We start from the raw sequence: 144,179 nt of genomic DNA, 5'->3' as shown, positions 1-144,179 counted from the left end.
TCACCATCCCAAGTTTTTGCACACAATATTTTCTTAATAGTAAGAATGCTGTGACAGAATCTCCTTAATTAAAACATTCAACAAACTGAGAGCCTGTGATAAATGACTTTATGGATTTACATGCTACTGTCCCTTAAAAGTCACTGGGTCAAATTCTAGTGATTTTTGCTTTCTTTAACCCCAGGTTATTTTATACTGTCTTTGTTTTCTTTTGATGTACTTAAGCACATTCAGACTTAATTAATTACTTTTGATTCACAGTCTTTGACTAATGTGTGAGTTACATTCTTGCCCTATTACATGAATCCTCCCCCTTTAATCCATTTTGCTATAAAAACTCTGATAATGGTATGATGTGATTTACGAAATGTGGTGGTGTTACATTAACATGCTCCCAGTGAATAATTCAAATATTAACAAATTGTTACTCTGTTCTATGAATCAATTACAATTTCTTTTTTTTAGAGTGTTGCAAGTACTGGGGGGCTTTGCAGTACTTTTTATTATTTGTTTAATTTAAAGTGAAGACTTTCAGATACTACTTAAAGATAGTTACTTTCCCGTTGAAAATAACTGCAGTTCAACTGTAGAGATTTTCATTTAATACACAAAGCAAAAAAAAAAAAACAAAAAAACAACAACAAACAACAAACAAACAATAACAGATGTAGTAAATAAATGAAAACTCTTCCATTGTAATATCCGCAGCCTTTAATCACAAGTGATTCAAAATTTGGAGGAAACTGTCTAAAAGTGGCACAAACCATGTAAAACATAAAAAAAAAAAAAAATCTGCCAGAATGTATATATGCCACTGGCTATAGAAGTAAAAAGAAAGTCCATTGAAAATGGCAAATATACATCTGGTGCCAACTTTTCTGCAGACTTCTCTGTAGCTGCAACAGTTACTCTTCTATTTTCTGGAAAGTTGTGATGGACAAGGGAGGGAGAGTGTAGCATCTGTTTGAAGCTACACACAGCAGCTGGGTTGGGTTCAAACAAGTTCATTGATGATAACTCTTGAAATGACTTATTCTTGGTGATGTACTTTGATTAACTCTTTGAAAAAAAAAAAAAAAGCTACATTTAGATTTCATGAGGCAGAAACCAACAGTCATTCTGCAATAGAGTGGAAGTTTATAGTTTACTCAGCAAAAGCTTGCTTGCTGATGAATTTTAGAAATGTTGGTCACCTCAGTACTTGAGAATCCACTTTTCTGGGTTCTCTTAGTTCACCAGAATGAAAATTAATTACAAAGTTTCAAAGTTTGATTTTCACATATTGTTCTCAGTATTCCTAGAACCGTGCCCCCCTAAGCAACAAAGTAGTTATGAACTTAGAGCAGTTTGTCCCTGACGTGGCAAGACACTTTGTTTCCCCTGAATCAGTGATTTCAAGGATAGGGCCTTTGCCTTAAGGAACTGGCACAAGTAATCCAAAGCCCTCTGATGCTAGGGAAAGACTCTAACTGACCTGTATGTGGCTCTGGGCAGCCTGGTCTAGTGGTTGACAATCCTGCACATGGCAGGGGGGTAGAAATTAGATGATCGAGGTTTTTTTCAACCCCGGCCATTCTATGATTCCACGATTTCAGTAAATTGTGGATCAATATGCAGTTTCAGACAGGAGTGGGAAGTACTTTATCATTAGTAAAGTAATATTAATATATCATGCTAAACTTGATTAAAGGCACAATGCAAAATCACAAAAAAAGCATTTCTACACATATGTGTTTAGGATCAAATTTCAACTACAGTTTCTGAAGAATTATAACCATTTGCAAAAATACATCATATAGTTTTAATCTGAAAGGAATTACAAAGCTGTTCTCAATAGCATGTGTCAGAGATGAGCTTGTTAATTTTATGAGGACAAATGATGTAATCTTGGTAGCAGCCCTTGGTAGCAGTCTTACCTTGAGTAGGCTGCACTTCTCAACTCTGCATCTTATCCAGGGCCTGCAGTTGTTTTTGTCAGTGTTCACCTCACATTCCCAAAGATCTGCCCTGTGGACTTGGGAATGGAGGTCCCAAACATGTTTTTCTTCAGGGAATGTAAGAGAATATTCTTTCACAGTATGCCACATGCCCATATCCCTTGTTGCCAGTTGTCAGTAAATGAAAATAATTTAGTGCAAGGTACGTTACCTTCCATAGGAGAACATAAATCTGCTTGAAACACTTATGTCACACTACACTGGAAATATCAGGCAGCGTATCTGTATATGGTACGCATATATACTGTAACAATAGGAACTACAAAAGCCCCAGCTGTTTTTGTGATGACGTTGCGAGCTTATGACAGTTATGGGAAAAGTCTCTGAATAATTTTCACAATGAACCACGTGTTGGCCAGCATTTCTCAGCATTGAAGTGGTTGGTAACAGAGCTGCAACAATGAATTACCAATATTCATTTCCTTGAGGTGAGAATAAAAAATATACATACGAGTAATAAAAATAAGGAGGAAATATTCACAGTTGAGTCTAATAATTATTTGATTCTAAATAAAAGTGTGGTAATGTTTTACAAAAGAAAGCCCTTGGATTTAAAAAAAAAAAAAAAAAAAAAAAAAAAAAGACTTGTTAAGATCTCCTCTCCTTTTATTTAAAGAGGCTGTAAAATAATTATGAACTCAGGAATACTTGCAGAAAGTTAAGAAAATGCATGAATGTTTGTGTGTTTGTGAGGAGCTGCTTAATTTTCTAAATTATCTAAGTCTGCCTCTTAAAAATAATAAACTATCTGCATATTTATATATTATTTTCATGGAGAAGCAGAAAGACCATATCATCTTCCTGCTTGCTACAAGAAGTTGCAAGTGTCATCAGTAAATGAGAAAATAAAATTCATCCTGTTCTTTTTATCTTCATTTAAGAGCCATCCTACAGATTCTTTGAATGTCAATGTTTGCTTTTTCTTCTGCAGGAAATATGTTGTCACTTTGTAAAAATATCTTTCTGTCCTGAGCTTCTCATATGTAAGCAATGGTAATAGAAGGTTTTTTTTCCATACCCAAAGTTTTTAAGTCATGAAATTTAAAAGAAAAAAAAAACAACTGAAAAAAAAAACAAAACACAAAACAAAAACAAAACAAAACGAAAAACAGCAGTATAACATCCAGCTGTTTATGCCCAACTATGTGCAATAAGAATGAATCCATTAGCACATATTTTCATCTGTTTCACAGATTTTTCTACACTGCTCATCACTGGTACCCTACATGTTGTTTGTTAAACTATTCTTATGTGTATTACTCTGAAATTTCTCCTCCAAATGTCTGTGAAGGGCAAATGGTAATTAAATCAGTACCTTTGAGTAGTGGAAACCCTGAGGCCACATCAAAATAGTCTTGGTGACCAATACCTCAACAACTCAGATTAAACTATGCTTTTCTGAGAACCTTGTCTCAAAACAACACAGAATCAAATGTTCTTTCCTTCGTGTTTGTATGGAAAATGTTACATAGAGAAAATGAGTTACGGCATGATGATGAGCTAGCTATCTCCTGCCTTCTGATTTGTTTCTAGTTAAAAAAGAAAAACTTTATCTGACCTTCTGGATGCGTGGGGAGAGCTCTGAGAAAGCACGTACCACTTGTGGTACAGCCTGCATCCTGTCTGCAGGAAGGTTAATGAGAGTAGAGCCCAGGCTCAGACCTGCCACCAAGGTTAACCCAGCTGGCCTTCTTGCGAAAAGGGCTGCTTGTTTTGAAGCAGAGGGTTTTTGGTCTAAAGATAGTAGAGAGAGATGTCATTAAGTCATCATTAAATGATACAAAAAAGTCAGCAATGAAAAAAATGTTTCCTCCTTCCTATTCCCTACTTCACTATTTCCCTCCCTCAGCTACATGTTGGGCTCTGAAATAAGCCACCAGGTCCCTGGAACAATCCATATAAAAACTGTCCACCCAACTGTCTTGGAGCTGAAGTATTATTCTCGAAGATCTCATGGAGACCAATTTTTCTGCTTATTTTATTTAAAATAAGTAAGACAAAAATGTTTGTCTTATCAGAAAAACAGTAGTCAAACATTACAAAGAGGTTCATTGTGCCTTTCTCAAAGCAAAGATTTTTTTTCAGTCAAAAGGGACTAAACATTATGAAGATGATTTCAAGTTCATTGAGGAAAATGAACTGGATTTTGTGTGTGAAAGAAAAATTGACCCCCTAAACTTACATCTACATTGGCAAGATATAAAAAATGTAAGTGTGGTTATTTCAGAAAGAGAAAGAACCTTAACAATAAGAAAACACACAGGACAAAGTGTAAGTTTTTGAAAGATATGTTTATTCAATTTACATATTACTACTGCTTGCAAAAGCTATTTCTACTCAGTTTAAATAGATTGTTCAAAAAACTGCTGAATAATAGATATGAGAAAATGTTGATTGTATACATGTGAAGTGGGCATCAGGGAAATAAGCAGATTACCTACTAACAAATGTCCATCTAAGTGCTTTGCAAGAATAACTGTGAAAGTCAATTCTCAATGTCAAGGAAAAAAAAAAAAGAATAGATGGAAGGTCAGTGGTATTTTGGTTGCTAAAGTATTTGTATAACATGCACTGTATTGTAACTGTTACTTTCACAAAGTGGGTATCATGCTGTTTGAGCTAAAACACTTTGTTAAAGAGCTGTCTGCAGAAGACAAAGTGATCAGACGTTGGCAGAATAAATCATAAATGGTTTGCCCTTATCAGTGCCTCTGATAGAAAATGAAGTCTCAGAGGAGTTTTTGGCCCTTAACCTGAGTGTTGCAACTTTCTGTTTTCGTTCTCACCATTTCCTGGACTATAGAGCTCAGTTTCAAAACACCTATTTTAGGAAATTTCATTTTGATTCCTGCAGAGAGGAAGATTTAGCATCATTTTCTCATCTGCCTCTTCATTTCACCTACCTTGTTTGGACAACTTTCTCTCCTGTGCTCTAGTTGAAGCAACATTCCTCCTGTTCATTTCCAACCATCTCTTTCAGCTGCAGCACTATCAGATGGTGCAGCAGTAGCCTCGTTATGTTTTAGAGCCTCTTTCCATGTGGTAAGTACTCAAGACTTCTCTGACTGCAGAAAACTACTGGTGGGAAAATCTTCATAATATTCTAGAGAGATTTTAAAAGAGAAAAAGACAGGGAAAAAAAAAAAAAAAAGCCTGGATTTATCAAAGCCTTCTAGATTGCAGGAAATTTTATAAGTCTGTCAGAGTTCAGAGGAAAAGAGGACTGGTGAGCAGCTTCTCTAAGAGGCAATACAATGACTAAGATACTTCACTGTTTAAGATTATGACTGTTCATCATTTTCTGGATCAGAAATGTTTTCTTTCAAAAATGTTAGTGTCATTTCAAAATTGCTGAGCTCTAATATAACTTTTTCTTCAGTGTATCATTTTACTCACACATATTCATTAGTCTTGTTCTCAGCTGTAACTTTCAAGATCTAATTTAACACGAATAAAATAATATTTAAATAATAAAAAAAAAAAAATTGAACCAATATTAGAGTACTCCTATCTTCTGCAAACTCTCTGCTTCTATGCCAGGTAGTGTATTTCTTCTGCTTGTGTGATTACTTACATGGCTCTAAGTGGTAGATACCTTGGCAGTATTTCTTTCCCAGATCCATACCTATGAAAAATCTTTACAAAATGCTAATATAATCTGAACTACTGAGAAGGAAACACCAAATAAAGGAACTAATTACACAGGGTCAATTTTTCTTTTGGTTTTCTGTTGTACTCCAGTTCTTTTCAAACATTCCATTTTAACACCTGTTATTTTTAATTTGTGTTCCAAGCATTTTGTGGCCATTATTACAGTCTGGAGAAAGACAAGAGGACAGTGAAAGGCTTGATGAAAGAGAAGATTTACAACACCTTTTCCCTCGTTAGTTACATCCATATAATTATAGCAAAGCACTGAGTGGGTGCCACTTCGCCATGCACCTGAAGCAGTTTGTGCTTGACAGTGCACTGATAGTTTAGTAACACAGCTCCTACTGTGACTGACAGTTGGTTTTGGACTAAATCACATACATTTCAATAGGAGATGGTGGCTATTGGCAAGTTCAGCCAAAGTCTATTTGGCAGAGTATATGAACCTTCATGAAGCTCTGCTCTATTTCACAGTTCCATGGGATGCTGCTAAATGCAACACAGGTTTACCCTGAGTTTAGCTACAAAGAGTAGGCAGAGTCAGTGCTTCAGAAAGGCAGAGAGCTGCTGAAAAATGTGCCTTTAGCTCCACTAAAGATTACATGTATGCCAGACACAACATGGCAGTTGACCTGGCAAAACAGGTAGCTAAAACTATTTATAAAGTTTCTAAAGTTCAGCTGTAGGAAGGTCATTCCTAGGGTTAAAGCTCAAACATCAGCTCACTCAAGAGAAAATTATTTTGGAGCATCGTTTCTATATTTAACCTCTTGGGAAGGCAAAATGAATAAGTTAATACTGTTACTTCAACCCTTTCATCTGTTGTATTTAGTATTTTCCAAGAGACAGTTCAATGCCATCTGAATTTGTAAATTACTGAAATGGAAGGCATTAAGTCTGTTGATTGGAAAAGGAGCAAATACTGTATTTCTATTGAAGAAGCCAAATCTGAAGGTGATCCAAGAAATTGCGTTAATGTAGGATTCAGCCCAGAATCACAGATGAGTCTAGCCATCAATCACCAGGGAGAGAAGAGAAAATAAAATAAGACAGTGAAGAGAGATTAGATGGAAACATGAAATAAGTCCTGCCATCTGATCTCCACCAGCAAAGCACAGCATAGATGGGATCTTCTGCATAAGCTTTCCAAACCGAGTTTGTTTTCTTTCTGGGTGCACCAAGACTGCAAAATTATGCCTCTGCAATTATCTGTCCAGACCCAGGAGAGAGAAGGAATTTTCAGACCGCCTATATAGGCACACTTTACTCCAGGCATCTAAACCAGTTATAATCCAAATTATTTCAGAATGGGAGCCCATAATTCTATTACTTTGTTCAGAATTAAGTATCAAATAATTTTGGATTGTCCAGATACCAGCCAAAGGCTGACAGGTATATCACAAGCACAGGAGATCTTTGTCCTTCTGAAGCAGAAACTGCAAGCCAGGCAGGAGATACAAGAGTATCTCAAATGGTGCTGAACTCCTTCATTCTGATAGCTGATACGAGATCATAACTTCTCTGTATAGCCCACAGGAAAAAATAAGCACTTTAATTGGTTTATTCAGGGTGTTGAACTTAAGACAGCGTGATTGATTGCAGCCCACAAAGTATCTCCAAAGACAGGCAGCCTTGTCTGCTCACCCTTGTATAGATGCATTCTTCTCCGTGTTAGTGACCTGTCACCCCTGCCATCAAGGCCAAGACAGATTGAGTCTTCTTTTGGGAAATGGTGCAGTCCTTTTCCCTTTGCTATCACTTGTTCTTCCCAAGTCATTATCGTCATTTGCTAAAAGTATCACTAGTGTCATAACTGACTAAAGTAGGCCAATGACAACTTGATCTCTTTTAACTCCTACTTGACCTCTCTCTGACAACCTGAAGAATTCACACAGGGAGGAAGAGAGATTTGTGCAGAGAGGTGGAGAACCTCCCACTCTTGGAAAAATTCTATGGTGTTAAAAAAAAGGGACACCTGCCATACATGGTATCTGGTTGGCTTGGTTTGAAAGAAGCAGAATCAGATCTCGCAGCATGGCTCTCTATCCTCCAGAAGAGTGTCCTAATAACCTCTAGGTTATTGGCTTCTCCAGAGTTACCTTAGAACACTTGTTTCATCCTGATACAAGAAGGGAAATTTCTGAATTTTTGGCAGGAGAGTAAAACCACCCAGCTACATTCTCAAGGCATGCACCTTCTCTCCATGGGAGGTGAGCAATCAGGCTCCATGCTGTTCCCTCAGGTACTGGCCCAGCTCCATGGGCTGATAAGGAAGGATAATAGGTCTATGGCCCCACCTCCTTCACTTGCCTTTTTGACATCCTTCTCCCTAAATATGAGTGACAACAAAGCCGAATGCAGGAGTTCTTGGGCTGCCTAGGACACCCACCAGGCAGCCTGTCAGGTCCTGCGCGGATGCCAGGGCTTGACTGGGAGGAGAACCTCACAGCACAAACAACTTTCAAGACTCAAAATCACTCGCTTTCACTTCCAGCCACTAGCAGCAACACCCTGGGTTACCTGAATTATGCCAGGGTCCAAAGGTTTCTGCCTATCCTGCTGTCCCTCTCATGTCCAACGTGTCTCTTATGGGTACCTGCCAAACATCCCCTTCCAGAGGGGCAGAAAGGATGAGAAAATTAGGCAGATGTTAAGAAGACTCACGGAAAGCAGAAAGATAATGACTACTCCAGCCAGCACTGGCAGTAACTGTGCAAACTTCCCCGCACAGCAGTGCCAATGCAGCTCGCTCCTGACTGTGACACACCTGCTTGCTGAGAGCTGTGCATCCCTGTGCCAGGGCTGCCCACCGCACCGTGCATACGACTGCACTGCCTCCTGCTCCCAAACAATGCATGTGATGGAGGGGAAGCAAACATCTTTCTCTCCACTTTTAAATGCAAACATCCAAATTCAGACCTGTATCTCCAAATAACCCACACTTTTGCATCTTTGCTGTGTGTATACGTGCTATATATGAAAGCAGGAAGTCACAATTTTCTGTGTGTAGAATCCTCTATGTGATTTATAAAACATCACAGAGCTCATTTTAGGAGAATTCATTGCTGGAAAATGATTTGCAGTGAATGTTTTATTAATCAACACATGTCAAATCATATCTGCAGAAAAAAAAAAAAAAAAAGTACTAAAATAAACCCAAACAAAAATAATAGAACAATTATTGCTTGAAGATTCTGATTGCCTATAAATTACAACCCTATTCAGCTCCATGACAATTTATGTTTTCAGTTATGAAACCATTCTGGTTATTAACTTTCAGTCTAGTTTACTGGGGGAAGTAGGAATACACCACAAAAGCAAATCATTTTAAAACATGTCCTGAAAAGTAGGGTAGAAGTTTATTACCATTGTTCAAAACACAGGATGAGTTTTAAATAGGGCTTTATTTCAAAAGGTAGGGGCTGGTCACAAGGCCACTCAGCATGACCACAGCTCTAGATGCAAAAGTGTCACTACACTTGGTACATTCATAAAGTGTTTACTCTCATTACAGTTTTCAATTTGTCAGTGTTTTACTGGCATGTAACCACAGAGCATAGTCTGCTATTGCTGGTTAACCTTGTTATTGCAGACAAGTTACAAGTCCTGACAAGAGTTTGATAACTGTGCCTACTTATTTTAAGCCATACATGAGGAAAGGGTAGGAGGTTCAAAGTAAGTTATGCTTTCCTGTGTGAGTCCCCATATGATCACTCAAAGTTACTGTAAATATACAAGCAGAAGTGTCTGATTGCCATTTTGTCATTGTGACATAAGACAAGAAGGTAATAAAAAACACACACACATAAAAAAAGCAAACCAGAACCAAACATGAAGTTGAACTCAGAAAAATTTTAAGCCCATGAGCCTCAATTCTCTAAAGTAAATGTATGAAATTAACTACCTGCATGTGTGTTTGCAGGATGAAAGTCTATTAACTTGCAAATAATCTTTTCTGGAATCTATATCCCTGAAAAAAATAAAGACCAAGCAAGAAAAGAATGGGAACTGCTATTTTGTATGGAAAAAATATCTTTTTTCCCCTCCTCCTTTTTTTCCTATCTTCTCCTCCTTCTCTTGACATATTTACAGCCCATTCACTTATCTCAGACCCTTGTTATATCCTCTTGTACACTTTGGTTATACACTTGCTGGATCAAAACAGTCTTTTTCTTGATAATTAAAAAAAAAAAAAAAAAAATTGCAAAAAAATATCATTCTGGCCTAATCCTTGACAGGTCACTGCTGAAATGTAAATATTATCTTACTAAATGACCAAATGCTCCACAGCAGTTCAATAATAAAGTGTTGATGAAAAAAAAAGAAATGAAATGTTGCGGCAGCTCCTGAATTCTGCTGTACAGATCATGATAAATTGGATAACATTCTAATAGCTTCCCAGAAAGAGACACCTAAACAATGTGGTGGTTTAGATATTCAGAATTATCGGCCATGCTCTTTTTTTTTTTTTTTTTTAAGTGAGAATTGTAGACACGTAGCCCTACAATTAGAGGATTATTTTCCTATTTTCAATTTGTCATCTAAATTAAAAGTTCACTAAAGCCTGCCAAAAATGAAAACTAAAATTAAAAAGAATAAAAAACACAAGAAAAGGTTAAAAAAAGGAAAATCATCTTTAGCAAGCATCTGCCAGTGACTATCTGCTCATCAATTCTGGTTGTTGTCCTGCTGTGGAGAGAGAGAAGTGATTCTGCTCCGTTTATACTTTTGGTTTGAGCAGAACTTTCTTACCATTAAGGTCCATTAGTGTTCATTAGTTTCGCTAGAACAAGAGCAGTTGAGCAGTTGACATGGGAGGCAGAGAGGGGAGAGGCAGGATTCTGTCCCCAGACAGCATCTGAAGTGGTTTGGAAATCTTGGGGTTCTTTTTCAGTATAGGAGCATGCTGCCTCTATGAACTGCAATATCTTCCATAGTGCTTTACATAAGTGGAGGTCCATGTTACCAAACATCTTGAAAAACAGAAAGCTTTAGCAGCTGAACTCAGAGGACCTGCCCTAAAAGAGGTAAATATCTTTTCTCATTCATCTGTTAATGTTCCTTCGAATTAGTCCTAGAGAAAAGATAGATGCTGGCTTCCCTTTCACCCTTCCCCACCCTATCATTTATGCACAGAAAAGACTGACTGTAAATCAGTAACTTCTGTACTATCAAATGTCTACAGTTTTACCTCACAGGAGCAAATACCACAAACTGAACATGATGCAAAAAGTCACAACCATTTTAATGAACTACTTCCAATGTGACTACACTTCTGAGAATGTATGGTTCTTTCAAATGTGTTTACAAGTGAAATATGGTTCCAAGATTCATTATAACACATTTTTTCTTACTAAAAAATAAAGATTATTATGCTTCAATTATTCTTAAGTATTTGCAAGCTACTTATTTTTTCTTCTGAAATCTGTTTTGACTAAAAGATTGTAATACTACTACTAATAATAATAATATACAAAAGTGTCCTTTTTTGGCTTTGTTGTGTATATTATATGGACTTTTGGCATCTGGATACTTCAGAGTAGAAAATTGCTACATAATTGCAGAAGTTAAAGGTAGAACATCTATTCTTCTAATAAATTATACAGAAAAACTTCCGCTTTAAAGTACAAGCACTCTCGTGCCAAATTTGCCACATTAGTAAATTTTTATAGATGAGTCACACGCCTCTAAAGAAAAGTCTTGGATTAGGAACTTGACTGAGGCACTGCTAGTAATAAACATATTCATGTTTCACATGCTGACCTTGTATCTGCTACCATTATGGGAAAATCAAATGCTTTTCTATATGACATTCAATTTCTGTCCTATATTTCAAGCCTCTTCTGAACTCCTTGAGACTCACACTGATGTGTAAACAGAACGTTTCTTTATGAATCATACAGAGATGTCAGCACCTTTGGTCTTGGGTAAAGTTAACAGATGTGATAAACCTAAATCTTAAGGGACTTTTTGGGTCTGTGAGAGTGAAATGGCACATTTGAATCGATTCTGTTTATACATAGTGCGTAAAGGAGCCTTATTTTTATACTCTGATACACTCAGAAGGTATCAGAAAGTGAAATATCGAGAGTAATAATGAATCAAGGGGTTACGGTCATTCAGGCAAAACAAATGTGATTCATTATACATGAGAGGGTCATGTACACCATGTGAGGGTTAATCCCATTTTTAATTCCATGGTTGTCTTCACACGGAAGTGTTACATAGCCTGTGTAACTGTCATTGGGTCTGGAAATTTACATGGCAACGTGCTGTTTTGGAAAAACATTGCAGTTTAATTAAGGTTTGGGATTTTTATTTTTATTTTTTACAAATGAATTGATTAACAGAACTTAAGAACTAGTATGATTAGCATGAGGCCCAGCACCACATGATTCTTGCTTATCTATTTTACTCCAGTCATATTCCTCTCTGAAAATGCAGGAAGTCTCTGTCCAGGATCAAAACTAGATTCGGACTAAGGTTGTTGAAAATTTCTCTGAAAGAAAAGAAAAAGTTAATACAGTATTCATTGCAATCATAACATTATAGAAATAGAATCTTATGTTGGAAGAGACCTCAGAGGTCATCTAGTCACAATCCCCCTGCCATAGGCAGAAATATCTCCCATTAGACCAGGTTGCCTGAAGCCCCATCCACCTGGACTTAAATATTTCCAGGGATGGGGCACCCACAGCTTCTCTGTGCAAACTGTTTCAGAGGCTCACCACTTTCATAGTGAAGAATGTCTTTCTTGTATCTAATCTAAATCTACTCTCTTTCAGTTGAAAGTCATTACTCCTTGTCTACATGACTACATGCCCTAGTAAAAAGTTCCCCATATTGCTTTTCAAGAGGCCAAGACCTTTCCTTATACGCCAGTCTCAATGCCCTCGATGAAATTGGAGAAATAGAGACCAGAGATGTCAGGCTGATTGCTTTGTATATCTCTGCAAATGAATGTTGGAGACATGAATCCAACAAAAATTGCATTCAGACATGAGGCATTCAGAGAAATGTACAGAATATGTTGGAAGAGTGTTTTCCCTCAGACATGCCAAGCAAAAACCAAATAGCTAGTATGTTGCAGGTCTGTACAGTACCCAGACTTTTCAAGTCTCAGAATGACTTCCATTCCTTACTTACAGCACAACAAAAAACAAAGTTTAAGAAAATCATCAGTCCCATTTGTTCAGATTTTGTATTTGGAAAGATGTACAAGAGAAACCTTAAAGTTAAGGAGAAACTACACAAAAGAAATTATGTATTAATAATTAAAATTGTTATTGCTACAGCCTCTCTGGCTGACGGACCAAGGGAAAGCTCATTATTAAAGTGAATGGCAGCTACAGAAAAGGGTTTGAGTGGACCTTAGTACAAATGTGTTACACGATTAAAAAATGAGTTATACTCCTATTACCATATGACCTGCTAGCATGACTTTAAACCACTACTTTTGCCTAAAATGACTCTTCAAACATGGTACGCAGATTGCTCTCAAAGTAATTCCTCCTATTTCTTTCCATGGAAACTACAACACATGCAAAGAGCACAAGACCATTGTTTGATAGAGCAAATCCTCAGCTACAAAATGCTATTACTCAACATAGCCACCACCATTAGTTATGCATTTTTGACAGCAATGAACAAGAATGCGCTTGTGAAAATGTGCACTGCCATCTGGAACATAGTTTGTCCTTCATGTCACTGCTGCCACTGCTAAAATACACCACTCATCCCTCCCTGAGCTGACATCCACTGTCTGATCTCCATAAAAGTTCAGCAAGTGTTGATGAATGTCAATGGGTGAATTCAGTTCCACACCTTTGCTTCATATGCACTTTCATGTCAGTCGCCATTTTGTCAGACTGCCTCTCTGCTGCCATCTATCACATGGCAACATCTTGTAATGAGATATTGGTGGAAAATCTCATCCTCTACTTCCATACCACCAACATCCACCTCTGATACTGTGGGCTGACATAATAAAATAAGAGGCATTAATTTCAGAGCAGCCTTGTAATTGTAGCATTGCTCATTTTCCTAATGTTAACAATCAGGACTGAAGCAAGGAAAAATATGAAAAACATAAACTAAATACAAGCCAATAGAGAATACTTCCACAGTTTCTGGACAGATTGTACAATTTAATGCAAAGTTACTAACTGTAACATTCTCTTATGGTATTTGAAAGGGTAAAAAGGTTACCCTTAGCAATATCACAGTTAAGAAGGTGTGCAGAAACAAGCTGATTACCAAAATCAACACAAATATTTTATTTTCAAGTCTGGAAATAGTTGAAAGCAATTGGAACAAGTACCTGGTGCCAAAAAATAGGAATAATATCACTCTGGCATGGGGTTCATCAGCCAGCTCTCAGATTTAGCCCAAACAACACTAAAAATTTGGAAATAAAAAAGCAAACAAACAAATAAATAAGTAAATAAATAAAATTTAGTATCTTTTTTTTTTTTTTTAATCAAACGCTTCTGCAATTACTGTTTGTTTTCCAGATCACAAAGTATCAGAACAGGAAAGGAAAGGTCTGGCAGACACGCTCAACAAGATGGAACAACAAGAAGTGCCAGAAGACTCATGAAAACAAACATCCCTCCCTACCCTGTTTGGTTTTGTGTTTCCCCAGAAAGCAGGGAAAGTGTTCAAATATTGAGAAGCTTCTCCTACAGAATTTGAGAAGATCCTCTTAATTATTAGATTATTAGAATATTATTTATTCCTGCTGGCTGCACATGTCATCTCCAACTCACTGAGATCAGAGGCATATTGAGAAAAACTTCCCCTCCATACTTTCTGGAGCAGCTGTGGAGAGGTGGAAGAACCTCTTCTGGCAGCAAACAAGCCGTTGTTGCCTACACTGGTTATGTGACTGCAGGGGTAAGTGGAGTTCCCAGGAGGTTGCAGACTTCTCCAGTACCCTGTTACAGAGATTCACTTCCTGCCTGTGCCCAGACAGACAAGGAGAAAGGATGAGGCAGCACAAGGGGAATATGCATGTAAGGATTTTGCCATCGGCCCCATTGATGGTCCGGTCAGAGCACAGCATGTGTTTCATGTGTTGAGTATAAGAGAAAGCAAGCTGGCAACCGTTGCTGTTGGAAACATGGGGCCACAGAGACCAGCCAGTATGGCCAGGCAGCTGCTTGTCATTCTTGCCTGAAGAGAGGAGAGATGGAGGAAGTGTGCTGAGCACTGTTGGGGTGAGATGAGAGGAGCAGGGGCTGAGGCTCTGGAGGAAGCGAGAGGCACAGGTGTCCACAGCCGGAGTGCCGGAGGGAGGGTCACCTCGCCAGCGTGAGCCCAGATGGCACTGCACATGTCTCAGCCCTTGCCGGAGACGTGTCCACTGAGGCAGCACCTAAGGTCACTGCAAGGCTTGGCAGGGACCATCCAGATCTTCCTCTCCCCTGCAGTCACTTGGATTTGGAAGGGAGGTGGGTCTGCAAATAGCGCACTGCTTTTCTCTGCTCTGGAGAGGGTTACCTGGTGACCTTGTAGAGAACAGTTCTTACCAGCAACTTCCTCAAATGGACAATACGATTCCTGCAGATAAAAAAAGAAAGCAAAGCAGAACACAGCTCTTCTCCTCCATGTATATCCAAACTACAGGCCTTGGTTCAATCAGTCCTTGCAATAGGAGGCTGCCTCGTCTTTGCTTGGAGTGAGGTATGAACCTGGAGCAGCCATGAAACTTGGGACCTTTCACAGGAGGTGGAAGTTCTTGCCAGCCAGGTCCTGAGCACCAGGCACAGGAATGACTCTGGTGCTTCCTAGAGATCCCTGGCATGTGGATATGATGGCTGGTTGACCTACTTCAGTGCTCTCAGCAGAACTAGTGCTCTTTTCCTCGTGTTTAAGCATTATGCACCTCCCTATTACCACTCCCAGCTGGGCAGGTTGCCACATACTCTAAGTGTGTTCAGTAAGTGGGCAGAGCCAAGGGTGCTGGGCTTTGAGTGGTACTGACTGTTAGAAGGGCTTTCCTAAAGACACCATCGTGGTGGTGGGAGTGGGGACAAGTCCCAAGGCACAAAGTAACACATTGTGCTCCAGGGACCACACTGACACACTGAGATCTTCCCTGAGACATAGTGTAAGAGAACCTCACAATAGCACAAAGGTCAGAGGAGATGATCCCGGATGTGTTATTCACAATTAAGGGAGCCTGGAGTGACTTGAAGTGGTAAGATTTTCAAACTCCCAACCAATATCACAAATTCCAGAAATTTTCTGACTTGTACTGACTTGTTTTAATAAAAAGCAAGTTACAGGAGCATATAAATGAGACCGAAATATAATCAATATAGTTGCAACTATACATCATTTGGCTTGACATAAGAGGGAGGCTAGGCTGCCCCATGCATATCAGTAAAGTACTTAGAGTATTAATATAATAGGAGGGGTACAGGCTCAGCTAATAAAGCACTCCTCTTTCTTGTTCTTGTGTTTAATTTGCTGTTGAGGCACATGCCAAAGGTATAGCATTTCACCTCATTTAAAGAGGTATGACCCAGCACCATACTGATGCTACTATATTCCAGTACAGATTCCCAAAAGATCCAGAGGAGGAATACCAAAAGCTTGTTTAGTAAAAAGTGTACTGCATTGAGTAGAGGTAAAATCTCAATTTGAAATATTTGAAAGTAACTTTTAAATAAAAAGAAAAGGTGTGAATTCTTATTACACTAAGTTCCACAAAAGTCTTTTACTGCTACTATAACCATGTACTTTCCTGGGATAAATGTGTGGTTTACAGCATCTACATGACAGTGTAAATTTTTTAGAATTCATACTTTATGCTATAACACATGCACAGAACTTTTTCTCCTCAATCTTCTTTTGGATATGATTTCTTAAGACTTGTCTACATGGGGGAAGCTAAGCAGCATAGCAATTCTGGGATAACTACTCTGTGATAGCTCCCTGTGGACACTTCATTGCAATTAAAAAAAAAAAAAAGCTTTATTCAGGAATAATTACTCTGCATTGTGAGTGAAACGATTATTCTAGAATTAAAATCAGCCTAATTCCTTGATAAAGTGTATATACTCCATACAAGAGTTTTTGTCTCTTTGGTTAGTGGTTTTTGGTTTGTTTGTTTCATTGTCTTTTTTTTTTTTTTTTTTTTTTTTTTTTTTAACCACAGAATATGAATACTGTACTAGAATAGCTAAGGCCTTTCCTTGACATAGTATTTTCCATTCTTAGTAACGGGATTTGTTCTTCTCTGTGTATCCTTCATACAGGAAATCTATAGCTGGAAGCCAAAGAGCTACAGATTTTGTTTTGAAGATTCATGCTGGAAAATATCTTTTTCTCTGTGCATTTCTAGCAAAATAGGGCAATTGTCTCTGCCCCATAAATCCAGAAGAGTCAAATTGTAATTGAAAAGCTCATATCTAATAGTGTTTTATCTCTCCTCTCTCCCTAAATGCAACTGGCTATTTATTTCAAGCAGTTAGGTAATAGAGATCAGAGAAGGCCATGATGGTTTAAGCCTGTTAAGCAAAGCTGAAATAGCTCTCCACCTGGCCAAGATGCAGGCCAACCACAGGCATCTCTCCGAGTCTTTTGTCACTGATCTTCCTCCAAGTTCACTCAAGCATCCCTTACCTCCTGTATTTATGACCTCTCCTGCCTTTGTATTTTAACTGGCTCTGTTCTCAGGCTGTGGGTGGAGTAAAATGTGTAAAACCACCTGCTCATGATGCTGTGTTTCCATTCAGCTTCAGGAAAGAAGGGTTATTTATTTATTTATCTATCCATTTATTTTTATATTTATTTATTTTGCCTTTGGATGTTTCTAAGTTTCTAGCAGAAATTCATGCAAACATATCCGTTCCTTATTTATCTTGTTGGCCTGCCTTTCCCTTTTAAAGATGTGTAATTCTGTTTATAGATGATCCTCAGGGTCCTTAGTCCTTTGATTACCCTTCTTAGCCTTTAGCATTTTTAAGATCTGGCAGCAAAGACTGTTTGAGATACATAATGTGCTAGTCCAGTGAAGATATTTAAAGTATCACATGAACCATGAAGAGTTAAATTCAACTAGCTTAGTATAAATCAGAATGTGTAGACAAATTGCCAGGCAAAGAGCAAAATGCAAATATTGCTCTTGATTCTGTGTACACCAGCCTTTTTGGTAATTTTTAAACATTCTATATTATCTTTTAAACAACAGATGGTGTTAATAGAATTATAAACCACACCCCACAAAATGCCAAACAGCAATAGCATTCACCATGGAAATTATACAAGGTATAATATTTCTGCATTTATGAAAAGCTGATCATGAAAAACATTCACACTGCAAAAGATAAGACCCAAAATACTTCTTTTCATTTCTTGTTAATGCAGCTTCAGCATTTAAATTAGTATCAATTACTGTGAATACAGTTTTAGATGTGTTTTAGCTTGTTCAAAAGTTCGAGAAAAGTAAGTTGTTATTTGTTTTGCACTAGTCTCTCTCACTGCAAGTTCAGATGTGCAGTGAAAAAAAAATCTGCTTTAAGAAATGGAGTTTGCTTTGAATCAATTAAAATGAAAGGGAAGGATGACATGTTAAGTTTTCTGTGAGCTCTGAGCATTAAATTACTTAATAAAGAAAAGTTAAATTTGGCAACACTGGATAAGTAATCAGAAAGTAATGAAAATACTCTTAAATAGGAGACAAGACAGAGCTCTATCGAGGGCCAATTCTTATTTCAGGAAAACTCACTTTGATTAACTTTGATTGAAGTGAGAGGTTTTGGTACTTCTGCAGATGGAAAAGAATAAAGACTAGTTAATGTAAAGATCTTTATTCTACTGACATTTTCCAAAAGTTTGTAAACTAGATGGAAACAGACTGGTTTTCCCCTTCAGCTTTAACTTGCAGCCTGAATATCATGAGAACACTACAGTAGGTTTTCAGCTACAGTATGGAGACATATGGACAAAACAAGTGTCTTCTATACATGCAGGAGAATGCCACCAAGCCTGTCATCACTTGGGTCATTCCACACTTCCTCTGCCTATTTTGAGTCTAGCCTGCTGCCTTATTGCATTATAGTGGAAGGAAAATCTGTTTCTTCACTCCTCATTCTATCTTCGTGGTATTCACAAGCCAGTCCCCTTCCTCCCAAGAAGTCCAACAGTCATAGCAGCTCAGCTACTTAACTTAAATAAAGTGAAGTGTGTTTGTTAGAGAACAGGGAAAGAGGTGTTGTGTGGAGAACCTGAGTGTAGCAAGACTACAGTACGGTAAGTGTGAACTCAGTCAGACACTACTCTTAATTATGGAAAGTAGTGATTATGTAGGATGAAAGTCTTGTCTCAGGCAACTGCTGCCAGGTCTACCTGTCTTCAGGTGTTCGAGCGAGATGTGTGGCTAAATCCTCCTACCTCCACTCTCCTTTCATATTCTCCTGTGGCATGTGTGCACCTTCATTTTATAGTCTTCAGGGCTAGTCCTCTGAGTTAGGTTTATATGAGTCAAGAGACTCATGCTGGTGTTACCAGGATCAGAATCTAGCCATTTGTATGTCTGAGCACATGTTCTCCTTGAAACAAGTTTGTGGTAGTATATTCAGGAATGTTTCGCACTCAGGTTCAGATCTGGTTCCAGCTGGAGTTCCCTTGTAATATTCCAAATCTCATTAAGTTAATTAGGTTGGCTTTTTTTTTTTTTTTTTCCTAGCAAATTCAGTGGGATTCCCTGTTTCTGTTTGTTCATCTTTAGCTCAGCAAGGCACACAGCAAGCCAGGGTGAGTGACAGGAACAAGAGGTCATGCTCCATCCCAGCCCCTCACCTTGCAGCAGGACACTAAAACAGGGTACCAGAGCAAGCCTGACGGAGGTGGATGGAGGCCACTGTCACCTGCCTCCTCCTGCTCCTTGCAGTTCTCCATTCCCAGACTTCCTATTTTCTCTGTGTACTGGTATGGTCAGAGATTTGGATTTAGGAGTTGGAGCTTAGAAGTTTGTGCAAGCAAAGGAAAATAAAAGAGGAATTGCATGTGTTATAAGGCTTGCACAGTGCACACTAGTATTGTAGAAATGGGCAGTGGTGTAACCCCCACCTACAGATCAAGTTTGATCATTTAAAACAAGCGCCCTTTTCTGTCACATCTGGCTGCCTTGCGGGCTGCCATCCCCTCAAAAAAGAGATCACAAACAAAAGGGATTCGCCTCAGTTGAACTGAGGGATGGCTGGAAATCTTGCACAGCTGGTGACAAAGCTTACTTATTTTCATGGAAAGAAGACTGTAGCAATCAGGACAGTCAAATCAGTGCCTTTAATGAGAGCTAGATTCACCCACACAAACAAGTTGTATGGACTCAGAGATACATATCTTCTTGTACCCAAATCATATACTTCCTATTAGCACTACAATTATTACACAGACTTACTAAGAGAAGACTATCTTCCTAAATATTTATTTAGTGTTGATAGAATTGCTTACAAAACCTCCCTCTCATTCTGTGAATCTCTTACAAGACTCCCTTGTTCCCAAGTTCATTATAACTACTTATATTATTACTGTAAATCTTTCTAATGCCTGAAATGCTTGGCTCTGAAGAACATTTTTATAATGAGGGTGGGGCAACGCAAAACTTTTCCTCTCCTAATTCATTGCTAAATTGTATTTGCAAGTTCAAATGCCAGAGTGATGAAATCACAATATTATTCATTGGATTTTTTTTGATTATTTGGTAGTGTAGTAGGGAAGGTATCCATAAAATGACATGAAAAGCAAAGCAACAGAGCTTTAGGGGTTTTCCAGAACTTCTCTTCCGTACACATCAATTTTACTGTATGACTGTCCTGAAAGATTTATGCTTTGTGTTTTGAGGGCCAGGTTTTAAATGGCTTCACAGAATAAAAATATTAAAATTTAAATGCAACTTTCAAAATGTGCATTGGACCTTTGGGCCGTCTGAAGAGGTCAAGTTCAAGACACTTATAAAAAGACCATTCCCAGAGCGACTGCATGGGAAAGCCTATTAACATTGCTGCTTTCCCTTTATTTCCCCTTTGATCATAAAATAAGGTTATGGGTGGCAAAAGCTGTAGTGGTGGGAAGATCCCAAATAGGATAATATGATTTAATCTACTGAATATAAAAATAATAAATAAAATGACAACAGTGATACAGGGGTACCAAGCAAGAGTATGAGCATGAAATGCCTTGCTAAGAAGAAAAGAAAAACAAACAGACAAACATGATTAAAAATAAAAATAATAATAATAATAAAAAAATAAAATAAAATGGCCCTGTACAATTTCACAATTGGAATTGTTGGTTTTCTTAAAAAAAAAAAAGAAAAAAAAAAAAAGGAAGAAAGGGCATTTTCGTTCTACTTCTCCTTCATTTTCATTCTACTTCTCCTTTCATTAGATCCTATTTTAATCATGTATTAAAAAAAAAAAAAAGAAGCAAATATATTGTTTAGAGAACTCCTAAGTTCTAAGTAAAAATTAAAAAAAAAATCTGCATCTGACATAAGAAATAGCATAGGACAATCTGCTGCTTATAAAAGGGACATGCCTCAAAATCTCTATATTCTATAAGGTGAAATACAAGCTCTCTGCAGTGACAGTGACTGATTTAGAGGAACAGAAGAAGAATACACATCTGCACGAGTATCTATGGGCTCATTTTCACTCTGACTTATTCTCAACTGGATTTTGACATGTTAGATGAATTTTATTATAAAAGTTGATTTTTTTTTCTTTGGTTTTTCTGTCTGTGGTGAAGTTTAGAAAATCTATTATCTGAAATTTCTTCTTTTCCCAATAAGGACATTTTGAACTTTGTGGATATTAAAAGTTTACAGTGCAGAATAGACTCAAGATCATTGATTTTAAATGGTTCCATATAAATAAAACCAAAATTTGGCTCTCTAGCAGAAAACTATGTTATTGTCATGAATATCTTAAGTGTAATCATTTTTCTTTTAATTAACATTCTAAAGAGAAGAGGAAGTTGGAAATCCAGATAAATCTGTTATGAGTCAATTAAAAAGACAGGATTAGCATATGCAATCAAGATGGGTGCAGCAAGATTTCATGGAAGAGTTCATGAGGAAGCAACTAGGATGCATCATTTGCATGGGCAGCCTCCTTGGTTTGTGTTCTTCTCAACCTCAGTATTGTTGACTTGACTCACTGTATGAATATTGCCGAGCAGTAGCAAACCATGATTTCATTTTCCTACTCTCACTAGTACATCTTACTTAGACGTGCGGTTTTGAAAAAGACAAACCATATAAACTATGGAAAAAGTAGTGCTCTTTTTTTTCCTTTCTGCAAATATTCTTTTTTTTAATAGAATCTCCTCTGTCAAGATGTCATATGTATTAGGGATGGGACACTTCATCCACAGGTCACCTGAGCAAGTGAAACCTTAATCAAGGGGTGACTGATTAGTGAAAGATATAAAAGGACTTAATGAACTCTCACCAAGTACTATCAGATAAGTGCATATATTCTAAAACCAGTGGGAAATTTACAAGAGAATCCTTTTTTCTTTTCTTTTCTTTTCTTTTCTTTTCTTTTCTTTTCTTTTCTTTTCTTTTCTTTTCTTTTCTTTTCTTTTCTTTTCTTTTCTTTTCTTTTCTTTTCTTTTCTTTTTTTTTTCTTTTCTTTTCTTTTCTTTTCTTTTCTTTTCTTTTCTTTTCTTTTTTCTTCTCTTCTCTTCTCTTCTCTTCTCTTCTCTTCTCTTCTCTTCTCTTCTCTTCTCTTCTCTTCTCTTCTCTTCTCTTCTCTTCTCTTCTCTTCTCTTCTCTTCTCTTCTCTTCTCTCTCCTTTCCTTATTCCTTTCCTTTTTGTTTTCCTTTTAATTTTTTTAAATAAATAAAACAAAAACGTGCATGAAGCCTGAATTCTTTAACGTTTTCAAGCCGATTGTTCTGCAGTTGCATCATCATGCATTGCGTTAGAAGTCCACTGTCTTGGTGGGGTATCTGTTTTATAAATAAGCCGAAGAAATGAGACTCCTGGGAGGAAAAGCTAATGTTTTCTTCACTTTGCATTTCCCAGAAATAAGAATTATGCTTTTTAAAACATGATACTCAACAGAACATGTGTCTGTGATCTTAATTGTCCTGAAAAAAGCTGTCTGTGGCACTGCAGAACAATCCATAGCAGAGTTGCTGAAGGACAGTCACTGCTGAACTCATTTCCAAAGTATAGTATGTTTTTGCTTAACTGTATAGATCAAGAGAGTTTGATAAAAACTAAACAATCATTTGTAAATCTCAAGCCTCTGTTACCATGGTTGACAGGAAGCCTTGCACCTACTGCCAATTAAAACAAGCAGTTGTTTTGTAATGACTAGAACAAGAGTATAGAATGTGAAGAAATAAGGAAAACTGCATTTAAGACACCACAGACAAAACTCTGCTAGAAGAAGCTCATGTCTGTTTGTGATGAAGTTCATGCTCTGTAGTAACAATACATTTTGTGTAACACTGCTTTTCCTCATACAGCCCAAGACTTATTCTCCTTACTAGTTCAAAACAATAAGTGATTCCTTCAAATTCAACACAGAAAATTATACTACATCACTGCTAATTCAAAGTTTCTTGAAACAAAAACTGCTTGATTTTTATTTTTTTGTTTTGTTTTGTTTTTTAAATCATTGTGCACAACTGGAACTGATTCAGTGAATATGAAAGATACCACAGTCCTGACGCTGCAGTAAAGACTCCAATCACTATAATCATGTTAATAATAAACACTTATTTTAAGACAGAAACTTCAAAGTATGAAAACAAACACATATTTTGGACTTTCTTACTGAGTCATGCTCCATTATATTTCTCTACATAATAGGTGATCTAAAAGCAAAAAAGAGTTACACTGCACATCAGAAATGCTCTACGTGGACTAAGTTTGTAGAGGGTGTAAATACATTAGAATATATCAATGTATATGAACAAATTAGGAAGGAAGGGTGTGTTTCAGAGACTTTTCAGTGTGTGCTCACTATTAAAATCTGTCTGAGATCTGCTTGGAGAAAGCAACAATTATATTTCTTATTAAAGAATATGCAATTACAGCCTTCTTTACACTTCCTGCTTCCTCCAACAATGAAGACCTGTCTGCGCCAAAGATTATAAAGTCCTGTGCTGTTTCACTAGGTCACCAGACTGAACAGGCCAATCCACTTTCATGGCAATTTATTCCTGATTTTCTCCTGGGCCAACTTCTTTTATGATTAAACTAAGCCTAGCCGGAGATTTACAGCATTGTCACTGAGAGAGTGTTAGTTGCAATGAAATTAAATTGAATACTGATTAAACTTAAACTACAAAAACTTTTGTGAGTTCCCTAGTGTGTTATTCTTGCGTCTACTATCTTTAAAATCTTCTTCAGACACTGAAAAAACAGAGCTTCAAACCTCCTACTTTTTCAGGAAAGTTGTCACAACCATAGGCTGCTGCAAATGCTTTATTTATTAAACCATTATTTTAATTCCTTTTTGTTTATGATATTTGTCTGTCATCAGAAAAAACCAGAAAGACCACAGTTCAGATTTCTCAGGATCATAAATGGTTTGATTAAACTGCAGATGCTAATTAAGACCCAAATCTGTATCTCTATGCATAGCCAGTATAACCAGCTTGTTAGCTAGGGAAAGCCCATGATATTTAGAATATTCCATGTTGTAGGATGCAGATCACAAGTGGGAGGCTTTCAGGACAGCTTTTGTAACCTCCTCTTCAGCTATATCATGCAGGTTTGGGGAAGGAAACACACGTGACAAATTGTCTGAACTGTGCCCATACATCCTGTACGTGTCAAAAGCAACCAGCTATGATGTGGCAGGGTTAATCTGTGCTCTGTGCTGTTGTCATTTTGTCATCATTTTCTCAAAAGTATGTTGCTCCCTGATTTGAGGAGTTTGCAAGTAGACCAAGTGATAAAATGATTTTTTAAATGAGAAATAAGCAACTTTGAATTGCACTGTACTTTTCCGAAAAAAAAAAAAAATTAAAAAAAAAAAAAATTAAAAAGTGTTAGAAGCATACAACTTTTTATTTTAGTTTAGTTAGTTTCCACAAATATATAAACTGAATCTTGTAGCCTAGAGAATTCAAGCCAATATGAGTGTCTTAACTGTTACCATTTCTAATGGGAAACACAGTGAGAGTTTTCATTATAAATTATACTCAGTCCAGCATTTTTTTCTGTGCTGTCCTTTGTGATACAAAATTAAAACGGACCATAAAATCTACTGAGAGAACAGTTACTAACAGGCATTAAGTATTGGTGTTGATAAGGAACCAACTGCTATGAACAAACAGATACTAATTTATATGATTTATGGTGTAATCCAGCAAAGAATTCTGGTGCTACAAAACCTTGGTGTTCCAGCATCCTGTTATTCAAGTCCATGGTCCTGTATCTGATATCTAGAAGCATGTTTCTAAAGTGTTGTGCATACAGAGAGGCTTAGGCAGCCTGGAAAACAGCCAGCACGTTGTGTTTTGAGCCCAACATAAGCTGACTGGCACTAACAGAGAAAAAAACTCAGATTTGTCCCAAATACAAAGTACTGCCTTCCTCTAAAGCCAGGCCTTTACCTGAGGGCTACCTGTAAAGACAGGGCTCTTTACAGGGCTTTACAAACCCAGGGCTGTCTGAAAGATGCCTCCATCCACTCAGAATCTACACCCTGATTCTTTGTATGAAAATAGGTTCCTGTGATCTTTCCTTCAAAACTGATGTTTCATTAAAACATAGCTAGAGGAGAAGCTGGCTTCTCATCTCCCTCTGTATAACAACTCTGTGATTAGAGCAGTCAGAAAATCATGGGATTCATTGCTCTTGCCCTGAAAGGCACACTCCTCTCCCCCAGGGAAAGACTCTGACCATCAGTCTGATGGTTATTTTAGAAAAAGCATTCTTGACCCTTCTACTGAAACAGTGCCCTTGAGGCCCCACAACAAATTCAGGATTCCTTAGATCATAATCTAATGTTTAGGTTATTCTCAGGGTTGGAACCTGAATAAGCTGAATTTTCCTGGGATTATTTCTGTCCACTCTATCTGAAATTGCTGTGGAACATACACACCACCCTCAATTAAAAAATACAGATAAAATAAAAAATATATATATGTTAAAAAAGGGAAGCCCAAGGAGAAGGGGTCAGGTTGTGCCAATGAGGTGATTTGAGAGGAGGAACAAAACATCATAGAGCTGGGGACCAGAGGACTTGGGCATGAGCAGGCCCAGAAGGTAGCCTGGGATTCCCAGATGGAAAAGGATGAATTATGAGGACTAATGTACTGCTCTGAGGTTTAGCAACTGCCTCTGTTTAGCAGAAGTTTTCTGGATTGCACCTCAATTCCACCTGAATTGCACATTTCACTCTATTCAGATTATCCTACAGTCTGAAATATAAATACTGACAGAGACATCTTGAGCTCAATAAAATACTTGTTTATTTATTTGAAAAGACAGAAAGAAAGAAAGAAAGAAACAAAAAAAAACAACTCAACAACAACAACAAAAAAACAAACCAGCAGTTATTGAGGACAGTTAACACTGAAAGCACTGAGTTCTTGCCTTTTCAGCTTAATCCTAGCCAGCACTCAGTTGGCAGATTCTTCCAGGTGTGTCATACCTGCAGTTGGGGATCATCTTGCAAGATTTAGAGCTTTACACTATCTGTGTATCACTAAACTGTCCTGTCTGTAGAAAAACTCAAAAGGAAGAATTGTGCTAAATCCTGTTTTCACTTCACAATATTCCTGAGGTGAAAATACATTTTTGCAGAAGTAACATGCTTATTTTGACAATGTGACTAATGTCTTATTCTGCATGACTGAAACATTAGAGGAAGGCCATACCAAGTAGCTGCGACAAACACTAGACCAAAGACACATTACTTTAAAACTTCCTTTTTTTAGGGCATTTTGTTTTATTATTTGTAAATTCTTTAATTCCCAACAAAAAGATGTACCTCTGAACATCTCTGTGGTGTTTATATTGCCATCTAGATTAGGAAAAGCCCTTACACTGGACTTGTCCGTAATGCAAGGAAAAGAGGTGATTTTCCCTTATTTCTTCTTGTTCCATAAGCCCATTTACTAAGATCTGGTGGCACACTTTGCAATTCCTAGTCAGGTATTCAGAATAGCAACATGTGTATAAGTTAAATATAATTTGTGAAATATATGCCATATTTGATAAAAAAAATGCATGTAGTCAGAATCATATGATGACTTCATTTGCATAGATGTAAAACCTGAATTTATTATACACAACCTATATTTGTAAAAGTAGACAGTCACCTGGCTTCTCTGTACTGGTTTAATCTGGCAGTCCCTCACTAGAGGCAACAGAATTTTTAGAAGCAGCCAAGACAAACCAGACACCAAAGGAAAGGAGAAAATGTGCAGGAAAAATAGTGGCTAGCACAAACATTAATACAACTCCTTCAATCCTTTCCAAAATGAAAGTTTCAGATTGACAGAAGGTGGAGAGGGCAATTAGGCAACAGAGAAGTGAGTCTCACACCACTGACGCATCTGTCACAAGCTGAACTTTTCTGTGAAGCAAAAGTTTTAAGGGGAAATCTACAGGATGCAATTCACTTTTTCAGGTAATCACAAGATCTTCCGCAGCAGATACGTGGAGCGGAAAGTAGTTACCATCTTGAAGACAAGCTGAATGGATTGAGGTACTGTGCAGCATCAGGGCCTAGAAACAAGCACCTCCAGTGAATGGCTGGAAGAAACTGAAGCCAGTCTGCAGAAGGACAGATGAATTTGTTATATTACTAGCATGATATCCTTTGAATGAAGATATGTTTTTGAAGAGACACAGGTAGTGGGATGACACAGGCATAAGTTCAGGAGATTGGTGTCTAATCGAAAGACTGCAGAAATGGCACTGAAAGGGGTGGCTGTGTTCAGAAAAAGTTATCTGAGTCTTTTCCACAGAGCCACCACTGAAATCAGACATCAGATAAAGTTATGATACAGTTGATAATGTCCATTTGCATTTAAAATATGCATAGGACACTCCAGCCTGGTTTTATTTTTTTACTGACATCTTCAACTGCAACCAATTATAGTAATACTGGTTGGAGCACAGTTACTGAAACCAAGTCTTAACATGTCATTAGGCAGCTGGACAGTAATGGGCAGACCTTCCTAGTGAGCAGTCTTCTTACTCTGTTTCAGAGGTAATAGCACTTGAGCACATTACAGAAGTCAGTCTACTGTTCTTGTAGGTTAAGAGGGGAAAAAAACCTCAAATGTTTTCTTTAGTTTCTGATGTGCTTAGCTTAAAACAAAACATGAAGAAAGCAAAAAATCATGACAAATGCTAGGTAGCATGCAACAGTTTTCAGTGTTATAGCTGCACACTATGAGCTGGAAACAAGTCATACTTTATAAGGTTTGTATTTCTTGGGATCAGTGCAAGCATCTGAGCATTATGAGCATTCTGTTGATTACCTGTGATGAATGGCAGAAGATGACCTCTTTTAATCATCGGTCAACATAACTCTTACATATACACACATTTATGTGGTGTTTCTTCTTAATATTGACTATTTCAAGCTCCAGCTAACATCAGATAAGAAGAAAAAAAACACATGTTTATTTGGTTCCAGGATCTATGAGGAAGCTTTTAACCCCACCCTACTCCCTGCCCTACTCCACTCCCCAGCTCTACTTTCTGCTCATGTCTAAACATATTTACATGTCTGAAAGGAACTGAAAAGTATCTGTAATGTTTCCCAGGGGATCTGATAGCTCTTCTCACACAAAACTTATTTCCAAATCATTATGCCATAGTAACATTTTGGTAAGGGGCACCTCAGAAAAGGCTTCCGATGGTTTCACTCTGCAGATTCAACAGTTTCGTCACCTCACCTGAAAGATAAACATTTGAACAGAGATAGTTTCATTAATATTGCCCTTCACTTGAATACGTGATAGATCTGCAGTACATATAAGATAGGTCCTTGGCTAAATATCCTTTTACCACCACTCAAAGTCCATAAAACTCAGGAACATCATGTGGATCTCTAATGCTCCTTCGCAGGCTTTAAATCCACCAAATCATGAGTGAATTATTGTGATTCATATGCCACTTTTATTTTTGGCAGGCAATGTTGATGGTATTGGAGAAAGATTATTTGAGCGAGATCTGCATCCACTTTCCTCAAATCAGGACCCTGAAAAAAACTCAGAAAGGAGCTGTCAGCATAAATGCATACAAATATATGTAAGCACATATTCTGTACAGGTTTTGACGATACAAATCCAGACATGAGGGATGAGCAGGACTTTCTATAGTTCCTGTAGAAGTCTGGGCAAGCAAACATCTGGGAATGGACACTGAGGAAGAGGAAATATCTATGTGTCAGTAATATGAAAGTTATATTGTACACCTGCTTTTTAGACATGCCATCTGCGCTCAGTCATACCATAATATAGCTTTGATGACATGCCACAGCTAAAGGGCCGGCAGAATACTTCTTGCTTCATTGACATGAGTGACACAACTCTGCAAAACTCACTGCTTAATGATATAAATCATAACTCTCATGGTATATGGTTGTCCCACATGTTTTTCAGTGCTTAAAGCCACACTAAGTATTTTGCTGCTGAAAGCACTGAAGGAGAATTACGGTGGAAACTGATGCATACCAGGTAAGCAAGAGCGCCTTATCTATACTAATGCTGAACTTCTCATTATGTTGTGCTGGCCTACAACTACACCGTAACATCCAATGGATATTGTTTACAATAACCTAACAACAAGCAATTCTGTTCCCATTACTGCTCACAATCTCATAGTAAATGCTTCTTGTTTCCACAGTAAGCTGACTGCAACTGAAAGGTACCACCATGCTTTGTCAAAAGTCAAATAAATCTTGTGTTTAGAAAAGGAAACATAATATATATTTAAAAATAAAAAAGCATTCGATTTGACTAGTATACAAAGTCAATGAAAAATATGGTTTATACTACATTCCTTTCTTTAAAAACATTTTCTACAGTGTGCTTCAGAATCTTTAAGAGGAAGCATGGTCTAAATACAGAACTCAGTTCCTGTGCTGGACCTACTCTTAAATCCAAGTGTGGCCTCAGGCAAATGCGTTAATTTTCCTGTTTCAGTTTCCCTGCCTTTAAAGTGGGGATAGAACAACGAACCCAAACAGCTTAGTTGCAATTTATACGAATGACTAACTTGATTATTAGATTTCTGAGACATGAAACACGATTATTATTAGGATTCACTGACCAGCCAGACAGGGGTGTGATACAAATAAAGGAGACGGGTCTTGGACAACAGGAGCATGCTGGTTAGGCAGACTGAAGAGCTCAGCGAGGAGGCAGTGGAATGTTGTGCCTGCAAAAGTGTGAACATTTCCCTTGCACTGACTTTCTATTTATTGCCCCATGGTACCTAGAGACCATGAAAAGCCAACTCTTCTCTGAGAAGCAAATAGGTCCAAAGCATTGCAGCAGACCAGCTGTAGGCAAATAAATTTTTATCTATGTAAGAGAGCTAAATGTTATTTTCCAGTGGAAATGTCAGAATTGATTAAAGCTTGAGCATTTCTATTTAAAATGAGAGCAGTGCTTGATACATTTTAAAGGGAGAAAAAGTGAGAGGCCTGACAGCATGGAGATAATGGGAAGGATTCATCTGTGGGCTTGCTGCAGTAATGTGGTACACAGCACGCCAGGGCCAAATTCACCTCTCCATACATAGCATAAATGGGAGTGCCTTTTAATAACTATGAGAAAATAGTCTCCCTGCTAGCAAAGTCACTATTATTAATTGTTATTATTAACCTTTGGGCTTGTGTATCCTCCACAGATTAATGATTATTCAATAACTGTGCTACAAGGTTGCACTTTCTAACACCAATTAATAGAAGTGCACAGCTAAGAAAAGCATTGAGGTATCGACTCCACAGTCTCTGTCTTGATGCAAAGTTGCCTACAGGAACTGTATCTGCCAATTCCCAGAGCAGGAAGAGGAAATATGCCTCAAAGTCAAAATAAAAGAAAAAAGAAAAAAAAAAGAAAAGAAAAAAAAAGAAAAAAAAAAAGATGGAGCTGACATCCATGGTCCCCTCTCTTCTCAATAGGCAATAAGCAGCAGCCTCAGCTTTCAGGGAAAGCTGCACTCATTGCCAGCGTTCACTTTCCAGGAACTCCACATCCAAATTGTGCAGTGGCAAAGATGGGAAAGAAGGGCTTAAAAAAAAAAAAACAAAAGAAAAAAGTCCCTCTCCACGGAGAAGTTCCACGAATAAAGACAATTCTCAAACAGCGCTGTTGAGGAGCACATGGTGCCAGGTGACACAGCAGCCGAGACCGGGGTGTGGGGCTGATGCGCAGCTCCCGACAACGCGCGGCGCGGCGGAACCCGACGGGGTGGCCACCCCGGAGGCTGCGTGCCCTTATCCCGCAAGGCCCCGTCCCGGGAGGTCGCCACCGCGTTTCGGAGGTCGCTGCCCGGCAGGGGTTGCGAGGGGCAGCGGCGGGGAGCGGGCATGGAAATAAATAAAGGAGCGAGGGAAGGATGAAGGCAAAGGAGGAAAGCGGGGAAGGGGCAGGGAGTGCAGAGACAGAGGGGGGGGCCTGCGTGAGAGCGTGTGTGTGTGTGTCCCACCTGACTCCCCGTTCGGCGGGGGGGCACACACACACATACACACACACACATACACACACACATGCACACACACATGCACACATACATGCACAAACACATACACACACACGCGCGCGCGCAGCCGCCGCGCTCCAGCTGCCGCCGCTTGGTCCCCGCACTTCTTCTCATTGCTGCCCCCCCGCCGCGGCACGCAGTAGGGAAGCGTAAAGCGCGGAGCCCCGCGGTCGCGCTGTGCCCGCCGCCCCTCCGCCCCCCCGGGGCAGCGCGCCCGTCCCCGCCCGGAGGGGCCGTGCGAGGCGGCGGCGGGGGTGGGGGGGGGGCCGCGGGCACACGCGCAGCGATCCACGCACATGCACGGGCAGGACTGCCCCGCGCTGGTACCTGGTGCTGCCCTGGTGCGTTCCGGCCGGGCTCCTCCTGCCGAGGCAGCGCGGGAGCGGCCGTGCGTGTGCGTCTGTGCGCGTGTGTCTGTGTGCGCGTCTGTGCGCGTCTGTGTGTGTGTGTGTGCGTGTGTGTGTGTGTGTGTGTGTGTGTGTGCGAGAGCGAGCGAGAGCGAGAGAGGCTCTCCCCCCTCCCCCTCCTCCTCCTCGTTCTCCTTCCTTTAAACGCCCACTCCTGATGGGTGAAAAGACAACTTGAACTTCAGTGCAATTAACTTCGCCGGCGCCTCGGAAGCTGGAGGTGTCGCCGGCCTCGCCCGCCGCGCTCCCATGAGTGAGTCGCTCCCGCTCCTTCGGCGTCGCTCTTCGGGGACGGGGGGACGGGGGCAGCCGCAGCGGGTCCTGAAGGGGCGGGGGCCGGGCGGGGGGGCGCGGGCCGGGGGGGCTTCGTGCGGCGGCGCAGCCTCCCGCAGCGGGACGCACACCTGCCGCCGCGCCGCTCCCGGCCACCGGCCCCGCTCTGCGCGCCGGCCCGCCGCCTCCGTCACGGGAGGGGGGAGCGGGGATGGGGCAGATGGAAGAAAAGGAAAAACCCGAAAAGTTTGGCAAAGTTTTTCCGCTGCCCAGCGCGCTTCTCTGCCGCTGGAAGCGGAGCCGGTGGCAGCCTCGACGGCTCGCGGTCCGGGATGGGTTGAGGACTTCCGGGGGCGCGGAGGGTGCGCGGGCGGCTGCGGGGAGCCGAGCCCCGAGTTGAGCGGCGGAGGGACCGTCCGGAAAGCGTTCCCCCTTGCCTACCCGTGGCACGACCCGGCGCTGCTGCTGCCGCGGGGAACGGTGCCAACAGTTCTTCGCTACGCTCAGGGATTTTATTTTCATTTTTATTTATTTATTTATTTTTTCCGTTTCCGAACCCGGCAGCCGAGGTTTGGCTCACATCGGCGCGCTTTGGTCGCTGTTTGCGCTCACTGCCTGGGAAGCGCTCCCGACAGGCACCTGCCCGGCTCGGAGTTTCCCTGTGCCGGGTTGCGGGCTTCTCACTCCTGGAGAAACTTCGCTAAAATGCAAGTTTGCTGAAATACTTTGCACCAGCTCCAAAGCCGAAACGAGTTGCAAATGACGAAAGCTTTCTACTGGCTTTAGTCAGTCCAACTGAGCACCGTGCTTCTGTGCACAGAATTCCCAAATTCAGGATGCAGATGCTGAAAGCGTGTGGTCAGGCAGCACCCTGCCCTGTCCCCCTGCTCCCTGCCACCTGGGCAGCAGCAGCCCTTTACTTCTACTTCCAATTATTTCAGCACAGTGCATTCGTATATTTGTCTGCTGTAGTCTGCTGGCAAACATTAGCATTCAAGCTTACATTTTTGACAAATGTGCAGACAGGAATAGCATGAATAGGCATCTTAAATATTAACAACCTAAGCATCTGTTGTAAAACAAGTTTAATATATTTACTCTGTTTTTCTCACATTGTTAGGAAAGGTTACAATAAGTGTAAAATTTCAGCGGTAGTTAGCACAAGGAGTGCTTGGATCTTTCACTATCTCCTCAAGCATTCAACACAATCACCAGATAGAAATGTGGCAAATCAGGCACACTATTCAAAGCCAACTTAAAACAGTAACCGTAGAGTATAAGGATGTGAATATAGGATGTTCTTTGTTGCTTGCACCTTCCTCTTAGTCTGCAGCACTATCTGTAGAATTGTAGAGTGCTCTCGTATTCCTATATGCTCTGTAATACATTTGTACATCCACTCATTTTCTAATTCGTTCTCTATTTGAGATTGTTATTGGCACTGCCTCACTTTCCAAGTCAAAGCAATGGTTTGCGCAGCAATAACACAGAGCAGGTAGCAAAATGAGCAAGCAGAAATGTAACGTGTTAACGCATAGGCATGCATCTGAACAAACAGCACGCACACATCATGAGGCAGTGGAAGAAAAATTAAGATCATGGGCTGGTGTGTTGTGCGTGCCCACTCTTGAATACAAACAGCTAGTGGAAAAGCTACAACCTACTCCCAGGAATTCCTTCATCCCTGGAGTAACATTGTTCGGAGTAGAACAAGGGCACAGCATAGCGAAGTCTCCAAGCAGAGTGTAGAGTTATTTCAGGAATCAGTGCATTCCTTCCCTTTTTCCCACAAGTTCAAATATGTAATAAATAAGTCCTTTGTATGCAAAAGAGTTTACTGGAACAAAAAATATTTAAATGGAATGCTTTTTGTGCGTACACTTTGTAAAATGAGCTGTTTCCTTTTTATATTCTTTGTTGCTAACACTTTAAATAGGAAAGTGGCTGTCTCGGTTTCTCCTCTCCTGTTATTTCAGCAGCACGCACCAACCCTAACCTGCTGCACTCTCCCAGAAAGCGCTGCAAAGCCAAGCCAACCCGTAACTCACAAATGGGACACGCTGCTCTGCCAGATAGAGGCTGTGCCACATGAGCCCAGAGCTGTGTGTGAGCAGAGCATCTCTCATTGCGCAGCGTAGGCCCTGTGGGGCAGCTGATGAGCATTTGCCCTCTGTGGCTGCGCTTCACAGCCAAGAGCGGCCCTGCCACTGCCCGGTAGCACCACAGCCTCCGTCCTGTGGGACCACTGGCACGTCCGTCCCAGCCCTCAACCTGAAAACCTCGTAACAGTGGGAAATTCCTGAGCGAGCACTGACTCATCTTACATTTCAGGTTTGGGGGATAAAGGGGTTCATATGCGTGCGGTTGCAGTTGAGGAGATGCTGGTTGAAGTCTGGTGTTCTTTGGAAGTGATGGCACCTTTTTATTGTCATCTATTTTTTAGTCATTTTTAAATCATTGTCAGAAAAATTTGTAAGGTTTCAAGTTGTACTTTGGAGGAAAAAAATCAAGGAGATTATTTTATTAATAAAATAGATTATCTTATATAGAAAAAAATATATTAGAGATATATATAAAAAGTAGATTTCTGAATTAAAAATGGAAGGAATGTGACTTCTAAAATGTTAGCCGCATTTCTAGGAACTAAGCTATTTTAGCATAGACACTACTGAAGCATTTTATTGCCTTCTCGTACATAACTGCCATTGCTCTCTCTAGATATATTTAATATATATCCAATGAAGCCACAAACTTTCCTTTCACAACAGTTTAAACACATCTGGAACATTTTACTTTCTTATAATTTATGTTAATAGATGTAGAGTGTATATACAATCTTCTCAGAAATCATTGCTTTTTCCAAAGGGGAATTTTTTTACTTTCAGTCGGGGAATATATTTGTAAGAACAAAATAACTCAAAGTATGGGCAATTCTATATATCATTTTATTTTCTGTTATATTAGCTTGATTATATAAAGCTTTCATTTAGAGCAATGGGATGATGAAATTACACAGGAGTGATTGGCTTTTGTTTTTTCAAATGGTTCAAGTTGAGGGCTGCAAAAATGAATGTTTTTGGTTAAGTTTGTTGGGTATGTAATATTTTTCATAGAATTTTGACTAATTTAATAGAAAAGCCACAAGCCTCTTAGCACGAAATGCTATATTTCCAGGTAAAATGGGAGTTCTGCTTTTGCCATTATAGGCATCAGGCTTCAGTAATCTGCTCCTCTTGTGGAATGAACACTTTCTACTTAAAGCTATCATGCACCTACTGTTTATTTACGCTGCATTAAACTGACAGCACAGCAATCAGAGGAAAAATACGACTTACTTTCCTGAAGTAAACACCGGTTTATAGGTTAGTGCATGTATTTATATTCCTGTCGCCACTAAATAATGGCTGTCTCCGTTTTAATATCTACCTGTGGTGCTATCCATGGCAGCTGGCTCTTCCTTGTCTGAAACGGAGGAAAAAGAAAAGGAGGACAGGGGAAGAAAAGAAAGTTTTCTAATCATTCCTTGGGGACTATGTAGAAAAATGATTCAGTATTCCTTTCTGTGGCATTCAGAAGCCAGTTTTAAAGACACAGTATTCAGTTTTGCTGGGTGTATTTGAATTGCATCTCAAACAGTGAAAACAGAATTCCTTAACAGTGTTTGTCTATCCAAGTCACTGAAATTGTATATTCAGGCAACAGCAGATTAAGGGCAGAAGCATTTTATTAATAACTGAAAGCACATATGTGTGTGTGATGAAAAATGTTCTGCAAATCTGTCACTATGCAATCAAGTGCATTTTTTAAACTTTGGTTGTCACAAAGTTGCTACTGATTCTAAAAAAAAAAAAAAAAAAAAAAAAAAAAGTATATCAGTTTGATGGATAAAAAGTAACTTACAGTTCTTATTACTTATTATATTGAAATACTGCGATTTTATAAAGTCCATGTCAGTAAACACCATTGGTATTGCTTCTCATCTTGATCTAGAGACCTAAGTATCTTTAGCTGAAGTTAACTGCAGGGAGAGTAACTCTCAGTTTATAGAAGGCATCCCTAAATTTTCCATCAGAATGTTCCATTATTAGTCTCTACCCAAGATGTCCATTTTTTTTTTTTTCCAAAGAGTCTGAAAATTATTATATTAAACACTAAGTTATTTTGTATGTCACGTCTCTTCTGAGTGGTACTGCTATCACAAACTCAATAGCACCTGACCACAATTTGTAGTTCATACTTCAAAAAGGATGTGCTGTAATGATCCCCGCTGAAATGTGGGTGTTTTCTAATGCTTGCCATCCTGTGGCATCTCAGCTTACCACAGTTATCACCAACACTTTGTTACTTAATTGATATCTATTTGCTGTTTTGCAAATGTTGACTTTCTAATGGCTCCTGTACTGCATGCTCTCAATAAGTATAAATTTAGAGATTCATTTCACAGGGAATTGCCAGTCCTGACATTGCTCATTGCTCTGATCTGGTTCTTGTGCTTTATACCAGCTGTAATCTGTGTAATATAGTAGGAGTAGCATAGCAGTAGTGGAGTACGGCTGTAGAGCAGTTACATACCTCAGGCACTGTCTGAGTTGTAAATACACTCTCTTAAACTTGCTGGGCCTGACTTTCCTCTCAAGCATACTAGAGGATCTTTGCAGAGGTCTGTAGACCTCTGTTTTGACAGTTCTGATATGGGATCAAGCATTAGGTACTCAGATGGGCTGAGGGACTTAGTGATATGCTATGTAGCATTCACGCCAAGGTCCCCTTTTTGCTCTTTATTAAGAATACAAAAATACCACAATTTCTTCTGAGACAGGTTTTCCAGTGAGATTGTAGGCATGAGAGTATGACAAGGTTGGCATGGGCCATATGAAGGCGTCTCACAGGAGTGTGGGCATGCAGCTGGCCTTGAGCTGTGTTAAAGCACTATTGGAAATGCTTCTCCCCAGCTGTAGGTTTGCAAGTGTTTAGCCCCTGCTCTCTCCTGCTTTTCTGTTATGAACTGCAAGCTGATAAACAGATGAATCTGCTCATCTGCAGGTAGACCTCAGTCACCTGAACTGCACCTGGGAGCGAAGCTTCATGATGGGCCCCATCTATCAGCCGTGTTGGCCTTGCATAACTCCCAGCCACTATCTGCTCTATCTCTTTCCCTTGGCACATTATGACATGATATGACCTGAGGAGATGAGGGAGGTGCTTTAAACCTAGAATGCACCTCATCTTCCCAGGATCCTGCTCTGACAGGATTTATTTGGCCAGCAGCAATCATTTGTGTGTCATTCCACTTGCTGCTCCATGTAAGAAGTGGTGGTGCACTGGGATCTTGTATACCCAGAGGACTGTCCCCTGACCTTTTCTGGTGCCTGGGGTCCTGGTTTCAGTTCTGGCACTGACAAGATGTATGGTTTCAGGTAAAGCACAAACTGCAGCATGTTTAAAATCCTCAATATCACGAGCCCATGGAGTGCCAAAGCACTCAACTTCATGCAGAATAAGGGAAAGCTGCAGTACGATCTCTCTCAGAGGCCTTAATATGCCTTTGGTTTATTTACCTATCTGTAAGATTAACAGTACACCTTTCATTGAGCACTAAAGGATTAATTAATTCTTTATATTTGTAAATCAGTCCCAGAATGGAAAACATGGTAAATGTGCAAAGAATTGCTGCTCCGAACTCCAACCCACATGCCAAGGTACAACAGAGATATTTCCTTTTCAGTAACTGCGCTTAGAATACATCTGTTTGTAACAGCCAAGTAACTAAAAAAATTTGCAAAGAGCAGAATAAAAATTCTAAATATCATACATACCCCATATTCTCAATTTTAACGCAGCAAATAAAAGACAGAAAAGGAGAGAAGAGAGAGTGAGAGTGTGTGCACACAAACTCACAGAGAAGCCAAAGGCAGATAAAAGAACTGAGGAGAAATTTTAGAGTGAGTATTAAAATGTTTATAATCAAAGATTAAATTAACATTTTTGTAGAGATCTGTATTAGAAAGACATTAAATCATTAATGCTTTTCATCATAGGTGGGCTTCCTTGATAAATGTAAAGTTTCAAGAATAATTAGAGGCACCTTAAAAGTTTTAAAATGACAGTCTTAACTCCTAAGAAGTCAGTGTAATATAATAATACTGTATGCTTTTTAGTGTTATTTCTGCACTAGACATTTAATTACAGTCTTTGTGAGACATGTTATCTGTATAGTAACCAGTGCATAAAAAGAATGATATATATACTTCTACATACAAGCTCTTGCTTGCCAGCTTTCTTTTTAAGATAATAGATTAAGATCTTCAATCCAGAATGTTCATGTCTTCAATCAGAACAATTTTAGACAACTTTCAAGAGGAATGGGACATCCATTGTAATAATATTTTTTCTCTAGTTAGCTTTATTTTTACAGTAATACATGAACTGTTGTTTAGCAAGGGTGTTTTTTTTTTTTTTTTCTGTGCAAGAGCCCAAAGTCAGCATTTCACTTGTTCAAAGGATAGAGTATAGAACGACAAATGAAAAAGCACGTTTAACTTGCTTATTGAGACGTAAGATTAAAAAAATGTAAGAGTAGTTTGGTAGGTTTTTCATATATACAATTTAGTGTATGGAGAAAGTTTTGAGCTTGCTTTTCCTGTGTCAGTTGTTGAATATTATCTGTAATACATTGTGGGTAAGGTAAATTTAAGAGGGTTCTTACTTTGTCCACACATAGCTGTGGAATAGTGAATGTGTTTGCTAGGAAGATCAGTTACATGAGAGTTTGCCACGTGATATATTTTCAGATTCTGGTAATTGTACAGCATGTGGAAGATGTTCCTCCACACATTGAGCTGCCCATAATTCCCCTGTTCTACAATGAAGTTGCTTGCAGGACCAGGCAGAATGGGATCTGCATCTAACCATTTCAGAGCAGAGCTTCCCCTAATTTCAGTACCCATAAGAAAAACTCATCATAAATAATAAATTAATAAATAAATAAATAAACAATAAACCAAAATCAATCTTTGTCCCATTGACTGCATAGTATTGATTTCCTTTTTCACTTGACTTGCTGAATGCTGTAATCCTTTTGGCCATTTCATTATCTTTTTAGTTAAAGAATAGAATCATTTTATAATTATATTTTTGTATTTGAAACTTGTGATTTCACAACTTTATTTGGATTGCATGTCCTATGAGAAACTGACATCTACATTACCAATTAAAATGACTATTAGGATACCCATAGGTGCAGTTATTATTTTCTAAGGATTCCAGAAGAATTTCCTAGATACTATGCAGGAAAATTGAACTACTGCAAATTTTCTATTTGTGTGGCATGAAGAAAAATATGCCTTAAGATGCATTATACTGTCTGATAAATTGCATTTCCAAGCAGTATTTCATATAGGTTCTGTCTCTTTAAAAATGCAGTCTCCTCTATTTGCCCTATTAATTGTTGATATGTTGCCATCCACGAGACAAAAATTAGAGCTGTAATTAAATAATCATGTGATGCTCCTTAGTGCCAGTGAGAGCAAACTCATTTTTCCAGGCCCTGATGGTCACTGATTATTGTATTACTACTGGCTTGCTTTATTTTTTTTAATGGCTCTGTATTGCTGGGTTACCTAACCACTGCCCTTCTTTGCAAAATTAAAGGAATTGAAGAACATTAAGTCACTCAATTGGCCAGTGGTCTATGGGGGCAAAAAGTAGACTTCCCTCCTCTGCGTTATGGTCACTCCATTGGTTCTACTGGGAGCGCTACATCAGTGGTGTGGTTGTGTGCCATTTAATTTACACTGGTGTTTTGGCTGGGATGGATGCATATAGGGAATGCCAGGAGAATTACAAAAGAAGCAGGGTATTAAAATTCAGAAATGATTAAAATTGAAATAAAAGGATGCTGCTTCTTTGCCAGTACTCTGGCAGTCATAATGACACATAGAGATTAGTTTCCACCTTCATCTTTTCCTTCTTTCTCATTTCCTCTTGTTTATTGTTGACACATTTTCCTTATGTCTCTGCTTCTCAGCGGTTTTTTTTCACTGTTACATATTCCTACTTTTTCTCTTTCCTTAAGCATGGAGAAGCTTACTTAACCTTATTATAACAATAACAGAATAGGTTATTAATATTTAATATGCACATGATTAAAATTTCTCTCTTAAACATAGGTCAGCTCTATTATTAACTGACATGTTATTTTTCATTAAAAAAAAATTTTATTCTGCCCTTACGGTTTCTCAAACACCCTTTACTTTGGTGGTGATTTAACACATAATGTTTAGAAAACTGTGTTAGGCTAGTGAAAAAAAAGAACTTACCAGTCATGGATAATCAATTATGCATGAATTCAGATATAACAGATGGAAAGTGGTGAGTTAAAGTTTCTCTTTAGCTTCATGATTTTTTTGTTTTGTTTTTGTGACACCTGTCTCTTATGTATAGATAAACATCTAACATAGCATACTGCTTTTCTTGCATCTTCGTGTTTTTTGTTTCTGGGGTTTGCATTTCTTTTTTATTGTTGTTGCTTCTTTTTGTTTCTGCCAACGTGGCATAAACTCATTTTTCCTTGTTTCTAACTTAATATTTTTAATTTGTTTGTCTGGTAGCATTTCTGTACCACCTTTCTTTTGTAGGGGTAAATTATCCTGTGATGAAGTTGGCGTTTAAACTTCTCATAATCTACACAGTGTCATTTAACCTTAAAATTGTGTCATCAAGATATGTCAAATTGTATGAGTTCACTTTTGCCTTCAGCTGCCCATGGCCCAAAGTGTTATGACATGAAAGCAACAGGGTAGACTATGACTGTGCATATATATTCATATATGCATATGCACACATTCTTGTGATTGTGATACTTATATAGGCGTTCCCTCTGAAGGCATTAATTAAATTTCTTTCAATCCTTTGACAGTGAAACAGATTGCTTTACTGCTTTTTATTAAAAACTTCAATACAGACTGGGCATGGTATTTGTTTTGGTCGTGGAAAGATTTTCACAGAAATAAATCAAGCAAAAGACAGTAACCCTGTGCTACTTGCCCACAGCAACAACCAATTGATAATAAGTTAAATATTTATTTTTTTATCTCCTTTTTTTTTTTTTTCCTTTTAACATAGGTAATTCTAAAAGAGCTCAATGCACACACATAGATGTGAGCTGATAGTTGCTTTTTTTTTTTTTTTATGTAGTTGATTCTTGTTGGCATTCTGGTGAATTCTTTTATTTGAAGGTGTTCCGTGTTTCAGAAATATTTGAGTAAGTTGATTTGAACGTTACTTTTCTGTGACTGTAAAAATTTGGAGCATTTTTTCATGTGTGTGCAACCACATTTGAAGCTGCACATTTTTAGATATCGTGCAGAGATGTTTTCTACCGGTATAACAATGAAAGAAAACTGAGTCGCGAGAATGCACCCCGTATTTTTCATGAACAGAATATAGGAAAGCTTCCCATGAGCATGGTACCTACATTTTTGAAGGAAAAATGATAGCGTGTGAATGAGATTGTAATACAACTTGCAGGAAAAAAATGACACAGAAAATATCCTTAGAAAATGAACATGGACACTGTCAAAATAATTGACTTCATTGAAGCTGGAGTTCTGCTAAGAACCCTCATGTCCATGCTTCAGTTTTCCCACTCATTTCTTATTTGGATATTCTTACATCAATATAAAATGCAAACACTATTATTTAGAGATATTTTTTTTTTTTACACTAAGACATTTCTTTCAAATACTTGCATGAGCATAAATAAACCATCATGAATACTATCCTCATTTTCCCCTAAAAATGCCACATTCCTTTGGGTTCTGAAATGCTCTTGCCCATTGTGGCCAATTTCCATTGTAGACTCCACGCAGGAAATTTAGAAATATAGTTGGTTTATAAAACAAATACATTAAATATTGGAGCATGTTTTTATTATGGTTTCTCTCTCCTCTCTCTTTTTTTTTAAAAAAAAATCATTTAAAATCAGTGCAAGTATTTTGAATAAGGTACTTGAAGTAACATTTTAAAGTGACTTGTTTTTGCCTTATGTTGTTTGCATTTAAACTAAGTATACTCTGACACATGTATAGGTGACCTTTATCTTAGTGACACTGCATATGCTAAACATTTTTTATTTTAGCGCCTGGATATTAACAGATACCTTGTTCCTTAAAAGAACTGTGAACATAGCAGCTAATTGTTCCTGAAAAGAACTGTGAAAAACTCATTCATTTTGTCTTCCTTATTGCGGAATCTTCTGAGTTTGAAATTGGAGCAAGTCCTAGAAGAAAAAGTGAATTCGGCCAAAACCACCAACTTTCAATTTGTTTTACACCAAAACCACACATTTTGCATGTATTTTATGTACAGTGAATATTGACTCCTGTCAAGTTTGGCCATAATTAGATGCAGTTTTACTTAAGAGGTTTTGAACCTTAAAAAAAGTCTAGAAGAACCTGGGCAGAGTTCTGAGTTAACAATGAAACTGGAAATAGGACATTTCATGTGGTTTTGGGTTTCATAATGAAAGTTTGACATAGTTCAAATCATCAATCAGTTCTAACCATTTCCTTAGATTTAAACTCTTCCATATTTTTTTTTTTTTCAGTTTTTATTCATGCTATCAGGTCAAAGAAAAAGATGGTTGTTTGTCCTGTTGATGAGATATTCTAATGTAACAGATCAATGCTGTTGGAGCACACAGTGCAAGCACCGGAACCCTAGCTGACAATGTTAGTCCTCCTGCAGTGCTAACCGCAATGGTTCAGATTATTTTCTGACATACTGTGCAGTTTTGCTTGGGCTATGTGAAATTCATCCTCACTCAAAAGTGTCAAAGTAAACTTCTGTCTTCTTAAAAAACTTTTTTTTTTTTTTTTTCTTTCTGTCTGGGAAAGAAATGCAGTGGTTGGTGGTGATGGAAAAGGAGTCAGGAAAGAGAAGGGAAGCTGTGTCAATCAACAAACTGCAAACCACTTTGGAGATAACTTGGTGTAGCTTTGCTCTTAACAAGCAAAACCAATGGAAACACCACTCATTTATATATCTGGGGCGGCATAGTTTACACGTCTTTAAATTAAGAGAACTTCTGTTCAGATATATCCCTAAATGCTTGCCAACCAACTCTTCTAACAGGCAACAACTACATTCTAGACTCTTACCTAGGAATTATCTAGTGCTGTGATGATCAGGGCTTTAACAGGAACCATTCTCTTTTCATCTCCTCATGTCTCATATTAAATATCTTCTCCTGATTGGCATGAAAATTATACCTCTAGGGAAGAAATTTGGGAAATTAGTGACCCGCAGAACACACACTTACGACATAGGTAACTTCGCTGATCCTAAGATGCTGGCTTTTCTCCTTTCTTCCAGCTGTTTGATTGCATTTAAACAATTATAGAAATCTCCATTGCATTTTGTTGTTGTTGTTGTTGTTATTTCTATGTGAAGTAGTTTGCTGCAGTTGCCACATGGAAATTACAAGCATGACTCATCGAGGATCTACTCTACTGTTATGGATGGAAGAGGATATAGTCTAGAAAATGCTTTGAAAAAATAATAATTGAAGCTTGTTATTTGAGGTAGTCATAAAAATTGGTTTATATTAAATACCATGGCTTTAGTGTTTGTGGAAGTTGCCATGCTGATATGCTTGGGGAGTGAACTCAGCTTATCAGAGCAGATAGAGATTGGGCAACTACAGAGTAAGAGTTATGTGGTTAAGCCATTAATATTCATCACTGTAATCTTTTATGGGAATGTGGACACCTGCCTACTGAAGTTTCAGCCATCTAGACTCCTTGTGGCAGCGGAGTAGAAGAATTTCTATTCTCATTGGCAGTCATGTTCACCCTTCACTTCCTCCCTATGCCAATGGTTTTGTTGGCTTTTCCTCCATAATTTTCTTCCAATAATTTGGCTTGTGTAGCAGAAATGGGCAAGTCAAAATGACTGTTGGGGACATATCGGTATAAATGTATGCATTTACTTCAGCTGTATCTTAGTCAACATAGATACAGAGATACGAAAGGTGCTTATGCAAAATGGTGCAGTAGTTTGACTAAAAGCAATTTGTTTTACCCTAAACTGCATTTTGCATATTCCTGTTCAATCCTACTTTTAAAAGAAAATTCCATTATTGAAATACACTGCAGAAAATGGTTACAGGAGTAAACGAGCCTCGTCACATAGGCAATCAATAGGGAGATGTCTGTTTGTATATGATTTTACATATCTGCAAGCTGGCGGAGACATCCAACTACAAAATACTGCACCATGGGACACTGTGTAGATATCTGATACTTTCCAAGGGATTTGGGGTCCGTAAACTAATGAATGCACTACATGTAGCCATATATGTAGATTTTTCACCTCTGGCGAATATGGTAAGGATAATTTACTTCACTTAATAAGCAATTAAGTGCAGTTCAATACAGCTGACTACTGTAAGTTAAATATCCATTTTACAGAACTGTTCCAGGACACTGTATGTAAGAGAGCACAAATGAGAAGAAATTGCTCATGCAAAATGTGAGAGGGGACGACAGCTTGTGTGTGATGCCTCTCAGTACTATGAATTTCATTTCATAGCACTTTTGCTTTTTGACAGGCATACTCTCCAGGCTGGGGCAGGTTGCAGTGAAAAAAAAATCTAGGTTGGTGTGTAACTTCGGAGCTCAGCGTGGGGGATGTGGCTGAATGCTGTGATTCCCATTGGGGTGTACGGAGACCTTGGGTAGGGTGAAAGTTGTGACTGCCGCAGCCAGGTTGTAGGGTTTCAGTGGTGTCAAGGCAAAACAGAGGAGAGGTTACTCTGAGGAGACTGAGAAGCAATTTCCATCAGAGGTGCAACACTTAGTAGGGTTTCAGGACTCAGTCTGCACCACAGCACCATTGTTCTGAGGCTTGCACAGATAGACATGGGAAAGGAAAGCAAGGATGCACCAGAACTCTTCCCCCTTAATACCTCTGTCTACCTCGCTTAGCAATAAGGTGCAAACCACTAGGGTGCAAACTACCACACCCTTCAGAAAGCCAGGGACTGTTATTATCATCGCCTTGCTGTTTAGCATCACTGCTACTCACACGTCACTTCACAGTGGGAAAAATACTGTTCAAATCATCAGCAAAGTGAATTTCTTGATGGTCCTACTGCTACAGCAATCCTCTGCATCACCTCCAGCATGGGCTGGAGCTGATGAATTACCCAAATGGCCGCAGAGTTGTCAGAAATACGTACATGCAAAACCCAATCAGCCTGATCTCCCCAAAGAAATCTGATAAAAGAGAATACACAGCCATACTGGTTTTGCTCTGCTGCCAGGTCCTTTCTGTTCGCCTTGCCCAAGAGCCAAGCCTCAAGACATGGGCCCATATTTCCTTATTTATTTTAAAAAAGAAAAGATTGGAATAGAGACCTTAGAAGGCACCGAGGCACCATGCCACAGCAGAGAACTTGTTTTGTTTTGCAGCCACTGAGACTGCTGCTCGACAGTTAATTCACTGTGGGGTTGAAGAAATGCAATCCAACTTCTAACTATTTGTCTTATTTCAGCATAACCTAGTGTGAGATACATCTACGTATCAGACATACAATGCAGCAACTTTAGTAAGAGTTGATAAGCTTTATTAAGCATATATTTGTCCACCGTTTGTTGACTGGAAGCTATGAAAAAATATGATGTTACTCCTGCTGCATGTTTAAATGATTGCCTGCATACGTATCCATGACAATATCTATTCATCTTCTCTTCTTTATATATGTTTTTATTATAAATATCTTTGTTCTAATGGAACATTTTAATATCAAAGTTGACACAGTGAAGTGTAAATTAGAGTAGGTCAAATGAAAATCAGATATCTTTATCTTGAGTTTATTCCAAGTAGTTGGGTATTGATAAGAGAGATCTGATTGCTGCCTGTACGTCAGGACACAGCAGCCCGCAGTTACCCATGCCTGCTGGTCAAAGCCTGCATTCCACGCTCTGCCTGCCAAGTCTGCGGCAAATAACTTTCCCAGACATAGGTGATATGCAGAAATTAAATTAATCCATGTTGCAGGGAGTTTACAGGGCTTAGCACATATATGCAGTTTCAAGAAGAGAGTGATTTTCTGTAATCATTTATCTCAAGCATAGGAAGCATATGCATGATTATATAATTAACAGAATATTTGTTTGTCAGTGTTTGGTTAGTGTGCATAATAATATCATTATTAGGCCTTCTGTGCTCCTGTATTATCAGATTGTTATCTCCCTGCTCCTTTAATTCACCGTCTCTGCTTTTTAGATTAATCACTTTGCTAAACTCTGAACATTTTAAGGGCTTTTTGACCGTGAAGGGAATGGTCTCTGACACCAAAGCAGAAGTTACTTTAGAGCAGATTCTAATCTTTTTGTTTTCTTGGTTGTTGTTATTGTCGTATCCGGTAATCACTTTTGTAGGGTGGTGCTCAAGTCCCTAATCTTGTTCCAAATCATTATTTTTAAATATCTGCTCTATTCTAACCAGCTCTGCATCACTCCAATTACCCTCACTGCCTCTTCTGTCCATTGCACTGCAGGCAGCAGTCGCCCAGCCCAAACCCCCTCTGCTTTCACGTTTTTCTTCCTCCGTGGTTGGTGCTGCTGCTGCTGAAGATGACTGTATCAGGCTTTCCTGGAACAGATCAAAACCGATACAATGCTGATACTTTCCATTGTGCTTGTGAAGTTTTAATTCTTCAAGTTAACACTATCTTTCCTCCAAAGGCTCAGATATCTTGGGAAATAATTATTCTCTGTTTCTTTTTTCATTATTATTATTATTATTTATTTTTTTAACATTCTATCTACCGTCTTGGAAAAAGATAGGTTTCTAAATAAACAGCCGCAAGGCATTTATCCCTTGATCACATATTATGGAAGGTGTCATTGACATTTTCCCTTGTTTTTCTTTGTGAAACCTGTTTCTTGGTTGTTTTTTTGTTTTTTGTTTTGTTTTTGTTTTTTTTTTTTTCCCCTTTCAGCACTCTCGGTAGCAGTCTTAGTAACCTTTTTCAGGACGTGCAACATCTGTACAACTTTTCATGTTTCCTATGCATTCCACCTCCACTTCTCTGCTTTGACTAACAGCATTATGTAACATTGCACTCATTTTTGAGCATTTCATTTCTCTGCTTCTGAGATTATAATCTATTTTGTGCCTTGCTAGATATGATAAATATTTCATGTATTTCACCCTATTACCAATTTCCTTTTCTCTCCATGCTGTCTGTGTTTATTTCAGTAAACGTCAGCTTCTTTCTTTACCTAGCCCTAATACATTCCCCTTGTTTTATAGTAACGTGCATAGTGATAATTTAGCTCTTCCTATATGTATTGATTTGTCTGTTCTTTGTGCAGAGGCCATGCTCTGTTCATCACCCTTCCCACTCCCCTCCACCTTTGCTCCTTCAATTTTGTATGTGCAGTTCAGAAATTCTCTTAAGTTGCTACCCTAATTATTCTGGCTGTGTGTCTGCTTGTGTAGCACAGTTCATCCCTTCTTTGCTTGATGATGCAACTCTCCTTTCCAGACACAGCCTAGGCAAACAGAGCGCAGTTTATCAATAAAGAAGTTTAATTTCCCCCTTATCTCGCGGCTTGTACAAACTTGTTGCGTTCAAGTTTGTCTAGTTGGGTTACTTTTTCCCGAGTGCATTGTGGGAAGCCCTACGACTGGCTGGCAGCTATTGATTTTGTCCCCACGTTACCATCTTCTGCGCTTCGCCCCTCTCCGTGGTTTCGGCGGTGCCCATCCCCTCCTGTCCGCGCTGCGGCGGCGGAGCCTCGGGGCCCGGCGGGGCGCTGCGGGGTGACCTCTCCGGACGTCTGGGGAGGGGAAAGGGGGCGGCGGGGGGATGGGGGTTCCGCTGTGCGTTAGCAGCGCGCCCGCTGCTGTTCCTTCAGCTCTGTCGGTATAAAACTAGGAGGGGAAAGAGCAAACTTCCTACCCCGCTTGCTCCCCCGCCCGCAGCCCCGCACTGCCGCCGTGCACCTGCCCACCGCACAGTTCCACGAGGCGGGGCGGGGGCCGCGCCGAGCACGCCGGCAGGATATTGTTCAGCCTTCACCCCCACCCTTCCTCCTCTTCCTCCTCTCCCTCCTCTCCCCCCCTTCCCCGACGTTCTTCTCCCCCCACCTCCCGCCGCCGCAGGCCCCCATCTGCCGCCTGCGGGCGTTGCGCGGCGCTGCGCGCTGGGCATTGTGGCGGCGCGGCGCAGTAAGGGCCGCCTCACCCGCACCCAGCTGCCTGCAAATTCGTGCGCGCCCGGAAGCCGCACACCCTCTTCCCTCGGCCCCCCCCGCTGCTCACCTACCGGCTTCCCCCCCCCCCGCCCCCCGGTCCGGCCCAGCCCGGCCCGCTCCGCTCCGCTCCCCTTTGCGGCCCCTCCGCTCTGCCCCCTACCCCTCCCGCTTCCCGGCTCCCTTCCCCCACGGCTTCACCGCCGCCGCCTCCTCCTCCTCCTCCTGCTCCTCTGCCACTTTCTCTCTCCCTCCCAGGACGCGTCGGATGATCCGGGGCCGCCAGGGAAGGGCTCCGGGCAACAGCAGGGAGGCTGCGTCGTCGTCGTCCTTCTCCTCCTCCTCCCGCTTTGGGGGCTGTGGAAAAAAAAAAAAAAAAAAAAAGGGGGGAAAAAAAAAAAAAAAGAAGCCGGTGGTGGCCTCGGTGTTATTTTGTATTAAAATGAGGAGGAGGAAGAAGAAGCAGCGGCAGCGGCGGCAGCGAGCGGTAGCGGAGAGGAGGAGAGGCTGTGAGCAGGGGACGGCGGCGGCAGCAGCAGCAGGAGGAGGAGTAGTGATGAGTCAACTAATAATTTAATGGGGACAGAAACAGAGAGGGAGAGGGGGGGGAGCGGAGCGAGCAGCTCCGGCCGGGGACACACACACACACACACACACACACACACACAGATATCCGTGTAACATCCAGCAACAACACCGAACCGGCCTAAATCACCACCGTGCCCAGGCAGCCAGGGGAAGGGAGCACTAAAAGGCAGAAAGGGAGGGAGACAAAAAAAAAAAAAAAAAAAAAAAAACAAAAAAAAAAACAAAGCCAGCCATTATTATTCTTTTTCCATTATTATTGTGGTTGAGTATTTTTGTGTGTGTGTGTGCAGTTGTTTTTTGTTGTTGTTGTTGTGTTTTTTTTTTTTTCTTTTTTCTTTTTTCTTTTTTTTTGGCTGGTTTGGGTTTTGTTGTTCTTGGCTTTTTGCAATCTTTCTATTTGATATTTTCTCCCTCCCACCCCCCATCTCGCTAGTAACTCTTCTCGGAGTTCCCAGATTTTTATTTTTATTTTATTATAATTATTTTTTCTTTTGCTTTGCAGACAGGGAGTCCGATTTATTTATTTATTTTTTTAAAAGCACTGATCTTTTCGTGATTTTTTAAAAAAACATTTTATTATTATTATTATTATTTCCCATTCTCATTTCTCCCGGCTCTGGACTCGCAGGGAGTGCAACCTCGTCACTTTTTGTAGTGGTGCTGCTGGGTGCTTCCTTCCTCCCTCCGCGCTTTCTCTCCCTCCTCTCTCTGCGCTCCCCCCGCACCCACAGCAGCCCCCGGTAAATGAGAGGAGACAGGTCCTCCTCTCTGCATTTTTTTTTTTTTTTCTTTCCTCCCGGGACCGCAAAGGCGAGATTAAAAGTGGCGTTTTAGTGTCTTTTTCCTGCGATTTTCTCGACACTTTTTTTTTTTTTTTTTCTTTCTTTCTTTTTTCTTTTTTTTTAATCTCCAGTAGCGATCTGCGAGGCTGAGGTTTCCGCAGAAAGTTTGGGGGCTGTTACGGTGTGTATTTCTGCGGAGGGGGAGGGGAGCGGGCTCCTTCTGTGTGTGCTGCTCCTCTGGGTGCCTATTGGAGAATAATAGTGTAAGTGACAACCTAGAAGTAGACTTTCTGCTCTTCACACTGGATAGAAAAGCTGCTTTTTTTTTTTTTTTTTTTGGCTTTGATTTTTTTTTTCTTTTTTTTTTTTTTTTTTTTTCCCCTCCTAATACCCCCCTCTCTCACTTGCATTGGTTTTATTTTTGAAAGGACAGCCAGACTTAAGTCACCTCCCACCTCCATTTAAACCTGCTACTTTATTTTTATTTTTATTTTTTATTCTGAATTTTGAGCACTTGTCTGATCAATTGCTCTTCAGCTCCTTCCTCTGCCGCTCTCTCAAAAGATATTTAATATAGATTTTTTTATTTTTTTTTATTTTTTGTCCATTGCCATTTTTGCTCATGGCTACTCTGTTTCTCGCTACCTATTTTTGCCCCTCCCCGCCTAAAGGAAAATAGCAACAAGAAAACAAGAGAAAAAAACAACAACAAAAAAAGAATATTAGGGGAAGTAGCCCTCAGGTCTGCTGCCCCCCGCACCCCCCAGAAAGGGGGGACCTAGGAAAACATCACTCTCGAACTTCTTCCTTCTCAAGAGCTCGGGCTGCAAAGGAAACCTCCTTTGTTTTTGTTATTTATATGCTGTCAAGTTTTGAAGTGGTGAGTTTCGGGTCGGTTTTGCTAATTTCACTCCGAAAACTGCAGTGTTTCTGTTTCTAGATAAGTACTTTGCTTCTTTGTCTCTTTAAAAGGTCACAGCGAAAGCTTGGCCTGGATCGCGAGAGCCATATGGAACGGATAAGTGCGGAGCCTCTCTCAAATGTGATTATGGGGTTTTATGGGGGAGGGAGGGAAGAGGAGGGGAAACGAACGGTGAGGGGGCTGGTTCGGGAGGAGAAAAAGAACCGGGAGAATAGCGTCGCGACAAAAGGGGACCCCGGCCGGTTCCCATTCAGAAATTGCGCGGTGTGCCCGGGCGCTGGGAAACCGTGCCTCGAAAATGTGCTCGGCCCCGAACGCCCGTGCTGAGAACTTGTAGTTGGGAGAGATGCCTGAATGCGAGAGCCGGGGACAGTCGGCCTGGCAGCGGAGCGGAGAATAGTTGCTCCCTGCAGCCCTCTCCCTGGGCAGGCCCCGCTGGTTGGTGCTCATCACTATTCCACGCTGAGGTTTCAGTGAACTTTAGCCTTGGGCATGGAGTTTAAATGAGTAAATTAGGTGTTTTATGTGCATGTAATTTTGCTTTGTAACATAAAGCTTTTTACAAGATGACTAAGCGGGGAAAGGATGCCGATGGGTGGGTATTCCAAGGCCGAGTGAAATGACCCATTTGGTGGTTGGGTTGCAGTCAGGGCAGTAACTGAGCGGCGATCTATCACTTTTATGCACTGTACATGATGGAGTGCGATTCTGACTCATGATGACTAGATACTTTTTGTAGCAAAGAGCTTCGGTGCATTAGAGTACTTCCCAAGTTGCCAAAAGTGATGAGGATTTTCTTATGTGAAGCTTTTTTTTGTTTGTTTGTTTATCGTCCTTCCCCTTTTATTTTTATTTTTTAATTTTAATCCTCTTATTCTTGAGAAGGACCAGAAAAGCAGTTCTGTAGCACGTCAGCATCGTCAGAAATGTCAGAAGATGTTAAGGGTTTGGGACTGTAATTCTCTCCTTGGACTGCAGTTAACACAGTAAAAAGGGAATACTCATCCCAAAGCAGCTAAAATAAGCATGTTTTCCGTTAATGAAACATGCGACCTAAAGCAGATGGGATCGAGATGAATGGGAAACCTTAGAGTGTGAGGAAAAATAATGATTTTCTAAACTTTGGCTGTTCTCTGGCATTCTTTAGGTTGTTTGTAAACGTTCAGATTAATATATTACCTCCTTCTTCGCTCTATCGGGAAAAGCAATGCAGTGTTCACACGACAAAAAGCAACTTATAGAATTGTCCTTGCCGTATATATCAATGGCATAGAATAGCATATATGAAAAATTCCTGAGACGTTTATGCTTTAATAGCTTTGCGATGAAATGTGCGGAAAATGTACTGAATTACTAGGCAACTGAAAGAAAGTAGCAATTATCAGATTCACACCAGTCTTTTTGAACAGAACTTCCCCAGTATTAGTAGTTGCACTCAGTAATGTAAAAACTAGTTCATAAATTAATGTCTAGTCACCTGTCCTTAGTGATTATCTTATACGCATGGCGTAATTGTCAGCGCAGTCACTCCTTTCTCTGTCAGAGAAAGGCAGGGTAAAATCCCTGACAATCGTAACAGTATTGATGAATGAAATCATAACCTGAAAGATGTCTTGCTTGTCAGCAATTGATGGCCCCTATACTTGGTAAAATAGATTCTGATGAGTGGCAAAAATCCTCAAAACCTGCTGCGTTATGTTCTAGGCGTTGGGGATTTTTAGTGACTTAGCTGGAATTGTTACTCATGGACTGTGGTTTCGAAAGTTTGTGAAAAGAGAAATACAGGCAAGCTAACATACGCCTTTTTGTAATTTGTTATTGAAATTACTTCTGAATTTGGGTTTTGTATATTTGTGCGAGTAGGTAACTTCACATCACCAAGAGATTCTTTATATTTAAGGCTTTCAAAAGTTCTGTAGAAATTGTGATTATTTTTTTTTTTTTTTTTTTTTTTCAGCACTGTGCTTTGTGAGATGCTGCCTTTCTTCCTCTTAGTTTTAAAAAAAATTAAAAATAAGAGACTGCTCTATTTAACAGTGAAAGCCTAATGCCTTAAGAATTCTTCATATGCTTATCTTAAACTTTGCAGAAGTTGTTGAACTTTCCTAAAAAAATCAATTGGGCAACTCAAAGCAACCGCCTCTCACCGCTGTTTTCTGAAGTCAAATGTTAAATTCTCTTCTAGTTTTTATTTTTAAAGTGTGGGAGTGAAGTTGTAAATGGACAATGTTCTACTTCACTAATAAATCTGTTGCTTCCTCAGCTAAAGTTTGAACAATCTCTCTATTGTTGTGCATCCATTTTTTTATCAAGTAGATTAAGTACAATTTCACTGGAATCTTTTTCTTTCTCTGTCTCTCCCTCTCGTTTTTTGTAACACAATAAAATCACCCAGGATTAATAACAAATCTTCCTGTGCGATTTGTAACAATAGCTGTGTTGGAGCATGTATCTTGACAAACGTCATCATTTCTATGAGTCTTAGTCTCTGCCAGATTTATAAGAATATTTAGGAAGGTTTTGTTAAAGAGGTACTCTAGTTGGCTTTTAAAAAATAATCGGATTATGGTGATTAATGTCTCTATAAACTGGGGTCATTTTTTTTGAGAAGTTTGTTGGTTTGTTTCTGTTTTTGTTTTTTAAGGCATCTTCTGCCTTGTTTAAAATAGTTATTTGCTCTTCCTTATAGGCTTATGATGCATATACATCTCTGTACATGTGCAGGCTGTGTACGTATACATATGCGCACACGTGTACAACATATATTTTTTTTGAATCATGGCAGGTGATCTTTAGAGGCGGGACTGAGTATGGATCATTTGAACGAGGCAACTCAGGGGAAAGAACATTCAGAAATGTCTAACAATGTAAGCGATCCGAAGGGTCCACCAGCCAAAATTGCGCGCTTGGAACAGAATGGGAGCCCATTAGGAAGAGGAAGACTTGGAAGTACAGGAACTAAAATGCAAGGAGTGCCTTTAAAACACTCTGGACACCTGATGAAAACTAATATTAGAAAAGGTAACACTTTTTTAATTCTGCATTTGAGAAATATGAATTATAATATTTGTGGGGGGAAGCATACTTTTGTAGATTCTACTTCATTTATATTTCAGGATTAAATCTCCATTCTAAAATACTATATATTCCCAACTCTGATATAAATCACATTTGGGAAATGTAAGCTTCATGCTTGGGTGGAGCATCTTGCTTTACAGGGTGGAGTCTGATTTTTGCTAAGGTAAAGGCTAGCTGTCCTGATTAAAGCAAATTCCTACATTGAAATAGAAGCAATATAAAGCGTTAATTCTTAGAGTATGTGTTGGGCTCAGAAATGCAGAAATCTGTACAAATAAAGACTGAACCCCCCAAAACAAATTCTCGCCTTTCCTCTGAATTATGGTACAATCTTGGGAGGATAGCAGTATTTCCATAACAGTTGGAAGTTTCTGTTTTTTTTTTTTAAAAAGCGAGTGTGGAAATCTTGAGGTATCACATTGGAAAAGTCATTTATGATGTCAATCTTCACAGTTTATTTTCTTAAGTACAATTCATTATTGAGCAATGAACAACTTGGGTGTCATATTTTTCAGTGGCTGGTTTGCTGTAATTAGACATTTACACAAGGATAAGACACGTTTAGAATCACTGTTGTTTGTATGTGAATGGCTTTTGTTTGCCTTAAAAATACTTTCAGTGAACAAAAATCTATAAATTTCGCATACTGAAATATATAACCCCTTTTTTGACCACGTTCTGCAGGCTTGCTAATTTAAATAGAAACATACTGTATGTAATTTTGCATTTGTATTAAAGCAGCCTTTACTTTTGTACAATTGGTATATGTTTATAATCCAGATTTTCCTTGCGTTTGCTAAGCTAAGTGAAAAATGCAACCAAGACTATTAAACGCACAAAGTTAGAAGGCAGAGGAATTTCATTGTGTCTGATGCATAACATTTATCGTACAATCATTTATTTTTTTCCTCGCTTTGGCGAAAACAAAGAATATATTGATCCTGAGATGAACAGACACAGCAGTCCGTATTGTTAGATCTTTATCTATTAAAAATGGCAAAACAGCACTTCAGCAAATTCTTTGGCCTCTGCTCATGATTACCCTATTTATTGATTGTTTGCCAAGAATGTACGCATCTTAAGAAAGCCAGGGTAAGAGCATTAAAAATATAATTTATTACGGCTTTTCAAGCAGAGTGCATTAATATTGTACAGTGAAGCAGTGGGGCTATATAAAAAGGACTTTCTGACGCCTGCAAACATATAAGTTCCATAAATTCCTAAATAGGAGATTTCAGCTGTCTCTGGTATTATGTGATATTTGCACAGCAAACTTTAATGCCAGGACAGTTTTAGACAAGGATTCTACAGACTTCACTGCTCCTTATGGTAGACGTGCTGTTTACACAGACTCATAAACCTTCAGCAAAAGCTCTAACACTGCTTTCAGGTTTAAATCATACTGTATTTTTAGCAGCGAGCACTGACCAGTGCTCTCCCCTTTAATACTAGAAGGTTATGGAGTTGCTGCAATTGGAGGTCTTGCCAAGTACTAGCAGGAGAGATCAGCCAGCTAAGGTTGTGCTCTCCTGTACAACATTTTTCACATTAACAGAAGGACACGAGTGACAGTTTGCTAAAAGATTTAGTAGCTTGATTTGTAGTCAGATGAGACCTGTGTCGCGCTACCAGGATCCACCTCTGATAAGCTATGCTGGACATAGGAATTTGGCCAGGAGCTTCTCCTGTGCTGTTTAAAGTACATTTTTTCAGAATACTCTAAGTCCTGCATACATGTCAAAAAGTGTGCTGCACACAATGCAGTACCTGTGCATTGCTAGCTTTATCTAATCATAAATTGATTTGTAGCAACTGATAAGGAAAAGGACAAATCTGTCTTGGCTGTTTTTGATTGTGTATGCCCTGTTTGCTAAAATGAAGCTTTGTTTACTTTTTATCTTCAGGTATTAGCAGTGAAACTACTTAAGAATTTTGAGTCCTTTCTTTCAGACAGATGTTAGTAGGTGAAACATCAATTGTGAGAGTGTGAAGGTGGGAGGGAGAGGAAAGAACCAAAACCTTTTTGCAGATGAAGTACGTGTGTATGTTTTGGAAAGCTCTCTACAGCTTAATTAAAAGCAATGAAGAAATCACCAGTTTGCATGTACTGCTTTTGCTTTGGTCTTTTTTCCCTTCCTGACCAGTCTCAGTGAGATTTAAAAAAAAAAAAAAAAAAAAGACAAACAAACAACAAAAAACACACAAAAACCCGAAAAAACTCTCCTTCCTGCACTGCCTAAAAATTGGCAAGCTTTTAGTCCTGTCTTTCATGCTGAGCCTATTGGGCAAATTGGAGTGAGTTTGTGAGCTTTTCCTGCAAGCCTGAAGGGGTTTGTTTGCCAAAGATTGACTCTCTGGTGAGCAGATGTAGTTTAAATATACAAGCTTAAAAGGTATCTTTTTTTACTGTGATTTCTTGCTGTATGTTAGAGCACAAATCAACAGACGTGATCTTAAAGCATTTCTGTTGTCAACAGTAAATCTCCTCTCTCAGCTGCAGGATGCCTTGTGCACCAGAGCAGGTTAGGAGGCTCTGTCAGTCTAGAGGGCAGTGGTTATAGAGGCATTAACATTGTAGGACTAATTGGAGTTCCTGGGTGCCCTGTTAAAATAACCCTTGTCATCATTTATGCTAAAGATGATACCCCTCTGGCAGGCTGCCATAAGGCGGTTCGGTACATCTGCTTTTAACCCTTTCGTTTTCTGTCTCTGGGAGATTCTATCCTGGGACAGGGCTGAACCTGAGGCAGTGGGATAAGGTGTCCTTTATTGGCCATGGGTGGGGGGTGGTTTTCTCCAAGTCTGGAAATCTGGCTGCTGGGAGGGACGTCGTCTTCCCTAAAACAGCCTGGGTTGTTGGTTAGTAATTCTGCCTGTTGTCAAGAAGGAATTTTAAAAATAATAAAATAAAATTTAAAAAAAAAAAAAAAAAAAAAAAAAAAAAAAAAAAAAAAAAAGGAAAGAGGCTGTTTGCTTAATATTTAGAGCAGAGGCAGAGGGAAGGGTCTGTCATGAGATGCTACGGAACTGGAAATTAGTAATTGGTTTCAGGCATACCAAAATAGCAGTGAATACCAGGAATGTTGAATGCGCGTATATGAAGCAACAGAAAAAAAGCTCAAACTGCAGGTATGCTCCTTAAAATGGCATTGAAATCATGATTTGTTTCTTAAAGATGCGAGTGAAAGTGGTGCTCAAGTGTACTCAATGAATGAGGCATGAATTAGCGTTAACTTTTGCCTTGTTTCCTCGGGTGCCCTTTTCAGAGTGAATGTATAACATGCGAGGTGATTTGTTGTCGATGCTGAAGGTAATGAAATATTTTTGGCAGAACTGAGAAAGTTTTAGTGTTAACGAACAAAATTATGTGGCTGGTACTAAAATGGCTCACACTGAAGACATCTGCAGTGTGTATTTAGGTTCTCGTGCTGCCTGCTACTCACAACAAATCAGGCAGGACAGAGAGAATCAACTTCTCTTCAGTTAACCTTGTGATTCCTATAGCAGGTAATTCTTTCATCTGTATCCTGTCAAGGAAGATAAATTTTGCATTTCTGCTTTTCATAGAGAGCGATGTTTTGCAGAACTTTATCTTTTTGAAGGAGGTTGAGGGGAAAGGACTCCGGGAATATGTTTATCAAATATTTGTGATGATTCCTGATGCCTCATCTGCCTGTTCATACAGGTTTTATTTACATAACGCTTTGTAGACCCACATACTCTACTATTACTTCAGTTTAATACATGAAATTATTATTATTATTTTTTTTTTTACAGGAAGTATGCTTCCAGTTTTCTGTGTAGTGGAACATTATGAAAATGCCATTGAGTACGATTCTAAGGAGGAGCATGCAGAATTTGTGCTGGTGAGGAAGGACATGCTGTTCAACCAACTGATCGAAATGGCATTGCTATCCCTTGGATATTCTCACAGCTCTGCTGCCCAAGCTAAAGGTAAATAAGGTGATGAAATTGTACGATGAATTGTGTTAGTTTGAGGGGCTCTAGGGAAAAGCAGGATTTCTTTCAGGAATGAGATGCAAGTTTCACTTGTTAAACTTCTAGCAGATTCTATCTTCATCTTTTTGTTTCTTTCCTTAATGCATTTTTTTGTTTAGTTAATGCATAGTTTGTTCATGTGGAATATTGAGGTGGAGTCTTTTTTCTTTCTTTCTTTTTTCTTTTTTTCTTTTTCTTTCTTTTTCTTTTTTTTTAAAGAAAAAAAGACTTCAACTGAATCATTAGTATGCTTATTGACCTTAATAATCTGCTCCACTGAGGATCCACAAGGAAGTGTAAAGCATATTTGAGCAGATGGACTGTTGAGAGTCAACTTGCATTTATGACTGAATATCCAGCTCTGTTTCTTTTATTTTGTTCATTGTCATTTTATAGACTGCAAAGTACGATTATTATTTTCAACTCAGTCCTTGCAAAATCCTTTATAATTTATTAAGACTGGGAGCTATTATATCATGTCCTATTGAATTCACGGGTACTTGAGAAAAATATGCTTCTATACATATTAAAAGGTTCTCTACTGTAATGCATTTCTATAATTTCATAATATAGATAAAAAAGCATCCATGGTGATGTTCAAGTGGGGTTGAATTTTGGGGAGCTGCTTTTCGAATGGTCTATTGTGCCAGATTTCCAAGACTAGAAATAAAAGTGATGACCTTATTAAAATTAGATATTTCTTTTTGCTCCTAAGAATTAATGGGTAAATAACTTTTTTTTTTTTTTTTTTCTTCTTGCCCTCCCTCCCCTTCAATAAATAAATAAATATGTATATTTATATGTATCCCACAGGACTTATCCAGGTTGGAAAGTGGAATCCAGTTCCACTTTCCTATGTGACAGATGCCCCTGATGCTACAGTAGCAGACATGCTGCAAGATGTGTATCATGTGGTCACACTGAAAATCCAGTTACACAGGTAAGTTGAATACCAGCTCTGGGAAGTGAACTGTTACTTTCTGCTCTTCTGGTTAGTGTTGCTTGTATTTAACTCCCGCTGCGCTGTATGCTCTAAGTACAAAGGCTTATCCTAATTCTTTAACTTACAGCATACTATTGCAGAAAACTTTTATAGCTCTGATACATAGATTTTCTTTGGATATCTCATTAAAACTATATTGCATTTTAGTCAATTAAATGATGCATTACAAGAAGGCATTTTACATAAAGTTTACTTAAGAGAAAAATATTTTTGCATATCATGAACAGTACCATCTGTGTGCATTTTGTAAAAGAATGACTTGCTCACACTTATTGTTGCTGTCTAGCTTCTTAAATTTCGTGGCAACAAAAAAAGAGAAAATGGTTAATATATTAATGCTTTTCATGATCAGTCGTGAGAAAGCATTACACCTTAAATTGTTTTACCAAGCGCATCAGAGCAGGAAGGTAGAAGTAACATGAAAAAATAGTCGCCACATGCAGCTGATGTATAATTCATGCATCAATACAGCAGATGTGTTGTATAAAGTAATTAACTAATCGGAACAATCAGGAGACCGAGAGCAATCTCCAGATGCATCTGCTTGATGCGCAAAATGAAATCTGTCTGTCTTAAAGGAATGTTCTGCAGCAGGATGCAATCTTGTAATAATCCCTTTTCTAATCTGTGTTTCAAATAGTTGCCCTAAACTAGAAGACTTGCCTCCTGAACAGTGGTCTCACACGACAGTAAGAAATGCTCTGAAGGACTTACTGAAGGATATGAATCAGAGTTCATTGGCCAAGGAATGTCCCCTTTCACAGGTACTTAGCATAACATGTAATAAATAATAAAGCACTATCGGCAACACTGATGTGAGATTTGAGATTTCTACAGACTGCAGCAAGTAGTATCTGTGGAGCGAATCTGCCAAAAATGCAAATTCGTTTGACCACTTCATGATCTTTATAAATATGCTTGATTCATTTTGAACATAGTCTTACAACGTTTCCCATGGGGAGTTGTGAAAGGCTGTTTACACCACACTGAAATTGTCTCACAGCAAACTGGATTTTAACTGTTTTTTTTTGTCTTCAGTCTTTGAACTGCTTTGATGTAACTACTTTTTTCAAGCACATGTGTTCAAGATGTTAAAAGACTCTCTACTTACTGCTGTCAAAAGTACTACTGAATCTGAATGCTTGTTAGATAACCTGCAATAGTTTTAAATGCTAATTCATAAAATGAGACAGTCGTTGGCATGCTGTATAAGAGGGGAATAAAAAATAAAGCTCCTTGGATGATTTGTTGTTGTTGCAAACAACCAAAGGAAAATCAGCCATTTATTAGTTCTAATCAAAATAGACCTAAACAAAAAATGAAATATCTACTTATGTGTTGTTAAATGTTGAACCAATGCTTCCTTAAAGCTTTATTCATATTCTTGTTTTTTGTCACTCTTTTGTCAAATTGCCATGAGGGAGCAACTCCTTTTTTTACGCAGTATGGAAGCCAGTGATACTGTGGTGGGAACTTTGTTTTCACTGTTACCGTTTAGATTTTAAATTGTACTTTGTTGTGGTGCAGTAGAGAATTTCAACTACATGATACAAATTGTGGTAGGGAGAGGAAAAAGGAAGTGAAGTTATTTTTATGGAGATTTTATTTCTTTTGCTCGGAATATTGGAGTCGTCGTTTCTGAAAGACTTCAGTTAATCTATAGAGGACTTGACTCTGTTTTTTTCCAGCAGATATACTAGCAGGCTGTTTTCCCATCACTCTCTTTTCCCCTATGGTTAGATTGTTTTCAGTGATGTGGCTCCAATATAGGAAGTTTTGAAGTGGAAATAATCAAAATTATCTTCACTGGTTGCAAACCATTCTAGTGATACATCTCAAAGTTATCTTGCTCCTACCTATTATAAAAGCATGTGAGCTTTTGCACTTCTATCTCACAGTGTCTGCATGTAATTTGGTATTTTTCTCAATTTTGGTATTCTAGGGTTAATTTTTACTTTAGACTGATGGAAAGCCAGTAAATTGTGTAGAGATGGAGTATTTCATGCATATGTTGGCATGTGTTTCATGTAGAAAACTTATGTATCTATGTAGATGATGCACTTATAAAACAGAAGAACAGTTTTTGAAAGAAATGCTTTGTTCATGACAGTATCACGCTATTGGAGAGATTTCAATAATTACTATTTTAAAAAATAATTTTAAAAATATTTCTTAATATCATAATTTTAATGGACAAAAACTACCTTGCCTAATAACTATACTTGAAGACAGCATCTGAAATTACCAGAACCGCAAATTACAGGATGCTGATTTGGGGATGTTTGTGTATTATTTTGCACTCTTTTTTTTTGTTTTGTGTATGTGTGCAAAAGAATCTATTTAAACATGTGAGGTCTTTTTTTTTTTTTTTTTTTTTTTTTTTCCTGCTGTTTGAAGCATGCTTAGTATTTTTATCATCTGTTTATCCTACTGGTGCTGCAGTGGTTGGATTTCTTAGGAATTTAAGTTATTCCTTTTTTTTTTTTTTTTTTTTTTTTTTTTCGGTAGTCCATTTCTTTAAAGATCTGTCACATTAAATTAAAATACATTTATTTTGTCTTAATTTTTTTTTTTTTTTTTTTAAGAATAAATGCTTGGTCAAAAGTCCATCAGTTGATCTAAATCTTCCTGTTTCTCTCTGGGAGCTTGCGGGAAGATGTGGTCCAACAGTGTCTTTTTCAGATGACTAAATTGATGTGAATGTTTCCTGTATTTTCCTAACCAATAACTAATTGTATATTTTTCCTACACAGGCAGGTTTAAAAGTGCCTGTTTTATTAAATATATTCAAGTTAGTGAATTGCCCACAGTTCTGTGCTGCTCTATCAGAGGTGAGAAGCACAAAGTGGAGGGCAGTGAGTTCTTAGAGGATTTGTCAAAATGCCAGCATTAGATTCTTGTATGAGAAGACTAGTGGTCTCTCCTCATGTGTACGTGGGCATAGATAATGCCATATGAAGTGCTTCATCACAAATGCAAACTAGTGCAATGGCACTGTACCATAAGTTATTAACACTGTTATGGATATAATTTATTAACCACAGAAAAATGACTCAAAGTAGAAACGAGATTAGTTATCATTTTCTGTCACTGTCATTAGCAGTACCTCGTTTTGTGTAGGTATGAATGGGTTTGTTGGAGAGTATGTAAGCTGGTGTGATCATTGCGTGGCATTTGCGGAGCCCAGTTTAAGCATGAAAGACAAAGTCACCATTCTCACTTAGAATTTTTTTTTTTTCTTAATTCACCTTGCATTTTTATATTAGAAAATTGCCTTTTTATGTAGAATACTGATAATCTACGAAGTACAAAAATTTTGAGCAAAATATTTTTCTAGCACGGACATATTAAATGTCTTGAATACACAGCAACAAGGAAACCTCTAGAAAGCTTTATGCCAAATTCTACTTGAGTGATTTTTAAAAATTATTTCCCATTTGTTTTCATGTTACACTAAAACCTTGGGATGTATAGATATAAACACTTCATGCCTTCCTCAGTAAAATACCACTATGACTCTTCCATTAGGAGCACTGAATAGACAGGCTCCATTGAAGTTACTTCAGCTGTTTCATTCTGAGGCTGCCATGACCATCCTGGGATGGCCATGTTTACCACTTGCTATAGGAGCCCACATGATAGGAAATCCCCATTGACTTGAATTGGAGTCCATGAGAAAGGCTGAAGCAAATTCACAGCTCTCAGCTGCTGTAAAATTGAGAGCATAAGTCAGGAGGCTTATTCTTATTTTATTTTTTGGGGGAAAACAAAGTAGAATAGCGCTAAAGATTTGTCATGGAAAAGCTGAATCTTTTCTGGATTATGTGCTGCAGTGTGTTTTGCTGCTTTTCCTCAGATTTATAGATTTTTTTGCTAAAGACTACCAGCACATGCTAGTGCTGAGTGAAAGACTTCCTGTGTTTGATATGCATGGCTAGCTTTGTATCTGCTTCGTTTCCAGATCTTTTTTGAAGGGGAAAGGCAACTTGGAATTTAATCCAGGGCTCTGTTTCGGGCCATCTTATGCATCCCATTAAAGCTGTACATCTCATGAGTGGCTAAGATCTTGTATCCCTCTTGTTTTTGTTCTCTAGCCTCTAAAGAGTTATACAGAAGTTGTTCTACCATCAATTTTTATTTTCGACCCCTTACAGTGAAGCTGTGCTCTACCTCAGTCTTTTTGGAGCTGCTCTTAAGTGATCAGGCATGTTGCACTTATTTAATGATACTCCTACCATCTCTCTGTTCAGCTTTAGTTCTAATATTTTTGAACTTTTCACAGTTTTGCTCCATTTTGGGTTTTGGAGCTGAAGTCTCCTATTACTACTACAGCTAAAATAACTGAAATACTTCAGACCCTGTCTATGCTGTTATTAATAAGGGTTTTTTGGGGTACATTATTTTTTTTTACTGACTTATCTTTCTCTCTCTCTTTCTCTTTATGTGTGTATGTGTTCACATATATACACGCATGCACACAAAAAATTGGAAGTTAATTTGGTAATTCTGGAACAAACTTGCTTTTGGTGTGATTTTGAAGATTTAGATGTACCCCTTATCTTGAGTTCCTGCCTCCTTTCCAAAGGAGGGAGATAACAATTCATCTACCGAACAAGAGATTGTAGAGATTCATTAGTATCTGGGTAGTGCTTTTAGAATATGGCTGTGATCAAATGACATTGACTTTTCAACTGATACTATCTTACTCCTTTTTTTTTTTTTTTTCTACAAAAAGATTTTCGGGATGATTGCTGTCAGTATTGCTAACAGGTTTGAGATTTTCACTTCTCTGTTTTATCAAAATGCTGTAAAAGTACTTGTGAGGGAAGGTATACTAGTCTTCCCTCATAATGTCCCAAAACACAAAGTTCATTTTTGCTTTTCTTTTTTTCTTCTATCTTGCACGTCCTTTGAAACTCCCCATGCCTAGCCTAACTCTCAAGACAACAATAGCCAATACATTATGGAAGAGAAATTCCAGGACTGATGTATAGTAAAATCTCATAGATAAATATATTTAATATAGTTGGAGACATGAATATTTCCATGGAATATATCCAAAGTCTGTGATACCTGTGTGCATAGTAATTTATACATATAGTTTTATTCTTTATTTTGAAAATGTTTATGTGTTCTAATCATTTTCCCCTCTCCCCCCCAGTGTCTTTTACATAATTCTGCAGTAAATGATCAGGGAGGGGTATATTCTGTAAAATGCGTGCACCCACAGAACAAGTACTGGTATGATACTGAAGTCTGAATAGTTCTGCACTTGTGATAAATATAGACATCTTGACTGCATTTTGAGCAAAATTCCATCCTGTAGTGAATGATTGCAGACATATGACATGGGCACGATATATATCACATACCTTGCTCTTTGTTCTGATATCCTGCCCTGAATTTGCATGCTGTTTTATGCAGATATCATGCAGGCTTTATGTGATCTGGCAGGCATGCCAGGAAGAAATCTTGCTCGCAACATCGGTGTTTCTCAGTTTACCTGATCTGAGTGTACCTGGCGGTCAAAGCAAACAAGCAGCATGATAGAGATATGGAAATCCTCTCACCTTTCCTGGCTGCTTTTCTAACAATCTGAACATCCGCCCCCATCACAAACCAAAAAAGTTGCTGTTACTAAAATTAAAATTTCCAGACCTATAAATAACCAAGGAATGAGCTATTGAGAATTGCCAAAATATGTATGCTTTGTGAGCATTTTTTATTTCTTTCTTCACAAAACTGAAAGGTGGTTTCTGCCCTCCCCTTTCAATTTTGCCTGCCTAGACCTGAGACCAAGTACTTGGGCTTTTTGCTGCTTGTACTTCCCTTCTTTCCTCTCTTCATCTCCTCCTTCTGCCTGCACTCCTCCCCCCTTTCCCCTACCTAGTAATTAATAACCTCAGTAAGGAATGTAGCTCCTTTTTCTACTTTAGAAGTTACTGTACTTTAGGTTTTGAAGATGTCATTAATTATTTCGGGGAAGTAAATCCTTGAGGGCCTGGGCTCAGGTCTTGGCAGGCAGGTCCTTTCCAACCCACCCCCAGATGCTCAAGAGCATTCCCTCTGATGTTTCTTTCAATTGATGAGATATTAAGGTTTTTACAACGTTTTCAATTAACTATTAAAATTCGTGCCCAGGATTTTTAGTCATCCTGATAGGATGGGCATTTGGAGTGAGATACAGTCTGTTACTGATGGGATGGTGGAGAATGGGCTTCGATCATGATGCTGGCCTTGCATGGCTGCTCCGCTGCAGCTCCTCCATGAGACCATGTAGCAGGATTTGGTTTTATGGTGCTGGAAGCCCACAAGGTGAACCTTAGAGGTATACTGATTTTAAAGATTTTCTCAGGACATTCAACTCTTCTTTTTGCATGCAATCTTAAAAATAACTTCTCTGTATCTGATAGATACACTTCATGTGCTCTTTGTTGACCTCACTAGTGCTGTGTTTCTGTTGAGGACAGTGAGTTGAGTTCAAAAGTCATATTGCTTAATCTTTTAATCTTTGATTGTCGTTCTTTAAATACATCCAAATGCTCTTGTTTTTGTAGTTGTATCAATCAGATTGTTTAGGCAGCAGCTACCTAAAACAGATATTCTTTCTGCCTCTTCATTCAGTTTAGCAACGCTGAAAACGTTAAAGTCCCTTTTCAAAACAATTATGAGATCAGCAGTTAATGCTTCTCAGGCAAGTGCAGTTTCTGAGTGCAGAGAACTCTGTAACGTGTCAATCTTACTATCTGACTGTGCTGTCATGAGGTCATGTGTTTCTGCTCCTGAAAAGGAGAAGTCCAGTATTGAGATGGGACTAGTGTTGATTTCATCATTTTATTTTTTCCCCTGAGTCAGCTGTATGGAGGACTAAGTTTTCATGTGGACGAAGTACAAAAGTCATGCTTTTTTTAAGGGAATAAAAATTTTGTGACAATCTTTCCCACTTCATGTGCAGACTTGATGTTATAGTTCAGCAATTTTGCAAACTGCATCACGTAAGCAGTTGTCTGTATCATATGGTCATTAAGTTTTAGGGAAGTGACAACAAAAAAGGAACACAAAGTGTTTTCTTCAGATTGTTTTTTTCTTCTGTAAGTGGCATGCATTGTTGATTGAGCCCTACTCAGCTTCTGCTTTCACTCTTGGTGATCTGGAGAATGCTATATAGAATAACTTTCATCATAAATATTTGCTGTGGTGTTCTTATTTTATTACATATATATATATATATATATATATATATATATATATATATATACATACATAAAACAAAATTCTGTATTCATTCATTCATGCTGCTTAATGAAGTCATGGCCAAGTGCAAACCCTGATTTTCTTTCCATAAGTTTATTAGAGGGTTAACAAGCCACTCTTCCAGTGTTCTTTAAAGCAAGATTGCAAATAAGTCTTTTTCTTTTTCCTATTGGCAAATTGTTGGCTGCAGAGTACTGCACAAGTATAAACAACATGAGAGATCCTTTAACATAACATGAGAGAGCCTTTAGTCGCTTTGCTCCCTTGCTTTGGAACTCATTGCCAATTGAAGTAAGGAAAGCTCTGGCTGTTGGGACTTTTAAATCTAGACTTAAAAGTTATTTGTTCTGTTTAGCATTTTTAAAACGATTCTATTAGGAATTGTATGTGCTTCAGTTTTAATTTTAACTCATAATGATTGTAAAGCACCCTGGGATGCTTGTATGAAGGGCGCTACAGAAATCCAAGATTGTATTGTACTGTGTTGTAATGTATTGTATTATTACATGGTGCTGGAGTTGGACCACGGACAATTCATATAGAAAGCATTTGAATACATAGTTAAAGATAAGGAGAAGTATGTGTGTGGGGGGGAGTACTGTCTCTTCTTGCTTCTTTTTCCCCTTTTCTCTGTCAGTTATTTTATTAAACTAAATTAACATGGCAGCTATTCCCTAAGAAATGCCAGCATAATTTACTGCTGCAAAGGGGCTCAAAATGTAAACCAGATGATAAACTAAAAATAAAAAAGTCCACATTAAGATTTAATTGCATTTCCCTTTCTATATTACGTTCTTATGTAAAATACATTACAATACAGTACTTTCTTTATCACTTCCTTCACTTTTAACTGAATTTCATTAACAATAAAGAAATATATTGTCTCTGTTTCAGTAATGTCACTTGACAGTTAATCCCTTAACTTGATGTACACGTCTTTAAGATTTTTTTTTTTTTTTATTTTTTATAAAGAACATGATAGCGCTGACTGGAGCCAAGTATTGCACAACCATGTGATTTGCAAGTTTCCCAGCTCACAGCTTTGCCAGTGCAGGTCAATTCACACCTGCCACACTTATGCCATTCTGGTCCTCATGTTGCTTTTCCTTGGTGATTGTCAGAGGTAGGGAGAGTCGTGCGTGCAGCTCGTTCCTTCCTCCCCCCTCTCCCCACTCCAAATGTGTGGTAAACCTTGTGCCTTGGAAGTGTCTGCTCAGGAATTAAATGGAGTTTAATTTCTGTCCATTAGGAAACGGCTATCCACATCACCAATTAAGCCTTCTATTTAAGGGGCAAGTAGATACGTATGTCTACATCTTAATCACTGCTGCGATGCGTTTGCAGAGACCTTCCCCAACTGGTTCAGTTATTACTAGCGGTGGTGGGAGGCACGGATATCAGTGTGGTTATAAAACCTACCCAAAAGCTGAGCAAATTCTGTAGGTGCTGGAACTTTGCTGTCAGCAGATTTAAAGCTGAGGTATGCCTGCATCAGGGCACACGGTGTAGGCATAAAGATCCATCTGGAGAAAACTACTTGAATTTGTAATGCTCTGGTAGCAGACAGAAATGAGAGTAAAGCAGGACCCACTTATTGAGAGGTAGTACCAAGGGGTGAGCACCTCTCAATTTATTAGAGCAGACTCATGCAGTTCTTGGCTCTAATCACAACACAGAAGCAAAGCAAAGAGACATGTTTCTCAAAAAGACCCTGAGCAAAGCTCTCAAAGCTTGCTTCATTTCCCTTCCTCTTCCGCCCTCCCCCTGCCTTTCTTCTCTTTTTAATTAATAATAATTTAGGAAAACCTAAGGCAAGGGAGGCTTTTGTCTCCCTTTCCTTGGACACTGCAAGAACAGCACAAACAGTATCAGGTTCCCCTGGTGCCTCGCAGCAGTTATCAGAGGACAGGTTTTTCAGGACAGCAGCAGCCTCAGACCTGCCTCACTACAGGACTGGAATAACCGAGTCAAAAAGAAAGAATTCTCTTCCTCAGGAATGGGAGCACATGAAAAGCTCTCAAAGACTTTCCTCACATATTCATATCTCTTTGCTTTTCTAGGTTATTATTTATTTATTTTTCTAAGTACAGAGATTTCCTACACTGAGAGTTGCAGTTCTTTGTAAGTTAGTGAAATAAGATTGTGAATCATATTGTGATTACCAATGTGCTAGGAGGCAGGGAACTGCAATTAGGAACTGCAATAAAGTCAAACCTATTCCTGCTTTTGCCATCTTTCCAAGGAATTTGTTACTTTTCAGCAAGCTAGCATAGAGAAGGATGGAATTTTTGATGGTGAAAAACTATGATACAGTGAAGGACATCAGTGTTTTTGTCCCTTCTAGATGTAGAGATTTCAATTCTTTAATTTACCTCGTGTGTGTGCATGTGTGTGTGTTTAAATCAGTATATCTGTACTCTCTCAGCATTGTAGGATTTTGTATTTCTGTGTGTATCCCAATAAAATCCCACTATAACATACTTGCCAGCTAGTATGTCCCCAGGCTTTTAAAGCTGTTTGCCCAATTCTGCACATTTGGTAAGGAGATTTGTGTGCAAAACCTTATCTAGGATAATTTTTGAATGAATGGAACCTCAAAGTGCACGTGCCTGTTCCACACAGAAGCTAACTGGAACATTTCTCTTTCAAGATTATCAAGCTTTGCATATTTTTATGTACTCTTCAGAGCATCTAGACTTTTCACAAACTCTTGTCAGTGAAAATCAACAATGCAGAGGATAAACTAGTACCTTCTCTAGCACAGCTGCTTAAAGTATCACCTGCATATGATTTTACCAAGCAGAAGTTAAGAATCCATAGCAAATTTCATGCTATAACTCCTTTTTTTCTCGGTAATTCTTATTTTATTTTTTTTTTCTTTGTTTTTCTTTTTTCTCCCAGAGCAACAAAGTTTGTTCATGTATTTTTAACATGTATCCTCAAGAACTGGAGTCTGTAGGATTAAGAATAATCAGAAATACAGGTGGCTCATAAAGTGACATGCAGCCTGAAATGATAAATTTGACACTCCTTTAAACAAAAGATAGGCAGGGGATGTTGCATTTGGCACTAGAGGGGTATTTAAGCAATCAAAGGCGTAAGAGAAGCTGGGAGCTGAAATCAATAAAGTGCAAACTAAAAGCTAGTCATGCATTTAAAAAAAAAAAAGAAAAGAAAAGAAAGTATCTAGTGAAACAGATTATCATGGGATGTGGTGAAAGATTCAGCACAAGAAGTTTTCAGATCGTTATCTGATGTTTACTCTAACTCAGCCACAGGTAACTTAGCTGAATTCAGTAATTGCTGAATGAACTTATAGGGTCTGTTTTTATGTGGAGTCCAAATAGATGCTCAGAATTGTCCCTTTTGGCTTTAAAAATCTGCAAAATCTTCTGTAGGAAAAGGAAAAGAGATCAAAGAAAAGACTTATCCTGAACACCAAAAGAAATTGAGCAAGACAACTGTTAGTGCTACTGAGTCTGATGACTTCTTGTCTGGACATTATGCCTTAGGGCTCAACTTCATGCCAGACATCTGATGCTTTGCCTAGCAGAACAGTGGAATCCGAGAAGAGACTTGCTGAAAATCATGTCCTATTTCCCAGCAAGGAAATCTTCCATAACATGGTGGCTAATGCTAGGCAATTTTGAACAGCGTTTTACAAAAACTGTAGTGGAAAATCACCATTGTGGTTCACTGAAGATAGAGAGATTATCTGCATCTCTATCAGGAAAATGTATGATTTGTTTTTTGTGGAAATATTCTGTGTGCCGAAAGCTGTGTTTAATGCATTAATAGATCTAAAATGTCACCTGCCACACAAAACGTTTGCATTAGGATAGCAATTGGAAGCATGTGCAGTAGGATTGTCTTTTCCAGATAGGAAACAAGTCAGAAGCAGTTTGGTTCTGACCTGGTTAAAAGAGATTTGTTAGAAATAAAAGCAATCCACTTGAGAGGGAGATGGAAGGTGCAACTTACTTCAGTTTTCCACCGGATTAATCCATGATCTCCAAGATCCCACCTATCCCAGCCTTCTTTCTTGTATGGGAAATGCTGATTTGCCTTGTCCATGTTGCACTGTGCCACTGTAGTGCAGCTGGGAGAGGGAAATGCTTGAGGGAAAGGTCTCTGTCGTCATATTCCAGGGCTGGGGAGAAGGGTTGAAGCTTACCCTGGAGTAGCTCAGTTCTGGTCCCATGGACTCAAAGCACTCTCCATGGTTGAAGATTTGTGGAGTTAGCTTCATCTGGCAGAAAATCTGCCTCTGTACCCCAAGATGATGGGCATCAAACTGGGAGTAACATGGACAGGCACTTGAAAATGTGCATTCCCAGTTTAAGTAAAAACAGCCAGGTACAAAGGAATCTAGTTATTTCCTACAAGTATTTCATTCAGATTCCTGACTAAAATGGGTAGTGCTCACTTTACTCATGGAACTCTCTGGCTTCAGAGCTTTTCCTGCAGACACCACTGAATCAAAATCTTAGGGTATAATAATACACCCCGCAAAGCACAGGGATATTTTCATTCAGTGAATTAAACCAAGAATTAACTTATTAAATTTTGATTATTTTACATTTTAAGTTTTATCCATATTTTTACTACTAAGTACTTAGCATTTACAAGGTGGGCAATAAAAATCAGGATGCTTATAAAGATTCATGTTGGACATCTGACGATGAAGACTGAAACGCCGTACATCTCCTTATCTTTTACAGGAGGAGGTTACGACTTTACGACTTTTTCCTTTTTTTTTTTTTTTTTTTTTTTTGTGTGTGTAGGACACTATGACATGCAGCTTGTAAAGCAGGTAAAAAGTCAATTCTGAACTGAATTAACATTTCCCACCTACCTGTCTTTCTCTTTCTTAAGGTTTTATCCAAAGTGTAAGAGTAGTATCTTTGGAAGCAGTTTCTTGTTTGAGTTTTATTTATATCCATCTGTGGGAGATGCTCAGAAAATATTGGGAGAAAGCTGCTTGGTCATGTTGCAACAACTAGGAATTTATTTTACCAAATGGCAAACGTTAATGCAAGGATCAGTTCTTTCAGATGCTGAATCCTCATCTCTGTATTTCAAAATCTTTTGGTGGGGGGTATATTTATATACATATGGTTTATTCAGAATCTTCGTTTTGTAATCTTCCTTCATCACATTTAATGCAGCTGTATGTTTATATTCAAGTGTACTTTTAGAATTCTTAAAGGCCACATAAGGAGACAGAAAAGGAGGAGGAAATCATTTATGCTATATAAAGACAGGAGAAAGAAGGAAAAAATGCTTGTATATTGGAAGGAAAGCTTTTGTCGTCATTTGAAATACACCTTTAGGCAGTTTTTAACTTATATGACCAGCATTTGCTATGCAGATCCTTAATTCTCCTGACCCTGGCAGCAGTATAGAGGTCAGATAGCCATCCACAGTGCAATGCCAAAGGCACAAACAAAAGTTTTTTTTCTGCTCTGTCCATCTGTGTTATCTTTTTTCCTTATTCTACACGTTTATAGAGCTTAAGCCAACAAATTTCTTTGCATTACTTTAACAAGTAAGGGGGTTCAAGATAAAGGACCAGCAAATTTAACATTGTTCTTCATCTGCAATTAAGCTGCCTATTTTGTGATTCCTTGTCTAAACCGCAGCTAGTGGCTGCATGTTTCTGAGCTACGGGTCTGGTTTTACTAGAGGTGGCAGGTGATGGTTCTGTGCCGTAGTAGAGCATAGGAACAATGTTTTGCCCTGGTTGGGTTTTTGCAGTATGTGGACTGGCAGAGGCTCAGACAGGCTAAAATCTTTCATTTGCAGGTGATCTTATGTTATTCAATTGGTGTTTGAGTGTTCATTCTCATCAGAAAAATGCTAATGTGAAGTCTCATGAGAAGGAAAGACTCCTCGGAGTTCAGCTTTAACACTGATGTTTCAATTTCTATGTAAAAAAACAGCAACAACAACAACAACAAACAAACAAAAAGAAAACAACCAACAAACAAAAAAACAGTAATAGGAGCTAAAACTGGGGAACCAAAGTTCCTCTATCCTTTAATCCTTTTATCACTCCTCCCACCCAAATTTTGAAGTTCTGCTCTGCAACTTTATCACTATTCAAACTAGGTGTAGGGACAAAGACTCATAATGTCTTTCCTTTTTCTTTCTTTTTTTTTTTTCTTTCTTTTTTTTTTAAGGCATGTTAGGGTTGCAGGACTGGAACATGCTATCTTGCTGATGTAAAGGGAAGGATTTATGGTAGGGAAAATAGGATAGAGCCTTAAAAGTTTGGCTTTCAAAAATTGAGCCAGTAGTTTGACAGATTGTTCAGTAAATGTTCATTTTATTGAGAATTATAAAAAAAGGTGCTTAACGGCTCTCTGCCATTAATATAATATATTAAAAGGTTACTGTCAAGATTAGCGTTTCAGCTCTGAAAATTGACTGTATGGTTTATGGGCAGCACTGTTCATATTCTGCTAGGAAGACAAGGTACCTTCTACTTATCACTTGACAAAACCATTATGATGTTACAAAGCTTTATACTGAAATCTTGAAAAATAGTAAAACATAAATAAAATCCCCTTTGAAAAGCAGGAGAATAGCTGCTTGTGTCTTATAGCCAGATTTAGCAGATGCGGGTTTGAATGCAAAACAGTTGTGAAAATAGCCAGTGTCAAACTAGTGCAAAATTAAACTTGCGGGGTGTTCTGTTTTCAGTGGCTGTTATTGTTGAAGTGCTCCATTTCAGAAGCATGCATTCCTTCCTACAGAAAAAAAAAATCAGATTCCTTAGTTGAAATTAATTAGCATTCAGAAACCAGATAGCATGTTTTTGGGTATTCATGAGATCTCTGTTTGAAAAAATGTTTTTAACTTGTAGAAATGTGTTGCAACACACAGATGGGAAGAAAAAGAAAAAAAATCTCTTTAGCAAGCACTGTGTGTAAAAGGAATATTACATTTTGCACGCTCCTGATTACCCTGTGTAAACAGTTTTTGACATCTGTCTTTATAGTTTTCGAGGAGAGGAAGACTTTGTTAAAAGAACCATTTTTATACAGCAGTCACCATTTCAGTCTTGCTTTACCTGTATTATGAAAGCAGATGGTCTGCATGTCTTTTGAATATTTATAACTATCAAAAACAATCTCTTGCTATTCACCCTTAGGCTTATGAGATGTCAGGACTGTTCTGGTTGAAAAAAAATCATCTTGGGTGTTTACAGAAAGAGGATTACATTAAGCTGAAATGACTATACATTTTCCAGTTTAATATTTGTCCATCAGCTGTTTAATCGTATTTAGATAATTGTGTAAATAAGTTGTTGCAGCCCTTGCCCCTTCCACTGAGCAGGCTTGAAGCTTTAAACACCAATGAATGTGTAGCAAAAAAGCTTGGATTTTTTTCCTAGTTAAACAACCTGAAAGGCCTAAATAAGTTTGGGTTATGACGCTTCTTCTGAGGGGAGTGCTTCATTTGCAAAGGAATCCCCAATATCTAATTCAGCCCAGTTGTTTTAGGAAACTGCTTTCTCACTGCTAAGCCTGTCAGTACGTATTTGTTATGTGTAAATACTGCAGCCCAACTGCCCCTTCATGAGGCATGAAAACAACCTCATTCTGCCATATAAAAACAATTTTAAGGTTATTTAGGGGAAGTTTTGGGACTGTGGGGGTTAAAAGCTTTTTTGACTGGAAGCTGAGCAATCACTGATAACAGATTTTGCTGTGGTTGGTTGATTTGGCAGAAAAGCATGAACAGTTTTGGTTTAGATGATTGAATTAACCTGATTAACATTGTTTTTGTTGGTTTGCAAAAAGGACAACAGTATACTGTTAGTGGTGATCGAACAATGCTTCACCTGGTCGGAGAACAGTGCTGGAGGAAATGTCTGTGAAGTGCCTCCTTTTAGCACCCACACCACTGGCTGAGGTGACCAACCAGCAAGGAACACTCAGGTCCTTCCCCTGCCATGTGGGATGCTCCTTCCCTTAGCTTTTGACACAGCACCAAAGGTGTTAGATACTGCTGTATCGTCAGTTCTTATCTGGGGAGTGTAGGAAAAGAATCCTGCTTGAAAGGTAACGTCTTTCACCAGTTTATCTAAGGAACTATGGTGCCTTTTTTTCAAATCTCTGATATTCAATAACCCTGAGAGAATGGGATTTGGTTCAGGCTACATGAAACAAACCTCAGCTTGAACTTTGTGACGAATTCTACCCCTACCTCCACACAGTTGTTGGATGCCTAATTATAATTAACTTATTTGGCTAAAAAAAGAGCACTTGGGCTGCAGCAGATGGTATCATTCCAGAATAGTGGGATTTCTGTGAAGGTGGCACCATTTCAGACTAGATCTTCTGATTCTCAGAGCAGGACTGAAAGCTCAGTGTCTGGGGGGGGACAGAATGAGGCGAGAGAGGGAAATTTGTGATCTTGAAGTCTTGCAACTTGCTTTCAAGGGTAAACTTCTGGGAGATGTGTTAAGACTGAGGAGCTGTGACCAGGTTTTGCCTTCAATCATTTTTTTTGGCGACGTGTGAAAAAGAAATGAGATTGACTGATGAATGTAAAGCGTTCGAATGCGCCTGATATTTGTATGATGTGTTTATATTCGTCATCCTTGTACATGGAAAGTGTCTGCCTCTGTGTCTCGCAGATAAGGAATAACTGTGTGCAACAGTACCTTAATATCTGTTGCAATTACAGCCATTCTTACTTTGATCATTAATAAGCGTAAGACTAGACACTGAGAGCTCCTCATATGTAAAGACCAGGCAAATAAGGAAAATGTCAGTATGCCTATAGTCTAGAGTGTGTATCTCTGAATACCACTAACTCAGAGGGTTTGATACTCAGTTTTGAGTCCTAAGCATAGAAGGCATCTGTATATATATAAACTGCTCTTGAAATATATAGATATTATACAGCAGTAAGAATTATACAGGAATTTCTACAGCAAAGTGCATCTCTTTGCACTGACTTAACAGCAGCTTTGATGACAAGATAATAAATAAAGAATAGAAACAATGAAATTCAATGTTGTCAAGTTATTTTCTGAGTTAACAAGGTAGTAATATTTTATCTGAGTTGTAAAATTTTGCCTTCAGTGAATTAGTAAATAAATCATTGATTCCTTCTGATGAGGATTCTTAGCGTAGGTAATATCACTTGAAAGTTTTGTGTGAGTGCTCTCAAAGAAAAAGGAGAATAATTTTCATTTTAAAACATGAAGATAATGTCTATGGCTTTTTTTTTTTTTTAATCTTCTTAGAAAGTATGAAGTAAAATCCCATTATTAGCCATTATATAGTTAGACCATTATATTATATATATTATATATTATTAGACCATTATATAGTCTCTCACTCTATCAGAAAAGGCAAAATTCCTAATAGTGTTGTTTAAACAGACTAGTCCCCTGTTTGATTATAAAATGAATAAACTGCATTAAATTTATTTCTGAAGAAGCAGAGGATGTTAGAGACAACCATTTCATTGTCATATCTTTTTTGGAAAATGACATGGAAGTGAGACATAGGAAATCCTAGATCCACTGATAATTGGTAATTTACTAAATTGTTATCAATTTACACTTTTTCATACTTACCAAAATTACTTGAGCAGGAGAAGACATCTTAAGTGGCCAAAGTAAAATAAAACCACCTTAAAATCTAAATGGCATCCACAAAATGTGCTTAATCTCCTATGAGAAAGTGGCCTATTGCGTTTGCAGTTCCCCATTTTATACAAGCAGATCTACAGGTTTGGCATGTACAGTAATGGTGCATTCGTAGAATTTGTCATAGAATTCAGATTCACAGGATGTTTTCAGTCACACCTTATGTATCATGGGCCCATGTTTAAAGTGGTATAATCTGTAAAATAGTTTGAACAATAATTTTGTATGTATTAGACATTAATGATATTGCTATTATGTTGAAAATTGAAATTGGGTTTAACTGAGCTCAGTTCAGGTCATTCAGGCTAAATTCTATTAAGATTTCAATCTCCTTTTATGCCGCTGTCAAAGGGCTTATAGTTAATTTCAGAAATGGCAGATTAATATCAAGGAATGGTAAGAATTTTAGTGATTCAGAGAAACACTAAAATAGCTGCCTGATGAGTAGAGGGTATCCACATTTGGCATCAGTTACACCGCCTCACTCTAGCAGTTCTGAGACTCCACAAATAGCACGTTACTGAGTATTGTGTTAGAAATCAAATGGTTATAATCAACTTCACTGTGATCAATAATTGAGATACTTTTACTTAGAAGCTGAACTAGCCTTGTAATAGAAGAGTTATGGTAATGTTTATGGCATTTTCTCTCTGAACTATTTCTTCCAGTGTTTGTTACAGTTTGTGTAACAAAGAGTTCATACTGTACATTGATTTTACGACAGCAGAAATACAGCTAAATGTTACATGCTGATTAGCAAAGAAACATAATAATCAGAGCTTTGTCTTCTTGAATGTCATTGTTTTCTCAATATGCTGGACAATTCTTGTAGTTAAGCTAAAAGTAACTACTTTCCTTATAGAAATATGAAGGCTGACAAAGTTCAGGCTATTGAAATTACATTTGTTAATTTTGCTGTTCATATATCATATACTGAATGTAATTTTCATGTTGAAACAGTGCCTCATTTTTTAAGGCCTTTTCTTAATTGATTTTGTAAAGGAATGTATGAGAATTGAAAGTTTTAGACATTGTAAATTTCACTGTTTAAAAATTGGTTAAAGCTGCGCAGAAGGTAAATTTCTCACTGTAATTATCTGATATCTTAGGAACCTTTGAGGAAAAAAAGATCTCTATCATCCTTTCATATATTTTATGGCTAATATCCAGTTAGGAAATTAGACATAACAATAAGAATTTTTCATTTTTCCGTGAATCATTTGAAATACCATTTTGCAAAAGCAAGTCCAGAATTGTTTTGGGTTGCGGCATACATATTTTATTCTTCTAGAAAGCATTTTGTTTTACCACCCTGCTAATAACTCATTCAGATAAATTTTGGTCCTGTGATTTTCCAGATTCTATTCTGTGTAATTGTTACAAAGGGAATGCATTTATTGGGGTTAATGCTTGCATTTCTGGAGTTAGTATAGTATCTGTATGCTTGTAAACTTGTGTTGGTATGTGAAACATCAATCAAATTTAAAAGCAGAACTAGAACAAACAAAAGGCATTTTCATGATTAGCATCTTCCATCCTGAGCCCATCCTACAGCCCGATGTTTCTTGGTCGATAACTTTGTTCTTCCTTTAGTACGTCTGCTTTTTTTTGTTCTCATTTATAATATACCTTGGTTTGGTTTTATATTCAATTAATGAATTTTTAAAAAGCTTTGGACAACAGAATCAGAATGCAATATGATTCTCAAACTAAAAAATGTAATAGTTTCAACAACTGAAATTACTTGTGCTTTGACTTGTACTGCTCTGTATTACAGATTTATTTTTTTCTTCTCCCCTTTTCACGCAGAGTATGATTTCTTCCATTGTGAACAGCACTTACTATGCAAATGTCTCAGCAGCAAAATGTCAGGAATTTGGAAGGTGGTATAAACATTTCAAGAAGGCAAAAGATATGATGGGTAAGCAAAAAAAAAAAAAAAAAAATTGCTGTGATGGTGGATACATGCAGTTACGCGTCACATTGAGGTCTGTCACAGTCATGCAAGAAGCCAGGTCCCTTTATGATAAGTTTAGGATGCTTTTGATGAGTAGATGTAGAAAGTACATATATAGTGTAAGAATTCATTTAAATAAATATTTGCTATTGAAACAGCCACACTGAATTGGGTTGCCAGAGATGCAAAGCTGTCATTCTGTAAATCTAGAGATCTTCTACAGCCCAAAATAATTGTTTAAAAACCTGTTCTTGGAACTGTAATGTGCTGATTTTTTCTAATGTATGTATTTTTTTTCTTGCTCTGGTTAATGTATGTGTAAAGAATAAGGTTTCTGTAACTAGCATTGCATTCCAAGAAGAATGCTGTAATTTTATGAATTTAGGACCGATTTCAATTTATTTTTGCAAATAGTAGTGACAATTGTTTGCTTGTTTTACTAAACTTGATGAATTACTGGAGAAGAAAATCTGCCACTGAGACATATGAACTCCATAGTACCTTTTATTTTCCTGTATTGTCCATTTTTAAAACTATTTCTTAAACCTGTTAACATAATTTTGAATACTTTATGTCCGAAAATTTCTGTGTAACTTTCAGTAGAATGAAGAAATGGAATCTCAATTTGAACCAGATATTGAGATTGACTTAGCTTTTAGTATTTGAAGCAAAATCGTTCATCTACCAAAAATGGGTTCCTCGCCTTTTATAGCTTAAGGCTGTAATGAAGACCATGAATCACTTTTGTGATAATTGCTTGAATTACTGTTCCAAGAGAATGGCTCACATAGGTTTGATCTCTACTTTCTGCCTGTAAGAATAGGTGGCTTCTTTCCTTCGCCTAGTTTGTATATTCTGTGCAACACAGGGCAGTGCTAAGGGTTTATGGTGGTGAGAATGCATGTGGTTTCAGATGATCCATGCTTGTAGAGGTCCTGCTTAGAAGGAGACCTTTCCACAGCATGTCCTTCCATCTCCACTGTAGGAGTAGTTCTACTGTGGAGCCCATGAATGTGGGGCATACCCTCAAAATGCTCCTTACTTGGCCTGTCAAGACAGTTTCATAGTCCCTTCATTTGAGGGCATTGAAACCAGCACATGGGAAAGATGTGTTTGTACATTCCTACATAGGACAGCAGAGGATGAAGGGCTGTGAGTGGGAGTCCAAGTGCTGATGTCTTCTTCCAGTTATTATTCTCATGGAGAAAGGGGTGATCTTTTCTGAATACCTATTGGTTGAGATTGTAATCACTATAAAAAGCACACATATTGACTATTCTTGTTAAATAGATTTTACTAGTATAAGAAAAAATAGCTACATCACCTCCATGAAGATACTAGATTTTTTAAAATAAATTGTTTTCTTAAAGCTATTTCCAGACCAGCATTGCTAAATCTTTGGAATTGACATACTGGTAAAAATGTGACTCATTTACATTAATCTGGAGTTATTCTATATCTTCTTATCATGCACAAGAGGCAAACTGGAAGAACTTATGAAGTTTAAAAAACTGTGTTGTTAATTAAAAAGGAGGGCGTGTCAAGGCAGATGAGTTAATATAAGGAAAAAAAACCAACCATGTTGCAAGTCACTGAAAAAAAACATGCATACATGGTTGCAAGATAAAGCAGCCCATCTGTGTAATTTACATAAATTATACTAGTTCCTAGCTGTCCAATACAGTCGATGCAGCATCTAGAAATTAGCAGAGCATGGGGAGGTCCACACCCCACCCTGCTTGTTACAGATTTCCTGTGTCTGGGAACTGCAGATGTGAGGGCAGAGACTCCACAAGAGTAACACAGTCAATGGGGCTTCTCTTTGGGCTGGATGGGCTTTCCAGTTACAGCCCTCCTTACTCCTGCACAGTCACTATTTTGCTTGCATCTTCTGCAGCATGAGAAGTTTCCTGTATTTGCCCTCTTCCTGGTTGTTTGCTGCCATCTCTGAAGCACCCTACATCAATCACTATGGGAATGTCCTCTGTAACCACCAACTCATGGTTTGGTTAGAAATTTGTGCATTGCATATTTGCAAGCCCTCTGGCAGTGATTTTGCCACATGTGTGTTTTAAAACACGTTATTTTGGTCTGATGTTCTGTTGGTTCCTCCAAGGACTTAGTGTCAATGATGGACAGTTAGTTGTTCTGTGCGTTTGTTTTTCTTTTTAAGATCCACTACACCATTATTTTTTTGATTAATTTTGAAGGCAAATAGCAGGATGTTGTAATAGACCTGCCAGTCTAGGCTGGAGAATACTGTAAGCTCAACCCTGAATATGCTATTTTATCTTTATTTACTTTTGTTAGCACATCTTGCAAGGAGAATGAAATTTGTGATATTCAGTCTTATGTTGGCTTTTTCAATGTTTCTTTTCCATCATAGTTGAGATGGATAGTCTTTCTGAACTATCCCAGCAAGGTGCCAACCATGTCAACTTCGGTCAGCAACCGGTCCCAGGGAACACAGCCGAACAGCCTCCATCCCCCGTTCAGCTTTCTCATGGTAGTCAACCATCAGTTCGGACCCCACTTCCAAATCTGCACCCTGGACTTGTATCTACTCCCATTAGCCCTCAGCTGGTAAATCAGCAGCTGGTAATGGCCCAGTTGCTGAACCAGCAGTATGCAGTGAACAGACTTCTAGCCCAGCAGTCCTTAAACCAACAGTACTTGAACCACCCTCCTCCTGTCAGTAGATCCATGAACAAGCCGTTGGAGCAGCAGGTCTCAACAAACACAGAGGTGTCTTCCGAAATCTACCAGTGGGTCCGTGATGAACTGAAACGAGCAGGAATCTCACAGGCAGTATTTGCACGTGTGGCTTTTAACCGAACTCAGGTCAGTACCTTTTTTTTCTTATTCTTTTAAATCTAGGAGAACCCTTCTTTCCCTCTCTCCCTCTCTTTCTCTCCTTATTAATTCATATATTTAGTAATTATCACCTTTTAAGTGCCTGTCCTCACTTCTATTTTGCCATTTAGCTCCTGTCAAGGAACGACACTTCCTTGCAGGACCAGTGTCCATGTTGATATCGTACAGAAATCCAGGGTGATAGGCTTGTGGAAATAAAAGCTGTGGGAATACACACTGTTCTTAGAGATGTCTTGGTTCCTCTCCATCTTCCCTGGAAAGGAAATGCAGAACCGTACACAAAGTCACCCAACAGATTGCCTTTGTGTTGTGAAGGTATGCCAGTACTGACCACATGCATGCGCTGAAAAACTATCTTCTCTCCCAGGTATCTCTCTGAGATAGTCTTTCACTCTTGTTTGCATTTATTTCTGTCATTTTTTGGTGAAGGTCTTCATAATGTGACTCTTAGGAACTTTCTGAAAATACTTAATTAAAAAAAAAAAAAAAAAAAAAGAAAGCTTTATTTTTAGGTCCTCTGTTCTTTCATGTGTTTTTGCAGTTTGTAGTTTCTGAGATTGCCAATGTCCACGTCAGAGCATATACTGCAGCTCATCAGTGCAGAAAAAATTAGCCCTAGCAAAGCTGATAAGCAACACTCAAATGTGTTATTTTTTACACCTGTTTTAGAAGCTAACCCTGTTATAATTTATTCTACTCTATGAATTTAACTTAATGCCATGTTGCGTGGAATTTAATCAAGCAGAAGTTATGGAAGAAATGTCAGTATACTCAGAGTAACTAATAAGATCTTAAATTTTTTAAAGTCTGTTTTTTAACAGAAAAGAAAATAGAATTTCTTTATAAGAAATATATGTTTTTCTAAATGTACATAAGTTTGCTTTGAATTCCACGTTTTTAAACTTAGGGCTTGAGTATTTGCTCATTATTGAGTATATTAAAAATATATAATTTGCGATTCTTTTGAAATGTTGATGTTTCTCACTTGGAGAATAAAAACTGTTTCATATGCACTAGTACCAGATTTGAATCAGCATGTCATTTGTAATCATTTTGAGAAAGATCAATTTTTTTTACATCCTCCTTCAGCTAAAAGAAAGGCAGTCATAGGGTGAATTATCTATAGAGCTGTGTGTGTGTCTGTGTGTCTTTCCTCTTAACTACAGAGGAGGTTTTCAGGACCAGATTTCATGGAATACATGAACTCGTGCAACTTATCAAGGTTGGGTTCAGGCAGCATCAGTTATTGTATCTAAGAATAAGTAACAGAGATTTCTTTAATGCAGCATGTAATATTTTATCTATAGATAGTGCAAGGTATTGAAATACTAATAGTTGCTTCAAGTTACTGTGGCTTGCAGCTGCTATCTTACCTGAGCAAAACCATGAGCAAATAATTGGGAAAATAAATAATTTATTGTTTATTTCTTTCTCAGACTTGCCTAAAAGCAGTTTATTTTGTCCCAACTCCCTCTTCCGAAGCCATTTGTTCAGTTTTTGTCACCTCACTTTTCATACTGTTTTTCGTTTATCATTCATAAACAGTAGTTGTTATCTAAAGTATAAGAACAATTGATTCTGACTGGACCTTGAATTTGCCTTAAAAAGATGCTCTAGAGATGGGAGGAATGCAGCAGTAGAGCCAGTTTTCTAGTGAAAATACTGATTTCCAATTATTAGACATTTTTCTTACTAACAATGTTATTCTTAGTAACAACATTTTCTTGAAGTTTTATTCTTCTAAAGACATTGTAGTTAACCAGCTTGGTAAAAATATACTCAAAGTGACCCAAAACTAGGAGGAAATTCAAACATGAACACTGAAAAAAAATCCAGTGAAAAGAACAAAAGATATGAAATATATATATATGTAATATATTTTGGCAATATTCAACCAAATAAACTTGAAAGAACACAGAGTAGTATCCCCATATCCTACAAATTGTGTTAGCTAATCAAATTAGTATTTGCAGCTAGCTACGTAACTATCTGTAGTATTTACTATTTATTGTGGCCAACAAAGGGAATAGAAAGGAAAAATACTAGGAGCCAAGGCAACATTGGCCTCAGTATTGTGAAGAAATAAGCTGTACTTTTCATATGCGAGTGAAGCCTCACTGAAACACAGAGGAGTTTGCTATAGGTACATTTCATCTTTGCAAAATTGAAAGTTGTCATTGTACCCTTAGTAACAGTTGAGTAAGTACAGGTATATGTACCTGTGTTTCTTACATAAAAACATTTAAATTTGTTCTGGTTGCTGTGCTTCAGAATTTGTCACACTTTACCCAAGGATTCATCACATGTAACTAAAGTTTAGGCAGCATTTATTAACTCCTGCTATTTAGAAGTTATTTTTCTTCTTCAATCTAACATTGATATAATATCTTCTGACTTTTTTTTTTTTTTTTTTTTTTTTTTTGCTAGAGCAAGTGAAAATTCATGTTTAAATTAATCTGTATTCTAAGAGAAAAAGCTAACTCAAAATACCACTGACATTTTTTATATTGCCATAAGCATATTTGAGCCATGTCCAGGAACTGTATTTTTGGTTGTTGAAGGCAGAAGACCTTAGGGGTTCTGCACAAACAAAAGAAGTAAAAAAAATGATGTCTAGATATGTTCTCAAATGAGTGGAAAGATTTGCTTTCAGTGTAAAAGCCACTGAAGGAAGTCAATTATAAATTCAGAGTAGATTAGCTTAGTGTTTTGGCATTAAAAATGGACTTCATTTGAATTGGCTGAAGATGCTGGTGTGCCACTTGTTTTACACACTTGCATTTGACAGTACAACTACAGAAATTCTGATTTTTGGAGACATGGGGGGAAGGGAGTTCTACCAACTTAGCATCGTAATTCAACATTTGGCCAACATTTTCCAGATTTTTTTATTTATGGGGGAAAATGTTACCTAGAAATATCTCTGCTTGTGCCCAGCCTGAAGGAAAGAATTAGATTAAATTATCTCTGAGGACTAGATTGTTTTTTAATGATCATCTGTTTATGTGGTGAAAAAAGCTCAGCCACACCTAAGAAAATTGAAAGGGCGTTCTTAATCTCTTCTTGGATAATTTTCCCCCTGCCCTTACTTTCAACATGGAAGTTTCAAAACTGTGCAGTTCTCAGGAATGTTCCTTGCAAGTTTAATCAACGGGAAATCCAGAAAGCTGTAACTTGCAAGCACCATACATGCACAATGGCACAATTGTAAGAAGCAGAAGTAGCTTTGGAGGCTGGAGCACCTCTCCCTGCAAGAAATCCCACAGCAGTCCTGCTAGGAAGGCTTCAGTGCACAGTGGGCTCTGAAGTTTTATTTGTCCTTCAGCAGTTGCTATTCCGGCTCACTGATTGCAGAGAAACAGACTGAATCCTGTTAGTGCCCCTTTGTAGTACACTATGGAAAAGTTTGTTGAGTCAGGATCTGTGCAAGCAGACCCAAGTTTGCTTCAACCTTGGCTACCAAATGGGCTCACTGGTCTCTCAATTTGCTAGGGTGATTTTGGTAAACTGAGCTGCAAATTCAGTCAGTTTCAGTAAGTTATATTTCAGTTAACATTCAGCACTATTAATAAATTTAGTGTATTTCCCATGTGATGGCAATGCACTGCATGGTTCAACTTTTTCCCAGGATCTTTGCTGGCATTTTGTGGTCAGCCTGCTGGTCCGGGTGGCATTTGGCAAGAGGCATCAACAGATAGTGCTGTGTGCCAGTCTCCCTGCAGAACACTGGCTCAGTCTGCCTCTACATGGTTTCCATTAAACTGGAGGCTCTTCACTATGCTTAAGTCCTCTTACAAGAGCTGGAGAAGAACATCAGCATTTGTTCCTTCAAACCACCTCCAGAATCCCATACAAGTAAACAAACTCCTTTCCCATATCTGCAGTGCATTAGTAAATTCAAACATGAGGTAGGGAGTGAAAAGCCTTGGTTCCCACCAGTGTGTGTGGCATTTGACTTGGAGGCATAACTTAAACTGGTGCACAGCAGAGTGACATCTCTATGCTGTACCAGTGAGGAGCTGTTAGTCATGGTTGTGATTGGAACTATAACGCTGAGTTACCTGTCTTTGTTTGTGTACATTTTCAACCATAAAATTTGCTGCATGAGCTCAGGTTCTGCTGTACAGAGGTGAGTGACTTCCATCTCCAGCTTGGTGAAAAGTGGAGGAGTGCTTTCTGCCACGTTTGCCATGTCTGACTATTGTAATTTTTCCTCTTCCCACAAGTGACAGTTTTTCATCTCAGGGTGTTTTGAGTAGTTCTCAGTGTTTGTGCCAGATACCTTTCTATCCTCCTCCTTTTTCCTTCACCCCCATACTTGTTTAAAATATTAGCTGCCAGGATATATTGCATTTTGTTAATAGATAATGCATCTTCTCCTATGTAAAAACTTCAGTGTATTTAAAACTGTGCCCATACTAGTTCTGGGCAATAGCTATTTCAGTGGAGAATACTTGGATGCAGTAAATGGCTCCATGTAATTTTAAAACAACATCCAAGTTTACACCAACCACCTTCTCAGGCACTTTTTTTTTTCTTCCACTTTGTCTTTGGCACACTTTATTTTCCAGTAAAATGAAAAATGAAGATGGATTATTCAAAATTGATAACAGTAATGGACCATCATGTAATGTTTTATTGAATTTGAGTTCTGTAAATTATGTGGTAGAGAGAAATTTGGCTGCTTAAGTATAACAGAAATTGCCACTGTATTCATATAATTCTTCGTACTGTAATTTAAGAAAAAGCACACTATCCATATCACTATTGAATAAAAGGTAAAAAGGTGCTATTACACTATCATGACAGCTCTCCTCTTGCTACTAAGCGACATAGATAAATGTGTCTGCTTATAACTTATTTGGCAGAGATCCAGGCTTGTGGGTGGAGCCTGCAAATAATCCTCCACCTGGACATGGGTCTTAAGCACCCTGCAATGAAGGCAGATAGCGTTCGAGGATGTTCTACATATTTTGGGGAGGATTTTGGCAAATTGCATTTTTCTTCTGAAGCTTTGAAGTTCTACAAGGCTGATAAAATCTATTTGAATCAGTGATTATGTTCAAAGTGGAGACAAACTGGGGGCCAGACAGGCAGTGTTTTTGTTCATATTGGCAGACACTTTCGTTTATCTCCACTTTTAAAGAATTCATAATTAGCTTTTGAAAGCACTGATAATATTTATTGAACATTTTTGTGCAATTAGTAATGAATTATACTTGTGATAACGTGTAAACTTTCTTTTTTCAATGGCTCCTGGTAGCATCTTAAGAAAATACATTTCCAGTGTGAAAGAATAACAGGGAGGAAGAGTGAAGAGAACTCTACCTCTGACTTTTCCTATAACCTCTAGGCCAAGTAGCACTGGCGTATTATGTAGCCTGAGGTTCAGTATCAGGAGGCGACACCAAGACTTGCAGCTTAGCAAACTGTTTCAAGCCATTTAGAATGAATGGCAAGATACGAGGGTATTCTTTCTAGGATCTTCCCATTTTGCTTTTCATCTAACTTTCTCTAGGTGAAATTTGGTGCTCAAAAAGATGAAGCAGTAGGAACTGAATGCTGTCATCTCCCCTCTTCTCTCCACATCTATGTCCTCTGCTGTGCTCCCAACTCATGCAAAGATTCACGCCAGTGGTAGGGAAAAGAGAGGAGAAAGAGGACTTAATGCCAATTCTAATCACCAAGAGATATCTTGCAGGTATTGTTATAATGATAAATGCAGGAAAAACTGAAAGCAAAACAAAAACAACAGGAAAACTTGCTTTGTTTATTTCACTACAGCGTAAATAGTTATTAAAAAAAAAGAAATACAGCTTATTCTGCCTTTTTTTTTTCTTCAACTGCTTACTGTGTGGCAAGGACCTATTCCAGTAATTCTTTTCTAGTATGTGCTAAAGTATTTTTCAAGGACATTTTCTGTGGTTGGCTGTTGGTAAGGAGCCTTCTCTCCTGCCAGTGCAGGAGATCCTGCCAGTGCAGAATCAGTCCACTTGAGTTTATCTTTTCTTTCTTCATTTTAATCCTGCAGCAGTTGTTCTCAGCACAGTAGCAGTCAGAAATCACACATTTTTACACCTCAGTCATACGTCTTGTGCTCTGCAGACAGCTTTGTCTTCTCTCCAGTGGCACAGAATCATTTTTGATGCTCTTTGAAGGATGGGTAGTGTAACCCTACCACTGAAAAACAGTGATAATAGTGTGTTTTGAGTACTTAGAAGTACATAAACCATGTAGATGAGAATATAACCTCCACATTTTGTAATAAGTTTATTGTTGAGACTAATAACTAAGAAAATTTTTGAATTTAGAATAAGTTTTAACACAAATGATGCTTTTGTCTGTAACTCATTTATTTACCTCCTAAATAGTTTCTGCCTGGACACCAGAAAGGAGGAGGAATGAAGAATAGTGGTAAGAAAGCATTCACCAGATTTTTATTTTTTTAAAAATCCTCCTCCAAATTATTTTCCAGGCTCAGTGCTGGGAAGTTAGTTTGTGTTTTCCATCCCACCTTCCTTCTGTTTGTGCAGACCCATATGGAGTCTTGAAGACCAGACTGGCCCCAGCATTGTGTTTAACACCTCCATTCTCATTGCCTTGGGAGGCAGAAGAGTGATGTGGAAATGCAGAGCTCAGAATTGTGCTCAGCTGCCTGAGCACGGCTGCCTGGGACCATTGGCTTTGCAGCAGCACTTCCATATAGGGCTTTTGCCTGACAAGAAAGGACTTTTTGGGATAGATGGCAGCTTCCCTAAGTGCTGTGAGCATAAGAACTCCCTAAAGAAGGCAGGAGCTGATGTTTGGGCCATAGCTTTCTGTAGGAATGGATATCTTCAATCAGAATTGCTTCTCTTAGTCTTAACGCTTCTTCCTAGTTAAAGCAGAACACTCTCCACTTCCTTAAATGCAACATCTCTTTAGGAAAAGGAGCATTAGGTTGTGTTCTTTAATACCACATTCATATTCCTTTGTTACATTCACAGTAGAAGACTCTCCTTGTCCCAGCATGGTAATAGCATTTATTTTCAAAAGAAACTCATGTTTGCTTTTGCAAAAATTAACAGTTTTCTTACTGCAAACCTTGTTACTTCAAGACAGCAGAGCATTTTGTATGCCTGATATATTTAAAAGGAGAACTTGGCAGGAGGGAGACTTTAAGAACCTGTTGATGTTAAACTTCTAGTTGCACTCACAGGTTCATAAATATTTCATCTATTAGAGTAATTAGGTCTCCCAGACCTGCTCCATTGCTGAGATGTAAGATGTAGTTGTTATGTAGGGAACCTGGCGTGATTTGTATGAGATGGCAGCATGCTGTCATCTGCAGCGTGCTGCATGTGCCCTGGGTGCTGGCTTTTTTTCATTCCTAATCCTCTCTTTGGTGTATCCTTGTTGGGCTCTGACAAGGACAATGCTAGTAAAAGGACTGGATGAGGGACCTACACAGCACATGCCCACGCAAAGCCCAGGCAATGGACTGGGTAAGAATTAGAGTAGTCCTGATGAGGGAATGGAGACGGTAGGAGGAGAGGGACAAACCTCTCTCTTTCCTTGACAAAGCAGAGGAAGTATCTCTTCAGAGGCCAGTGGTCAGTTGTGTCACCTGTTATTAAACTCCAATATAAAACTTTCACATCTAAGTACTGCCTTATTAAAAATATGGATCTGGATCATTAAGAAGTACTTAAATAACATTATGAGTTTACTATTTCAAATTAGGTGTAAGATATCACTTCTTTCAAAGAGCTGTTTAAGCTGCTAGTAACAAGGAAAGCCATTTCTTGAGGTTTGCTGTGTGCTTTGTTTGGGAAGCCTGAGAACCTCATCATGCCTCTGGACTATGTGTGTTTTATTTACTCTTAACTTCTTGTGATTGTCTGGCAACTGTGAAAGATTTCATGGCAAGTTAAGCCAGTAAAAGGAAGGAGACCCATTAGGCAGATTCAGTTTGTGTTGTATGTAAAACAGATGCTTAATAAAATTAAGAGCACAATTGAGGCTCTCTTCTCTGTTACCTAAATTGCCATTAATATATTCCTGTGTGGATCTAATAGTCCGTTTGGCTGTTCTCATTCCAAGCCCAGTGGAAGGAGGACTGATGAGCAGCGGCTGTGCAGGGGACAATTGTACCAGGCTAACTGTCTAGCATTTTTTCTCTTCCCCCTCCCTACAGGGCTTGCTCTCAGAAATCCTCCGAAAGGAAGAGGATCCCAAGACTGCCTCGCAGTCCTTGCTCGTAAACCTTCGGGCTATGCAGAACTTCTTGCAGCTGCCAGAAGCTGAACGAGATCGAATTTACCAGGATGAAAGGGAAAGGAGCTTGAACGCAGCCTCTGCCATGGGCCCCGCACCTCTCATAAGCACACCACCCAGCCGGCCTCCACAAGTAAACTGCTCTCTCTGTCTTTTGGATTTGCTTGTGCTTTCTTCATGTCCTGCTAGGTGATGCCTTTCTTCAAAAGAGGAAAGATTTTGCAGTCGTGTTCTTTAAATGCTCACAGAATCGTTATTTGCAGTGCATGTCACAAATTAAATTTAAGAAGTGTAGTGGATGTTAGTAGCAGTTCATTACTAGCTGTTTTCTAGTTTAAAGATAAACTCTATCTATTATGGCCCCCTCAGAGTTTTTTGCTCTTTCTATTGAGACATAAGCTTTACTTGGTCTAAGATCACACTGTCTTTTATTATTTTTATTTTTTTGCCCTGTAATTCTCAGGTGTTGTTTTAATGTTAGAGTTTTAAGCAGGGATTTTGAAGGGTTTGGACCACTAAACTGAGTGGGAATGAAGGCAGAAGTAGAGCACATTGTATTGCCTTTAGAATTATATTCCAGAAAACAAATAGGTTGAACTAAACGTCTAGGAAATAAGACTCCCTCCCAAAATGCTGGGGGCACCTTCATCAGATCAAGCTGTTGACAACTGGGTAACAAAACAGTCTTGCATGATCCATTGCTCTGAAAGTTTGGCATATGTGCACTATAGCTTCATTTAGTTTGTGTTCAAATGAAACTCGTATTGATTTCTGTAAAATCTGGTGCAACTCCTTCTTTAACTCTCCCAAAATGAGAAAGTCTGACGGAATTATATGCATAAATTCAGTGGTCATTGTGTCGGTCAAGGAAACTCTTGATGCTGGTTTTACGGGTCATGAGAAATTGAGAAATACAATTGTGAAACACTCAAAAAAAAAAATAATAATAATTCTTTTTTCTGAAATACCTGTCATTGCTTTAGCTAAAGGTTGTACCTTTACAAGGACAAAACAAACTGATCTGGAGATAGGTGGGAATGATGCTTTGCTAAGTTTGCCATACAAAGCAAGGCTTGAGAATTTTGGAAGTTTTGTGATGTTTGAGTGTATAAACACAGATCAGTTTTTTAACTAAGCAGGCTCAAGCATATGCCTACAACTATATTCTATATTTATTCTGAATGCTACAAATTCCTACAGATTATTTACCTGATTTCTAATGGATGCCAAGGATCATGCTAAAGTAATGTATAATGAGGGCATAGGAAAAGGAAGGACAGAAGGTCACTTCTGACCTGCTATAGTGCTTTTCACGAGAAAAGAAAAAATATTAACAGAAAGAACAGACAGTGCTAATGGTCTAGTTTTGCTATCATTAACTGAGTTTAGTCTGTAAAATCCACTAAAGATCTTCAAGATAAAGCAGGAGAGTCTATTTACATAGTAATGCTTTAGCAGGAAATAGTTAAATATAGATAAGTGTGTTCAAAACAACTTTTGAGTTTGGATTAATATCTGTACATACTCCCACAGTCCAGGTGGAGTCCAATCAGAGCAAAGGCTAACCCTCCTTCTTAACTTATCTCTTTCTACCAAGGTAATGTCTCACTCTGTCTCAAGTGGTCTTGGGCAATTTCACAGCTAAACTACAGGACCATCCATAAGGATGTAGAGTCAGAGATAGTCCTTGTATTGGTTTTAATTCATTTAAATTGTATAAATTTGGAAATTGCAGCCTGAAAGAGTGACTTAGGGTTGTTTGTACTTTTTACTGACAAAACATGAAGTCTTTTTTTTTTTTTTTTTTTTTTTACTGTGTACTTGTTTACATTTGCGTTCCATTTTTTTTAGTGGCAATCAGGAGCATTGTTAGTCTAATCACGACAGTTAAAAGTAGAAACAGCGTACAGTTTTGTTTGGATCCTTTTTAAAAGGAAAACAGGTTAAGAAGGAATCCTTATGGACTAATACTTGAGAAGTATAGAACAAAACAAGCATTTTTCTAACTATTGTATTATATTTTTGTCATTCAACAAAATGTGAGCTCTTTATCTCCTAGGCGGATGAGGGATGTGGAAACATCAAAGTCTGGGTGCTGCACAACTTTTAACACGTTGCCAGAATTATCCACTTATAAACACATGTAGTACTTGCCAGCTGCTACAAAGTGTTTTGAACCCTGGGTCTGAATATTTAAGTATCCATTTTAGTAGAGTAAGTACAACACTTAATGCTAGAAGTAATAATGACATTATTCTTATAATTGCCCTAGAAAATATAATTTTACAAATTGTAGCAGAAATAAACAGTAGTCAGGATTCTGCAAAATTATTAATGCAAACTAGTTCTCTGATTGCTGCTTACTGCCACCCCACCCCAAGAAAACTGACCACAGTGTACTGAGCATTTGATATAAAGGAAATAAAACTACCAACATGATTATCACTAAAATTATTATGAGCAATTATTTAACATTCACTGCATAGAAATGCAGCATAATATTTTTTCTAGCTTAGCTGTGAAATACTTGGATAGCTGTTGAAAGACAAAACAGACCATTTATCCTGACAACAGAATTCAGGCAACAGCCAGCATATTTAATATTAAGTCTTTAGACCAGTGTAACATTTGAAACAATTAAACTATGAAACCATGAAAAATGGAAGCTAATATGCCACACATGAAGGTTTATTTTGCAATTGCAAGTTATCAGTTTCGGAAGGATGTGAAAATAAACATCCTGAAAAGAATCTATTTTGCATTTTTGTGTTGCCAACTGGTGGCCAGACAGTAGAGCAGATTTAACCATTTAGCAGCTGGGCTTGTTCTGTGTGAATTTTACATACTGTTACATGCAAAAACAGAAAGCGTGACCTTGGAGGTCTGATAGGATAGTAGGAACTCACCAAGCAGAAACCCTGGTGGCTGAGTTAGAAGGAACTGCACCGAATTTATCTCATTTTTACAGCATTCTTACTAGTGGCTACTTGAGCTAATGTATCTGGATTGTTTCCAATTCTTTTTGGAAATCCTTTAAGAAGCTCTTTGTCCCCTTTACTTTTCCCTTTCTCTCTGACTTAAACAAAAAAGCAAAATCTTACTAATTTTTTTTTAATTGAAATCATTAGCCTCTAATGCATGAGCTTTCAGAACTGTGTTTAGCCCTCTGAGCCAGTCAAGTTGTTACATCTGTTACTATCTTACTGGCTGATGAGCTGAGTACAGACAGAGTGCACAAGAATTTTCCCTTGGATGTTATTCACCTTACCACTTCCTGGGGCAGAATCTTGTCTGTCAGGCTCTTTTCCAGGGCAGTGAAAAGTATAAACATTCACATCTCCATCAGGTAGGTACTGCAGGGCAATCTAATTCAATCTCTCCAACCCTCCCTCTCCTCCCCCCCACATACCAAAAAAAGAAAAAAATCCTTTTTTTTTTTATTTCTTTATTTGTACATTTTTTCCCTTCTTCAACACCTGTGTTCAGGGTGAATGGAGTTCCTCAGGTTGATGCTAGGGATGGCTCCTAGCATACTAGCAGATTCTTCCTCCTCCTCAACTTGGAGAAAGGATGCAGACAGGTGACTAAGTTACAGATTTGCTTTCTTGTATATGCTGATAGCTGTCCTACAGTTATGCACGCTTCTTCCTCAGAACAAGTGACCTCAGTTTCAGAATTGCTGAGGAAGAAACTATTCTCTCTACTCATATTGCCCAAAGAAAAATTGTGCTGATTCTTGAGGTCCATGGTGACCCTGTGTAAAAACAGAATATGTATAAAGTCAAGAGCAGAATACAATTTTAGCAAGCCAACTTTTTAAGAAATATCCACAAATCTTGCATGAGTTACAGTTTTGGCTACTCAGTTTATAAAGATTTTGATTTTGGCTTCTGACCACAAATAGGCATTAGAGTTTTTTCATGATAAAGCAGTTTCAGATTGCATCCCAGAGAAAGGATGTCATTCTTAAAGACTGATACTGAGGAGGACACTGCTTTCTTGAGGCTTGAAGACCAGTGAACTTCCACACTTGTATTTCCAGGAACTGCAGATAATGCCTGATTCATGCAGTTTCAGGTTAGAGCCCTGGAATTCACACATCATCCATCACCACCAGCAAAATTTTAATTTTTAAATTTGAGACTTAGTTTGGTAGTCCTTGTGCCAAGTTGCACTTTAATGAAACTCAAAATGAACAAAATAATAAATGCAACCCTCTCCTTCCCCCGTGAAAACCACCATGGAGGAGAGTTAATGGAAACACTGACACTTAACTATAACTGCACTTCCAGGCGCCGCAGTAATAATGGAGTAGTAAACCTTGTCCTGATAAAAGCTGTTCTGAAAGCAACAGCATTTATTGTACCTCCTGTGCTATTTGCAGAGTAGAACTGAAAAGTAGTTTGTTTTGCCTGGAATGAACTACTTTATGAATTTTAATGTACAATGTAATATTAAAAGCTAAACCAGGATTAAAGAAGATTTTTGTTCCCAAGCTAAAAGAGTACTTATGAGAATGTGTTGTAAAAGATTTTTTTTTGTTTCAGTTTTGATGAGGAAGAAATGAACTTCCATGTTTGTGAAAACCACTTCAGATTGGTTATTCCTTCTACAATAGCCTCTACTTTGTTTAGGAAAATCAAATGAATACTGAATTTTTTGCCACTGCACTTGGCTTTGTTTGATGAGAAGATAACTGTCTAGGCACGCCAGGAGGGGACAGATGTATTATTTTTTTTCCAGGTATTTTTAAATGACTAAATTGATTGGTGATAGGGAGATGGCCAACTGAGTTTCTGATTCTCAGAATGTTACGCTTATAAAATAATGCTCCCTTTCTTAGTATTTGAAAAATTTGATTACTATAATAAAAAAAAAAAAATTGCTAATCTATTATTTGTTTCCTAAACAGAAAATGTGGTTATATGTGTTGGTGGAGTGAGAGGTTGTGTTTAAGCATAGATAAGATGGGAGATTATGCTCTATTTTGTTTTTCTATCCAAAATCAATTCTTTTTCCACCTCTCCTCCCAAGCTAAGGTTGCATGTTGAGGCTTTTTGTTTCTCCGTGTTTCTTTCTCTCTTTTCTTTTCTTTCTTTTTTTTTTTTTTTTTTTTTTTTTTTTTTTTTTTTTTGTGTGTGTGTGTGTATGGAGGAGGGTGTTTTTTCAAGTCAGCTTCAAACAGCCTCTAGCTTGAACTCAATTCTAAATTCAACACAGCAGGCTAGATGCTTGCTATGTATAAATTATGAAACAGTTTTATGTATGGATATTCTCCAAGAGGTTAATTAGCATTATTGCATGGAATTCATCAGACCAGAGCAGACCAATGGTCCATCTAGTCCAGTCTATACCTGATCTTTAAAGAGAAACTGTTAAGAAGCAGGGGAAGAATTTTTATACTTGGCCAGTGATGTAAAGTGGAGAAGGAAGGAATATGGCTGTGAACTACAACTCTCAGTAATCCTCAAGCCTACCATTTTATAAATTTAAGACTTTCATTCTCCTGAAGATATGTGGGCTAATATGGCATTTTGATGCAGATATTAGTGTTTTCTGTTGTTCGTTTTCCAATTCAATATCAGCAAAAGGCAATAGGGCAATATGAGCCTTTTTCTTTTTTAACTTCAGTGACACATTAGATGCCATTGAGTTTATTGTCTTGTGTAAAAATAGATGTGATTTGTCAACCAGAATGAGAATTTTCAATGGTTCTCTTAGGTTAAAAGCATATCCATACTAAATTGCACGTGGAAAAGTGTAGACCAAGAGTCACGATATAAATTGTCTCCAATGAGGTGTATGAGTTCTGGTTTTTAATGATCTGGCTGTTCACTCTACAGCTCATTTCAGCGTTGTATGAAGTACTACTACAACATGAAACTGTCTTTTGAAGCTGAGTGGTAATCAGAAAACCAACATGCTTACAGAAAAGACATTTTGATTAGGATCACAACAGCAAAGAGCTTTCTTCCCAAATTATGTCATCTTTGGACAATACTTTTCATCCTCTTATCTTTCCCTGAGGACCTTACAAGATCAGTTACAAGTATTTCTTTTGGAAGGATAACTTCACCAAAATTTAAATCGCTGGTCCAAGAAGATGAGTTAACAAAGCCATTACTTTTATTTTTCTAATTAACTTAGCATGATTCTTACATGTTCACAGTGACTGCTGTCTCCAGTAGTAAACTTCATGTTCCTATTGGTCATCAGTTATCTTTTAGTGAATCCTTTTCATTCAAAGATTATAAAATTGTCACTGATTTTGTAATTTTCAAATTGTATTACTGCATGATATTCAGGAGATGAACCTGCTCTTGCAACCCTATGCTAAATTTCCTCAGCATGAGGTATGTGTTTCCCCACCCTAAAGTGTGAAGAAGAGGAGATTCATGGCACTGCTTCTCATGCTGCCTGTTGCCTGATTCCTCAGACATTTTTGAGCAGCCACCGACCCAGGCTTGGCCATCCTCTGCTGCAGCATCACGCAGAAAATGCCACAACGTAGAAAAAGGAATACCTCCCTCTCCAGGTTGCCCCTGCAAGGTGCCATTTTTTTGCAGATGGAAGCATGACATTTGATAAACTCTGCTGAAATCAGGGATTTTTTTCTCCATTTTCCTTCTGATTAAGGACTCCTGATTTCAGACACCGGAAAGGCCAATGCCTGCCAGTAGGAGGCAGGTGGATGCATGCACCTTGTCCTTGCTGAGGTTTCACATTTGCTAGTAATGATCATGCATTAGCACAGCTCTGTAAATGCCTGCTAGACATATCAGGCTCAGCAAAAGTGGCATGCACCCTCAGTTTCTAGGCTAGATTATTTTATCTTAAAAGTACCATGGAGGATAGTTAAGCTAAATTGAGCGTGACTTTTCTAGGAGTGTTGATTTTCCTAAATATGTCCCTCATCCAAAACTCTTTGCCTCTCTTGTTGTGAGACCTGTGACATGAAAGCTCATATAAAGTGAGATTAGAAGATGAATTATTGTGTTGTCATGATTTCCCTTTGAACCCAAAGGGACTTAAGAGCACAGAAAGATGCTGATGTACACTGGATTTAACTGATAGTGAAACTGGTTTTAGATGCATCCTTGAGAGCAGGCTGAATCACCCTCTGGAATTGCCTGGCTCTGTTCATTAAACTTAGAGGTAGCTTGGATGACTAACTTAGACGAGACAGCTAACTTCCGGATGGCTAAATTAATTCAGCTCCCAACAACTTCAGTATGAACCAGCAGGTTGGAACTGAAATCTGCAGGTTTGATTTTGCATCATCACCTTGAGGGTTCTTGGCAGAAATCCAGTCTTTCGTCTTCTCTGAAGGTCCACTAACCTCAGGCAAGTGCTGCAAGAGGAGCTGCTAAAGAAAGGTGCTTTCCTTAGCTGTTGAGAATATTGTAGGGATATTCTGAGGACATTCTCAGAGAACTGCTGATTTTTTTACCTCTCAATTGATAGCACATAAACTGCAGATGCAACAAACACGGAAGGGGTGGTAGTGTGGTTATTCTGTCTTATTTACATGTGTTTTTCTTTAAGCCAGGCTTCAAGAAGAATAAGTAATTGAAAAAATATGTATCTGAAGTATGCAAGGGAAATGCATCAAGAATTAAGAGTTTTAAGAAAGCCTTATTTTGATTCTACGTGTGATTGAAATATGCAATTATTGCCTTTTTTGTTTTTTTGTTTTTTTGTTTTTTAAGAAACAGACTAGGAATTAAACCAATCAGACAATATTTTAAAAAGTTAAATCTGAAGCAACAGATTTTCTATGCTACCATGCTATTGACTGTACTGGATGTGAACAGCGAATATTTATTTATTTGTTTAGGTGTTTTTTGTTTTGTTTTTTGTTCTTTTAGTTATTTCAGTAGAAATTATTTTGTGCCACAGTTATAATTTTTGCTTAATTTGTGTGTGGGGCAAAGAAATCTCATAAAGATTCACAAGTCTCTACAAGACTGTTTGATAGGTTTGCACATAATTTGTTTTATGACATGGAAATTCACAGTGATCAGCTAATGGTAAGTATTTCAGATGCATTCACCTGTTACAATATGCTAAATTTTCTCGTTTCCCAGTTGTCAGAACTTACAGTGCTAAGCCTTCAACAAAATGAAAGAATATAAGAGCAGTATGGAATAAAAGGAAAAAAACAGTGAGGGGAACTGTTTAGGGAGGGAATGATAGGAAAATGACTATTCCATAATGAAAATTGTCTCAAAACATATATTTTCTAGGTCAAAACTGCTACTATTGCTACAGAGAGGAATGGAAAAACAGAAAATAATTCCATGAACATTAATGCTTCCATTTATGATGAGATTCAGCAGGAAATGAAGAGAGCTAAGGTATCTCAAGCACTGTTTGCAAAGGTGGCAGCAACCAAAAGCCAGGTAAAGTTCATTGGGCGCAGCAGCCTTACTTTTCTCCCCGTCTGTTTTTCAGCTGTTTCTGTGTAATTTTCAGTGACTGGCTGTGGGTTAGCCTGACGGCACAGTGCCACAGTCTGGAGCTTGTATAAGTTCACAGGTAGGGACTGGTTACCTTTCATTCTGTAGTCAGGCACTTCTGAAAGAGTTTGTTTCATAAACCCATAGTTGACACGGACAAGACAAAAGCTGTGTGCAATCCATCTATAGTGGTGCTAAAGTAGACTTAGAGCTTTGGTATTTTGCAATTCTGTCTTCCTTAATGAGGAATACTGGAGTTCTGATTTTTGCTCAAATGAGTCAGAAATGGGGATCGGTGGAGCAGACCCAGTTCTGAGGATGTGCACCAGAGCTGGGGCAGAACTGTCTGTGTATAGAAAAAAAACCACATTACAGTCAGACCAGTTATACCTAAGAAAGCTTGTATAGTCTCTGTGGAATAGAATGGCTGTGTGGATACCTGTGTGTGCATACACATTATTGTACATTCTGTTTTAAGCCTCTGTTGTGTGGTTGTCTATCCTGCTTTCTTTAACTGAAGTATTTCTGTCAAGTTGAGTGGCAGGAGAGGGAAATCAGTGAGCACTTGTTGATGTGATTATCATAAGTGACAGGTCTTCTGAGAAACATCACTGGAGTATGCAGAAGCATCGATGTAACTGAGAATGTACTCAAGATGCAAGTTGAGAAAATGTATAGAAAAACGGGTGCAACTAAAGCCACTGCTATGTCAACACTTGATAGAAATGGTTAAAACACCAGTGCTTGCAGTGTTAAATTTTCATGTCAGATTAGTTGGTAAGTCCAAGCAGTCACTTATCCTGTACTTTTCTAAAGTTTCTTCATAGAAAACACGGCATCTTCCAGGGTAGACTGTCAGCGATCAGTTAATTGTGCCTTCATTCTTGTGCTTTCAGGATTTCAGCGTTGACTTTCTTTTTAATTTTATTTGACGTTTGACTTTTTTGATGCTCACATTTTGGAATTTATTCCATTTAACTGTACAGAAAGGTTGTTCTCTCTTAAGTTATATGTTGTAAGGAGCATTTAAAGGGATAGTTTGGAAATGTTATATCAAAATGATTAAACTCAAGCTGTGGACTGTAAAAATTACAGCTTTATGGGCCACATGCCTGCCTACCCTTCAATCACTGTCAAAGTGATAATTTCTACAATAATATGTTTCTTTTATTGTGGGATTCTAAACACCAAGTGCTGTTTAAACATTAAACTGAATTGTTTATGTTAGTGCTGTACTCAGTGTGTCATACATCAGGCCACTATAATCTCCCGTGGAATGTAAAATTTCTGTCATGAATCATGGCTTGTATATCAGAAATTACTGTAATTTTGATTGGAAATTACAGGGCTCTCGAAATGTTTCTAATTATGATAGAATGTTACAGCAGCTCCCAACCTGTGTGCTTCTCAGATGTCTTTATTTACATGTCAAGACCAGGGGCTGGAGAACTGTCCGTTCTCTACACCTTTCCCTTCCCTTTGCTGTTCTCCACAAAACTAAGGTATGAATCTCAGCTGTTGGTCCACGTTCTTTTGATCTGAGTTTGTGTCTTACTGTATTTATTTAAGGATGTAATCTTAAAATTTCTAGCTGGAAAAACTCTTCCAATTCTGATATGAAAAGAAACAGTTAATCCCTTTTAAAATCAGCATTGGAAGAACAAAAGCTTCCAAAGGATGGAGTAGGGCTTTTTTTACAGTGTCAGTACAAAAACTTGTGCAGAATTCTGTGCAGACTGTGCTACTGAGTATACTGAACATACAAGAGAAAACAGTTCTTTTCCAATTCATTGTGGGGATTGTCTTTATTTTCAAAGATTGTTTTTCTCCTGTATTTAAGCAAAATAATTTTTATTTATTTATTTAGCAAGATCTCAAGGCTGTATTTAGCCGAAGTGCCATTTTACTAGAAACTTGCTTCACAGAAGTAACCTCATAGGTAAACTGAATGTGTTTGATCTTGTCTTAACAGTTGAGTACTAGTCAGACAATCAATATTTATTAAAAAAAAAAAAATTAAAAAAACCCCAAAAAACTAATGTAGGAAAGCCACGTATAGTAAGGGAAATCTGTCGTGCAAAAAAATCTGCATTGAAGCTTGTAAATAGTAAAGAGAAATATTTCTAGGGGCAAAGAAGTCTCTCTTGTGTGAACTAGAGACTTGTTCAAACATATTCTTTAAGAGGATCTTATGGTTCATTGTTCTCTTTAATTTGAAGATATTGGTTTCTCACTCCAGAGTGGAGAACCTAGGATAATCACTTCAAGTTATAATGCAAAGTCTGGAGAACACATAGTAGGAAATTATGTGTTGGTTAAAAATTTTCATTTTAAACCTCACCAATGAAAAAATGAATATTCTTCTTCTCTTGCTTTGGATGCAGAAACTTGATTAACTTGATTAAAGTCTTGGGTTATGGCACAAAAGAATATGTGACTGAAAACAGTGTCTGGGTGGACAAAGATAAAAGTTTGCTGGAGGGCTTTATTTTTATTTTTATTTTTCCAGAAACTGATTTTTGTCAGTATTAGATTGGGTGTCTAACTAAGCAGCTAGCATCTGCAAGGTGGCTGGGCTCGCCTGAGCCAGGAGACTGCAGATAATGTTCTGCTGAGTAGAGCACTTTGAACAGAAGGGCTATTAAACGATGTGCTACAGAAGTTTCTATTTAGGTAGTGCCGAGGTAAAAATCAAGCATCCTCCCTTGTGCTGTGTAAGTGCCTTTGACAACAGTTGCCTGGTGCACTGGCGGCCACGCATGGTCCTCATATTTGACCTGGATGCAGCAGAGGTCATAGCACAAGAATGGGATGATGGAAGCAGGAAGAGATTGCAGTGCTATCAGTGAGATCATGCTCTGCCCTAGAAGAGTGAGGATTTGCATACTTGCAGTTTCACAGTGTACTTTGCTGCCGACTCACTCAAAATTTGCCACTTGGCTCTCCTGAAAAAATGGATTTGAATCAGTTTGGGTACTTAGCTAGGAGGTTCCTCCTGGTTGGATTCTTTTCCCATATAGCAATGCACACAATCTGTATTTCAAAAATTCCTATATATTTCAGGATCAATATCTTATCTAATTCAGATTCTGTTAAAATCAAAATACATTCCTTAAAAGTTACATTGTTTATTCTAAGGAACTGAGGAAGATAATATTTCCAATTACTTACATACATATTATCTTTTGGGGGGGTTTTAGAATTGTGATCGGCAAACCATCTAGTGTCAATATTTGAAGTCTTATGTTTTTATTGCATTTGGTCTTCACAATAGGCCTACATATTTTTTGTTAGGTTACGTTGAAAAGAGAGCTTTAGAAAAAGATATAGAAATGAAAAACTGAAATGTTTAGCACATTTTGTCTCTGCTCACAGGGTTTTTGGTGGAAGAAGGGCAAATGCTAACAATATTGTTTGCTAAAAATTAATCAGCACACCTGAATAAGTCAAAATGAAAAGAATCCACACAAAATTTTGTGTAGTATGCATTACTTCTAGAATTTAATCACATTGGCATTTTATTAAATTTGTTACCCAACAGTCGGATTCAAATAATTCTGAGAGCACATTCTTAATTTCGTTACTTCAAATAAAAAAAAGTTGATTTGTGTAATGATCATTAAGGCATCATGGTTCAATAGCTGTGCATTGGTTACAATGTTTTCATGTGGGAGCCGGGGATGAGGGGTTTTTTTGATGGTGACAGATGCTGAAATCTAATTCTATTCCATAAAAATAAACAAACAAACAAACAAACAAACAAAAACCCACAAACCTAGGAGCCTCGAGAGATAAGGGAAGTAGAGACTTGTAGTGCTCCTGTATATTTGCTGTTTTGAGAAGTAACTTCTATGGCTTACCCTGAAAAGATAGTGTGAAGTAGGGGAAAAAAGCAAAACTTTTGTGAAAATCAGCTTATGTTGCTAAATCTTTCTTAAACTTAGGAAACTGCAATTTGCAAAAACTGAGGTGATACCAAATTCCACATCTCTGAGAGTCCTGTGTGCTGCAGTATATAGCTGTTAGTTTGCATTATTATTCCTAAATAAGTTTATTGCAGAATAAATAGGTAAAATGAGTACTCTTCTGCATCTGCAGTGCTGAAGATTACTGTGCATGTGCGAGTGGGTGTCACACACCCTCTCTCCTCCCTGAATAAAAATGCCTGTGTGTTGAAGCCTTTGGCAGCTGGGACATTTGCGTCTCCTAAGATCATGTTCTGATTTTAATGTCAAAATAGAACCAATAGATTATTAGCCATAATTCCAGAATCCTTATATAATTAAAGAGAGTTTTGACCCGTTACTTTTAAGCTGTTGCACAATGTTGCCTAGTTTCCTGTTCCTCTGATCGTGGCTTTTAGTTCTGTTAGGCGATTATACCTTTTGCAATGAGCAGTTCTGCATGTGAAGCATGGAAGTACAGTGGTTTAGAACATGCTATAGACTCAACCCTAAGCCATCACACAATTATTTTGTGTGGTGAAATTCTATGACAAGTGTTTTCTTCTGGGCTTAGTATTCAACTGGAATTCCCTCCTCTGAAGCTGTGCTTGGGAGGGAGCACAGAGTAGGCATTGAGAAGAGCGTCTTCCACTTGTGAGTAGATGGGAAAGAGTTAAATGGGAAGGGAATGCTAAACATTGGCACTAAAATTGCTTTTGGTGTGCAAATACTGTATTTTTCCTGACATAAATATTTTCAGAATAGGCCATTAGAGTTCAGGTATATAAAACTCCGCTTTTGCTGGAAATTTTAATGTTGTAGTAAACCCAGAGATTTATAGTGAAAAATTGATGTCTGTTATCTCACTTTTATCTTTTAACCAGCAGTTTTATAAATGCTATATCTTTGATCTGGCTTTTTCCATCTAGAGACTAAGCTATATACTCTAATAGGAAAGTCATTTTTAAACAGCTTCCCACATTGAACAAGCACAGCATTGTGGATCTGGCACAAAGATGTAACATGCCATTACCTCAGATATGTAACGATCTATTCAACCGTTTTTCAGTGGGGGGAAAAGAAACCTTTTCATCACCAGAAGTAAATCTTTGGTGACAATGTGGCTTTAGAAGGGGGGTCTCCATTTATTCTCAAAGCTACTTTCTCAGGAGGCTGCACCTCATGTGGTCCTGGGGTGGCCTGGCCTGAGGTTCAGTCCTTTGCCCCACTTCTGCTTTGTCTCCCCCGCATAGCTGAGTCCTTTCATTTTCTTTAACGTTTCCCCCTCACTCCCGTGGTGATTGCTCTGACGGCTGAAGATGTGCCATGAGCAGCAAGAGCTGGGATGGGATTGGGTGTCAGCAGGGACAGGAGAGAAAGAGTGTGAACCGAAAAGGCAAGATGGGCTCCTGTGCTTGATCAAGAACGGCCCCATTAAAGTGGTATGTCATTCAGTGAAGCTGTGAAAATTGGCAGATAAAGCTGATTTGCTTCTTTCACAAAATAACATACGGCAGAGTCAGTGTGTTCTACCTCACCCAGGTCAGGAGGAAGGAGGTTTTTTGATTTCTATTGCAGCAACAAAAGGAGAGCACGCTAGGCTCTTCCCCTGCCCTTGTCTCAATTTTGTTTACATAATGTCTTCTCAGAAATAAAGGCTGAAACTTTAGGAAATTCTTTTAGGAATATTTTTGAATGAATTTCAGTTAACGGGCTTATTGCTCAATCCAGGTAGAAGTGGAGTAGGACCAGCGTTCTCAGTGAGTCTTGGGTAAAAGACTTACTGAGTAGTAAATAATAAAAATAATAAAAAGTAGACTGTGGCTTCTTGAGTCAGGAGTGGTGCACCCAAGAGAAAAAAACCTCTGAGGTGGTTCACATCAGTGTGCAATTGCCCACACAGATCTGCATGCAGGGAAGAAAAAAGCATTAAACTCTGATAGAGTTGAAGCCAATGAAGAAAAGGTTCAGCATGGAAAATACTTCACTCGTAAGAAAGGACAATATTGACCACTTCAAAACATTCCTCAGGGCCTGACATCCCTTTGCAAATAGGGCAAATATTGGGTATGTTGACACATGTATGAAAAAGCGGCTTCCTGAACATGCCCTACATGTGGGGTCAGACAGCTCTGGTGAGAGTCTCCTGGGGCAGGTTGAGGAGCTAGTGGCAATTTCAGGAAGTATTTGAGCCCTAAGGAGGGATTTCCCAGATGAATGCAGTACATACCTGCTGTATGCTATTTTGGAGTTAATGCTTAACTGTCATTCTCCTTTTTATAATGTGTCCCTGCTAGGCATGGGGCTGGGGCTGCTAGGCACCAAGCAAGTTATAGTCCCAGTTCACAGGTAATCAGGTTCTGGATTTGGTGGCTTGATCCAATGGAAGGATCAGGGTATGGGGAAGAAGCAAGGAGAGCTGCAAGCTTAAGTCATCAAATGTACAAATGACAAAAGAGAGCGAAGCAGAGAAAACTCTTCACAAAATACAAAATTCTGTTAAGGAAGCAAGAAGGCACAACATAAGGAATGTTTGGTACATGTTATTGCAACTGAAAAGTCAGAGTATGGAATGAATTATAATTTAGCATAATCCATAATTTTACAGTTTTCATTTTGAATTATTTATCTTATTTGATTTGATTAAAGATAAGGTGGGTAGACAATATATTGAATAGTTCTTCATGTCTTAATGACAAATGAAAGATGTCATTATTACAGCTTTCCAATTTAAAAAAATTTATTTGTGCTGTTTCTATATAATTCCTTTTTCTTTTTAAAGCACATTTCAGATATGCATTGTGTACACATGATTCCATAACCCATCAGGCTTCAGTGTAGCCTCAGTACCTCTGATTCAGTAAATCAGATCATAGGCAGCATGCTGTCATATAATAAGGTGTCTGATCCTTATTACCAGTTTGTTGATGCACAGACTCCTTCAAATTGACCATTGCAACACATGGTTTCCCCTGAAACTAGCTGTGATAATTAGCGTGGCTCTAATGAGACAGAATGTCACTGATCTTGTGCTGAACTGTCGAGTATCGACGCTACGGATGGGAACTGTCAAAGCTTGCCATCTGTGACAGAGCTTGGCATATTCCATTTGCAAGGTAGAGCATGCTCAATAGACTGTTTTTAAACAAATGGTCCATTTCTTGATTAGAGCTCTGTGTTCTGCTACTGTGGAAGACTTTATATTAGAGTGAAACTTTGGGTTTTTTTCCTTTTTTTTCTTTTTCTTTCTTCCCCTCGCTCCCCCCCCCCCCTCCCTTTTTTTTTTTTTTTTTTTTTTTTCTGGGGTAAGCTCATTAGGAAATGAAAATGTTACTAATTCTCAATCCAGTGCCTGCAATCCTTTTAACCGTGGCCTATCAGGTTTTTGAGGAAAGCTGGGGGGAACCGATCTTGTGTTTATTCTCCTTCTTCCCCTGGTTGTCCTAAGGCAGTTGGTCCAAGGCTACTGCTTCCTCCGGGCTTTTACCTGATTTTAAGTAATGAGAGATGCAGAATGATACTGTAGAAGGATAGAGAAACACAAATTAAAAAAAAGTCTTGGATCCCATGAAGCGGGGCCACGTGCGGGTGGGATGAAAGCATGGAGATGGTTGAGAGAGCGGGGCAGCCAGGCTCCCATGAGCAGCCCTGCAAAGTGCCCTGCGAGGAGTCCAGCGCTGCTTATCATTCCAAAATATGCTTTGTTGCTTTTTATTTCCTCCTTCCCTGGCAGACCACACAGGGCTTGTTCTGAAGAACATTTTCACTAATCTGATCAGGCAGCCAAATACGCCGGGAAAACTGCTTTAATGATCCCACTAATTACCTCAAGTCAATATGAACTGTATTATTAGACTGAGGGAAAATATTCCATTAGGTCTCCCCCTTGGGAGTTTCTCCGCTTTGTGATGTCACCGGAGCCTTCGCCCTCTCGCTTGTAATTAATTTTATTTACACACGCAGGCACGCACAAGGTCACACCTGCACAACCGGAGCTGGCCGGGGAGCGAGTGGCACTCAGGCTTAATCAGATCTGTCATAATTACCATTCTGCATGTTTCTGACACACGCTGTGAAATATTTCAATTTAACTGCCGCTACCAGCACAACCAGATGTAGTGTGAGTGTGGCTGCATTGGAAATATTATTCCTCAGGATAAACTCTCTCCTCCTCCTTTTTCCTCCCACCCCCTCTCCCTTTTACAGCTAATGTGGCACAGAAGCTGATGTATCCTGTAAATCTTGAATGCAGCGCTAGATTGATAACAGCAGATTAGACAGTTTAACCACAAACAGCTTGTTCATTTTTCACAAATGAAAACCACATGTGGTGTAACTAAAATTTCAGGCTCTTTTTTTTTTTTTTTCTTTTTTCTTTTTTTTCCCCCTTTGGTTGTTGTTTCCTTTTGTATGTGTGTTGAGGTCTGCCTTGCACTGCAAAGCAGTGAAATAAAAGGGTAAACATATAGGGGTGAAGAAATGCTGCTTTCTTTGGAGATTATTTCTCCACAACCTTTATTAAAAACCTTCCTTGCTTTGGCAAAGACATTGGATATTACACAGGGGGTTTGCCTCTCACTCTGACTTTCTAATCTCTGTTTTTTATGCCCACTTATTAAAGAAGTCATCCTACTGTGCTATTTTTCAGAATAACATGCCAGCAAACACCTCGCTAACCAAAAATGGAGCCTTCACTGCCACCTGAATTTAGTGCAAATAAAATCCTCTGCCCAAGTTTTTCTCCATGAATTTTGACTCTGCACTAACTCTTCTATTTACCTCCTCCTCTGGGAAAAAGATGCTGCTTTTTAAAGAATTGTCAAAGTAGTGAGAATTTTGGCAAAGAGAAAATTGATTTGTTTTATTGAAAACATTCTGGTATTTCTAGTGGAAACAGATTATGATTAGTTTTTATGAATTTTATGAAAATGAAAATGTTGCCTTTGAATTGATAACTTTTTTTCAGATTTTTATTTTATTTTATTTTATTTTTTGGTTCAGCTTTTCAACTCCCCCACTTTAAGCAGCCTTCAATACTTAGTAAGGATTTTTAAAACCATTTCCCCTTTAGTAGAACACCATTGGCTAGTTTTTCTACACAAAGAAAACAATTAGAGAGTTTTGATAGAAAGTTCTACCAATCCTTACAGCAGGGAAAAAACATAAGTGTGGAGTGCAACTGAATGGATTCCCCAAAAGACTCTGCAGGTATTGTCAGACAGGATGAGTGGTGCAGCACAGCTGACAGAAATTCATCAAACGTAACCTGTACAATCATAAAGTTGTAAACAAACTTCCAGAGGAGGTTTGAAATAAGTGGCTGCAGTCAGAGATCATTTTGTCCATTGCCAGTTACTTGTGATGTGGTGGCAGTATTGAAAGCACATGAGATGGTTAGTTGAAAAAAGGTATGCCGGGGCTTTGATGGCACAATTTGCAGAGGAGAGTTTGGCTACCCACACACCCTGCAGCCTGGTCACAGAGCAGGAAACCTCTGTAAGGGAAGTAGGAGCCCCAGAAGTGTCCTGACTGCAGATGTTTGCAAAATAAGTCAGGAGGGAAGGAAGGACTCACAGGAGATGAGGTCACACAGAACGTGAACTGTCAGGTTTCTCTTAAGGGTCCAGAAATCCAGTTTTCGTTTCTTTGAATCTTTAATTTCTAATTTCCCTTTCCTAGGTAGAGGTGTTTTGGTTCCTGCTCTCCAGATGCATGAATCAGCTCCTCCTCAGGCAGCACCTGCTGTCTGCCTGACAAGAGGTGCTGTTTCTGGCAGGATGGATTTCCTTAATCTCTCTTCCTGCTTTTAATATCCTCACCTTCTGTTTTGTTTTCCTCTTCACCTTCACTCCTCCAGCTAGCTCTCCTCTTAGCCTTTCTTTGACTTCCTATCCCATTCATCTCCCATCTACGCTCTCATCATTTTCTTGGTTTTCTACCAGTCCTTCTCCCCTGTTTCACTACTGTCCCCCATTATATAGCTGCAGATAGGGCATCCCACATGCATCCCCACTCCTTCATTCCTCAGATTGCCTGTGCAGTAGGCAGGCCACTGATCCTCTGAAGGGGCTTCTGAGGGTTCAGTATGTTGGGTTTTTAACATGAGGAAACTAAAGCATTTAAAAACAAGCTAAACAGGAAACGGCGGGGGAAATTTCGTCCTGAGAAACAGAGCACTACAAAACATGCCACTGCAGAGATAAAGGCATCTTCTGCAAACAGCAGCACTCTGAGAAACAATTTGCTAAACAAGTGACCAGTTGAAATTCAGGAGAAGAGCTGCTGGGCTAAGGGAGAAGTAAGGAAGAGTAGAAGTGTGTTTTCTCCCTTATCATTACACCACGTAATTCAAAATATTCAACACCCCAAAGAATGTGACAGGATTGTGAGGTAAATGATGAGGAAAGAGGCAACAATTTAATGTAGATAATTTCTAATTTAACTACTTCTGACAGTTTGTCAGAAATGGACAGAAATGGACTATGTCCTTTTTCAATTTCCTCAAATTTTACTTCTAAGTCAAACTTCATAGTTTTTGGTTTGAATTACTCCAACTACTGGTATATAATGAGAAGACTAGGAAATTGGGGGGGTTAAAAATCAAATTTCCAAATATTTATATAATTTTGCATCTTCCAAATTTTATTTGGAATTCATATAGCTATTCCATGGTTTTCTTACTTTTATTCTTGTACAGCATCAAGTTCGCTTGCTACAGGATGGCATTTGAGAAGACATTTCAGGATATTTGTGAAGTAAGGGTGCTTGGTCTGAGAGGCCCAAGCAGAATTCCCTGATGTTTTGGACCTCAGCTGAGCAAAATTTGCACAAGCATCACTTGCATCTGTGGATTTACTTAGGTGACTGGTGTTAGTTATATATGAGGGTGCTTAGCATCTCTAGTGTAATATGCATAATGGTATATAATGCTATTTAAATAAAAAGTTATTTTAAAAGGGCTTAAATTAGCCCAGTGAAAAAAAAGCCTGACACTCAGCACTGTGCTTCCCAGAGAGCTTATTCTTTGTGGCTGCTCTAGTCCCCAGCATGGGGACAAGCCACCTGATATTGCCCTGCTGTTAGCTCCCAGCCACAGCCAGGAGGATCAAACCCTTCACTCCAATTTCCCTTTGCTCCAGCTTTCCTGTACTTTTAAGCTGGTGCCCCAAGCAACTACTCTACAATTTGGGGGATTTTAGCTTTCCAAGGGCTTTGCTGCTTTTATTTTTCCATGTGTGACGTATTTGTTTCTGTTGGCTTCTTTCTCATTCACCTAGGTTTCTGTCTTTCACAGGTGATTTTTAAACATTTTTAAAAATGCATTGAGGTATTGGACACCCTTAGTTTTCTGACCATTTTGTGGTTAACAAAATATGGAAAGTTAGGGGCAAGTTTGGTTTCAGTGTTTTTAGGACCCCGTCGCTTTTGACATGATCAGTGCATTGCTTGTTGTTCACAACAGGTCTGGACCCTCAGGATCCAGCTAAGCTGCAAGAGAAATGTTAAAAGAAATCTTCTCTATGTATTTAAATGCTGAATTAAAAATATAGAGGAAAAGATTTAGGACCTAAAAGTGTGCGGAGATGCATGAGGAGCACTTTTGAGACATGTTTTTTGGACTGACGCGTCTCATGAACCATGCGGTTCCTCAGTGCATAGCGGATCTTCCTATGATCCAAAATGAATTCTGGAAAGAAAAAGACATATGATGAGGAGCCACAGATTTAAATTACTCCCTCTGGGAAATTATAAGCTTAAAAAAGAAATAAATCTAACAACGTGATGTGCACATGTTTAAAGTAATTGCGGAAGTGACACTTTGGCCCTACGGCCTTTTAACCAGAGGTCTTTCCCCCAAAGCAAATGTTAAATCTCCATAAGCAACATAATAATAAACATTTGCAGTTCAGCTGTAAATTGATAGTACTAAAAAAGATTTTTAAAACTGCCAGGCTCTTTCTGTTAAAGACTCTTCTCTAGCTAAACTGTAAATATAGCTTCCATGCAAAAATTGATTGCACATTTAAGAATAAATAAATATGGGCTATTAAGGGTCATGGTTGGATTTAGGGTTGTATTTACTTTCAAGGGAAGCATTGGTATTGCAGTGAAATCAGTACTTCTTCCTACTTAAATGAAAGATAAAGGGCCATATATTACCAGTCACCCTCTGTGAAACCTACTGACCCATTTTATGTGCCTATACCATAAAAAGTAATGTACCAGACTAAGACTGACTTATTTAATAATTAGCAGTTTTTTCTTCCGTGTGGGTTTTTTTTAATATATATTTCTTTTTTTTATTATTATTATTGTGAAGTCCATTTTCATCCTGCATATTTTGTGGTTACGATGCCAGTTGGATTATGTGTGTGTGCAAAAGGATGGATATAAAGTAGAGGAAGGCAGAACGAAGCTTCACCCATAGTTTTTGCATCTATTACTTTTTCCCTTCTCTTTACATATGAATGTAGTTGCATTTTATGTAAGATTTTCAAAGGAATGCATATTATGTTTTTGATTAGAGCTTGTGCCTATCATTGCTAGGCAATTGAAGGCAATACTGTAGAAAAGATACATTTGAACAAGGGGAAAGAGAGGTGGAGGAGGCTGAGAGCAGAGAAACCGAACTTGGGAGAAGCCCTTAATTTAGTTTATTAATTCCTTCTGAACACAACTAAAAAGTAATGATATTTATGTTTTCAGCCAGTTTTAGAGTTAGCGGGTTAGGAATGTTCTGTTTTTTTCTTCCCGTGAGCTGCTGGTACATCTCAAGTGTTCATACCCGGGGACCACACATACCAGCTTTGATACAGCTTCAGCCCTTAAGCCGACAAGTTTTTCCATAGTGCTGGCTCTCAGCCATGCACCAGGTCTCTGCATAGGGAGAGGTCTGATCCGACAGACAAGATTGCAGGAGCAGGGCAACCAGCTCTCTAGATCATTTTGTTTCTGTACTTGTTTGCTGCCTGTCACTGAATTTTACAGGTTGCTTTAGCAAGTTGCCTTTTTAAAATATTGTTTTTATTTTTATTTTTTTAATTTTGTTTGGTTGTTTACAATAGAAGGACATCTTTAATTTGTAAGTGCTGCAGCTAGAGAAGAGAAAAGGCAGGGGGAAGGAGAGACATTAGGAATCCTTTTCCCCTAAAATATCACCCCAAAGAATTGCAATGAAATGCTGTCAGCATCACTTCTGGCAACTCGGTCAGTTTTTTTCTTCCCAATCCAGGGAAAAGGTAGAGGTAACATGTAGACAGATGGTGCAGCTGAATAATAGGTTGGATAAGAAATTTAAGGAAACGGCATAATCTGTTTCTTCAAAGAAAGTTTTTCCTGCTAGTGAAGTTTACCTTTCTTCTGAAAAGCCCTATGCGGTTGTGGGGTTTTCAGTTTGTTTGTTTTACTAAATCTCATCTATTACGATGGCAGATACAGATTTACTTAAAATTCACATCTGGCTTCCCCTTTCAGTGTTCTAGTAATGAAAGCCAATAGAAGAGATAAACCAGAAATAGCTGGAGATAAAGGACAGCTTCAGGTTTCAAACTTTCTCTGATTTAGCAGAATGCTCAAAGGCAAAGCTTGAAACTTAGAACTGATTATTATGAATAAAATAATAAAGCAAACGTATTTCTGGGGACATTTATTTTCACTTTAGGCCACGTTTCAAGAAGAGGCATTCTTATTCTACCAGCTCTTCTCATCTGGATCAGGCTGAACAGCAGCTTTTGCTTCTTGAATTACAAGCACAGTTTTGTGAGCAAAACAGAGAAATCTCAAACTATTTAACGCTCATGGCAGCTTTCAAAATGTCTTGAAAGTGTGAAATCAGTTCACACAGAAACCAGTTCTTAAAAGTACTTGAAAAGATAAGCTAAAATGAAAAGCTTTTCAATAACAGATATGTTGTTCACTATCAAAACCTAGTAAGCCTGATAGATTATTATTTTTCCTTAAAATTTTGTGAACTTATCTAGTGGTCTTTCTTCTAACAGACTTCATCTCATCTGGAAAACATACATGTCTACTTGGCTTTGAGTAGGGGATAACCAGAACAACTTCAGAAGTTTAGTCAAAAAAGAAATCTGTAGTCAGAATAAATTCTCCCGCAGTCAGGAAATTCCAGAAGAATATTTCAGGTTAAAAAGGACCACTCTGATCATCTGGACTTGTGCCCATGTCCGAACCCACAGGCATTTCACCCAGAAAGAAGTCAGATTTCAGTAATGTCAGCCTGAAAATGAAATGCTCCACTCATAGACTACATTATGGGTTGTCTGCTGTCTTTTTCTAGATAAGCTAATGTAGAGCAAACCACGTTTTCATTATAAACTAAAATAGAGTCCATTGCTACTTATTTCTTTTATTTCTTTGTACTGAAACAATGTGTGCATGTTTTGCTTCACAGTGCCATAGGCAGGAGCTTCTGTATTCCGAACTCTGAATTTTTGATCTTGTTGAACACTGTGAGAAATCTCGGTTGAAGGGTTTAATGTGTTTTCCAATCAATGCGTAGGGGAAATTTGGCCTTATCAGTTTAAATGCTGGAGATCCTTCATTGCATTATGGAAGAATCTTTGCTAAGCAGAGATTATTCTTAAGAACTTCATAACATTTAAAGGTTAATATGTTAGGTAAAGAACAATATCTTAAGACAAACATTTTTATTACAGGACATGAAGGGATAGTTCTGATTAAATTACATGATTATTTGAATGGGAAGGAAGACAAAGTGCATCATTTCTTGCCCTCAACTTTAATGCCTTTAATCAAATAATGACCTTCTGGAAATAGTTAATTTTAAGCATTTGGAAAGATCAATACCACTTTGCCACCAAAAAATGGCCCAGATGATGAAATTTGATGTATTTAAAGTACCATTTCACCCTTTTAACCTAGTAAATAATTTAAAATGCTTTCAGTACTTCTATGCTACCATTATGTATCTCGTTCGAAGTATTATGACTTTTCCAAAAGCAACCTTTCTCTACAATGAACAGCTTACAAGTTAATACTGAAGCCTAAGACTATATGCATATATTGTAGTGGTGATGTTTTTTTTAGTCTTTTTTTCTTCTCTTTTATGCATGGATTCTGTTCTGAAAAGAAATGGAAATATCTATGATGAACACAGCTATTTGGAACAAAACTGAGATTTGTAAAGCAAGTTGGATGGCTTTTGAAGGGAAAAAGTCAATATTTTAAGTTTAGTTCATGAGTTCTTTTCCTTTGTTTTGTCTCTAAGCTTTTGTGTTAAAGGTGAAGGATTTGGGTTGCTCAGACAATTAAGAGCCCATTTTACCAAGTGTAATTTCATATCTGTGTTCTATAAACTGGAGTGCCTTCAGCATTGTAAATAAAAAAATTGCCCTCTATTTAGCATGTTTGTGGGCAGATTAAAAACAGTCTTCATTAGCATAAGTAACACTTACAGATTCTTTTAAAAGTAGAAAATTATTTGCTGAATGATAAATTGCTAGCTTTATAGTTAGTCGCTGAAAATGTGCTCATTCAAAATGCCTACTTTAGTTTAGTCTACAATACTCAATTTTTTGAGTTCGAAGTACTGTTTAATGGATTAGTCTTTGTTCACAGTAGATGCTGAAATGCAATTCAACTTTCTGCTAAAATGTTTGTATCAAACACCTCCCTATTTAGACTGATTTCTTCTAACGCCATATATTTTTATTATACTATATGCCCCAGAGAATGATACAAAATAATGTCAGATATGCTATACCAAAGAAAAGCTGTTCACATTTTAGTATTGATAGTGAAAAATGTTTTGCCTTCTTGAATTCAAATTACAGCTCTTTTTTAAAACGTTTGATTCTTTGTTAGTTTTTTGTAACAAATATTAAACATTTGGCAAATGATCATCGCTATAGCAAATTCACCAAACAAAAGAGTTCAGTTGCTCCACCGTAGAGTCCTTTCTTTCTGGACTTGTTTATTGCTGTCTTGGAAAGCTTTGCCCAGAAAGCATTTTTCGTGCTGGTAATGCTACCCTCTTTGATCTAGTTAGAATTGGTATCTACACCTTAAGTGCAGATTTCAATTATCTTTTTTTTTTCTTTCTTGTTTAGTAAGAAAGATATTGGAATGCAAGAATAGTTTTTTAGACACTGCATGACAGAGCAGAACATTTTATTTAAACAAAGCTCAGCTCAGACTGAATAAAATAACATTTGGATACATAGATAAAATGCATGTATGCTTTAAAATAAGGGTGCTCATGGGTCGTGCAGACTCTAATGCTTGGCAGTTATCCTCTTTGCGCTTTTCCTGCATTAGTTTGGCAGTTCAGCTTTCACACATTTTTTTTCCTTTAATGTCTTCTGTTTCTTTGCTAAATCCCTATCAGAAAACCAGACAGAAGACTCTTATTTATTTTAAATATCTTAGGTTTAGCATCTTTTTTTTTTTTTCACCATTTTCTTGCTTACTGTAGCAAGACCTTTGCAGATGGTACTTGGTTACTTGAAAGTGCATAACAGTATTTTCTTTGTAGCAGATGGATTTAAGACTTTTAGTTCCCAATAAATGTAGGTTTACAATACATAACTTTACAGGATTTGTGTTGTATATAACAGGTTTGAACATATTATCTCAGAATTCATCTGCATGGCATTTTCAGTTTATCCAGGGCCTATGCCAGTATTTTAAGTAATAGGGAGAGCATAGTGATTGATAGCAGCTAAAGGCGTGATTTTGAATAGAAACAAAGGTTTTAGAACAGAAGGTGTCAAATTAAACTTTGTCAGTTTGAAAAGTAGTAACATCCTGAAAGTTCTGCAAACATATTTACATGTGGCTAATGTTTATATTTTGCTTTGTACTCTCTTTATATTCAGTGTAATGTTGCCTGGCAAATTTACTGTGTTTTAAAATCAAGGTTTTTCCCAATGTCATTGCAGAGTTTTGGGGGTTTGCCTTATTGCATAAATATATATGCCTAATTATTTTAAGGCATTTTTAATGATGTGCTGCTTGCTAAGGAAGCTGGTTGTCATCGAATTTGAGTTATAAATATTTTGTTGTTACTTTAGTGTCCTTTCTACTTCTTTAAGATTATAAAAACATGAAAAAATACAGTTGTCCGGGCTCTCCTTCAGAATAAATTTTCTTAATTAGATAGAAATTGCTCTAAACTTGCAGGTGTGGAAGAGGAGAAAAATCGGCCTTGTTAGGTCCATTTGTGAATTAAACTACAGTGCTTCATTCTTCTATAGATCAAATAGAGGCAAAAGATACAAATTTTGCAGAACTTAAAATTCAGCATTAGAAGAGTCTGTATCATTAGTTTTCCTCAAAGTTACAAAAACGTTTTGTACATTTTCATTTAGCTGACTTTTATGAATGAGCTTTATGTTCAATAGAGAAGTCTGAACACAAATTAAATTAAACACAAGAAAACATCCTGGAGTAAAGTTTTCACCCTTTTAACTAAATAAATCTCCAGAGTTTCTGTTACTGCACATTCACCATCTCTTCTAAGATTATTTGTGATATCAACTTTTACAGGCATTTTCAGAAATGAATGAAGTCCAAAAAAATTACTTACTTCCTTGCTTTTAAAAGAATTCACTCTATCATTTCCCTGTTGCCCATCACATATTTCATCAGAATAATTGTTTACTTCTTCAGCAATATGAAGAACAGAGTGGAAAAGAGACATTTTATTAGAGTAGCAGTCTATTCTGCACACCGTCAGAAGCAACTGTCTTCAGAATCTGAAAATCAGTGTTTTTGTGAAAGGCTGGCAGAGATTTACTTAATCTTACAGTTCATCAAATCTTTTTTAGATAAAGAATTAGATGCAATTTTTTAGTGCAAAGGCTAATAGAAAAGTATTGGAAATGTAATGTTAGTCATCAGCAACTAGTAAAATTAAGAACTGATCTAGTAAGCGTAGAAACATAGAAAAGACGATATGAGGAGAAGGAATTTCTTAGTTAACAAAATGTTGTGAAATATATTTAATCAGCATAAGCCGTGATTGCTTAGGATTTATTTTATTACTGATCACTTAAAAAGAGTTTCCATTGTCCTTTTCAAAAAGAGCATCTGGGATTCCCGTGGTCACCAGACAAAAGAAATGCAGTTTCTAAATGTGTGGTGCAGTTTCTTCTTAGGTCTGTGAGTATACCTTAAAGAGGTGTTGTCGGAGGGGACAACTTTTTCACCTGATTGCTGTGGCTGCTCTGCTTTTTGTTTCATCACAACTGGAAAGAGGACAAACAGATTTAATGTGAAGCAGTACAGACTCCAGACAACCGAACGACTATTTTTTTCTCCTTCACGGCAGACCTTCTCCTTTTTAATTAAAAATTTTATAACCACATTTCAATTAAAATATTTCAATTTTGTTATCTTCATCTTCCCCCCTCTTTCTCCAGTAAACCACCTACGCTCTCTGATTGCACCTTTTAACTTGCTACAGAAAGCTAGTAGTCATATGTTTATTCCCTTGGAAGGATGGCAGGGAGAGAACCACTGCAGCATGTGGATATTGTTAGGGGCATGGAGGGTTTGTGAGTTAACTTGCTAACACATCCCATGGATCCTTATAATGTAGAGGGAGAATTCATGGACATTTACTCCTGTTTTGGAAACATACCGTATGGTTCCATCTGGGACAGCCTGTATATTTTTTTAGAATAGCATTTGGCCACATTTCTCAATCAACTTTTTAAACCTGGGGTTAATACCCAGCATATGCATGACCAAAAACTATAGTCTGCCCCATTCCTGGTTTGGGCCCTACTCAGATTTTTGCCTTCAGATATTGCCAATATTTGTCCTTTATGCTATCTCTGTTTCTTGGGGGCATATTCTCCTGTCATTTGTTCACTTTTCCACTTTTATGCAATAGCATATACTTGAAATTTTTATACACACCTCACTAAATATGTTCTCATACAGTATGAACGCATTAAGATTATTTGTTTACTTTCATCTCTTCCTGTCACGGCAATATTTTTACACTGCATTTATTAACTGCTAGCTAAAGATATGAATGTCTTCAGGAAAATGACGTATCTATATTGTATCTATGTATCTATTGTATCTAGTAGTAAACTAGTCTGGATAAACCATTTTTCAACTACCAGTACATGTAAGAAGGATCTAAAAGCTTCTGTACATTTATATTATTTGTTGATTCAATAAAATGTCACATTATCTTTCCCACAGCATTAAGAAGTAAAATTGCACAGACCTAGTTTTGAAAACAGATCCTGGAAGCTAAAAGGAAGAAATATGCAGGTTGCATGCATGTAATAGTTTGTTTCAAAATTTTAATATACAAAAATATGCTGATGATGCACACTGTGCTTCATAGCTTGTTTCCCAAAAAATAGCTGGTTTAGGATTGGTGTGCTTTTAGGCATCTTGCTGTTTGGTGACCTGGAAAAGGTATGAAGGGTAAGTCAAAAACATGAGGTTCCTTCATGTCCCCCTCAAGCCCTATGCAAAAATGTGAGACTGTTTTTTTCAGGGTCTATGAGAAAAATACTGAAACAGATAATAATTTTCAAATAAATTTACCTGCAGAGGCATTTCTACTCATGGTAGATAGGAACACAATATTACTTTCCTGCATCTCATCAAATAATTTTTCTCTTTTAAAAGGACTTTAGGGAATTCCACTATCGTTATGATTTACATCAGGCAGCTCTGCGGTCAAAGCAGGTACCAAGAGTACTTTCTTATCTAGAGAAGTAGCACCAGTGTTTAAAAACTGCTCAGCAGCTGATTAACCAGCTACTGAAACAGTGTTGGTGCTCTCCAATGGATAAACAGAGGAAAACTGGCAATAGACAAGAGTATATAGCATCAGGGGATGTGTAGGGGAGGAGAGGATGGAAGATTCTACCTTGATCAATGGGTTTGTTGAACAAAGAGCACTGTGGTGTGGGACCAAGTAAAATGTGCTTTCCAAAATGCTTGCGGCTTGCAGGGGTCTGTGCAGTAGGGTGGCAGTCTCGGTGTGTTGATGTTTGTTTCACATCCAACATTTACAGGGAAAGCTGTGACTTTCTGGAGGAGAAGGTGAGACAATGCAGTGCTGCTCAAGTTTGCATTTCACCTTCACTTGCCCCTTGCAAGGCAAGGAAAAACTAATGTTTTGCTGGTGTTATCTTCAAGGGATGGCTCTGTGAGCTGTTACGTTGGAAAGAAGATCCCTCACCAGAGAACAGGACCCTCTGGGAGAATCTCTCCATGATCCGAAGGTTCCTCAGTCTTCCTCAGCCTGAACGCGATGCCATTTATGAACAAGAAAGCAATGCAGTTCATCACCATGGTGACAGGCCTTCCCACATTATCCATGTGCCAGCAGAACAGATTCAGGTTAGTTTACCTTGGCCAATCCAGCAGAGCACTAAGTAAATAATGCTTTAAACATAGCAAAGGAAATTAGTGTTTCTTTCCTCCTGGCCAGGCTAACTACGGGTCTCCTGGTAAGTGATAACAGCATACTGCCGTCTGCCACTTGAATTAAAAGATGAGTTGGTGACCACACAGACTTTTTCTTTCAGTTTGGGTTTTTCCAAGCGTGTGTGACAAAGCAGCTTGGGCATAGCCGTGTGTGGACAGAACAAGCCTCCTGTGTTAGCTGCCTCTGCTAGGTGGGCCTCATGACCACAAGAGAGGGATGCTCAGAGCTCAGCTGAGCAGGAGGAGGTTATTGAGCTGCTGATGAAAACTTGGCTTAGCATTCAGCAGCTGATCACCCTAGGTTGGAGTGAGGGAAGGGGACTTGGTTCCTCAGCCTGTTTTAACCCCAGCTGAACCTGGGATGAGTCAATGTTTGTTTGTTTTTCCTTCAGAGCCCCTCTCCCACCACCCTTGGGAAAGGAGAGCATAGAGGCGCTTTCTTACCAGGCCTGGTGACCGCTGGACCTTGGCTGGGTGCTGCTCCGCAGGTGAGCTGGCACAAGGGCAATGTGCCAGGGAGAGAACTGAGGGCTTGCAGGACCCATACACTCAGCCTGGAGAGGCCAAGCCCTTGGCTCGCCCAGGCACCGCGGGACTGGGAGCGCAGACAGCCACCTGCTAAATATTGTAGGTCAAACCTGGAACAGCTTGCCCAGAGAAGCTAGGGATGCCCCGTCCCTGGAGGTATTCAAGGCCAGGTTAGATGCCCTATCTAGTCTGATCTAGTATGTGGCAACCCTGTCTACAACAGAGGACTTGGAACTGGATGGCTTTTAAGGTCCTTTCCAAACCCAAGCCATGCTGTAATTGTATGATCTGCAGCTCTCTGAGTTGAAGGCTCTTTAATCCCTTCTCATGAAGACCTGAGGTCAGCTTTTTAGCTGCTCCCTGTTACAGGGCAGATATTGCCCCTGTTTTTCAGAGTTCTCAACCTCAGCTGAGACCTTGATATACTATTTGTATCACCTGTGCAGAAAAATACTTAGAGAACTAGGGAGGATAAAGTTATCTCACAGGCAGAAACAACACAATTGTATATTAAAGATAAAGCAAACTGAATAAGACAATCCCTTAGGATATCAAGTACTAACATAATCGTGAAAGCCTGGAAACTTGCTGTTTGATTTAGCAAAAAGAGAGAAAGATCTATATTAAGTAATAAAACAGCATTTGTTTGGAAATGTACATTGTTTTTAATAAAATGGCTTATTAAAGGGATAAAAGGAGAAGCTTATGCACAGGATAAACACTGTATCACTATGCTACTTACCTAGATTTTCCTGCCTTATTGATAAAAGTTTTGTGTTTGATCTCACAAATATTATTCCATAAGCAATTTCACTGTAATCTCTTAATGTGACTTGTAAGTGAAAGGGTTGGGGGACTGGGCCTGAGTCTTGTCTGTTTTCTACTGCACTCTAATTGTTGAAGATGCATAAATATGTAGCTAAGACACAAGTTTTCAAACTGTGTATACAAACCCTCCAGTCTTGTAAGAATTTAACATGCTGGGAGTAGTCTTGAATCTCTCTGGGTTTGAAGCTTTGAATGGGGCTGCTCACAGACCATAAAACATGAAAGAATGTGAATAAGGATGAGACAAGAGCCCAGATTCCATCAGTGTTTGTGTCACACAATAACAGGATCTCTTCAAACAGAGACTGCTGATATAGGTGTTGAGACTACACGAAGTCTCCACAAGCACAAGTAGCACTGCAAAATGAAACTTCCAATCCAATATTTATACTACCCCTACTATATCTTGTGCTACCTGAGGTCTGCAAGTGAGCTGCAACCAAAAGCTCTGGAACCACTTCTGACACACAAAAAATTGTCGAGGGAAGAGTCACAAAGGGAAATGAAAAGTGGTGATAGCAACTGCTTGTTTTGCTGCTGTTGTTTATTAATAATAACTAGTGGTTTGTACCATATGACAAGAAATTTGCTGACCCAAAATATCTACTAACCAGTGCTTCCTGTGCTGCAGAGCTAAAGAATTGTCAACAAAAACAGTAGCTGATAAATTTACTTTTGATTTTAAACATGATCTTATAATGTACTATACTCCAGCAGTGGATGAGAAAAACATTTCTGTCTCTAGGGCTCAGTGCCTCACCTTTTAAGAATGTTTCTGAATCCATGCTTGCAAAACTTCATTTTAAGCTGTTGTTAATTATTTACATCATGATTTGCTTTATCTTATTCTTCTGTTGTGCATACTGGCTCATTTTTATTGCTTCAGTTTTTGGAATGCAGCATGTTCCCTTCTAATAATAATAGTGCAACTTATTTAAAGCTTTGCATCTTAGTGCTTTATAAATATTAACCGAATAATCCCCAGCACAAACACTGCAGTAGGTAAACATATTTGTTCCCTGTTTGTATGTCGGGATCCTTGAATGCAAGCAAGACAGACCCTCTCCGTGTCCACAGGCAAGATGGACCAGTGCCAGCCTGGGAAATAACGAGTTGCTGTCTCCTGATCTCTTTGTCCTTGTGAAGACTGGGTTTGGCAGAGTGGTTTTAAGCACTTCCAGCTCTCACAGTCTGTAGTAGTGCTTGCAAGTTTGGGGAGGCTTCAGCAGCTGCTCAGCTCAGTTTGGTGGTGGGATATTTCCACACTTAGCTATAAAGCTCCTCCCTTGATCTCCCCTATCCCTCACCCTAGCCATTGCTAGAGATTTGCAGCCCTTGCTTTTGGGCAGCAGCTGCTGTTGCTGGCAGAGCTCCTGTGTGTTTGCCCTCATCTGGCACTTTTCTGACTTTGCCCTTGCTACAGTTCTGACTAAGCTGGTCAAGTTAATCCTACACTATGTCACCTACTTAGCATTTTGTCTTGTCTGCACTTGACTCGTGAAGCACGTTCATTAAAGTGTGTCAGCTTAACTATACCAGTGACACGTCATCAGCGTTTCCAGCCAGACAAAGCCAGGGTGCCACAGCTCTGCCCGCATCCTGACAGTCTTTTATCCCAGTCTCTGCTTACACACATGCAGATACATGCAAGGTATGCAGAGGGTTACTAATTCTCATTTATTTGGGGTTCACCGTACTATCATCAGTAATGAGCCCTTTGTTTTGTTTTCCTTCACCTTACCAAGCAGTTGCCTATAGCTTTGCAATTGTTCCCCTGGATTTTCATGGTAACACAAAATGCTACCAAGAATATGTGTACAAAAAAAAAATTAATTTTGTGCTTTGTCTTGCAGCAGCAACAGCAGCAGCAGCAACAGCAACAACAGCAGCAACAGCAACAGCAACCGGGTCCCAGACTCCCCCCAAGGCAACCGACAGTAGCATCACCAGCTGAATCTGAGGATGAAAATCGTCAGAAACCCCGGCCACGAACAAAGATTTCTGTTGAAGCCCTAGGGATCCTACAGAGTTTCATACAAGACGTGGGCCTGTATCCTGATGAAGAAGCAATCCAGACTCTCTCTGCTCAGCTTGACCTGCCCAAGTACACCATCATCAAGTTCTTTCAGAACCAGCGGTATTATCTCAAACACCATGGAAAGCTGAAGGACAATTCTGGGCTGGAGGTAGATGTTGCAGAATACAAGGAGGAAGAGTTGCTCAAGGATTTAGAAGAAAGCATCCAAGACAAAAATGCGAACACGCTTTTTTCAGTTAAACTAGAAGAAGAGTTATCGGTAGAAGGGAACACAGAGATTAATGCTGAATTGAAAGACTGATCTAAAAGTATTATTTTCTTTCAACAGTGCCACTGGTATTTACTAATGAAATGAAAAATTCCATCTTGCGTTCTGTCAAAAACCTTTATTATTCATTGTTTGGCCAATGAATCTTCCAAAACTTGCACAAAAGTTGAAAAAAGGATAATGCAGACTGCACTAGATGTTTTACTCTGTTTTACAAACTGCTTCGCAGCAACAGATGAAGCGTTGAGGATTGTTTGATATTAATTTGTGTTCACTGGATACACTGTGAGTGTACCCAATAAGCATGATACCAGTGATTTTGATTCTGGAGCCTTCAGACAAGCATTACAACTTTTGTGATTTACTGTTTTTTGTTTTCATTATGTTCTTGTTTTTAATTATTACTGTAGCACTCCACACTTGATCTTTGGAAACTCACATTTATTTAAAAAAAAATAAAATAAAAAGAGTTTGTTACTCTTGTTCTATTGTATGTTACAAAAGAACTATAGACTGTGGAATGCAGTTTAAAGAAAACATATGCCAACAAATGCCTTGTATTATATGGCACTGCCGTAATTCAGATTTGTTTTCTTTTGGAAATAAAGGTCACTGTATTTTTTTTTTCCATTCTCATTGTTACATGGTTTTAAAGAAAATGAAAAAGAAAATGTGAAACACAATTTAGTCCTCATTATTTATTTGTAGATCCTGCAGCATCATGTTGTAATTAATTTTTTTGGAAGTTTCCGTTAAATGTAATATTGCTTCTCTTGTTATCATACTGATTTTTTTTTTCTATTTATAAATGTATTTTGATGGGCAGTAAAACAAAGTGTCTTAAAAGTTTTAAATAGAGAAAATGTGCTTTACACAGTTGCCTATAAAAAGTGCTCTATGTTATCCAAGCAATTCATACTATAAGCTTCACTCTTATTGTTGTATGCAATTTTTACTATCATGCAAATAAGCTTAGGTAAATAAAACTAATAGATCACCTTAGAAACTTATGCAATTAATGTGAAAATAATTGATGTTTGCAATGTGTCTTCCTTTGGTTTACAATCAATTTTAAAGCTACAGCTGTATAAATTTTCTGTATAAAGGTGTATTTCTTTTTTATGAGTTTATTGCTATGAAAACACCAGTTATTTTGTTACAGCTGGCTGTTTTTATAAGTGTATCACAATTTTCTTTATGCAGAAATGTTCTGACTAGGAGTGGTTATTGACTGTAACTACACAATTAAAATTGTTTGTATGGTATGATACGGCAGGGTTTGTCTGCGTATGTGTATGACTGTGAGGAATATAGCTTGTTCTTAGTACACACTGTACCTTCTTGTCACTACTTTGAAGATGACATTTCAATTGTTCTCCTTTAAAATCATGAGCAGATTTTTTTTAATGACCTTCTTAATACTTGAATATAGATAACATACTTCAAAAAGAAATACAGTTTGGTTATGAAAATCATAACCTGTCTTCTGTAGGTTTAAAAACTTGCCTGCCCAACAGAGATAGCAGGATATTATTGAGTCAAAAGGCTATCAGGCATAAACATATTTACAGTTCCTGGCAGTAATGCACTTATAATGGATACAGCTGGTTTTCTTTTACACTAGAATTATGCTAACACTATTCCTTGCACTAATGTATAAACATTAAAAAAAAAAAATCATTAATAGTCACAAAGTACGTAGGAAAGATGGGCTTTGCACATTGCAGTGCCCTTCTAAGCAAGATTATTTTAAACAATCACTAATAATGTTCTTGATTAAGGCATCACGACTGGTGAGTTTTGAATGTATGCAAAGTCAAAGTCTGCAGCTAAAGGTTGGAGTTATGCACGTGCTGTTGTTCTCCATTCCTAGGGGGGGAAATGCTATGTTCAGTGACATGGTCACTGGATCCAGGTGTGCTGTGGCACATGCTGTGCAAGCAGAGCTGACTTGTGGGACAGTGCCACCAGCATCCTAAGGGTGTCTGAAGAGCCAAGCACCACTCCCCAAAGGGCTGCTTGACATGGGAAAATAAAAGTGAAATCACTTTTAAACTGATGCATGTGCATATCCAGGATAGAAGGGAAAGAAAACACTTTCCTGGAGTATGCTCCTCTTCACGCTAAAAGCTAATACACGCAGCATTCCTACTAGCAGAAATGAGGCAACAAATCCAATATTCTATAAAAGCGTAAGAAGAAATATTTACAAAATTTTCTTTCCTATTTTGAAAGCAATTTCTTTTTATCCTTTTAAGTTTTATGGGTGCTGAAGTAGAGGCCATGATTATTATAGCTGTTTCTTTTCCATTATCTTTGCTTTTACTTGTCCTAGCCTAACTGAGGTTACCTTCCAAGTCAACTGACTTGTGAAGTCATATATTACCTCCATAGGGGTTTGGATCCTGGTAGGTGGGTAGAAAGCATGCTTTTATCTTGGCCTGAGTGACCAAAAGCATCTTTGTTAAATCCTTAGCACTATCTTCAAAGGTGATGCAGATATTAAGGATGCTGTTATGCGGATGCAGGAGGTTTATGCTGTTAGGAGTTAAGCTACTACAAGCATATGTCACCTTGACTCATGGACTGGAGAGACTACCTCAAAAATACCTTATGTCCTTTTCTGTTCCTTTTTCTCACCATCTGGCATAATCCTGTCAACAAACTTTTAATTTCTGCAGAGATTAAGAAATCAGCCTTGATTTCTGAAACAAAGAAATTTCTTTATAAATGCAACATGAACTGAGAGCTGAAAAGACAATTTATTGGGAAGTGAGTAAAGCTCACTGCTGAGTAGGACTTCGCCAGGAGTATATGAAAAGAGTATTTTGTATGGACATAGGGAAGTGTAAGGAAATAACAGTGCTTACTAGGAATAAAATTTAAGCTGTGAATAAAGCCAAATGCCTAAAAAGGAGGAACCTGAGTGCTGAGCAGGGCTCACAGGGCTTAGCTTTTACTGTAAAACTGAAGTATTGACAGTGTTTTGTGGTTTTACCACAAAAAGTGGAGTATTTTTACTCCCCATTGATTCTTATTAATCTATATTTAAGTGATAAGATTCATGCAGATATGCTGGAGTCTCCAATGAGTGTTTTTCAAGTCAGAAATAAAAGAGAGGGTCCAGATTCCAAGAGGGCCATGGCTTGAGGGCACTTAGATGCCCCAGGCGTGGGTTGTTTGTCATTGTGAAGTGACAAACTTCACAGTGCCCTACACTATGGGATTTCTTGAGCTCTGTTTTGCATCACTATATTAAATTGGTCAGATGATGTAATGTCCAGGTTTTAAAGGAAATTATTTAAAAGGTTAAAAATGATCTAAAAGGATAAAAAGTTTCAGCAAGTGGAGGAGGATGGTTCCCTTCCATACGGTTTCAGTGATTTTCTGATTGAGTGCTTGAGTGGTGGGAAAACACCAAACCTTACTGCTCAGTCGATTTGCCAATGCAAATGCCCCATACGTTGACAGCAGTGTAGATTAAATACCACATAAGTCTACTTGAGCATCAAGTATTAGCAATTCTGCTTAGTGTCAACTGTGTGTTTTTATGTCAGATACATTGCAGAGACCAAAGGTTTTTTGATTTTTACATAATGATTTATATTGTGCTTTGAATAACAGTCCTGTGGCAAAGCAGGGATATAAATACGCTCCCAGGCCTTTTTTGTGCACAGATGTAATTTTAGTTTGGTCTCCACACAGTGCCTTGCGTCCATGCAGTCTTTTACTACAACAAATGAGCTAATAATTCAAACTGCAATAAGCGATCCTCCTTGGAGCAGGAGCAGTGCTACTTGGCAGCGAGTTCGTTTGCTCTCAGGTTCACATGGGAGCCTTCCTGCCCTCCCCTGCTGGCAGCCCTCCTACATCCCACACACATTGTTCTGCACCAGCCTTGCCCCAGCATCTTTTTCTGCCCTGGGGCCATCCCGCCCAGGTGTCACCTGTTTACACACAAGCACTCAGGTCTTTGTGTCACAGCTTACCATAAGGTAGCAAGGACTGCGTGTTTCTGATGTCACCCACTCCTTGGATAGCCATGCGTGTCCTGATCCAGTGGGTGGCAACTCTGCACAAGACAGAGGAATTGGGACAATTTTTAATGTGCTTTCCAACCAAAGCCATTCTATGATTCTGTGATTCCATGACCACCATCCACGCTATGAGCCACATGACTTTGCTGGAACAGTCCACTGTTCTCAGAAAGCTGGTTCTGCTTTGAGCAAAGGCAGACCAGTTTCTAGGGTACTGAAGTAAAGGGGGTAAGAAGGATGGATGTCCAAGACAGAAACAGGAAAAGGAAGAGGAAGGTAACAGAGGACAATGGGAGCATCAGCAAAGTAATAATAGCTTCACTTGCATGAAACAACAGATTTTGTTACAGTACATAATAGAGGGTCACCCAGGAATGCTATACTGTACTACCAAGTCTCTGTTGAAAAAGTTCTTGACCAAAAATATACCATGGTCTCTAACCAGAGAGCTGGGCTAACACAAAAATCTCCTCAGCTGTCCACAGTAAAAGAGGTCCCCTAAAAGTATGTGCTCTGGTGTCATCCCTCTATGCAGGACATGAAGGTTTCCATCTTCAGCTGCAGGCTGACAGCAACCATGACAGATGTAGTTAGGACTCTATTGCTAAAGCAATACCTGGGCTGTAAAACATTCTCGTTTTCCTGCAGGACACCATGCAACCACAAGCAGCTTCAACTCCTCCTTGAACTAGGCATACTATAAGAGTTGAAAAAATCAGACATGGTGTAGGACCTAGATTTTTATCACAGAGAAAGAGAACAGAAATATATATATATATATATATATGTGTGTGTGTGTGTGTGTGTGTGTTAATTCTGTTAGCACGCAGAGCTATATACGCATGCACAGTTTTTAGGTAAAGTTTTTGGGTGAATAGGTTGTTCCCTCAAGAGGCTTCAAATGCTACTGGTATCTTAAGGGATCATTTGCAATGATTTGAAAGTGATGGGACCACAAAAATTCACATAGAATGCTCCTAATTTTGAAGCAGACTTTCTCCTACAATAGAGTTTAAGGCAAAGAACACTCTGTTTTTTACTTAGGTTACAAAATAAGCAGCATTCACAAGGCCAGCCTTATGGGTGATGCTACCCTTCTTGCACATCCTTTCTTACCCCATCTCAAAGGGGCACTTAGTACCCACCAAAATTTCTTCTCTATCCTTTCTTCTGCCACATTCCCAGGCAACATTTTTACGTGGGGAAAGCGGTTTAGAAAACCCCTTTCCTTAGAGCAAACCCCAGCAGGGAAAAGTAGGCGAGGATGTCCTTTCAAAAGTGCAGGAAAAGTAATTCTTTATCATTATCATCATGACAGCTTGGATTGGGAAATAAGTACAGGTGTTGCTGTTGGCTTGCCTTCGTGGGCAAAATGCTTTATCCCCGGACTAACATGGATTCAGTATCAGCTGAGAGACTGAAGGAGATTGAAAAGGAGGAGGAGTGGGGCCAGTCATGAAACCCAGTGGGGCCAATCATGCTTAGTGATGACTGGAGAATTGCACTACTTTAACCTGAAGGAGATCTGAGTTAGACATTAGGAAAAACAAAGTGAGGAGCACTCACGGTTCAGGATGTAGGTACAGAAATAACCTGCAAAAAGGCAGAAATAAGGATCAGAGCTACGAAGTAGTTTCAGAGGAAAGGTTAAATATAGAAAGCTTGCAAAAATGTAGTGGCAGGTTGCTTCTTTAATAAATACCTGAAACATCGTGAGTAGTGAATACAGAAAGAAAACTCAGTATTTCTTGTAACACAAACAGCGATGATATTTGAAATATACCAAGGGGAATGGCTGTTTTGAGTATGCCTAGTCATGAGTGAGATGAATTCAAGAGAACTGAAACCAGCACTGTGCTCTCGTTCAGATGTGCTCAGTACATTTTGCACATTTTACTACCTATTCTTGTTCATAACCAGATTTTAAAACCACTGGACTGAATAATTTCATTGAGGAGTAGGTCACCTCATTATTTACAAAGCGTTCCCTCCCACACATCCCAGCACAAAAATTTTTTACCCAAAGCACTTTAGTAATCACCATGGTGTGTGTGCAGTCACTATTCATAACTGTGCTCTAACTGCAGTGAAAGTTAACTGAGGCTCCTTTAACCCAGATGGTACTATGAAATCAGGCCATTTTTGGGGGGTGCCACCTTTCTTTCAGTCTCCCTTGTAGCCATCCCACTTTCACTCATGTTTAGCTGATCTATTCTTTCCTCTTCAAAAGCCCACTTGAAAAGGTTCATGCTGGTAAATGTAGGTAAGTGAGGGCTTCCAGGACAATTGGAAAGAATAGATATATATGTGCATCATTCCCTCGTGTGAAATCAATTCAAAGCTATTTAAGGTGCATTACAGGATGGCCAGGAGAATAATCATGGGAATGTGCTGGTTTGATCCCAGGTCTCCTCCAGCTGTGGAAATGCTTTCTGCAATGCACACTTGAGAGCAGGGAGCAGACGATAAACGGAAACTGCAGCCCCAGGTACCTCCTTAGGGCACTGTGTGACACAAGAGCACAGCACCGTTTGTAAACATCCTTTTTCACCAAAAAAAAAAAAAAATGCCACGTGGGCAAGCAGATCAAAGCAATGTGATTGCACTTCACATCTGATGCAGCTCATTCCTGAAGCCAAGGTGGAGAGCGTAATCCAATGTATCATTCCTGTGCAGGCAGACCCTCAGGCTGGCATCATGTCCCATAGAGCATTGCTCCAGCGTGCAGCATCTGCCACTGCTTGCCCTAGGGCTTGGCATCCAGCTGCCCTGCTCCTCCCTCCTCCCTCTGGAAGGTGATTTTCTTAAACTTTGATGGTTGAAAACTGGGCTGATTCAGGCCCTTTAGTGCACTGACTCTCACTCTGTTCAGTGCTACTTGATCTCTGATTCACCTCCTTGACCTTCAAGCATTCACAGGGACAGATTTACAGTGATTTAGCCTTAATTTTGTGTGCTCTTTTTTGTGCAGATATGATTCTTCCCACTTACCCACTCCCTCCCTTGGTTAATCAATACATCAGCTGTTGATAACAGCCACTGCCAGACAGTTAGTAGATGGGACAATTATTCTCACAAGGACTTTTATGTCCAGCCTTTAACCTATCACATCCAGCACAGAGCAGCTGCAAGAGCTCTGAGCAGCAGATGCCCCTTTTCTACTGCAACTGCTGCCTTGCTCTCCTTTTAGTCTCTGGCTATTTGCAAGATGAAAAAACGTGTTTTTTTCAAGATGTTGTAGCATAAAAAGCTTAACTGACTTCTGCCTCAAGAAAGAATATGAGATCTCATAGCCAGCTCCCCGGAGTTATTCTACAAAGGTGGATCAAGCAATCTGATATCATCATTTCTGAGACATATTAATGTTCATTGGACTACACTTCTTCAACACACGTCCTAAGAATAAGATTGAGGTAGAGCACAAAAAAGTGGGTGGCCAACACATTAGCTCTGTTTCCTGAGCCATCAGTTCTGCTGTGGCCCCACAGATGTCCTGGACCACCAATTATAACTTCAGATAGTACCTGTGTTACTGTGACTTATAGTAGGAACTGGTCTTATTGTCACCTGGCACTGAGACATGCCAGGAGCTAACAAATTTAATTTAAGGCCATACTACCCTTCAGCTTTCTGTTTTTGTTGTTTGATGATATTTGATGATATCAAATCATCCATACAGCCATATTTTGAGGCTATGAACATCTGAGGAAATTCCCAACACTAACAAAATTCCCTTTTCACTGATTTCTCCTTTCTGGTCTCAGCCAGAGCATGACTTGCATGATTCACTTGTGTGAAGCATGAAACAAAGTGAATTTACATCTTAACATCCACCCTTTGACAATACCTGAATGTGAGCAACCCTTAGCTACAGTGGCAAGAAATGCTTTCGGGGGATATGCCCTGACTTCTTTGAGGAGTTCACATCCAGCTGCATAACCTGCAGTTATCTCAGGGACCTTGCTGTTCCTTTCAGAAGTAGCCTTTCAGCATGGGGTAAAGCTCTGGTGCACCGGGTCTGTGTAGCAGTAGGCCCAGCACTGAATAAGCACAAGGAAAATCTTACACAGAGACATGTGAGGGGCAGTGAGGAGAGAAAATGCAAATAGAAAGGGCTGCCTCAGTACTCAAAAAAATGGAAGAAGGAACCAAGTGAGAAGGGCAAAAAGGAAACAAAAAACAAATGACTGAAATACATACTAACAGTGGTAAAATGTTTTATCCTTCACTTAACATGTACATGTATATACCTTCAGTATTTCATCCCATGTCTCATTAAGAGTTGCCAGATTTTTACCGAGCTGGTAGAAAGCAAGCAGTGTTTCCTACCCAGTGCACAGAGGTTTCAAACATTGATGGTCTTGGATTATTCTAAGTTCTTTTTCATTTTTCTTTCTTTTGGGCTCATAGTCATGATATTTATCTCATCCACGCATGGGAAGAGGGGGAGGAATGGGTAGGCTTGACTTGTGCTAACTGTTGGCAACAGTTGTTTAATTTTTTGCAACATGCACCCAAGTAACAAGACACTGAGTAAAATATAAATAAATATGCTCTTTTGAAACCCTGTACATCTTTATGGCCTACGATACCTTCAAATCATAGAAAAACACATGTTTGTTTGTTTGTCTTTTAAAAAAATATTTTGGTGGGAATGCTACCTCCCGTTGCTGTAAACAAAGTCAGGAGGCCAAAATTAGTCTGTCCTATTTCACGCAAAACAGTCAACAACTTAAGATGTTTTTGCAATAATCAGAAAATTATTGACCGGTGTCAACACCCCCATTCTGATAAACTGTTGAAATGTTAATATTCTTGGCAAAATTGTTTTTGCTCTAATTACTGTATCCATCTGCTCTATAAGATTGATTATACTGTGAGAATGTTTGTTCTCTTGTCTCCTGCAATGATGGGCCTCTCCTTGGTGCAGAAACAGTCCTGCCTCAGCTTTACACAGAGATGAATGTGCAGCAGAACTCAAACCAGCATTTAGCCCAAATAAAGCTGGATAAAAATCTCTTGAAGGAGATACAATAGACATTAAATGCCTCTTGAATGGACTATTCCTTGGAAAGCTATTGCCATGGTCAGGACCAAAATATCTGGCCTGCATCCAGCACAGGAGATCTGTGACCAAGAAGTCCACCAAAAAACTGCACGCTCACAGACGCTTGGCACATCAACAGTGTTCTTGATTCAGCTGAGAAGTTTGGCTAATTGGAGACACCAGGTCTCCACTGCACCAGCTCCTTGGCAGGAGGAGCAATCTAGTTGACTGTGGGGGAGAGCATTCCCCTTCCTGCTTCCATGAGCACCTGCAATGGCTAATATTATCTGGATTGAAGTAGTTGTTCCTGGAGCCAATATAATATACATCCTATTGGAGGCATATGCCAAAGAATTCTTGGTGCAAAGTTATGTCTGGTATTAATCATTATTAACACTGATCAGAAAAGAAAAAAAAAAAAAGAAGAAGAAGGAAAAGCTGTGGAAAAATTATTTTCTTAGACAAATGCCATTTTCCCACAGCCAGTCTGGGAGAGATTCAAAATTGTGTTTTTAAATAGCCATTTTGAAATACATGCACAAAAAAGTAATTCAAACTCAGGAAAAAACACCATCTTTCTCTTTGAGCCTTCTTAAACCAAAGATTAATTTTTTTCCTTGGAAAATGATGCTTTTTTCACAGGCAAAAAATAAAATTCAGTAAAAGCATTTATTTCAGAGGTATCATTTTCAGTGAGAAAAAAAGCTATTCTTTTCCATATACTGAACCGCAAATTCATGTCTAAAGAATTCAAAGTCACCAAGCTATCAGGTACACTGAAAGGAGGAGCGCAGAAGGCTTTCCACAAGAGAAATGTAGCATTGTTCTTACTCCAATTAGTTTCTCAAGCCTGTCTACCCAAGCACCAAAAATGCTCATTCTGTCACCACGTCCACAAAACCCTTGAGTCCTTGTGTCTGATGACCGGTGCTCAAAGGACTTTCCACCTGGAAAAGAAAGGTTTCAGCTATTGAAAAAGCCAGGGAATGACGGACAAGATCCCTTTCAAATAAAAGATTTTTTCTTCCAAACATGGGAGATATAACCCCTGGGTAGACTATGCTGAAGTCAATAGGGATTTCCAATCGAATATGTAGATAACATCTGCTTTAAAAAGACTTTTCAAAATATTTTCCAAACTGTTTTTTGTCATACATTTATTACCACACCTTTAGACATATTGGCCTTAAAATGTCAGGTATCTGGCATAGAACATCATTGGAAACCCACCATGGAAAGAACATAACAACATAAAGGGCCCTAAATCCTACTGAGCCCACTGAGCTAGGAATAATTCATCTAGATATAATTATTTTGCCAGTTCAGATCTACCTGGTCCACTTCAATCCTAGCTGCCTCGTCCAACTGCTGGTTGTTTTGATACTCTTCAATGGCACAACCCTGGGGTATGTGGGCATCTTCATGACAGATCTTTACAACCATGCTCTCTACTCATTCAGCAATATCTTTCTGTAATGCAGTAGTCCAGATGGGTTTGTCTCTGTGCTGCCAATTGTTCTGTTTCCAGTGCTGTAACTACTCCCATAGGGCATTTGCCACCATCCAGGAGTTAGTGTAGAGGTAGTGCACTGGCCACTTCTCTCATTCAGCAATATCTAAAACCAGCTGAATGCTCTTCTCTTTTACAAACTGGCTCAATTCACCTTTTCCTTCAGCAGGAAGGAGAAGGAGAAGTATTAAAATTATAATCTCTACCTTGGACAAAAATAAATACCTAGGAAAATGACACTGACAGCAGTGGAGACCCTGTGCTCAACAAAAAAAACCACTGGAAAACCCAGAAATCCCCAGGGAAGGTAGGGTTTCTCCAGGTTTTCAGCTGCTACTCTTTGAGCAGGAACCTGAATATTTTCCCTATGTCCTCCAAATAAAATGCAGGGCTGAATGCAGTGGCTGAATTAGGCTTGATAATTTCCTGTCTGCCTGCAGTCTCAGACTGACATCTTGATGCTGTCCTACACTGAAGGACTATTTTAGAAGCTACTTTTACAGGCACATTGGATGTAATGCAGTTTTATATTTAAATGAAATCTTTGACTATGGAGAACAATCCCGCAGCTAGGGATGCGTGCTACAGAACCTCAGAGTCTATGGGGGACCATGCCTATCTCAGCAAAATCGCCTTCTCAACTGTTTAGTGTTGCTGCCGTGTCACGTTACAGTAATAACTGCAGATGAAGAGCTTTTAATTCATTGATAAAAGCAGAAGGCTGGAGTAGCTGGCTAGCTGTAATGAAGCTTATTATTCTGCAGCTAATTTGCCGATTATATTAGTTGTTTTTTTTTTTTTTTTCTGAGCACTTGTACCAGAAGACAGTATTATCTACACAACATCTAAACATAGAAGGTCCTGGGAAGAATGTTAATGAGCTATCACCTACCTCTGTAAAGGTCTTCGTTATTAATAGCGAGTAGCCTAAGTATAGATCAAAACTCTCCCTCAAGAGCATGCAACCTGTGTAAAATACGATTATTCATTTGGAACATAACCAGAAAGTAATGGCTAAGTCATGTCTCATTTATAAGATTGTGGCTCCTTTAATGATGGTAAATGGATGAGGGCTGAACTGAAGCACCTTGGTCCAGCAGTGGGATTCCAACACAGCTCCAGCAGTCACAGCCTCAGTTTGGAACCCAGTCTAGGGAGAAAATCTGTGCATTAAGGAGTTCTGCTGCTCCCTATCCACTGCCTTTCTCTTTTCTGTCTCCTTACCTCACAGTCTAGAGGCCCTGAGCCCCTCAAAACTGCTGAAACTGTGGACATGTTCCTTCTTCCCACCCATAAAGATTTGATCCCCTAAAGGTCATAAAGAATTTATTGGTGTACCTCTTTCTGTGCCAGAAATGTCATACACAAATGTAAAGAAAAATAAAGCACATGACATCTAGATAACCAATGATCACTAAGATCTAAGTGCTCCTTTGATCAGTTAAGTACCTGAGCATCTTCCTGCAAGTATTGAGAATGTGTTTCTGTTTTCTAAAATTTCTTTCAAAATTTCAGTGGAAAAGGTATTCTTCACATCTTCCTGATTTGCTCTGTCCAGTTTCCTGCCATATCCCAGCTCATTCTGAGGGCTTGTGAGAGCATAATATCGCACTGAAAACATTAGGGTCTCCTTGAAGATCTTTTGGTAAGAAACAATGTCACTGGGGTCTTCAAGGGTGAAGAAGAGCAGGAGATGGTTTAGTTATTTGGAAACTTCACATATATTACTAATTATTGCTAGGCTTATGAAAAAAAGCCATATATCAAGTTAGTCTTTGTCAGGTTCAAGATGGATCAAAGCACAGCAGAAACTGCTGTAGGACATACTTTGGTTTTGTATGGAGCTGCACTGTAGTTCAGAGGGGCTATTTATCCTAATCTACAGAAGCCCATAATTGCTTTGCAAACTCCCTGCCTGTTCAAGGGTATTACAAGCTTCAGAGTTTCTCTGCTGCATTGTGTCCAGTCAGAAAAACTGATCTACTACTACTAAGAAAAAGGAAAAAGGGAAAATGCAACAAAACTCATTTCCTTTAAAACACGGCACAAAGTACTCTACAGCAGATAAAACCTCTTTTTCTCTATTCTTTAAAAATATTGATATAAAAAATTTGTTTTCATTTCCCATCAGCAGTGTTATCCAGTTGTTAAAATCACCTTAAAACGGCAGTACCTGACTGACTTGTAAAGGCACTAATTTCTAGATATATTAATGTCAAACTGACAGTAGCAGACATCTAGCTAGATGGCATTTTCTGTCCCCAGAGTCAGAGCTGTGGCTGGGATGAGAGATGAGTGTGAGCACCTTACTGGGCAGCCCAGAGGGGATGGCTTGGCTGCAAGGGTCTGGAGTCCAAAACCAACCTTGCTCATCTTTTTGCACAGCCATCTGGATGATCCTTGCCAAGACAGGGGCGTCTTGGAGATAGGAGCAAAGAAACCTTCCAGCCTAGTCACTTCAGCTGTGAGACCTGCTAAATCAGAACTTCCTGAAAAGGGACATTTGGGGGTCAGTTCCACCCTAAACTGTGCAGTCTGTGCTCCAGCACATGCTGATTAGCCATGAAACGCCAGGCTGCCAAACGCAGCAGGCATGCTGCATGCCAAGCAGCTTTTCAGGGCAATGCCTTAGCTGCTTCTGTCCTGGTCCCACAGCAGGGTGTGGAGTCCGTATATCCTCACAGGAGGGTTCCTTTCCAGTGAGAGACTGAGGACCAGTGTGTGGAATCCACAGCCTTTATGAAAGGGACAGGAATCGTTTGCAAAACAGCTGAGGAGATGGACACTGAGGGTAAAATCCCCTCCACAAGCAAAAATCAATGTACCAGCATGACATCTTTTGTATATAGGGTATTTTGCCTATTAGAGACCAATCCACGTAGCCGCAGGCAATCTAGACTCCTTAGGGAAACAGAAGGTTGCCTACTTAGACTTATTAGGATGGTAAATGGCTGAGCAGCTGGATGAACAGGCAAAAATAAACTACCTGATATTCTTCCAAGTGCTATACAGAAACCATCCCTATTTCTCTTCAGTCCTCTTAGCATTGCAAGGCCAAAGGGATTTAGACGCTTAACATTCAGGACACTGGAGTTCAAGCCATCAAAATGTAAACAGGCAGCTTTGAAAATTTGTGTTTTACAAGTCCAAATCCAGCTGATTTTCTATCAGACTTCTGAAAATAGAGTTGCATGGACCTGATAAGGTAAACTAGAATAGCCAGAATGTTTTGAAGATCACAGTCACAGTGATCTGGCACGTAAACACCAGTAGGGAATATAGAACTTACTCCCAAAACCTGGTAAGATTCAGGAAGAATATCACAAACGTTTTCCTAACAAGATCAACTTCAGTAAGGAAAAAAGTTCTGCTCAAATAGCCTGTACAGCACAAGGCTGTAGACACCAAACCATAACTACTAGCAGAACCAACACTTTGCCATGTAGCAACCACCCAGCTATGACAAAATTTTAGGGATTTATCCATGTACAATAAGATTAACTCATTTTGCAGTTTAGTTAATTTTCTGTGGGTTTTTTTGTTTTGTTTTGTTTTCATATTGAGGACCTTATGCAGAGCTTTTATCTGTTTAGAAACAGAGCATTAGATGTGAAGAGTTACTTCTTGTACACTGCCTTGAATTCATGTCCCTTAAGTTATTTCTATATCATAGAATCAGTCACTATTGATTTCCTTTTCTATCATATCAATGTTTATTTTTTCCATTGAAAGAAAAAAAAAATCTATCCAACAGTATACACTGTAGATTCCTTTGCATCTTCATACTGCTATGAAGTTGAAAGAGACCCTGTTTGATTGCCAGCCCACCCTGAAACCTCCTCTTCTGCAGCAGTTGAGCATGGAGGCCAACATTTTCCAACAGACTGTGTAGTGTTAAGCACCCGAATCCATATCTATACATGTAAATAAAGTTAGCCCTGCTTTTCAGAGGACTCTCAGATCCCATCAGTGGGAGTTTTTATGGACAGAAGACTGAATAAGCATTGCAGGATTTAATTAGTACTATTACCCAAAGGAGCGCTTTAAAGATGGCTATATCAGAGGATGCTGATACAGTTCAGAAGATAACTGTTCTTTTTTTTCTTCTGTGTATAAGCTTTCAATGATGCTTTAGAGAGGAGGATATTCCTTCTTAAATATTAAGTTCAGTTACATGCTTCCTGAAGTAGTATTTATTTGATTATTACCTATCGCAAAAGGATGTCAGTACTTAAAAAAAAAAAACAGCACAAAATCCTAGAGTCAGAGTACAAAAGTTGTATTTCTTCAGAGCTATGCTTAACTGCAGACGTAGTGGAAGAATAATCAAGGACAGTTAAAAGCACCTTTAGGACTTATATGCAGAACAAACAAACTTATATGCAAACATAGCTTTTCAAAATGAAAGACACAGTGCACTAGTCTGTGGGCTACATGAGAGATCTCATCACACATATCCTTGAAAAAGGAGGAACTCTGAAGTCAAAAACCACCACAGAATTTGTGACTGTTTTCAGCTGGTGTCTCAGCTGGTTTAAATCAGCACAGTGTAGCTCTGCTGATTTGGATGGAGTGGCTTTGATTTACACAATCTGTATTGGACTGCTGTATAAATATGCTTCTTACATATCTAAAGAAAAATAATGTGAAAATATAAGGAGAAGGAAGAAGGTTTCTAGATCTACTCTAGAAAATAAGACAGTGAAATCTGCACCTATATTTCCTTCAGGAACAAATAGTTATTTTACTGCTTAACAGCCCCAAAGTAAAAGGCAGAAGCTTGAATTTAGAAAGTGCCATGATGACATTTTAAAATATTTGTGTAAAAAATTAAATTGCAGCACATATATTCCTGTGCATCACACAACTTCAGTTGGACACCTCAAAATCTGTTTATACTACATTGCTACATTCTTAGTTTTTACTCTATTATACCTACTTGCAGTGGTGCTATGAAGCTTGATGCCTGGATGTCTGTCTGTGTTTGGGTTAGGTATTATGTTATTCATAAAACAAGTTAAATAAATTATCCATATAAACCAGCCCTAACAAATAGTCAGATAACTTCAGCCCAGTATTACGTAGAGTAGGGTTTGATGCTGTGGATTTTCTTCTTTCAGGAAAGAAGACAAAGAAAAGAGATGTAAAGCAGACATTTTAAAAGAATGTAAGAATACAGGACAAAAATGAAACAGAATACATATGATTTCTTGCTTAAAAATGGAAAACTGAGATTACAAGTGTCAAAAAGAAATTTCAGAAAGGAATAGCACATATTCCTTGAAAGGCACTTGAAAATCCAAAGGCCTGTCAGGAGAAAGGTAAGTAAAAACAAACAAACAAACAATAATAATAATAATAATAATAATAAATCACACAAATTAATCTTACATTGAATTCAGTATTTCTCATCCTGCCCACAGGAGAGAGAGATGTATTTGGGAAGCACACTGCAAAGTATACAGCTTATTTGTTCAAACTCATATTTGAAAGGTTATACCAGATAAAGTAGGGTGCAAGAGTCCTTTGGAAGTTCTCAGTACTCATGGAGAGGCCATCCTCCCTCTTGCAGATGTCAGTGGCAGAGCAAAGCAGCAAGCATCCTGCTGGGATGACCAGGGACAGAGAACAGGGAAGGTGGGGGACTACCCTCTGCTGAGGCTGCTTATCATACAATGGGGGGCATGTGTCCAGGACCAAAACCTGTGCATGACCCAGCAAAGACCAAGTATGATCTCAGAGCTGCTTCTCTCTGGGGCCTCCAGCCAACTTCAGAGGGGACTTGAACTGGTTAAAGGCTCATTCTGGAATTATGCTAAATATCTCACCTCCCAGACAACTCAGCCTTCTCCATTCCTACAGATTTAGTCATTTATTCAGACTCATTTCATTCACTTCTCATATTACATCCTTGCTTATTTATCAGGTCTGAATTTGGACATACAACAGAGTCTCTACATATTCAGTTTAGAGTAGAACAATGTAACAAGGGAAGAATGCATAGAAGTTCACAGAGGTTTACACTGAAAAATTTGATTCATTTTACTTATGTTTTTAATATTTTCTATGTATTGAGGAGTTGGACTAAACTAATGGACTAGAAAGTAATTGAACAGAAAGTCACTTGAGAAAATATCCTCCTGACTGAGGCACAAACACAGCAGGAAAGAGCCACTGTAAAACCGAAACCAGTATCACAGCCCTAACTAGTGCCTGCAATGCATGTGTGTGTGTGTAAGAGACAGATGAAAGATTTAGTAGATAGATGGCAAAACAGGTGACACGACTTCTGATTCTGACTTATGGAAATTGATACCTTCGTTGAAGTACAACCTGTTCTCCAAATCCTGACATTAAGACGAATAGCAGCCAAAAAGCGACTTTGATATTTGCGAGAGCTCAAATATTGATTGCACTACTTATTAATGAGTTTCATTCATAATAAATACATGGTATGTTTGCACAAAGGAGGTGTTTTTGAGGAGAGGCATTACATGCTGTATTAAACAATGAATAATTTCTTAATCTTAAATGTGAGTAAACAGCAGGATAGTAAGTGTCATGGTTTTAAGCAATTTCAGGAAGGTGCAAGTGTAGCAAGTGCTCCAGCTCAGCAGATTAGGCACCTCTCACTCCAAATGAAGATTTTTTTGATAGCAGTTGTTACGTGAGATGTTTTGAGCTAGAAATTTCTGCCATAATTAATGACAGCTAAAGATTTTGACTCATTGTGTAGTAAATTCCATCTTGTTGGGTTGAAACTTTGTGACTGAATTTATGATAGAAACTTTCAATGTTGCCCTTTTAGAGCTTGGAGTACTTACTTTTACAAAAACTCTATAATCACTTTTTTATTCACTACTTAGATCTTTTTCTAAGAAAACACTACCTTCTTAAGACTGCCAACACATTTGAAATTCAAAGAAAATAGTAAATCATAAAAACTATACAGAATGGACTTTTCAAAAATTGAAGTTCGACATATTTCTCGATGACTATGTTTCCCAAATTGCAGGTCAAGTTGCCATTTACTGTAATGAAATAGAAGACGAGATTTTGTGTTTAGGAATTGAAATTTTGGAGGTCTCATTTATGCCTATTTATTTTTTCCTGATATTTTTTCACCACAATCGCTAAGTGTTTAATTTTTATAATTGATGTCTAATATAAGAGGAAAAAACTATGTCTATGGATAAGCAAACCATCTAAACAAAAATAAAAATACTACTATTTTACAAGGTCTACTCTGACAATTATGCCTCCTGTTTTACTATGCTGGCCCACAATGTCAGAGGTGGAGGGTAGAGGTATGGCTGTAGATGTTGAACCTTACCATCAATATTCCATTACATTTTGTTTCCATGAGACAGGTGGCAGAAGAGGGGCAGTCTGACTTGGAACTGCAGAAGAATCAAAGGTGTGGTATTGAATGCCTTTCTGCAGAAAAAAAATGGCACTCGTTGCCATTATTGATGCTTACTGAACATTTATGGAGAAAACGGTGGATGTGAACACAGTGAAGTGGTGGGTGGTGAGTTTCAGCAGTGGCAACAGTGAGTCACCTTTGTTGGTTCAGATTTTTATGGGCAAAGCACACAAGATCTTGTTCATTGCTGATAAAAATGCATAGCTAATAGTGGAGACTGTGTTGAACAATTGTTTGTAGCTGATAATTTTGTCTGTCAGTGTTAACTGCTGCATCTGCTGTAGTTTCCATTGAAAAAGGTGATATTACTTTCAGGATGACCTTAGGGTCACCTTCAGGGCGATGCGTGTATCAGATATGCAACTTCTGTTGCACAGGTGTTGTCTCAATACAGATACTTGTGATTGAGCTACCTGAAGAATGTAATGCAAAACTACTACATGATGTTTTCTTTCCCTCACAAGTAACAACCAGGGGGCTCTGCTCACTTCCCCAGGGACCACTTTTCAGACTCACTGAAAGAAAAGGTGGCAGCATGCTCCCAGCTGCCTTGCCCACTGAGTGGTGCAGCTGAGACAAGCCACCTTTATCTCAGGGATCCTCCAAGAGGGCAGGAAACTGACCTGAAATCGTGTTTTAAAAATATATATACATAGTAAAAAGATAAGCTTTGTCAGTTATGTACATTCACTATATGTTTTATATGCATCTCAAGACAATTCTTCTTCATTAAGTGCAGCCAAGACAAGCCAAAAGGTGGGACAGCCATGTGTTAAAGTATTTTCAGAATACTTATAATAGCATTATAACAATTTACTATTACCTTAGGCACCCTATTTTCTACCAAATTTCCCATCAAATGCTAGCTAGTAAGAGTGTTTTCAGGAGGAACTCATGCCTGCAACTGGAGCACTACTGTCTAGGTCTTGGGCACACAAACATTAGGCTGTATCTGTGAAGTGGCAGCTTTAAAGTTACATCCTTGGCTTCAACATGGATCCACTGAGACCCAAACTCTTTTATTAGCTTCTTGACAGTGGTGGCAGCCTCTTGGATGGGAGCAGCATCACTTATTTTTGAGAAGCAACATATGGTACTTAGATTCCAGTGGTTGCCAGCTTTTGATGTAATTAGCCATGATCTCTGAACATCTGCACTCATCAGTTAGCCTTTAGGTTGGTGATCTATTGTTCTGCATTGGAACTGAGATTACTCCTTCTCCAGGCATGCTTCCTTCAGGAATGTTGAATATCTTTAGCTTAAGTTATTAGCTTCAAAACCCCCTGAGCACACTGTAGGAAGAAATCCCATTATAGATTATCACCTCGTCACACCTGAAAAGTTCTCCTGAGATTGGAAAAAGCAGACTACTTAAAAGACACTGTAGGACAGTGAAGGACCACAGTACATGATGGTACTGTCAAGACAGAAACAACCTCCTCAGAAAGGCAATTTTTCCTAAATCAAATGTGTAGCTTGATATGATCACACTTACTGTCATGCATAAACATAAGTCCAGTGGACTTCTTATAATAGGGAAAATTGAATTTAAAATTACAAATCAGAAGAGTCAGGAGAATGAAGCAATATCAACATTTTGCTAGAAATCTTCATTCCATTTTTGAACTGACAAAGAGTTAAAGTTTTATAACATGATTGAAGAATAACCATTTATTCAGTGATTTTTTTTCCCTTTTGAATTGCAAAAACTAATTAACAAATTATTTGTGGCTAATTATAACCTTGGATTACCAGATGGATTGAAAGAGACAGCAAGGCAAGAGAGAAAAACCATTAGTTATACAAGTAATCTCATGGAAGCCATATGTGCTGTTTAGACAATTAGGATTATTCATTGAAGAAGGGACTTAAAGAGTCTTTCAGAAAGTCCATTATCTTTGATAGCAAGGTTACTCTGGGCTATGTGAACTCTCTGGAAGGAAAAATGATGCTGGAAGAAAAATTGAAAAGAAAGGAGACCAGTTGTAACAGCTACATCTAGAACCACAAAATAAAAAAATAAAAGAACTGAGAAATTATTTCCCTGGCCACAGAGGTCTAGAAAATAGTATTAATTAATCCCAGGGCAGCAAGAAAAGACAAGAAAAGATTATTGTTGTGGATACTGGCATTCAACAAGAAATCATTCATTTTTGCTATGTCTACATTTCTAGCACTCATGCACATAAATAGAGGACACCTAACAATGGCTAAGGAGACTGTTAATACTTGTAATTGTCAACGTTAGTTAAAATAACAGTCCATCTCCTCACTAAGTTAGAGAAGGGAACCATATAGTCTATATTTTATTTTCTCAATGTGACTTGAACATTTCCTACCACACTACATTCCCCAGCATAGTTTCTCCGAAACATAACCATACACTGAATTTTAGAATAAGCATTATTCTCAGGTTAAGCCTGCCACTTACTCTGTCCAACTGGTTTGTCCATCAGTTGGTAGGCATTTTTAGGGTACTTCAAGCAGGATTATCTTTCATTGACACATTACAACAGTCCTAACAGTTTTAAAGTCCAGTCCTGAATCATAATGGAAGCACATTATGCTGTATGAATCCTGCACTTCGTATAATCTCAAGAAGATTACGATCCTTTCCACATGTAAAGGATAAAATCTTCTTCCACTTTCTGAAAAGTTTTTCAAAAGAAAGCAAGCTTCTTCAGGTAAAGATAAAGTTGTATTGTGTAAGAGACCCTGTAAAGTAGCATTCAGCTAGAATCTGGTTAAGATAACTTCAAATGACAAGGAAGAAAACAACGCTTATTTTCCCTAATTTGCAGTGGCTTTTCTATAATTGGCTGTGACACAAGGAATTGAGCTCTGATGAACATTGCAAGTAAAGAAGATGATTTTTCTATCAGCTTGAAAGAGAGCAGAATCTAGGGAATTCATTCTTATTTATACTATTATGAAGTTCTTTTTGTTTTTGGCCTGAGAGTAAAAAGACCAAAGGGCATTTAAAGCCTGCACTTTTCCCCTCAGCATTTTCATCAGCTGATACAAAGCTGGCCAATTTACTGCTCTGACTGACAGCAGCTGATCAAGTGTTCCCACAGCCACTATCACAGTGAGAAACATTGGGTTCAAAATGGTGATGGGTTCATTTGCTCTAATTCTAAATGGGACAGAGCCCAAAAACAGGATCCCAGCTCCCTTGAACTTGAGCTGATCAAAATTCAGATCCACATCAAAATCTTCCTGCTCAAACCCATCACTACTTAATTTACCAAGGCTGTTACTGGCACAGCACTTCATTTTGGCTGTCTTCACTAGCTCTCACGTGGAGGCCATAGTAAATTACACAGCTGGGAATGCAAAAGCCTCTGAAGCAATTGACAGATGCAAGGATAGCTGTATTACTTACATTGCTGTAATGCCCCAATTGGACAGAGAAGTGCTGTCCTCCACCAAGGGGACTAGAGGTAGGTTCCCTGCTCTCTTATGTGCAAGTAAATCTGTTAAGTATCAGTAGCATTGGATGCCATTGACTATATGCAGATAAGATTTCCTTTAAACAAGTCTGCTTCCACATTTCTTATGAAACCCTGTTAGTGAGCAGTGCTATAGCACAGAGAAGGGCTTCTTCTTCTAGTGGGGGCTTCACTTCTTCTAGTGAAGCATTAGCTTTGGTCTTCTTGTATATGTCCCGTAGAAATGGATAAAAACACAACAACTTCTGATTCATGTCATCAGTATTCCCATTTCTAAAGCAGACAGTGTAGAGAAATGTGACTACCTGAACTGAAAGCCTAGAGAATGGCTTGTTTGGCTGAGATTCAGATCTATTGCAAATATGGTAAAAGCGGGTTACAAATGGGAGCCTGCAGGGTCAGTAGAGTGTGCAGTATGGCTGTCAGACAGGTAGCAGTAAAAACGTGGTCCCTAAACACTTGCCATTCCCCTGGATTTTTTGAGAGTAACTACCACTGCACTGCTCCCTGCCCCAGGACTAGCCCGAGTATCCTTCCACATGTAATCACACCTCTTACTGGAATCCTTTCCACGTGACAGTCTTCAGAGGACTCCTCTGCTCTCCTCACTATTTCCCTGCCATTAAGTGCTCTAAAACTGCTGCTTCTTTCCCCTTGAGAGCAGAAACCTTCCAAAGGAGAAGAGGGGGACAAACTATGAGTTCCTGGCTTAGCTCTAAAGCCTACATATAGTTGCTGGGTTTCAGAAAGAAAATAAAATTTTCTCTCCAAAGGGAGCATCAGAGCAGCAGTGTTACCTATGAGTTTGGGAGCTTTCCCAGCTTCAGACAAAAGCACTTTACCTCCTCCCCTCCAAGCAGGTTACCTCCATACAGATCTTCCCATGGGACTGACAGTAAACAAAGTGGCCTGTGCTACTGCTCCTGACTAATTTCACTGCACTTTCACTCTGTCTGAAGCATCATGTATTCACCATGAGTGCTGAGCTACATATGGTCCAAGGTATACATTATTCCACTGGCAGCCATTACATGACACTGTAAGTAAAATAAAGTAACAGGTAGATATATTTTTCTTGTTAATCACAAAACTAATTTTCTATTAAAATGTATGAGGTGACAAAATCTCAACAAACTCTTTAAAGCTATTACTGGAGGATAAAGTATTCCTCCAAAGTATTAATATTAACATCATTAAAAGAGTTTTATCAAGTGTGTCTTTATCTCCAGATTGCAAACAATAGCAGCCTGAAGGAGAGATATGCCCTTGAGTATTGTGGTATGAAAACCAACAGCAGTTTTAGAGCCACATAAAGTCTTCTTGTGGCTTCAAAATTAGGGAAAAAATTCTTGGAGCCACAATTAGAAGAAGTAATAGAGTAAATGAATCTATTTTTCATCACCTTGGGCTCTGAAAAGAAAACATTTGAGAATTATATTGATAAGAGAAAGAGCTTAGATATTCAAATGCATTTAATGTTGTTTTAATTGATTAAACTAGATCAGGAACATTTG

At 38.6% G+C, this 144,179-nt stretch overlaps 1 protein-coding gene and 1 long non-coding RNA gene across 11 annotated transcripts; one reads left to right on the top strand and one right to left on the bottom strand.

Moving 5' to 3' along the window:
- Window positions 1-26,077: 26,077 nt before the first annotated feature.
- Window positions 26,078-31,590, bottom strand: LOC128085518 (uncharacterized). 2 transcript variants are annotated; one of them, XR_008208999.1, is made up of 2 exons: window positions 28,123-31,590; window positions 26,078-27,409 (listed from the first exon to the last, which is right to left on the bottom strand). It is a non-coding gene; the product is annotated as an uncharacterized LOC128085518 (long non-coding RNA). The 2 variants fall into 2 exon arrangements; XR_008209000.1 differs by having other exon boundaries at window positions 26,078-27,361.
- Window positions 31,591-31,686: 96 nt separating this feature from the next.
- On the top strand, window positions 31,687-122,463 carry SATB1 (SATB homeobox 1). 9 transcript variants are annotated; one of them, XM_052693067.1, is made up of 13 exons: window positions 49,907-50,552; window positions 50,645-50,714; window positions 53,380-53,615; window positions 57,450-57,626; window positions 58,485-58,611; window positions 59,315-59,438; window positions 77,408-77,519; window positions 79,942-80,396; window positions 88,606-88,818; window positions 96,932-97,087; window positions 117,241-117,444; window positions 117,924-118,019; window positions 120,741-122,463. In XM_052693067.1, exons 3-13 carry the CDS (start codon window positions 53,405-53,407, stop codon window positions 121,224-121,226), a joined length of 2,361 nt encoding a protein of 786 aa, XP_052549027.1. In that variant the 5' UTR covers window positions 49,907-50,552; window positions 50,645-50,714; window positions 53,380-53,404; the 3' UTR covers window positions 121,227-122,463. The 9 variants fall into 9 exon arrangements, with proteins under 9 accessions (XP_052549029.1, XP_052549025.1, XP_052549032.1 ...); XM_052693069.1 differs by lacking the exons at window positions 49,907-50,552; window positions 50,645-50,714 and adding an exon at window positions 31,687-32,017 and having other exon boundaries at window positions 120,744-122,463; XM_052693065.1 differs by lacking the exons at window positions 49,907-50,552; window positions 50,645-50,714 and adding an exon at window positions 31,687-32,017.
- The last annotated feature ends 21,716 nt before the right edge of the window (window positions 122,464-144,179 follow it).

This window comes from Tympanuchus pallidicinctus, unplaced genomic scaffold (genome assembly GCF_026119805.1).
Source record: "Tympanuchus pallidicinctus isolate F22 unplaced genomic scaffold, pur_lepc_1.0 scaffold3, whole genome shotgun sequence".
NCBI classification, from domain to species: Eukaryota; Metazoa; Chordata; class Aves; order Galliformes; family Phasianidae; genus Tympanuchus; species Tympanuchus pallidicinctus.
The sequence above is the reverse complement of the archived record's forward strand: the minus strand, read 5'-3'. Positions and strand labels throughout refer to the sequence as shown.

Coding starts and splice junctions, on each gene's coding strand:
- SATB1 (XM_052693065.1), top strand. CDS start 53,405: ATGGATCATTTGAACGAGGCAACTCAGGGGAAAGAACATTCAGAAATG. Junction 53,616..57,449: donor GAAAACTAATATTAGAAAAG/GTAACACTTTTT, acceptor TTTTTTTTACAG/GAAGTATGCTTCCAGTTTTC. Junction 80,397..88,605: donor TGGCTTTTAACCGAACTCAG/GTCAGTACCTTT, acceptor CCCTCCCTACAG/GGCTTGCTCTCAGAAATCCT.